General features: G+C 40.0%; 1 protein-coding gene and 1 long non-coding RNA gene across 3 annotated transcripts; one reads left to right on the forward strand and one right to left on the reverse strand.

Moving 5' to 3' along the window:
- The first annotated feature begins 5,168 nt into the window (after window positions 1-5,168).
- Window positions 5,169-76,200, forward strand: ANO6 (anoctamin 6). Of its 2 annotated transcripts, XM_064701819.1 has the most exons (20): window positions 5,169-5,305; window positions 31,566-31,642; window positions 40,850-40,978; window positions 48,901-48,966; window positions 50,389-50,667; window positions 51,024-51,137; window positions 52,992-53,107; window positions 53,526-53,660; window positions 54,944-55,049; window positions 56,266-56,326; window positions 59,625-59,770; window positions 61,190-61,267; window positions 62,725-62,950; window positions 63,823-63,992; window positions 64,534-64,631; window positions 65,262-65,392; window positions 66,189-66,394; window positions 70,448-70,647; window positions 71,078-71,183; window positions 72,105-76,200. In XM_064701819.1, exons 1-20 carry the CDS (start codon window positions 5,218-5,220, stop codon window positions 72,309-72,311), a joined length of 2,739 nt encoding a protein of 912 aa, XP_064557889.1. In that variant the 5' UTR covers window positions 5,169-5,217; the 3' UTR covers window positions 72,312-76,200. The 2 variants fall into 2 exon arrangements, with proteins under 2 accessions (XP_064557889.1, XP_064557890.1); XM_064701820.1 differs by lacking the exon at window positions 31,566-31,642 and having other exon boundaries at window positions 5,241-5,305; window positions 72,105-76,199.
- A 45-nt stretch (window positions 76,201-76,245) lies between these two features.
- On the reverse strand, window positions 76,246-78,847 carry LOC135442237 (uncharacterized). Its single transcript, XR_010438643.1, has 3 exons — window positions 78,270-78,847; window positions 77,428-77,557; window positions 76,246-76,773 (listed from the first exon to the last, which is right to left on the reverse strand). It is a non-coding gene; the product is annotated as an uncharacterized LOC135442237 (long non-coding RNA).
- Window positions 78,848-144,179: the final 65,332 nt, after the last annotated feature.

Here is a 144,179-nt window from a genome sequence, read left to right on the forward strand (position 1 = left end):
CAGGCTGCATGCAAGAGTGAGAATTAAGAAATCTGTGAGGATTACATGCAATTGGAAACATAACCGAGGTAAAAGAAAAATACTAGAGCTGTACAGAAATTGGGTAATTTAATTTCCCTTAATGATTCACTGCTCTCCCTATCTGTGAATCAGACTGAAATAAACATAAGAGCTTGATGAAACAAAAATATCTCAAAACTCTTCACAGTCATTTCTCTCTAGGCTTGAACAGATTGCAAGCACCAACTTAACAATACAGGAAAAATATATGGTGCAGTGAACTGGAAGAAGTTTCCTCTACATTTTCTTTTACTGACTGTTAATGCAGCAAATTTGTGAATTTGGTGCACTTAAGGGAATTTCTTGTGGGGAAATACCATTTTATTAAGTGTATATTATATTTATATATGTATTATTTCTTTAGTTAGTTTTAATCTTCTCTCTGATTTTGTTCTTTCATTACAGCAGGGGCTTTGCATTTCAAATGATCTCTTTTCTCTTACTGAGTTTCAAAGTTTCAGTAATGGTGCTAAAGTCCTCTGCTTTCAGACACAAAGGCACAATATCCCAGCAGTTATTAAAAAGTCTAATGTTTTATGAAATGTGAAATAATAGACTTTGTTTGGTCCCTAGGATAATTATTTCTTTCATTCCAACTGAGAATGCAGAATAGAAAGACAGCTGTGTTCTCTGCTCTGCAATGAATCCCACAGTGATGAACCACTCCAACTCCTGTATCCTTAAAGAAATCCTCACACAGTGATACTTGTCTCCTGCTGTCTTTCCCAAATTTCATGTGCACTAATACAATATTCCAGCGTGGCCCTAATATCTTTCAATAATTGATAGCTTTCCCACAAAACTTCCTGCAAGGTTTTTTTTTGGAGCACACCTGACCTACCAGTCCTCAAATCTTCTGACTGTTTGCTTTCTACATGCACATGGACTTTATTCTGCTAGGCTTATGGTTTAGGCCATATGAATTTTGTCCCCCAGCATTTTGCTGATACCAAGAAAAACACTCATATTCAAAATTATCTTGAAAAATGAGAAAGAAATTATCAAATGAGGAAATATAAAAACAAGGGTAAAAATGTTCACTTAGGAACAGAAAATCAACTACAGAAATACAAAATGGGAAACTGCCAGACAAATGGATCTAAGACTTATTGCACAATGCAATAGAAATATGAGTTGACAAGTGTGGAAAGACAAAAATTAAAATTGTTGCTGTGGGCATGTTAGAACGAAAATCATGTCCAAAATGGTACAGCAATAGTGCTCACTGTGGTGAGTTCTTACTTGGAATACAGTACTTGTTGTTGAGCACAGTACATTAAAATAAAGGGTGAGGCAATGAAACAAAGTGTACAGAGGTATTGACAGGTAGTGGAAATATTAAGAGGGCAGAAATGAAGGATAAGTGGATATAACTGCATAAGCATGATAAAAATGAACTATATTCTATTAAAAAATGAACTATATTTCTATTAAAGGAAGGGCATAGTCCCCAACAGAAAGGGGGACTGTTTCCTGCATTTACCATTCCAGTCAAATGAGACCACAGATTGCCTGTCAGCAGACGACTCTACCTCTAACAAAAGAAAGTAATATCACATCAGATCAAATACACCATTGCTTTTATTTCCAGCCCATCTATAACACCGACTCTGGCCTTAAGGAACTCAGGCCAGACTTGCCTAAAATTTATGGAGGTGGAAATAAGCAGAAATACAATGCAAAAGAATGATGTCATAGTGATTTTTGGTTCTTGGGTACAAAACATCTGTCCAAAAATTAGTTTATCATTGCTCAGGGGAGATGATGAGGACCTGATACCTGGCATCCCTTCACAGAACCACAGAATGGCTGAGGTTGGAAGTGACCTCTGCAGGTCATCTTGTCCATGCCCCTTGCTACAGGAAGACCACCTGTGCTGTGTGCAGGTGACTTTTGAGTATGCCCAAGGATGGAGCTCCATGGCCCCCTGGTCCTCTGTGTTGTACACAAGTGACCCTGCCCAGACCACCTGAACATTTGCTTCTTGGTTCTTGTAATTGTGTGGATGTGAGAGTGTAAAGGAATGCAATCATTGAGAAAAGGACTGTGAGTGGGTAAAGGCAATGTACTTAAAAGCTTTTGTAAAATGATATCACCTACTCCTACCATAGATTCTCACACTGCATTTTTTACACTAACTTGCAACAGAGAGAAAAGCACAAAGAGGATTTGTGCTGGAAGGATGCAAAACCTGGATTTGTGTAATCTGGGTGAGAAAAGTTCAGAGGCAATAAGGTGATAGTTTTCCACATGTAATATGTCATTATCAAGAGAACAACAACCAGCTGCACTCACAGATGCTGGGAGAAGGACAAGAAGAAAATTTCAAAAGCTGCAAAGTTCTTTTGGCTGTGTACCAACAGGAGTGAAACTGGGAGCCTCGTGGACTCCCCACCAGACAATGTGAAGCCTGTGATGGCAAATGTTTGTCACCAGTGTCTGGATATGTTCAAACCTGCCTTTCTGCTGGGGGCTGGACCAGAGCAGTGACTGACAGCAAGCTTCTGATGCTTAGTGCCAGATCCTTTGTCAAAGGCCCTGTGACTCAGAGCTCCTGGTGCCAGCCCAGATCCACGCCAGCTAAAGACTTGGTGCCTGCGCCAGAATTTTGTCACTACTGGGCTAAACAATCTCTTTTACTCTCTTCCTGACCTATATTGTTACAGTTGCTATGAAACCCTTACCCATGGAAGCAATTTTTCCACTGGCTCCACGAACTGTCTCTGTTTCTCACCACCACCAGGAAGTTTTATTTCTTCAATAAAATTGAATACAGTCATGTTTGAGCCGGGGTGGGGATTACTTAGCCCAACTTTTTCATTTCAGATGACTTTTGAAAAACTTGGCTAGAGTTAACCCAACTGCAATTCTTTGAGTTGATCTTTTGCTATTATCCATCTGACAAAGAGATGGCAGCAGGGTGGTGCTGTTGCATTTTTGTCTTAATTTACTTTTTTTTTTTAATCTGTTTTTTAGGAGTAACAAAACTGAGCTTCTGAAGCTTAGGTGTTTTACCAAAACTAAACATAGAAATATTTTCATCTGGTACAAAGTAAAAAACCAAATAGCTATGTATTTCCCAACATACATGTTTTTAATGTGAATTTTGCACACAATATTTCCCTTGTTTGTTAAGATATATGCAAAACTCAGCTCTGTAATCTATGAAATTGAACATTCAGGTGTTGAAGGCTGAATGAAGCCTACAAAATCTTTATTTGTATTATTACAATCTATATTGTAAAATACTGGGAGAAATCTTTATGCTGGGAGCAGGAGGTAGATCCTCTACCTGTATTTTTAGTAGCATCAAGTTAAAAAAAACCCACATTTTGTTAAAGCCTGGTTTTGAAGTGTTTTTTCTTTTTTTAACTTAGCTATTATTGGATTATATTTTCATTCATTAAATGTGAAAATGGGAAGTATGTAACCAAGGTAACGATGATGTCCCTGGAGAGTATCCAAGTGCACAAATCTCACGTTCACCATCCTAAACCAAGCTGTACCTTGACTGTAACCTGCCCTCTTCCCATCATTTGTGAAACAAGATCTCACCAGCCAGGACCACATTTTGGGGAGGACCTGCAAGAAAAGGGGGCATCTGAATGTTACCCAATACAGGTATGTAAAGATGTTACTGCAGCTGTGTGCCAGGCACATCAAAACCATGACGTGTCTGCAAATGAATCATCTTGGAGTGAACACTCCTGGCTGGAAGCAACATAACTCACTCCCTCCCCATAAGCTCACAGAGTGTGAAACCTGACAAGCAGTCACAGCAGTGAGTGAGGCATGTTCTTAGATGGTCAGAGGCAGATTGGATGTGTCACAGGGCAGCACACTATGTTTCTAACTTAGGACACAAAAGAACAAATCTTGCTGCGCACCATTATCCCCCCATCATATTGCCCCCTTCTCTGGTTCAGTTCTGTGAGTCTTTCCTAATCAGAGTGAGAAAAATGCAGTATCAGATGGTGCAGATAACCATAATACCAGTGAGGCATTATCAAGAGGGCAAAACAAGTAGCTTCTGTTCTGATGCATTTGCAGACCACTTCTGTCTTTAAGCAGACTATGAGAGAAGGCCTTTGCCAAGCAGAGCGGATTCAAAACTCTGCAATTAAATTTCTGAACTATTTTTTTGCTGAAAGTGCTTGCACTTAGACTTGCTGTAATACCAGGCCCTGCTGTGACTCTAACCACAGCTGCCTGACAACAGATAACCATATTAACAAGCAACAAGCTTATCTGACAAATGGCTTTTCATCCAGTTTTTTGTTTGTACTTTAAACATCCTGAGTCCTGTGAGTCATTTTGGTATCAACAACAGACTGGAGAGTGAAAATAGATCTCTTATAGGGTTTTTACTGCTTTCTGCAGGAAAAAATGCCTCGAATGGTATCTTGTGCTTCTTATCTTCTCCTTTCCCCAAATATTGCTCCTCCATTTCTGCAATCCATTTTTACAGTCTTATTTCCATTTCTTCCCACTATACCACCTCAGTCCAGTTCCTGTCTGGGCACTCCTCCAGATGTCTTGCAGTTTTAGGATCCCTTTACTTGCTCCTGGAACCAACACATGTGAGTAGATGAGTATATTGATGAGCACTTAAATCCCTTTTTATAAGTACTTCTGCTCCCACAGTATTCCTGTTTATGATGACGATTCATCATTCTCTGTGTTGCAAAATTCTCCTAGGTTGTGTCTGGAGGCTAAGATGGAGATGAGAACAACCTCTTCCCTCTAAAATAATCAACAACGAGTTGAATACATTACTAGAGGTCTAGAGATGGGCATATTATTCAGTCCTTGAGCATTCCCCCTTCAATTTCCATTACCTTTTCCAAATAACTCTACGTGTTGCTTTGGAGCTTTTTCCATCCGTAGGCTTCACGTTTCCAGCAGTATTTAGCAGTGGTGCCTGGGTGCGTATTTTGGCACATTTTTAAAGCCCCAGGGCTTCCGAGGGCTCCGCTCGGAGCGGGGCAGGGCCGTGCCCGGCGGGGCGGGGCGGGGGCGGCCGTTCCTGCCGGGAAGGTGCCGGTGGCCGCCTCCCGCCCGCCCGCCCCCCGCGCTCCGCCCCCGGCGCTGCCCGGGCTCGGGGCGGGCTCGCTCCGGCGGCGGGGAGCGGGCACGGGGCACCGCAACTTCGGCAGGATGAGCGTGGATAACCAGGACGTGCTGCTGGATCTGGAGGGGGAGGAGGAGGAGGAGGAAGATGATGATAACGATGATGGGGAGATCGGTGAGTGGGGGCTGGCGCGGGGAGGGTTTCCCTGGACAGCGGGCTCATCGCGGGCGGTGTGGCTCGGCGGGGCTCGGCCAGTCCGTGCCGGGACCGCGGGCGCGGAGCGCACCTGGCCGTGCGGGCTGGGGCCGGCCGGGGCCGGGAGCCACCGGCAGACAGCGAGCCGCCCCGCCGCTCGCCTCCTTCCGCCAAAACTACTGAGCGTTTTTCCGCGGAAAATTCGGGATGTCTTTGTCCCTGCGGGCGGGTGTGCGCCAGGTGTGGTTGCCTTACGGAGCGCCGTGGCGATAGTCCCGCTTCAGTAGCATCGGCACGGCTCAGTGGGCGAGAAGCACCGAAAACTTTGTCTGTTCCTTTCCCTGTGAGCTGAGGGAAACGCGTGAGAGGGGGCAGAAGCAGCGCTTTGCAGGGAGCGCGGTGCTGGAGACCTTTGGGGCGGCAGTGACCTCCCAGCGCGGGCACAGCCCGTGTCCCGGTGCCTCGGTCCTTGGGAAGGCACAAAGGTGCCCTCCCAGTGCCTCGGTGCTTAGGAAAGCACGAACGTGCCATCCCCGTGCCTCGGTCCTTAGGAAGACACAAAGGTGCCATCCCCGTGCCTCGGTCCTTGGGAAAACACGAACGTGCCATCCCGGTGCCTCGGTCCTTGGGAAAACACAAAGGTGCTATCCCGGTGCCTCGGTCCTTGGGAAAACACGAACGTGCCATCGCTCCGGCCGCCCGGCGCTCGGAGCATCCCTTTGCTGCCCGACTGGCGTGCCTTGGCTGGACACCGAGCTAAGCAGAAGGGTAATCACAGAACGGCTTGGGATGGAGAGAGCTTGAAGATCATCCAGCTCCAGCACAGCTGCCATAGGCAGGGACACCTTCCAGCGGGCCGGGTTGCTCACAGCTCCATCCCAGCTGGCCTCAAACACAGTCAGGGAAGAGGCATCCACAACTTCTCTGGGCAGCCTCTTCCAGCGCCTCACCATCCTCGCAGTAAAGAACTTTTCCCTAATATCTAATCTAAACCTACCCTCCTTCAGTGACACCACTCCCTCTCCGCAGAACAAAACACGCAACAAAGCAAAGTAAAATGTAAGGAGGAAATTGGCAAAGCAAAGAAAGATAGTGATTTTGCTGGGGGGAAAAAAGGCATATTGTGTCTGCCAGAAAAGCAGACATTAAAATGGACAGAGAGTTTTATATTCAAAGTGTATGTTAGTCTTGTTCCAATGCCAGTAGCCCAGGACAATGACATTGTATTTACTGTGGGAATGAATTCTATTAAAGTATTTCCAGAAAACAGCCCAAAAAGGGTTGTTTCTCAGCTGGTTCAGACTGAAAGGGTCTGTTCATTTCACTGAAGAGACACAGATTTACTGCAGTTCAGAAGCTGTTTTTCAGATGCAGTAGCCAAGATATTCTAAAGCCTTTTATTTCTAGTTCACTTGTTAAAATAAATCTAACAAATAAAGAATGCAGGCAAAAGTCAGTTAGACAAGCAAGTAGAAGCTGGATCTGTATATGTAAATTTTAACAAATAAAAAGGGTTTCTGCTCATTATTTTTCAAAAGGCTGTGAATGTTTTTGCTGAAAAGCACATATTTTTGATGATTTTTTAATATTTGGTCTGAATTTCTGCATTTTTCAAAAATTTTAGTGACATTAACTCTCTCTTTTTCATTGCCTCCAAATATTAATGCTTAATAATGGTAAATACAGTCTGCCGCATTTGTTCAGTTAGCTCACTCCAGAAGTGCATAAAGTTTGAGCCTCACCCAGTGTCTGAGGAAATCAGGGAATGTCTTTCCTCCAACATTATTAGCCTTTGTTTCAGATGGGAGTATCCCTTGACTTACAGTAATAGTCCAAAGACAAATCCAGTTTTCCATATGAAGTGCAGCAAAGGTATTGTTTGACTCCACTCTCTGAATTTAAAGGGTGGATCAGCACTGCAGTGTATTAATCAACAGCTGTCTTTTCCATTCTTCACCCCAGAGAACCACTGATTTTTTTCCTACTCATAACTCTTTATCCAACTTGGGGATAGTTCAGCTCTCACAGCCAGCAAATCATGAGTTTCATATACTGTATACAACAGTTGGGAACAACTCATGCTATGTGGCAAAATTGCCTAAAAATTGTGCAGTGATGATTTCATGAGTTGTTGTGTTATACAGAGCCTGTTACACAGCACCTGGCTTTGTCACATTTGCTACTCTGCCTTGCAAAATGCATGTGTAACTGTCTTAAGGTTTTTATATTAGGTATAATTACAGGAGAACTATTTTATTAGTATGACAAATATATTAATCATCCATTTACCTCCAGTTTTATTTTGCCACTTGCATCTGCAGTTTTCCCAAGGACATCATCCCTGGTTCAGTAAGTAAGCAGGTTTTCTGAATTCTTTCCAGTTCTATTCAAGGTTAATCCAAAGTGTTTATATCTCATCAGAAAAGCATTATTATGGAATGTCAAGGTTTGCAGTCATGGCACATAAAGGGAGCGATCTGTCTCGTTTTGGCATACAGTTTTGGTTTTGGTTGTCCATGCTGATGGCCAGCAAGCCACTAATGTCAGAGGCAGTGTTGGGCAGGCATCCAGAGAGAGAGCTGTTCTCGAGTCCCAGTCCACAGGGAGGTACCAGAGCTGCTCTGCCTGTTGTTCAGAGCTTTGACACTAATTGTTTGGATCAGAGTTGTGCTTAGGGAAGAAAGTCTTGTCCTAAGGTTAGACTTTTTGGCAAGTTGCAACTTTTTCTTTCCAATGCTTAAACAAGATGGACAACTTTTTCATTTGGACTCAGGCTGTTTTCAAGAGGATTTTTACATCAGTGGCATTTTTTTCCCCTTTATAATTTATTCTTTCCCTAGTGCAAACCTCACACCATATCCAAATTGATTTGCTTGTGTTTGAGGATTTACAGGATATTTGAGTATGCTTTCCAGAAAAATTAACTTGTGCATACAATATCCAGAGGCATTCCTCCTGATTACCCATCCAACAAGAAATGCTTTTGCTTTTGTCTTCATAGGGATATGTTAGCAACTTGCTTACGCCTTGTGGTCTTGGTTTTACTCAAATATATATCCTATTTGCTTCTTGAGCCTAGAGTCTACATCTTGTCATCTTTTGACACTGCTGCAATAATGACCAGACCATGCTTTATAGATGACCAAGAAAAGGATGTTCGTATGTCAGCCTTTTTCTTCTCACACAATGTGCTGATGAGGATTCAGGGGGAATTCCAGCTCTTCTTTCTAAGAAGGCTTTCATGCTGTCGTTCTGGACACATTTTCAACAACTACAATAAAAGTGTACAAAAGTAGTGGTTTATTCAAGCAACATAATAATTGTGGAGCCTAAGACAACCAGTTTTGTTCAGCCCACTGTACAGCTGGAGCCCTGCCCTGACGGGTGATGTAACCCAAATGGTGTAGAATAGCAATTCTTCACCTCCTTACTTTTGCTCACTGTTATGTTCTTTTGTTTCCTCATGGCATATACTGCATTTAATCATGCTGCCTGCCCAGAGCTTTTATTTTTTTCCATTTCAATAGTTCCAATAACATGATGTTCCTTGTATGACCCTACAAATATTGTTGATATCATATACTGTACTCCAATATGAAAATACAACATACCCACAATGTCCTCCAAATTACTCCATTTTACCTTCATGATTCTCTGAAATGGGCAGTTCTCTACAGAAGTCTTCTAAAGGCAATAGAAAGCCTGAACATTTAAATTCGTTTTCTCAGAAGTGTGGCCTTGTCCTGCAATTTATTAAGTATAATCTCCACCTTTGGAAAATTTCAAAGGGGCCAGATCTTATATTTTCTTAACACGCAAGACTTTATAAATAGATTCTTTTAAAAAAGTAGTTTTGTTTCTGAATGGACACTTTCTTCCTTTTCAGTCTGCCTACAGTAGTAGGGAGTAAAACTGCCCCAGTGGTGTCTTTTCACACCTGGTTTTCTTCTCTTTTGCTTCTCATACTTGCAAACAACTTAAAAAATGATTGAGGCACATTGCAATTCTCCATTCTCCTGAAGATGGCATAAACTGTCTGATGAGCTGAGAATCAATAATTTCTGCTCCCTGCACTCTGTTTGGGACCCTGCTCTTGTGTGTGGACACCTCATGTGTGTATGTTCCTGCAGAAACAAGCAGGAATGTAGACACATGGTCTCAGTTATTCTATTAAATTACTATTGGAGTTACTCTTGGGGCAGTGAGAAACTCCTCCTGGTGAGCTGGGACTTGCACAAGTTCAGGAAACACTGGAGTGTTACACTGGCCAACATCTAAACCACTTTTCATGCCTTCATGTCCTTTCTCTTATATCTTTTACACTGATGGTTTACCCACTTTTTTTTTTTGTCTCTTCATACTTCTGCACTTTTCTCTCCCAAAATTCTGCCACTTCGCCTTTGCAGAATCCAGGCCACAAATGAGGATACAATCCAAGCCACACAATTACATCAACCTTGTCACCAAGTGTGGTTCCATTTGAAAGTACACTGCTCTTTACACTCACTTTTTAAGGCTGATTTAATTATTTTTCTGCAAAACTCCTAAAAACCAAATGCTGAGAATATAAATCTTTAATTGCAATATAATTACCAGTTTGCAGCTATTTATAATTCATAAATTCTGGAGGAGATCAGAGAATCAGGCGGGAATTTAGGAAATTTATACAACCTTCATACATATACCGAATTTAAATCTATTTTTAAAGGGTTTTTACCATACCTGAATTCAAAGTTGTCTATTAAAAACTTCCTGTACTGTGAAAATATTCTTTCTTCCTGTATTGTGAATTTAGCTGTACTGAACATATGAGCGCATTTTACAGGTAAGTCTACAAACTGTAGGAGGACTAATTTGCCACTGTAATAGGTTGTGCAAATTGCACAACTTTAATGGTAATAGTTTTGTTTCTTTTCCTAATTATTAAGTAATCAATTTTATGGTGGATATTTATCACACGTCATTCCCTGAATTTTTTCCTCTGTTTACACAAGCCACAATTTCCTTTAAGAGGAGGAATACTCTACACTGTTATGCTCAACAACTTAAGATTTTTTAAAACTACCTTTCAAGCATTACCATTTGTGAAGAAGAAAACTCATTAAATTCAATATGTAGGGGAAAGCCAGAATTTTGTTATGTGGTACAGAACTCCAGCAGTTCCGTAATGTTACAGTTACTAAAAGTAATGCAATCAAAAGCTCACAAAAAACTGTCCTAATATCAGTTGATTTGTGCTTTAGGCAGAATATGAAAATGCAGATAGAGAACTTGAATTTGAAGACATCAGAGACTTGGAAGGGAAGATGTACACATGCCATAACAGATGTTGTGTTTCCACGCAAAAGGGCCTTTCAAGAGTAATTAGAGAAGAATTACTAATAAGATCTGTTACTATATGCCTGGGAAATACTTAGAATCACAGAATGGGTAAGATTGGAAAGGACCACATTGGGTCACTGATCCAACCTCCCTGCTCAGGCAGGGTCATCCTAGAACACATTGCACAGGATTGTGTCCAGATTGTTCTTGAGTATCTCCAGTGAGGGAGACTCCACAATCTCTCTGAACAATCTTTTCCAGAGCTTGGTCACCTGCTCAGTAAAATTATTCCTCATATTCAGGTGGAACTCCCTGTGCATCAGTTTCTCCCTGTTGCCTCTTGTCCTATTGCTTGGCACCACCAAGAAGAGCCTGGAAACCTCCTCTGGACACCTTCCCTTCAGATACTGATAGACATTGACAGAGTCCCCTCTCAGTCATTTCTTCTTGAGGCTGAACAGGCACAGCTCCCTCAGCCTTTCCTCATAAGAGAGATGCTCCATTCCCCTGATCATCTTTGTCACCCTCTGTGGGACCCACTCCAGGAGCTCCATGTCTCTCTTGCCCTGAGGAGCCCAGAACTGGGCACAGCACTCCAGATGTGCCTCAGCAGGGCTGAGTGGAGGGGCAGGATCAGCTCCCTGGACCTGCTGGCAGCGCTCTTCCTAATGCAGCCCAGGATTCCATTGGCCTTCTCCTTCCAGAAGGGCACTGCTGGCTCATGGACAGCTTGTTGTCCTCCGGGATCCACGGGTCCTTCTCCACAGAGCTGCTTCCCTGTAGGAGGGCCCCAAGGTTGTCCTGATGCAGAGTTATTTTTCCCCAGGTGCAGGATCCTGCATTTGCCTTTGCTGTATTTCAGACACTTCCTCTCTGCCCATCTCTCCAACCTGTTGAGGTCCTTCTATAGCACTGCACAGATCTCTAGGATGTGAGCCATTCCTTCCAGCTTTCTGTTGTCCATAAAGTTGTTATAATTTATGCCATTCAATAAAGTTATCGCTGAAATCACCTCATCATACTATTTCCTCATACCTGCCAATTCCTTGGAAATGATGGGTGGTATGCTGTGCACTTAAGATATAGTTTGCCACTAGACGTGGCAAACCTCAAGGGGAATCTGATACTAAAGTGGGTGTTTTCTGCTGTGATTACTAAAAAAAAAAAAAGAACCAAACACAAGGGTGCTTTTGTTTTACATGGCATAAATTAAATAGTCTTGTACCCTTTAAAAAAGTAAAATAAAGTAGCATTAGCCTAAGTTTGGGATTAACTGGTGTAGCCAGGAAAGGGAGTTACTGACTGCTTTGCTTTTTATATAATGCACAAATAATAAAACTAAATATTGTCTGCTTGACATGAGAAAACCTTTAGAAAAGGTGCTTCAGGCCTTAAGCATATGGAACTGCTGCAGTTGCGTGTTTAACACGATAATTTATTTAACAGAGGGTGAATGTCAAGGAGGACAGCTCTGGAGAAGGTGCCATGGGTTGGTTTATGTGCTGTTCTCATATTGAGGAAACAAAGGTGAAGGGAGAAATATTATGCAAGTGCTGAGGTCTGTATCCTGATGAATAGAAAAAATCAGATTATTTTATTATTTTATTGGACTGTCACTAGTGCTACAGTGCATGTCTTTGACATGGTCCTTTCTAACAGTCTGAAATATTGCTGTACAAAATACATATTATTAAACTGATATTTGGTATTTATATTTTAATATGAAATTTCTAAAAATATTCACTAGGGGCCAAATATTCAATAGGCCTAATACCACTTGCAGGTTTTAGGGTTTTCTGTTTCAAACTCAGTCTTAGTGTGAGTGTAGGTGGAACAGTCTTACCTCTGAAGAGAGTGAGTTCATCTGCTGCATTGGCTGTGAAGAGAGACTGCTCGGACATTGCTGCTGTCTGGTGTTCTGGTTCCAGTCTGATGGATCTGGAAGCTGAAGTGAAAACTGGAGGCTGTAATGTCACAAACGAGTGAAGCAGCACAAACTGGTTTGGCTACAGAAAGTATTCCCACCCCCGGCCAGCCCACAGCAGCAGCCTAGGTCTCCTTGGCACTCTCGCCCTGTGTTTCACTGGGGAATCTCAGTGCCAGTGTGGTAGGAATGCAAAGCTTCAGGGAAGGACACTGTGCACTTTATCTTATTGCTGCTGTCTGTGGCAAATGAGAACTGGCAGTCATGTGCACTGCCACCAAACAATGGATTGGTTTTGGTAGTCAGTCTAAGAATGCAAGTATCTAAGCATAGATCTATTGTCTTTTCCACCCCTCACAATTTACTCAGGCATCCCACATCTCTCTGAAGGCTTTGTGACAGAAGACAGACAATCAATTCCCTTGATTGTATCCCAAGGGAATACACAGCCATCTGAAATATATTTTTGCTTAATTTGATGGAATTACTCTCTTCTTACCTGCCCCATTCTCAAGTATTTGATAACAGCAGTAGACATATAGACAGGGTTCCCTGCAGGGACTTGAGAAGTGAGCTTCTGAGGCATCCTTAATGAGTGCCAGATTCAAATTGTAAAATTAATAAAATATACTAAACTGCAAACTGAACTTTAAGAAGTTTAGTTACAAGTCTGCTGGACCATAAACATTCCTTTCAGTGTTTTTGTGACTCATGTGGTAGAAACAGCAGCTTAGTTTCAGATTGTAAAGGCACTTCAATTAGTGTAAAGGCACTTCAATTTAGTTTTTACATTAAATACAATTAAAATAATTTCCAACTAAACCACTATTCATCAACATCATTTTGACACAACTGAAAATTAAAGTTTTGTAAGAACTGCCACCAACAGCAGATTTTTCTTTGCTTTTACTGTTTCCCTTCCTTTCATTTTTTTTTTGTAGATGGAATTCATCTGGCCCCATTAATCTGGTTAGTCAGGTTCTCCAGCATTTTTTAGATATGATTTATTATCGGACATTAAATATTTGCATAAGAGACTGCTTACATTACAGTCATCAGAATGAGCTGAGTGAGCAGCAGTTCTCTGCTGTAGGAAACAGCTACTACCTCTTGTGTGTTCAGTGCTGCTTGAGACCAGCTGGTGCAGCAGGATGAATGCCTGGAAAACTTGAGTTCCCCTTGTGTGTGTCTGTCCTGCAGGCTTCCAGCATGGGTGGAGATAGATCACAGAACCACAGAGTGGTTTGGGTTGGAAGGACCTGTAAAACTCATCTAATCCAGCCCCACTGCTGTGAGCCCCATCTTCAACCAGATCTGCTTGCTCAGGGCCCCATCCAGTCTGGCCTTTAATGTTTCTAGGGATGGGACTTCAACCACCTCTGGGCAACCTGTTCCAGTGTGTCAGCAACCTCATTATTAAAAACTTGTTCCTTATAAGTAGACTGAGTCTACCCTCTGTTAGCCTAAAACCATCACCCCTTGTCCTGTCTCTAAAGGCCCTGATAAAAAAATCTGTCCCCATCTTGCTTATATGCCCCCAGTTTGTCCTAAAATGACACAATAAGGTTTCCCCAGAGCCTTCTCTTGAGCCCGAAAGCTTTTGGCTCTTTTTCCATGGCTGCAGCAGAGACTCTTGAGCTGTCCCTCTACTAGTTTGGGAAATTGCAGTCAGTTAAGGAATCTTCACTGTCTAGGAAGTGTGGGAGCAAGAAAAGCTTTTGTTGAGATACCCTGCACCTCCTATGGTGTGCTGATACTAATGGACTTGTGTCAGGAGAAGGGGATGAGATTTGTGACTTTTCAGTGGGTGAAATATCGTGGATTCTTTCCTTCCTTTGTGGGAGGAATAGTAACTAAAAAATGTCATCTGGGCTGCAGATCAGGTTGGAAAGAATGAGAAGTGATTGTTAAATTTTGGTGGTGTAGCAATCCTGCTAAAGATGCTGGCGACTGGTATTAGTAATCCAAGGGTGTGCTAACACAGTGGAGGAGTTAAGAGCCATGACCAAACAGCCTGTGGAGAAGCTGTGGTCTGTTACTGTGATTCAAGAAAGCCTGAGAAAAGCACCAGACTTGAGCTTAGATCACTGAAGAGACTCATGTAGCACAAAGCAGGGTCTTACCTGAGGGCTCTCATAAAATAAAACATGTTGAAGTCATGAAAAGAGTGAGGAAATGGAAGTGAAGACAAAACATGTGAGTTCTGGGTACAGTCTGAGAAAGAAAGCAAGCAATTGAAAGTGAAAGAGGAAGAACTGCTGGCAGTATTCACTGGGGAGGGCTGGCCAGTGCAGCTGTTAAGAAGCAATTGTTTGCTGTGGGTGCTGAGGCACTGGAGGAGCTCCCAGAGGAGCTGTGAGTGCCACATGCCTGGGAGTGAGCAGGGCCAGGCTGGATGGAACTCTGAGCACCCTGTCCAGTGGAATGTGTCCCTGTCCATGGCAGGGAGGTTGGGAACTAGATGGCCTTTAAGGCTCCTGCCAACCCAAGCCATTCTGTGATTCTATGATTCTGTAATTATAGTCACCTATTTGTCTGGTCAGGAACTCATTAAGCAGTGGCATAAAGATTCTTCCAATTGAGTTCATCAGGAAAATAAACTGCAGAAGGGACTAAGATAATATGGCTGTGGACGCAGTGAATTGAAATAATTCATCTGTGCCATTTTCATGTATTTTTTAATATATAACAAAAATTGAAATGTGTTCATTGGTAATTTATCCAACAGGGAAAAAAATTGCTATCTTCATACTCTTAGTTATTTGCAAAAAAATTTTCACTGCTGCAGGTTTGGCACTGTAGTTAGAGAGAATAAGAAGGCTGAGATGATAATTCAGAGGGCTCTAGCAGTGCCAGAGAGTTTTATTAGTTTGTGTGCATTATTAGTAAGATTATTGGTGTTCTTTTTCTGTGTTTTTTCTGTAAGTAGTCTAATGGAGTTTTTACAGGCATTAATGAATAAGGATGAGGTCAAGCAAGGCACACTTTACCCTTGTGAGCAGTCCCTTTGACTAGAGTGGGAATAGCATCATTTTTGTAAACAATGTTGCAAAAGCAGAATTATTCCCTAATCGAGGTAATATCTCTATTAAATATTTCATCATCTCCATATATGCTGATTTATTCTAGGAAAAATAATTAAATTCATTTAATCATTCTGCTGTCTATAAAATACAAGAAGGATCTTTGCACTAAAGCACAATTTAATCTATAAAATGATGGTAGTACTTAAGACACAACCCAGCAATTGCTCCTGCAATATTTGGTAAGGCTTAAACATGCAATAAATTTTTTTTTAATGACCTGAAGAATAGACGAGTCAATGCTGGAATATATTTTTTAACTTGTTCCTTGCTGATAACCAAGTAAGGAGAGAGAAAGCTTCAAGGGCAATGCAGTCCAGCCAAGGAGAGCTCCAGATGTTTTTGTAAGTTTATTGGAGTTTACGAGAAAAGCGAAGTTTATCTTTCACAGAACCACAGAATAAGCTGATTTGGAAGGGATCCACAAGGATTATTATTAGCTCCAGGCAGGACAGCCCCAAGAATCGCACCATGTGCCTGAGAGCATGGTTGAAATGGACCCTGCCTTGGTGCTTGACCGCTTCCCTGCAGAGACTGTTCCAGTGCCCAGCCACCCTCTGGGTGAAGAACCTTTTTCTAATATCCAGCCTAAACCTCCCCTGACAATGACTTCAGGCCATTCCCTTGGGTCCTGTCACTGGTCACCACAGTAAAATCTGGGGAGTCCTTTAATTGCTAAAACTACAATTTCCTCATTAGGAAACAAAAGTACAGTTTGTTTCTAAACTCTGGGTCCAACACCAAGAATGCTTGCAGGCAGAGTCTTTGCACCTACACACAAGTTAAAAAGTACATCTAGGTTTTGACTTATTTTCACTGTTTTAAAAGTAATTAAAAGTATCTTTTTGGTACCCTCCTATAAACACACTGTCTAACATCAGAGTGTGAGAAATACTTTAAAGCAAACATGCTGAGCATCTTGTTACAGAAATTCAAATATATCTCCTTTGAGACATGTAAATTTAATAGCAGTGGGTATAATTTTATAAATCTATCTCAAGATTTCTAATTAGATAGTTCATTGATCCACAGGCATTGAAGGCTGACCAAACAGCCATCTGCAATTACAATTGTATCAATTATGTCAGCTCCCAGTGAAAAGGCTCCATAGCTGCTGCCTGGAGATTTGGCATTGGTGAGGAACACCAAAGGCTCAGCTTGGCTGCTGTGTTTGGAGCTTGGGGCAACTGCTGTGGGAGGGCTGCCCTCCTGGAAAACACAAGGAAGGCAGGGTATGCTAGTTCCCTCTGTAAAGGGGTGGTATTTTTGACAGTATGGTTGAGGTTGATCTTGGCAAATCTGTCTCATGACAAAAGCAGAAGTAGCTTGTCTTCTTTATATTTCCTGCTTCAGGACAGATTGTTTTAGTTGATCTGGGATAAAAACAAGCAAACAAAAATAAACCACATTGTTTTAAGCAATGAAGAAAACACCTTCTAATTCAAGAAGGCCCTTGGGGACCCTCAGCTCTGGAGGAGGTATAAAAGCAGCTTATCAGCCTTTTGACCAGAGGCCAAACTCGACAGTCCTCTCCAAAGCTGGGACAGTCCTACAGCGAGTCAGCCTCCAGACTATATGCATGTGTACCATGGTTCTGGGCATGCATGAGACCTAGGGGAGGGAGAGTGTTCACACAGAAATAGTTAACAGCTTGTGCTGCTTCTTGGTTTCATCCTTTCTACTTCTTAAAGTATCAGCAGTACTGTGTTTTAGCAGCTGCTTTAGATAAGATCTCACTAACTCTTCTGGAATTACTCAGGGAAAGAAAACATAAAACCAATGATATTTTATGGAGTTTGGGCTCAAGTTTGGACTCAACCTTTTGATAGCTGTTACACTGCCACCATTCCATGTACTTGTCTCAGGCTGTGGTAGGAATACTGATTTTTACAGGATTACTTGCAGCCTGCTCGTGTAGTTCTCACACAACAGCCTAAACTTCTGAGGTAGCAGGCTGCTGCTCCTTTCTATGTTCCAGTCCATGTAGGGAAGGATTACAAGTCAAACATGAAAATGATTATTTTGAGATGAGTGGATCCAGCAGCGTCTGTGTAGTTATCTAAGTGTGTAAATGTTGCAGTCTTAGTCCCCAGAGCCTGGGGGTAGCTGTTCAGTAGGTGTTTTTCAGTGTGGGGTTTTTTCAGTTGTTTATTTTCCAAAATTTTTCATTAGGAAAGCATAAATAATAATAATAATACTCCATTTGTCATTTGTGATGTGGTTGCTTTATTTTCATTTGTTTATTCAGAATGGAAGAGAGTTTAATTAAATGCATTTGGGATAGATGTTTATCCTGTGCTCTAAGATCAAATGTGTCCATCAGAAGAGCTTCTGCATCTCTCACTGTGTACAGTTCACCAACCAAACCCATTAACCATTTGTCTCATCAGAATGTTCCTTAGGAACACCTTCCATGCAAAAATAAACATTAGAGAAATCCCGTTTGCTTTCATGATGAGTCTTTCAGTTCTTTTCCATATCCATCACTATCTTCTTTGCTGTTTTCTTGTGCCAGCTTTAGGGCCAGTCATTCTCTTGGCATTCAGAATGCCAGGTTTGAGTTCATATGACCAGATCTGGCTCATGCAGAAGAGAAATGTCACTTACGAGTGGCATAGGATATTCTTCAGGTCCAAACTGCACAGCTGAATTGCCAGCCTAGAGCAAGCAGGGATAGAGGAGTCATTCCATGATTTCACGTTTCTGTTTTTCTCCAGTTTGCTGAAAATAAAGTAAACTAAAATCTGGAGGTAAAATCCTCTGGTTTGTGTTCAGGGACCAGATTGGATGACCTTGCAGGGATCACTGGATGAATAGAACCTTCCAGTCTTGCAGTCTAGGAGCTGGATCCACACATTTTAAAAGGTCATTTTTCTTACCTTTGACACAAAAAATGGAATCTGCAGTAAAGCCTTTCCAAAAACAGAACAAATCTCAGCACATATATTATCCCCATATAAGGGATAATGACTAACCTCCTAACAGCCCGTCACACTTGCATTTTCCCTACTGTAGTAACGAGATGCGTAAGCATTCTAAACTCAGCTTAAACGAAAAACAGCTCTCTAGAGGCTGCTGGTTAGGTTTTGGTTTTATTTCATTGCAAAACTGATTTTTTACATTTTCTCCCTTCAACAGTTTTGAAGAAATGGATTAGAATCTCAGTGGAAATGAGTTTGTGGCGAGGGCCATCGCTGGGTCTCTCAGCACTGGTCTCTCTGATGGAGATCTGTAATGTTGTACAAAATGAGCAAACCCTGTGGCTGTTCCTCTGTTACTGCCATCTGGTATGTTCATCACATTGTAAAACAGTTTAGCAGGATTCTTTACAATTCTTTACAATTCTCTTCTAGACACCAAAGTAAAATGTCTTTCCCTGCTTGCATGCATTTCCTCTTCTGTGGGCTTTTTAAAAAATTTCATGGAATTACACTATGTTGTAGGTGAGACAGGAGTAAAGGAAGGGTTTGGCTTTTTCCTCATTATTCTTGCTGCTTGGTTTTGTTATAGTTGAACAGTATCTAAGATTTGATGCTAGTAATTTTTCATCAGGATCATTACAGTATAGTCCTGAGCTCTGTCAGCTCCCTCCTCAGATACACTATCAAAATACACATATTTTTATTCTCTGTGCTAAGCAAAAGGAGATTTGTATTTTTAAATTAATGAGTATTCTTTACTGATAAGCTCTTAGAGAGAATTTACTCAATCTAGGATGGCTAATCTTCTGTGAAGGAGCAGCAATTGCTAGAGAAATCTAGAAATGGCACTTTATGCCAGACTATCATGTGCTTATTCTGCTGGGTCTAAAGCTGTCCTGCTGTTCCTGCTCTGAGAGGCTTGTTCACAATGGTGGTGGGTGACCATGCTGAAGTCTGAAGTACGACTCCAGCCAGGGAATAATCCTTCTATTTGGGTTGCTCCTAAGCACTTAAGCTAGATACCATATACTTTATTAACATTGTTGCACGTCAAGCAATCGAAAAGCTCTCTTGTCCCATGGTCAGCACTGTTCTTACATTTTCTCAGGTATCTTTGGATCTCAGAGCTTGTAATACTGTGTAATATATCTGACAATATTTCTAATGTGCACCTCATGGATAGGTGATTAGAAACCTGCTGCTCCTCTCTCACCCAGAGCCAAGACGTGCAAGAAGCAGCTGCAGGGATGCTCAAAAGCATTTAAGGTGATCTAAAAAAATGTACTACTTCTGTCTGATTCTGTATGTGGGAGGTTCCCTGCCTCTGTGCCCTCATTTTACACTTTGGGACCCTGAATGGTGGTTCGGACCCAGAGCACCGCTGGATTCTCTTGGGGCCTGGAGGCTGGGCTGGGTGCACCACTGACCTTGTGTAAAACATGGGAACAGCCTGAGTGTCCACTGGCTGGTGAAAAGGGGCAGTAAGAACTGCACAGGAGGCAAGATGCAGGCCAATGACTGTGCTGTGACAAAAGCTGGGGTCTGGGAGCAGCATTCTGCCCAAGGACAAGGGCCAGGAGCCAGAGCTAAGCCCTGCAGCTGAATGACCACGAGACACTAGTGTGAAACATCATCTGACAGAAGGGACAAGCCATCCGTTGGGCTTACAAACCAGGTGACAGACCACCCATCCCAACAAGAGGCTGATTGCAGCCAAATGCATGGCTTGATGGTGGCATCACCTTAGAAAGCTAATTGTCAACCTGCCTAAGCTCAGGGCTTGGTCTGTGAATGTGCAGTGGCTGATCTGTCCATTCAGTCACCTAAACCTGGGGGCTCTTCACCAGTGACTAAAATGACCAGGGTCTTCAGCATGCCATTCTCTCTCCAGAGAAATATACTTCATTTTTTCCATCCGTGTCTTGTTAGAGGACTGTAATGGCTGTTGGGATCTTACATCCTTCTATTTCTGTGTTTTCAAAGTCCAGGGAAAAATTTTTGTGTTGTCTCTAGAACTTGCTTTTTTTGCCTTCGTGTTTTCTGAATGTATTTGTGTATAAATTTGTTGAGTTGGTATTTTCATATGCATTTATTTTTTGTTTTTAGTTGAAGAGTGGACTTTTTAATGCCAGGCAGAAGGAGCATATTCTTATTTTCCATCAGACTGCCCTCACTACTTTTATTAGAAAGCTGTGTGCCCACATGCATCCTTCTTGTTAATGCCTCTTTTCCCAGAAAGGAACTTAGAAACCTCTGTGTCTTCAAAGCCACAGGGTCTGTGGTATGTGATCTTCTGTCAGGCACGAAGCTGTCAGACCTTACCAGCTGTAGTTACTGGGGATCACAAATAGAATTTTCAGCAGAAACCAGAATTTTTATTCATGGTGGTTGTAATAAGCTAAAACAACCATACTGGTTGGTTGTGGGTTTTTCCATCATGGTATTGAATTTACACTAATTACGTTATTCTGAACTGACTTTTGAAACTTAATAAATTTGATCTGTGAGAAAAAGTGTCCATAGTTACTGTGATTACTTTTCTTGCAGTGCATTTTGAGATTACTGTGCAGCAGCACAGAGTACTGCTGCATATGGACCACCAATCAAATTGCCTGATTAGGTGAAATTCTAGACTTTCAGCAAAGTTTCCTCATGCCAATTGCAGCAATAATTATTACATCATTTCTGCTCAAGGGAATCACTCAAATGCTTCAGATATAATTTCATTTCTAAACTGACTGTATAATTAAATAATACAGTATAGCCAGTAGTAATCTTTCTCTGTATTTAAATGCAAATTTTACCAGTTACCAGCAGGAGCCGTAGCATCCCTAATTGGTTGCAGCTAATAATATATTATGACCAAAAAATGTTAACATTAAGGCTATGAAGTCAAGCACTTAGAAGTTAGGCAGTGTCAGCATTAGTATTGCCCAGACAACTTGCATTTCCCTGCCATTTGTTTAAATGCAAGTTACAGTGTTTATGTACACAATCATTGTTCTTTTTTTCCTCTTAAGTCCATTGCCTCATTTAGTAGACTGGTAGCAATTGCAGATTTCTTTTTATCTTCCTCATAAACAGCATGGCTCCAGATCTTGTTTAACTCAAATTATCCAAGCATTGCACAGAACATTTTCATTTCTTTCATCCTCTGTGTTTCTATGGTTCTTTTGCCACACCTGAACACTATATCCGACAGGGATGTCAGTGTCAGGTTGCCTACAACTCCTGTTTTTAGGGAGTCATGGAGTTTCAGGCTCTTTTCACAGGAATGTAGGATGCTGAAGCGATTACTAAGATGTGGGGAAGGTAAAACGCATCTGAATGGATTGTGCAAGCACAAGATGCTGAACAGAGAGATCCAGATTGCACTGGCAGGAATCCAGTGCAATTGCAATGGCAGGAATGCATCTTCTGCAGGGCCACAAGAAAATAATTTTTAACCACTTTTGTACAGTCAGATCTTAATTCCACTCTGTGTTTATAGTTTATAAACTCCCTGCTCTTCTTAAAAAGTTGTCTAACAAATGGTCACCAATGACAAAAGGTTTGGGACACATTTTTCAGAAACAAGAGCTTTTCCAATGTTGCTATTACAAATGCCATACCACACTTCATCATAGAACCATCATAGAACAGTTTGGGTTGGAAGGAACCTTAAAGAACATCTTATTCCAACCCCTCTGCCATGAGCAGGGATATCCTCCACTGGACCAGGTCGCTCAGAGCTCCATCCACCTTGGCCTCAGACACAACCAGGGATGGGACATCCGCAGCTTCTCTGGGGAACCTGTTCCAGTGCCTCACCACCTTCATAGCAGAGGATTTTTTCTAGAATGTGATCTAAGCACGCTCTCTTTCAGTTGGTAGCCATTCCCCCTGGTCACCATATGCTGTTGTAAGTGGTCTCTCTCAGTGACAAGCACCCAGCTGTGCTGTAGAAGTGCTGAGCTCCCTGGCAGCAGCACCCTGGGCAGCTGGCTTGAAAATTCTGCTGAGAAAAGCTGGGCCAAACCTTGTTTGAGCAGCTTGCTCAGCACCACGTGTATCACATCCTGAAGCAGGGACACAGGCCCCTTCTCTGAGGCTGTATGCAAATTCTTTGACAAAGAGATAATCTTTCTTCTTTCAGTCTTCCAACAGCCCTATATACTATCTGTCTTTTACAAAAATTACTCGAAGTTCTAGACAGACAAGTTTTACTTAGCCAAACCTGGAGTCATCGTCATTGCAGCCCCATCTTGTATACAAAAGAAGGTAGGGCCCTGGAGAAAAAAGTTTGGAGTTTATACTGAAAAATTCTTTCCTTTGCCTTAAAATCTGCTTACATCTCCTGGGCTAGACCAAGTGGTATTACACTGTACCTTTTACCTTTTTTGTAGTCACAAAAAATTCTGAAACAGAAAAAACAGGATCCAGTCCTTTCCTTTGTGTCTTTAGAATGAGGATCTGCAATGACAAAGAGTCTTGAACCAGAACTATTTCAGTGTTCATGAGTTTGAGTTTGGAGTCTTATTGATCTGCTTGCCTGCCACATCTCTATAATTTTCTTTTTCAGAGGAACCCTGAAAGCCATTAGAGCCACATTAACCAAAGAGGAATGATTGTAGTTACTGATTTAATTCATGGGTTGTAATATGGAGCAACCTGAATTTTTATTTTAAAGGCTCTCTCTCTTTTCTTGTTTATTGGTAAAGAAGCTAAGGCAGTAAACCCCTTGTATTCTAAAGTGTAATGACATTTCTGAGGGCACCACATGGGCTGTACCCAATCTGGGTACAGCAATTTCCTGGCAACCCCCAGGAAATTACCCACAGTGCCTGACAGTAAGGCAGGAAATTCCTCTTAGCCAGCAGTTGCAAAATCATTATTTCAGTTTGTACTTTTGGAATTGAATGTTTTGATTACTCCCAAGTCCTGCTTTAGGGGCCTACATCTCTTCTTTAATTCCATAGACACATTAATTTCAGCAAGTATATAGCTCAATGCACACTTTCTTTGATTTTCCATTTGTTGTTGAGTAATTTCTTTCTAATTTACTAGATAATTCCTATTTACTCTAAACTTGTATATAGATGCATCTTGTTGGTAAGTAAATATACCACAGAGAAAAACATTTTTATTAGTTGACTTAAAGATACTGTATACTTTTTTAAAAGTGCATTTATGAAAAATTTTACATTTAAAATAATTTATTAAGCAAGAGAAACATTAGTAATTTCATTTCATTATAATAATGAAATTGATGTATCGATTAATGAAATTAATTCTTTCTGGTCATTAAGGGCCATATGCTATGGTTGATACAATTTGGCTTAAAAACTCTCGATCTGGTTGGGCATTTTGGAATACATCAGCAAGAATTTATCTGTAACTTTAAATGCCTACTATGCTCTGCAAATCTGTCCTAATGCCCTTTGGGTTCTTAAAATTTGTCTATCTCACCCTTTGCAACCTGGATTTTATTTACTGCAACAGGAAAAAAAAATGCAGCCAGTTCTTCTTGATCCCTTTTTCAGGCTAAAACAGCTTATTCCAAGTAAAGAAATTTTTCTCTCAGAACTTTCTATCAGAGCTAAAAGTCAAAGTTGTCTGTAAGCTGGTGGTGAATTCAGTGACCCAGCTGATCCCTTGTGCCTTATGTTCTTAATGTGACTGAGGTCATTCTTTTTCTCTGCTCTAGAAACTATGAACTTACATTTTTGACAGTAGGAATTATAATGTTTTCATTATTGTTAAAAATGAAAGAAATGAAATACATATGCATTAAGTATGCCTCAGTTTGTAGGAGTGTGACAGAATCAATCATGAAACAGGCTCATTTGGCAGTCAACATTACAGTAGTTTTCTACCTGATTCCATATATAATTAAACCACATCAGCCCTTAATTGAAAAATTTAGGAAGGCTTGTTTGTTTCATCATTTTAATATATTTAAGTTACTTACTCAATTATAAAAAATATATGTGGAGAAGAGAAGATGATTCAAGCCCACAGTCCAACTTGATATTAATGCCTGAAAAGTATATCAGCCTGGTGCCTACTGACTTAATCACTGTATTCCATTAATTTGACAAAGCAAGCCATGTGTTTGCCATGCATACAATCAGTTTACAACTGAAAAGCATATCAAATATTGTTTAAAATTATAGCAGGTAGACATGCTAATGCATTCTAAAACCAAAGGCTGTTTATCTTTAAATTGCCTATTGACAGATGAGAGCCAAAATAATTCTTTCTGACAGCCATTCCAACTGAACGTGAGTAAACTGTTTAGCTTGAGAAAAACCATGTGGAATATTGTAATTAGCAGCTGAATTTCTGCAGTGATTTACAGTCAGCTGGAGTTGGATGTGGATGGAGCCAGGTTGGTTCTGGCATGCACTGCAGCAGTGAGAAACAGGAGCCAACACTGGCTTTTCAGCAGATTACTCTGAAATCACAGAATTGTAACTAAAACATCATTAGCCCAGTGTTTTGTTTCTGAAACTGAGGCTGGGGCTAGTCCCGGTCTCACTGAAATGTTTTAGGATTTTTGCCACAGGTTTTGGGCAATTGGCCCTCTTTGAGTTCTGAACACATAAGAACTGTTTTACAATTACTGAGCCCCCTAAACTTTGCAATTCAGTGTCTCTGAAATATTTAGGTACTGCTATCAGCAGAATAATTTCCACAAAGTCAGATTTCTTGGTTTTATAACTGCCTGCCATTTACTTTATTATTTTTGGTGAACTACAGTGACCCAGACTTGCAATGGCCTCTATTATATAGCCAACTGAATGTTTTCCTGTTTAGGGTTAGCCATGAAAGAGCATTTATTTTTTAAAGTCATTCCACATGTCCCCATCCTTTGTTTGCACAGCTGTAAAAGAAGATAACTTAATGGAAGGAATAGTGTTTCAAACAAGAAAGAATCATCTTCCACGACAGCCATTTCACTTCCTTTGTGCTCCAGCACCATCTATAGCTTCGTTATTAGGTTTCTTTGGGCTTCTGAAATGAAAATCAATGTTTTCCTTATTATGAGGCATAGATTAGGTTTTTGGGTTGATGATACCTGCAGATCTGCTCTATGTAAGTGTGCAAAGTATGTAATTTATTGACAGCTGGAAAGCCATTTTGGCATTACTACATTTTAACATTACTAATTGTCACCATGTTTCTCACATGCTGTAAGGCTGCAGGTGACCCAAAGTGAGCAAGACTTTCACATGGAAGGCAGCTTGTAAATCTCTTATTAACTGTAAATGATAAGTTATAAAGCATAGTTTGATATAAAAATAATTCAATGTCTCTCCAAATACATAGTTTTTCTGAAAGTGAAGAATGTGGGGTTTAGTAGCATGATTTTCAATTCATTGTTGAATAATATCTTTCTAAGAGATTATCAAATCATTCTTCAATGAGGTATTAAATGAAATTAATTTAAATACATTCTGATCACAGAACTTAGCAGAATGAATGCTACTGAATGGAAGCCAGTAGTATTTCGTGGGATGGGGTGAAACCATTGATACTTTTATAATGTCTGCTCTCATATGTGCATGGAGGAAATATCATAGCCCAGAGAACCACTAGTCAGGAAAAATTGGCATCTGGGCAAAGACCACAGTCTTTGGATCTTCTTATTTATCCCAGCAGATGGGAACAATCTGACTCCATCCAGTTATTTGAGCCTCACTGTGGCAAACATGATATGATCTTTTCATTTGATTTTCATTAGAACACGTAGACTTTACTAATCACTTTTTTTTTCCCTTTTCTAATGTGGTGACAGTGCTGTCAAATGTATCAGGAAATGTCAATTCAGATAAAAATTGCATGTAAATATTTCCTGATATTTTCCAGTCAGTGACGTATTTTGTTATTATACTGATTTTCTTTGCAATCTATTTGAGGCCTGAGCGACCTGAGCGTGTCCAATTGTGTACATAATGTTCACACATTTCTGTGTGCAGTGAATGTTGTTGCCTCAGGCATGGCTGTGTGAGGACAGGACTGTGAGGAAGCTTGAGAGGGGGTTTGAAATATCATCTACTCAGTTCTTCTTCCGCAAACGCCTGCTGCCCATTCATGCCCTGCTGCATTCCCACCTGCTGCTCTGTGCATGCAGAAATATTTCTGACCAGGTACTGCAGAGCAGTTGCTGTGCCCCAGCACTGTGGCCTGGCTTTGCAACATCTCATTTTCTGTAACCACACTGTAAACTTCCCTCTCCAGGGAACAGGAACTCCATGCTGCAGGCAAGTCCCACTGAGGGGCTGAGCAGATGTTCTTGAGCACATTGGGTTTGTACTTTGGAGAGCACAGTGTTCTGTTAACTTATTTTTCTCCCTGTAAGAGGAGAATTTAGACTGTTTAAAAATTCTGTGAGACACTGCCATCACTCTCCCAAAACTCTGTGGGGAGTGAGAGGTGATGTGATCTCCATAGCAAAGCAGCAAAGCCTGGGGATTCCAGAAGTCACTTCCTGGCTTTGCATTCTTGGTTGCTCATGAGGTACCATGTTCAGTGCCAGGGCTGAAATCTTGTCCTTAACAATGTCTCAGATGCTTATTAGATACCAGGCACTATGAGTTTAGTGTTGTGAAATCTTCTTGACCTCTCAGAATAATTTGGTGCCTACTAATTTGGGTTCATGCAGGTTATTTACAAGCCAAAAGAGTGCTGCACCTCTTTTTTTGCCTCTGACTGTTTTCATTTGAGAGGAAATCAGTGATAACAAATACATAGAATTTCTTTGTTACAAAAAAATTGGCATCTTCAGGCACATTTGACAATGTCCTTGTCACAAAGCCGAGCCCAGTGGTCTTTTCAAACATCAATTTATCCAACATTTTTGTGCTTTTCTTGGCATTAATTTTTTTTTGGACATCATCATTTTTCACTTCTGGATACTGTTTTTTTTCATTCTCAGTCCTCTTTAATTTACAGATGCAAAAAAACCTTTCATCTATATTTAATTCTTCTTTATAGTTTTACAAAGGAAGATCATCTTCCATGATTATCAGTAGGCCATAGCCTCTCACCTATAGCAATAGGTAGAGATTGCTAGTAGAAATGATCATTAAAGCCTTTAAATTTGAATTATGTGGTGTGAAATCACTGAACTTACTAAACCATCCACTGTCAATTACAATTAACTAATGAAAAGACTGGAAATTTTGCGTTGGCTATCAAGGAATTTTTTGTCTTTATTCAATCCAGTCAGAAATTCTGGCTTACCTGTGAAAAAGCAAAGCTGTAGAGAAAATTCATTTTAAAAATCACTGGTAGAATAAACAGCAGGATTCATCTCCCATGGCCTGGCCAAAAGAAGGGATACACATAGGTTATAAAAAAGTAGTGTGGGATTAACATGGACTACTTAGTACTTCTGCATAGGCATATTTGAGGGAAGGTGTGAGGTGATGACAGCTCCCTTCAGTGTCCTGCATTGAAGAACAATCTCCAGGCAGCTGGAAATACCACTGACATATTGGCAGCTCAAATACCACCAAGATGTTCTTGTAAAGTAGTTTGCACATTCTCAGTACTTAGAATTTTTACAACAGCATCTTTTCAGAGGACTAGATCAAAGACCAACTGGTATCATTGAGCAGACACTCAGAACTATGACTACAATAGAAAGAAATTAGGTTAAGTGTTCTGACAAAAGCATATGTTGCTGGATTGCTTGAAGACAGAATTTGATGTATCTGTCAATTAAAATCAGAGTATGCTGGCACAAAGCCAGTAGATTTCTTTGCTCCTTTGAACCTCCTTTGCTTTAATTGGCTGGGTGATAGAACACAAACATCTAGCCTTGATGTACTGTAATTCAAATATTAACAGGAGTGGTAACATTTCTGAAGAAGATATCAGTAAGAAGAACTATTATTTTAGAATAAAATGTGAGCACAGCAGCCCTTAGACATAACTATAAGAGCACTAGGACCAGACTTAGAGAAAGCTGGGTCTGGGGAGAGACCTTGAAAGCTCCTTTAGGCCACCTCATAGAGGTGACACCAGATTCAACATGGCCTAAATTGTTCCAGGATATTTAGTTAATCTCTACTAAATAATCTCTGATGTTAAAGACCTCACATGACCTCACCTGCCTTCCCAGGCACTCTCTTCTACTGTTCTTGCTGTTAGGAACGTTTTCTTAGTGTCTAGCACCAGACTTTTATGCTGCAGGTTTTTTTTTTCCTTCCATACTTAAAACTGACTTTACTGTAATGCTGGAGGGGAGGGAGGAGAAATAAATTAAGTGATTTTGGGGATATAAAATGACTTTGTGTGAGTGCACCTTTTTCTGGCAAAGCTGAGTTTTGCAGTACTGTTTTTCAGTTTCTGAGAGACTGGAATGGTCTCTTCCAGATAAAAACTGCACAATTGGCACAGCTGCCCTTGCAAACCACTGTCAAAACAAATCTTATCTAAGTACCCATTCAAGTAGTGTCAAGTCTTTGTAATTTTGGATTCACATGAATGCTAAGCTGTAATTAACTTGAGAGAAGTTCTTGGCTATTGTCTCATGAGAGGTGAGAGTGGCAGGCCCCTTTTACATAAGTTCTTCCTTAGGGACAATAACCCAGGGACTCTCTTGAGCATTATTTCAAGTACAAATGTGTTAAGGTGTTAAATATAGACCCAATTCTAAAGTTTCCATGACATTCAGCGTATCAGGAGGAAGGTATTCTGGACAGAGACCCTGATGCAGAGGCGAACTCTACTCACAAATTTCACAAAGATATTTCTGACCAGCCCCAGATCCATCAGGATTTGGGAGAGTTGGAATTCTTGTGAATGCCATGTTCCCAGCTTCAGTTTTGTCTGAAGAATTTTCTAGATAGAACTGGTGATGGGGGTGTGGTTACTTAGCAAAAAGGCGACTTTAACTCCTGATTCTGCAGTTCAGTGACTGGAAGTCTTCATGTCTGTGTCCACACCTGCGTGTTTTGTGTAATGGCACACAGAGTTTCAGAGCAACTGTTTATATTTCAAAACAAGATGCTTATATTTCTGCTTCCCTGTGCCCATTCATTACATGTGGGCAGAAACATTCCTTCTCTTGTGGGTTTTCAGAAATACTTTGTATCTGGATATCTTTGTGTCCACACAGAATAAAGAATGAAGGAAATGCAGGGAGATGTCCATTACACTGACATTGAGAATATGTATTTCCCTTCTCACCCTAGTCTAAGCTGAATCCATTAAACCACAATGATGCACGTGTTCAGCAATTTTCCAGTAGCTGCTGAGAGATGCTTGTGTTTTCTGAGTCTGAATGTATTGTCTCACCATGTGACGTTTGAATGCTGCACTAGTCCACATTTTCCATCTCTCTCTTTTTTTTTTTTTTTATTTTTTTTTATTCTGGGAATGTTTTTTGAACATTTTAATATTGTTGAGAGCTCAAAGACCTTGATTATTCAACTGGGCAGACCTTTGGGTTATGGCTCTAATATTTCAGAAAAGATTCATTGACTTGCATTTGTCTTCTCCCTGGAGCATCTACTATCACCAGAGCAGAGATCTGGAAACTGACAACACCGCCTGGAACTGAGTCCCTACCAAACTCTATGAAGGGATACTTAAACAAGAATATTTTGCTTGCAGGCCATGAGAGAGTTCTGTTGATTTGTAATCTTGTTGTGCTATTTTTCTAAGTTTTGACATATCTTCAGCTGGTATAAATGAGCATCATCAGTGAAAAAGAAAAGCTTCTTAAATTGCCTTGAAAATGTAGCCATTTAGCAATGAAGGTTTTAAGCCAAAAAAACCCAAAACCAAAAAAAAAAAAAAAAGCCCTAAACTAAACCAAAACATAACCAGGTATATCAGTTGTGTTTTTCCTGGCTTTGTATCTAATGAGTGTTGAGATATTCTAAAAGTACTATAGGCTAATTATTTTTGACTTTGGAGATGTTCTTTTAGTATTATAGTATTTTTTGGTAGGTTGAGGCTATCCTTTCCAGACAACGCTGGCATTGAAGTACCTGTATTATCCATGGCCCTTCCTCAGCACAGGACAGACTTAACTAAGATATGTCTCAGATTTAAGGATCTAAAAATAACAGATGGGATCCCCATCTGCCTGTCATGCATAGGCAGGAAGCAGCCTGCTCCCTTCAGCTACTTGATGTTATCTTCAGCCTCAGGATGTTATCTGACTTCTCCTTAAGAAACAAAAATAGTTGTGAAGAAACAAAACCTTGCAAATACCTTGCAGCAATTGTAGAGCTTCTGCACGTTATTTCCAGTAGCTTTATTAGGATGAATTTGTGTGTTATCTGGGGCTTGATTTGGTAGCCAGCATTCCCAGTGTGCTTGATAATGGCTTCATGCAGTAGCATATTTGACAAAGTCATTTTCAGTTCATGTTGTATATCAGTTCAGTTTCCAGGTTGTTCGTTTTTAACAGGTATTGATGGAATGGGTGAGGAGTAGCTGAGGCATCAATACCCACTGAAGTTGTAGGTGTGTTTTTAGGTTATGTGTCACTGACTGAATGTTACAGCATTGCACCCCTATAGCACCCATTCCAAGCCTTGTGAAGAATTCTTTGCTACTGTTATTTGTTCTTGCCTGAGAGGTACAGGCAGTATGAGCTGGGGTTATTGGCACAGCTGGAGCCAGTGCTGGTACCCTTACTCATTGAAAAATAAACTTCTGCTACAATGTCCCTGGAATTTCTGAAACACTAAATAACTAGTAAAATACTAGCAAAGGGATGCTGTTTGCATCACTGTAGGGATGCATCACTGCCAAAATGTTCTCCTAGCATTACCTTGTCATCCTGGTGTTTCATTTTCTTTCCACCTGCTGATTGTAACTGAAGTGTGACACACAATTGTTCCATTTTTGAAACACTAAATAAGTACAATAAACTGGCTTCTCCACAAAGCATTAATAAAAAAATAATTTTAAAACTATAAACCCATAAAAAGCCATAACACAAAAAATGCTAACACATTTTAATTTTTTATGTTTAATTTTAGTCTTGGAACTGAACCAGGTGATTATTCCCACTTATGGAACTGTGCCGGACCAGCAAAACCTTCACACACCTGAATGGGTGGGTACCTGTTTACTTTAACTGTGAATACCTGTAAAATTCTCTCTTGTAGGTGTGCAGCAGTCCAGTAGCTGTTCCAGAAGGCTAGCATTCCTTTGCATTTGCATCACAGGCAGGTCATCTTTGTGATTAAATCTGTGATACTGTAATCCCCATTTCCCTAAAGGCACCTGAAGTAAGTGGCTCAGATCTGAAAGCACAGCTTGTCACAGGCACTGGACTCAGTTATTAGTGACCCATATAAACTCACTGTAAACTGATATATACACATACACCTCCTCTCTCTATGTAATTTTGTTCACAAATGCATAGGATTTCTGCGTGCGTGTACAAGAATAAGTGGTTCTGAACACACCCTACGTATAAACAAACATACCCAAGAAAGCTCTAAGAAAGCCTGAAGACAATAAGAAATTCCTTACTCCAGAGACTGAACTGACAAGAAAAAAAAAAAGACCTGGAGGTGTCCATTCCCTTTGTCCAAAGTTCCAGGTTCCCAGCTCACCTAAGATTTTCTGCAGCTTACAGGCTGCTGGCTCTAGCTCAAGAACCCCTGCTTCAGATCTCATAGGAAACTGATATCCAAAGTAACTGGAAATGAGTTTCCTTCTGGGAGGTGGACATCATCACCTTCCCTGACCCTGTGTTTTGCAGCAAGGTGTTCATTTGAAACTGTTTAAACATTGTTGAAGCATGAGGTGCAATCAAGAGCTTCCATTTCCCAAATGAGTGCCTAGACTTTGATGTTATAAAAATCCTTCTTGGAGTCTCCTTGTGGTTCATTGATTTTTTAATGTATTTTTATTAAGTGAAATAGCATCAAAACAGCTGGAATGTCGTGTACCTTGTGGTTAGAACAGTCTCCTCTGAACAGTCTTGGTAGAATTTATTTTTATTTCTACTGAAAATTGATGGTCAACAATGATTTTTATTTTTGGTAACTCATGTTTACCAGCAATTGTAGTTTCTTCTCAGTTTTAGCAGCATTTCTGCACTGCTCCTTCTGGGTCAAGTCCTCCTTGCTGATCTAGATAGTTTCAGTGTGTTGGAGGAGACAGAAAGATATAATTGACAGCTGCTGAACCTCTGCTAAATGCATTATTGCATATTGTTTCTAGCTAATTGTAGCTAGAAACAGAGGCTGAAGAGGAAGCCTGATCTGAAACAGTTGAATAGAAGGGAAGTACTGTGCCTTTTGTCTAAACTTAGATCATGTGTTGCAGCCAGAAGTATTCTGGAAATTTGATTTTATTCTGCAAGTTCTTCTGAGGAGCCAAAACTAAGTAAATTATTGGCTAATAGAAACAGTCCTGTTCTTCTTATAGTGCTTTCTCTAATTACAGGATCATAAGCTAAGTTTGCCACAGGATCCCTGCCTCATTTGGCACATGAATAGGACAATTATCTCCAAAAAGCCAAAAATCTGTGAGGATATTGTTTGTGGTACTTCATAAAGCTTCAAATGTGGCAGGAAATTGCAGCAAAGGAATGAAAGGCTCTTACCACTAGAAAAAATGAGTCCAGTCCTAGATAATTGAGCAACCCCTGCTAAAGGATTTTTGTGCAAGACTTGTAGAGTTGCAGCCAGATTTTCATTTTCCTGATTCCTGAAAGGAGAACATCATGGCCCTGTTTGCATTTGCAGGAGAGTGACACGTGGACCTCGAATTGAGTGTATTGCTCTTTGAAGAGAGAGAATTGCTGAGCTCTCTGGAAAGACTTCACTGTCCTGCTGTATAAAGCTGTAGCTCCAAACTTAGGAGACAGTGAACAGGTTTTGGTGTAGATGTTTAGATGCCTTATGGCCATTAAAATGAGAGTTATACTGTTGCTTTCTGTCCTGGAGGATCTTGTAAAATTTTCACAACATTTGCAAAACACTGAGATTCTATGAGGAGAACACCAAAAGCATTGTCAGAAGGAAATCCTTATTTTAAGCATTTGAGCTATTTAAATGAGGTGTAGCCAAAAAACAAACAAACAGAAAAAACCCCAAACAAACAAAAACCAACAAACAAAAAGAAACAACCAAAAAAATCCCATCAGACATAAAATGAAGACGATAATAAGGAGTATTCCATAGCTACTACAAGGAGCACAGACAATTTCATGTTATGCAACAATTTAATAATGTATCATAAACAACATGTACAAGGCAGACAAAACGGCACAGAAAGCATTAATTCAAGGCTTTTCCTTGAAGTGTTTCATTTTGCAGTTTATCTGCTTTGTAGGTAGATAATTTGAATTGGCATGTAACAACAACTTGAGAGTGAATATCTGCAGGGAGAAGGTTAACTTCTTCAAACTTTCTATTACTGCGCCCCCCACATACAATTTCCTTTGCAAGAAGGTTTCTGGGAAGTTCAAAAGAGTGAATTTCCCAGCTCTTGTATCCCATGGATGATGTGAGTTACTGAAAAGCAGGTTCTCAGTGAGCACTTTCTTCATTTTCTTTAAAAGCAAGGCCTTTTGGTCTCTCTCTAATCAGGAGTGACTGGAATTCCTCCTGCAGCACCAGAAACCTGACGCTCAGACAGGAAGTCAAGTGGGTGTCTGGTCCAAACTTAGCTCAGGGGACGAGGCATCCCAATGCCTGGCCTGTTACCAGCTGCTTTCTGCTGACAGAAATGCATGACTGTAGTGACACCCCATATTTTTGCTACTTCTCTTTAGTTTCAGTTTATTTCAATTTGTTACATAGCTGAAATTCCTTTGAGTGTTGAGGAAAAGAAAAAAAAACCTTCTTCTGATGAAGTGCTTGCTAATATTCGCATTATTGCTAGAAAGAGAATGAAAACAGTCCTCTGTTGTTATTAAAAAATATGAATAATAAAGGAAAATGTTAAAGGCACAGCAGTTTTATGGTCCTCCAGAGACAGACCAACATTATTATGCAATATGCAAATAAACTTACATCTTCCAGTACAATCTCATATATTATATATATCAATATCATCCAAAAATAAATGCTTGTGTTGGTCTTAATGTAGAAAGTTGTCTCTATAGGTTGCTCAGAACCTAAAGCAATAAAAATCTTTTTATATGGCTGTGATAGTAAGAAGAACTTTGTATTTCTGTAACATTTTCTTCAGATGATCTCAAAGTAATTTATAAATAATTATGTTTCCTGATACCCCGGTAATATAGATTGTTTTCTTTTTATTTACTTGTTTTCAAGTTTCCTGAAGCAGACAGATAGAAATAACTGTGCTCCTAATTAGTCACTCTGAAATTTTCCCCTTCATAAAACCCACAGCTGAAGTGCAGCCTGCAGATCCCCCATGTGCCTGTCTCTGTGCCCGTGGGAGGATTTTTGCAGGTGCCTATCAGCAGAGGCAATGTTACACAGGCTATGCTCTGCTCTCCTCTTTCCCAGTACTGATTTATTCACTGGCATGCTGCAGGATGCTATTTTGAAGCATATCTGAATATTATGTGAGGTTGCAGACAAGTAGTTTATCCCTCCAGTAATGATTACATTTGGCGCTATTGACAGTCACACCAAAGGCTCTTGCAGGCAAAATAAAGCACTTCTATCATCTTTCCAGTTAGCTAAATCATTCCTGCAGAATCTCTTGTTATTTAAAAAATCCAGCTTACAATGCTGTGCTTGTTCAGGGTATAGTAAACAATAAATAGCTGCAATTCCTGTGCAGATATTTGTCTTCATGCTTGTCTCTGTGCTGCCCATCCCACCATTATCCCCACTGAATATTTAACTATATCATGTCTAGAGAAGCCTAGAAAAGTGAGGCAGGTTTCTTGGAAGTGCAACCATTTTTCCTCCCTGGAACACAGGTGCTGCTGAAAGGAGCTCCCTGCCTGCACATTCTCCTTTAAAGTACTGCAGGCATCATGTGTAGCCATGGCTACAGGAGTGGCTCTGAGTGACACAGCAGCTCCCTTAGGCACCAGCCAGCCTGGTTACAGTGAGGAGGGCACACAGAAGTCTCCCTCCTGATGAACTCTGAGTCAAAGGGCTGAGGGGACCTGCCATGGGGTGGGCATTTGAAGCCAAAACTGCTCCCTCAGCTTTCTGTGCTGGGGCAAGCTTGTCTGCCTGTCCCACTTGCCCTTTTCCAAGTGCTGCTGTGTCCCGGGTCTGGGAGATCCAGTGCTGCTGGCTGGTGATGGCTTGTGCTGGATTATCAGAGGGCAGGGAGTTCCTTATTCCTCTGCCAAGGTGGCCACAGGGGAGCACACTCAGGGAGCAGGAGGATAAGGTGTGTAAGGGAAGGGGAGTGCATGGCAGGGCACTCTTGGCACTGATGGCATGGCACTGCTTATGACCAGCGCCTTCAGTGTGGCTGCAGCAGTGCAGCACATCCCAGCTGCAGCAGGATCCCACACCCACCGCCAGGTGTGCATTGCTGGCAGCGAGGCCCCAGCAGTGGGGCTGTGGAGAAGCATTTGGTGCTGAGGAGGTGGTGTGTGCTTTACACACATTTCTGCGCTTTTGGTTGCCACAGGCTCCTCCAGCCTCGTTCCCTGGAGTGAGGAGCCTGTGATGCTCTGATCTGACCTGCTCCAAACTGAAACACAGAGGTACAGCCACATGGATGTGGCCATGCTGCCTCTAGGCTAACCCACAGAAGTGTAAATTCAGTGTTACAAAAACTTATTCATGACCAGGTCCTTCTCTCCTTCAGATTCCCTCTGATAAAAAAGCAGCTGATAGTTCCCTGGCAGGCAGCAGTTGGCTGTGCAGCTCTTGGACAGTTATTAAAGGCTGCAGATTGTGTGCTAAGTATAATTAGTATTTCACAGCTAAATAGATATATATTTTTTTATTAGTGGTGTTAATCAGTATTAACCTGCTGTCCATTAGAGTATTATTAAAACATTAGAGTGCACAACTGATTGCCTCCACCAGTACTTAAAAACGCGTTTATGCCAAGGCTAAAAAATTAAATAGTGCAGTAAATAGTCCTGTGTTTTAGAAGTGCCAATGGGCCTGTTGGTTATTTGGGGCTGTTATTTGCTACTGATACTTTAAAAAACTATGTATTGAAATTTCAGCCCCATTAATTTGTCTATGCATGCAAGCTTGTGTGCATTGGTATGATAGTAACATTTGTAAAACTGTCAAATAATATTACATTTTAAAAAAAAACCAAAACAAACATTGTCTCAAAGGAAATGCTAACTTCAAAGTACACTACATCTTTTTGGTTTCCAGTCCTGTTTTCTCCTGGGTAGTTATGTTGAATAATATATGATTTTTCATTACCAGCTATCCAGTAGGGATTACAAATACACCACACATGTAAGTTAATGTGGCTGTTGGAAACTTGGCTATTACTTTCTCTTTTACATTTTACTTCTTAATTTTAATTGAGCAATATTTTATTTATTATGAGCTACTTAACAATCTGTTTGTATAGGTCTAAATCTTGATCTCTTAAGTATTCAGGCTTCATGAGTCAATTCTTTATTATTTTATTGATATATAAAGTGTCCATGGAAAGGCCAGCTGAACAATGTCCTTGTGATTAAAAGCAATGGAGATTACATATAAGAAGTTAGCTTCATAAGTATAAAGTTCTGTGTATCTGGATTCTTGCAGTCCAATATTTATTAATAATTCAGCTATATTCAATTTATATGTGCATAGTGTGTGAAAGAGAGAGATAAAGGTGCATGCATACAATAACAGTTATACACACGTGTGAATGCCAACATTTATGCAAGTAAATTTATCAGTCGGAATGCTGGTTAACAGGCAGATTTTATTTTAGAAATTGTTTTTTTAATTATTATATATAGTTTTTAATATGATAAATTATTATTGATAATCCAGTTATCGCTGCTTTTTTAAGCTTAAAAAAGACTACATTTAAAGGAAAACTACTCAGTGAAATTATGCAAACACAAATTGCCATCAAATCCTCTTCTATCAAAACTTGATTTGATGTTTGCTCTTTTCCTCGTCTTTCTTTATCCTGAGGACAGGTCATATCAGAAAATTTGCTAAAAGCTACAGTGAAAAAAAAAGTTACAACTATTACTACTTTTATGTTTTTGAGTGCTTGACTTTCACAACTAAACTGTGTGTCTTTAAGCAGAAGTTATTATAATGATGTTTCTAAGATTCCAAAGAGGAAAAAGCCCAGTTAAAAGACCTCGTGCTTTATGCAGTGGCAACCCTTCCCCCTGTTACTCATTTTCACACGATCTGGGCCCTGTGTTTCCACATTGCAACATGGAGCCATCATAGCTCGTGATGTGCCACAGCCTGCTGGGGTGCCAGGGGAGAGCAGCAGCTCCCAGGCTGTGTGCCCACTGCTCAGGCACCTCCCAGGCTGTGTCCCAGGGCAGAGCAGCAGCTCCCAGGCTGGGCTCTGTGCCTGCTGCTCAGGCACCTCCCAGGCTGTGTCCCAACTGGGGCTGTTGGCTGTTTTTGGTGCTTTCCTCCTAACAGCCAATCTTGTCAATGTGAAATCATCCTGGCTATGTTTTAAATGAGACTGGAAATTGAGCATCCCTCTGGCTGTCCAGAATGGCCAAGACCCCTGCCAGGGGGCTCAAAAGCCCTGGCACAGAGCCCAAAACACCTGTGGTTTTGATTATGACCCATGGAGCAAATTGCCATCCTTATATGAAGGTCAGCAAGCCACAACAGTTTAGGTAGAATAATAGTGAAGTTATCACGGGGTGGAAAAGTAGATTTTGGGGTTTCTGGAATGGGAGTTCAGGAGGTAAGATGGGCATGTCCAGCCTTTCTCCTTCTTCTTCTTGTCCTCCATCTTCTACTGTGATGTTGGCACTTACAGATTGGTTTAGAGTAGAAGCTCACTGTCTAACATAGGTGATAGGTATTGGAAAGTAATTGTAAACATTGTATACGTAGTTTTTAGTATAAAGACATAACTCTGCCCCGGGGGCAGGCAGTGTGCCTGGAACTGTCTTGCTGGAGGGATCTTGGCAGGGCAGGAGAAAATTTTTTATAGATAAGATGCAATAAACAACCTTGCGTCCGAGAACTGAAGGGCTCCGACTCATTCTTCAAGCGCTCGGGCTGGGAAAAGAGACTTTTAACAATCTCAAGGTCCAAAAGATCCTGAGAGGAAATTATAGCAGCAAGGCTGTGTTTTACACCTGTGACTAGTCCTCAGCAGGAGGAAAGCTTGTCACGGCCAGTTCCGATTTCTTGATAGGACTATGCCAACTTCCTTTCTCAAGAATTTAGAAATTCACACCTGTGACTTGCTTTGGCTGATAGAGATACTCGGTGTCATTGTGGTCTAGTGATGTCATCTGGAAATCGATTGCCATTTTTTTCCCTAGAACTTTTTCCACAGTATGCAATTGTATGTTGATTTGGCGACTGCCTAGGTAGTCTCTAAATCCTATCCCAGGCTGTGAAACTAACATGCAGAATGTGTGTACACTGGCCATATGTGTATGTGTGTCAGCAGCTGCTTGCTGTCAGGTTTGTCACAAATCCCAGCACACAGGTGGCATTCAAAGAAAACTGTTCTATTCAAAAATCTGCTCAGACTTTTGCAGCAACTAAGTCAACAGGACCTGTTTGCAGCAGGTCCTAGCCTTTGCACATGCAACATAAAAAAACTGTGAGTTTAAACTACTCCAAGTTTATTTAAAATATGGAAATTTTGTCATAATTACAGGAGGACATATCTTGGTTGCCTGTTTTGGTTCAGCCAATAAACAGTTACAATATAATCTACACAGAGAGGTTTTGCAGAAAAAAACATGAGAAAATTTGTTTTGGAAAAATTGACACGTGGTTCCTAAAACACTATATGCTCCCTGGAACTTGGGTGTTCCTGACTGAAGACTGACATTCTTCTTGGTTCTTCACAGTTCAAGAACAGCCATTTCAGGCTGCACTGCTGTGGTTTCTGACACCATAACCACATTTCTGTGGTCTTTCTGTGGACCAGACATCCTAGACCTCCAAAACCTGACTTTGTATGTCTCACGAAATTTGGTCTGAACTGACAGGGGAATTCCAGGGATGGGACATCTGGGAATCATTGCCACATCCACAGCAAATGCAAGAGATTATTCTGTGTCATTTTTCCTGACCTGATCCCGGCTTGGCCAACCCTCCATGCACAGTCAGCTGGAGGCCAAGGCTCGTCTGCAGTTCTGAGTGGAAGCCTTGCCAGCTTGGGAGATGTTCGGGTCTCTGATGCCATGCTGAGTCCCACTTCAGCCTTTTGGGATCAACTCCAGTGGCACCACCTCGTTAACAGCACAGACAGATCTGGCCAAGTACCTGAGAGGCTGGTGCACATTACATAGCATGACTTGGGTAACATTACAGCTGTACATTACCTGAAAGGAGGGGGGTGGTAATGTGTGATATTGCCCCAGAGTACTCGAAGAAACTACAGAATCATTATTCAAGCGTTCAGGTTTCCCTGTCACCAAAGTGTCTGTATCGTTTCACGCATGAAATAACACATTAAGATGTTATTAGTGGATATGACAATCTATCCTGCTTTCCTCCAGGGACTAGATAATGGCTTATGGATATATTAAAACTTTTGATTTTGGCATCTGTTATAACATGATGGATGTGTGGCACACAACAATGTGTTTTTGCTTGCTTATTTGTTGCAGATAAAATGAGAAATAAATCCACGTAATATGTGTCTGTTTGGAGATCTCATCTCTGCTCTGACCATGTTCTTTGTTCTCTTGGCAGTGGTGGGTTTAAGTAAGCATGCATGAAACAACTGCTTTTTTTTTTTTTTGCTTTTTTTTGCCTTTTTTTTTTTTTAGTAATTGCAGAGATGCTTACATTTGTTCAGGTAAGGGAACAGATGGGAATGCACTAGTTCTGAGACTCCCATCAGGCAACAACAATTTTCTAGACAAACTATCTAATGATATGTCCACGATGGTGTACAAATTACTAGACAGATGCATTATTTGGTACTGGTGCTGCTTCCCAGTGCTTCTCTCATTATGAAAATGTATTGTACCATTTTTAAAGAAGAAAGTTAGGCCAAGGTTCTGTTGATTTGATGTCATGCAGAGACCTGACAAATTCGTCTGGATAATTTATTTTTCTTCATTTTACTCTGTGCAACTTGGTCATTTTGGGCTTTCTGTTACGCAAGGCTGATTTATGTTGAATTTCTATGTTCAGTGAAATACTGTGTAGAGGGAAGCAAGTAAGGAACTAGTGAGTAAAGATCTTCATATTAACGTATGGCACCTGCCTTTCAGGTGGATTTTGATGATAAGCCTGACTCCTTGTTCTTCAAAGATGGGCAGCGAAGAATTGACTTTGTTTTGGTGTATGAAGATGAAAGTAAGAAAATGACTCATAGGAGGAGTGATCGTAAAAAGCAAAAGGTGGGTTATTTTTCATATACTGGGTGTTAGAGCTGTGGGCAGAAAGGACAGTGCCCTGACCCAGAACAGCAATTGCTTTGCCTTACCTCAGAGTACCCTTGGGAGCTGGGAGACTGAAGCCCATCAAATGAGCAGGGAGAGAACAGGGCTCGAGCTGCTAGATTGCTGTGAGGGTGGGCAGAGCGCTGCACATGCTGCCTGCCAGAGTGTGCCTGGGGACCTCAGAGCACCCTCCTGGATGGGAGGCCACCCTTCAGAAGATGTGAGCAGGAAAATGCCCGTGTCAGGTTAGAGTTGGACACCAAGATCTTCGCACTGGGAAAATTTTCTGTACCTACAGTGATTCAGTTAGGCCCCTAATGGACTTTGGTAATAAAATCAGAGTATTCAGAGGAACCCAAAGGAGGGAGATGACCAATTGCTCCAGATCACAGTTATAAACACAGCTGCTGACATTCTGCTGACTTCTGATAACATAGCTAAGTTGTTCAAGGGAAATAACTGCACATCTGCCCCCAGAATTTTTCTTAGATAATTCTTTCCCTTGGCCCCTCAGCAGCTTCGCCCTTGCTAGAGACCTGCAAAGTTTCTGACTCCAGCCAGTGACTTCTTGATGCTCCTTAGCATCCACAGCTCCATAGCTCCTTAGCAATGAAGCGCAATAATAGATTAAGAATTATTCTTTAATAATTTCATCAGCTCCATCAGAGCACTGCATTCTTTATGGCACACAGGGTCCCAAAAATGAGCTCAGCCATGTCACTGAACTGCCTGAGAAGTAAGCATCCATGAGATTGTTCCCTTGCCATCTGCACTCCCCCACCCACCCACATCCTCCTCTGATTTAGTAATAGTCCATGTCCCAGCAGCAGCCTCTGGTAGAGACAGGCAGGGACAAAGATATCACTGAAAGCAGCTCGTATACAAATAATAATTTGCAGTTAGGAAACAGAAGAGTAGGAGTAAGAAGACCTGTAGCTAAGTTGGTTGATACTCATTACACAGTGTTGTTGTTGGCATTAGGAGGACAGCCATAAGGAATGTCATTAGTAGGGTGTGAGGGAGTCCTGCCGTGGGAGGGTGTTGCATTACACATGATCACAGGATCAGCAATATAAATTAATTGAAAGGGGTAATTAGACGAAAAAGCTGCCCCTTTGGAAAGAATTGTTTTTATCAATTAGCGTTTTACATTTATGTTTGTAATGCTTGGCCATTGCCCAAATATATTAAAAATATAATGAGCATCTTTTCTAAGTAGTGATGGAAATTAAATGTGAGCAGTGGAGTAGTATTTTCAGTGCAGCATTACTGTTAGTTAAGACATTAGCCAGAATGAAACCATTAATAGTTAGACCAGGAGATTGTGGGTAGGTGCTTGCATAAAAATTTTACTTCCCAAGGTCTTAGCTCCACAAAGATCTGCAGCCAGGGTGGCTCTGTGGTGCTGAGGAAGAGGAAGCAATCTACCTACACACAACACATGTGAGGACAAGACCATATCAGACAAGTGACCAGATAAGGGGAGCACTGTGAGGCTGGGGAGCAGTTCTGTGGAAGAGGCACCAGTGGTTTTCGTGGAGAGCAAGCTGAACAACAGCCAGCTGTGCAGCCTGACAGCAAAGTGGCCAACAAAACCTGTATGGACAGAAGTACAGCCAGGAGGGTGACACACGAGCCTGGGGTGACTGGGATGTGCCAGAAGGAAGCCAAAACCAGCATTGCCATGCATAAATAGAAGCTGAAGCAACAGGGGAGCTGTGCACGTATACCTTATATCTGAGATTGAAATTAAGATTATATTTATGGTGCAGCTTTACATTCTTAGAATTCCAGGAAGGAAATTAACATTTTGGTCTGTCACAGTTCCCAGAATAGTGTGGGGTTGGTGCTGCCCAAGATACGCTCAGATTTCATCAATGTTGGCATAAAACCTAATTTATAGCTTGTCTTTACTGACATTGTTGTTGATTTGGTTGTAATTTTTTTTCTGAGAAAAATTTCTTCCACCCTTGTGATGAAATGGAACCAAAAGAAGGAGCATTGCCATGTACAATCAGTTTTAAATCCTGCATACATCATTGTCTGATCAATGATGAACTGAAAACGCTAAATTTTATAAGTAGTATCTTGTGTAATTCAGGGTGCTTTAAGCATTAATAGGTTCCTTGCCCATGCTACTCTTTCTTTGGCTTCCCTGACAGTTTTATAGAGCTTTATTGTGCACAGAATTTGGAAACTCCAGCTTACAGAAATCTGGAAGATTCAGTGAAATCTGTTCTTGTAGGGTGACATCCTCAAGTCACTGGAATCAGGAGCAAGTTTTGCACTGGTTGTGTGCAATGTTGCAGGTCTCTGAAATCTAGAGATTTGTCACTGGGAAAAAATCTGACAAACAGAGCACCTCACCCAATTACATGATGTGGAAGTCACTTCAGAATTCGAATTATTAGTGGACACCTGTAGATTTCTGAATGGAAATGTTTTGTGTGCTGCAGTGGGTGTTTTTTATGATACATTATGAATGTGGAGAAGTCCCCAAATTCTTACTGAATTTAGACAGAAGGATTTGAAAATCAGGCCAGAACCTAGGTATCCAATTGACCAGATTCAGAGAAACAGGGCACAGATCCACATGTTCTTCTGCAGCAAGAGAAGACTCAGATCCTGGGAGTATCATTGTATTGGGTTTGAATGGCTTCTGCTCTTTTTCTGAATAATTGGATAAATGTAATGGAAAGGTCCAGCATTAGTTTATAGTAGTAAGCAATATTCTTGGGAAATAGCTCAGAGGACAGCAGGAAATAAAACATGGGTGTGATTTGATAGAAGGAAAAAAAATATATGGGATTCTGAAGCTCTTGGAGATCCACAGGGCTTCTCTTATTTTCATCTGTTTCTGAAATCTGGTTTTGGGTAGGCAAAGTCAAACTAATGAAATGACAGCCTCAGGGAAGTGTCTAACATAATTTATAAATCCAAAAGATAGTCAGTAAGTTTCAAATATGCAACTCAATTCAAACTCCAAACTTTTTAAAGTTGGTATACAATTAATTTTGCAAGCACTAGCAAAAATGAGACTGCCAGGAGAAGATTCCAGAAACTTTACCTTGAAAGCAATTGAAATTTTTGCCCAAAGCACATCTTTTAAATCTACAATTTATGTAGCCTATTTGTCAGGATAGTTTACCATCAGAATAGAATTTAAATATCGCCAGTCTCTTCAGGAATGCTCCCAAATACCAGTTTCATCTGTTGAGGTCCTCAAGGAGCTCACTGTTAAAAGTCAAAGGATCAGGGCCAGAAAGGTAAATTCAAGATAAATCAATGCAGAATGTCATTTTAATCCATCTATTCCCCCCAACAGAAATAAACAGAAAGACTGTCAGTAATTTAAATTTCAATGTGGGCAAAGCCTTCATTTCCAGCCATGGAGGAATCTGTGCTTCTCAGAAATAGATGGATTGTTTTTTTTTTTTCAAATTGAATAAAACTATCACTCATGGAGAATATTGCACACATCTTGTTTGGGGTTTTAAGTACAGTGTTTCTGACAAATTCATCAGAGCTGGAGAATTTTGTTCTCATAAGCAAACAGTTCCTGCCTCTATACTTGTCTAGTTCAGATAACCAACAACAATAAAACCACAAAAAGAAAAAACATGACCAAAAATAAGCTTGGGTAACTTTTCAAACAAGAATTATACTTATCCCGCTGCTTAGCATGTGTCATACCTGCAGTGAGAGAACAGTACTCAAGTTTACAGTAGAAGGGTATCTCTGTGCCATTTTATGCAGTGATGTGAGGCAGTAGAGAATGACAGGCTCTGCATGCCTGTGGTGTGCTCAGCCAACCTACTCAGGAAGTCTGATAAGTATGGAAGGGACCTTTGGCACTGGGAGGAGGGCAGTCACACCTGCCTTCATCTCAGCTGGCTGACTTGGTTTGAAGCAGAAACTCGTTGAAATAAAACCTCTGCTCCTGAGGCAACCACAAACCCAAATTTTACCACTTTGGAAGGAAGGATGGCAAAAAAAATATGAAGACAGATAGAAGGAGGGAGTTACTCTGCAGTTACTACATACATTTGTAAAACAGAAATGGCTCTTTCCAAACAGGGTGCCTGGAAGCTGTTGTTGAGGGCAGGGCTGGACTGCAGTATCACCAGTTCTGTGTGGTCACGGATCAGGTTGCAGAAAACCATGAGCTGGATTAAAATCAAAGGGTATATCAGAAAATATGTATTTGGAGTTCTTTGGGTTTGCATTTTTGGGGGCTTATTCTCTATAGCATGTCCTGCTTCTCATTTTTATGATTGTCTTCAAACATAAGGGAAAGAAGCTTACAGAGCAGAGCTGCTCAGTCAATTAGTTTTCTGATGCTGACAGCTGGGACTTTGAGGAAAGCTTCCAAACACCATCAAAGAAACTGTGAGGCAGCTAATATTGTTACAATGATCCTCTTCACTTCCTTCAGCTGTTTTTCATAGAAGAAGCTTTGGGCCCCATGTACTTTCTCTTATTGACTGTGATTTATCTCTTGTCTGTCAGATGAGGCAGAGGAGGCTATTCAAGCTCTCTTTTTTATTTAGGATATTTTCCCTGAGCCCACATGGATATTGTGATAGGGAACTTTCCTTCTTGCACAAAAGAAACTTAGCAAAGATATGAGTTGGTGTTCTGTCACTGCAATCAAAGCAAGTCTTCCCTACCATTTACAACACACAGGGGGAAAGATGCTACCGGTCTGCTACCAATTTCCAGACCCACAATCTTGTTAATCTCCTCAGCTTGGCAAGACAATCACCAGAAATTGAAAACACCATTGTGAAAAAGCAGCTCACAAAAGCTGATCCTTCCACATGCCTGTAATACTTGGCATTTACTTACATTCTGCTTTCATTTTTTTTTAAGACTGTGTGTGATTATGCATCCTAGGTGTCTTAGTCTATTGACTAGCCATTCAATCATCAAAACCTATGTCAGATTTGGATCAGCAGCATTACCATGATTACTTTATTATTGCAACTTAGCCTTGCAGGTAGCTGAGCAAAATGCCAGATACTAAAGTAAACTTTGGATGGTCTCCACCTTCCAGCCTAATAAACTGTTATATCTATATACTGTATTCCCCAGTCAGTGCAAAACCACTATAGACTCCTCTGGGTAAAAGTCTAGCTCCTCCATAGATCATTATACACATAATTCAATCATTTATATAAAATAGCAAAGCCCCTAATTAGCAAAGCCTCCCAGAGGCTTTTTTTCTCACTATTTGAATTTATGCATTATTAGAAACCTTAATATTGTCAACATTCATCTAATATTTTGAGGGCGAATTTAATTTTGGGAACTTATTGCCATAATCAATTATTAAAGGAATCTGATTAAAAGTTTTTTAAAAATAGTATTAGACTTCTACAAATGAGAATTGCTCTGCATCTCTTTTTATGCTATTTAGGAAGAAAATCAAACAGGTATTTAGCCCTGTGCCTATTTGATTTGCTGGAACAAAGCAGAACTTGGGTTGAAATATTTTCATGACTGGGTAGTGTTCACTTTAAAAACAACCATGTGAATATGGAAGAAGCAAATTGGTGGGATGAAGTAGCAGAAGAGTTACTACTAGAGTGACAAACTCCTGTGTTGTGTGCTACATATATTACTGAACTGGGAAGAGGGTTGAGTTTTGATAAAATAAAAAATTGCAGAGGAAATCACTATATAGTTTACTTAGAAGCCAAGGTGGCTGAAAACCTTTAGCTTTAAAGGAGACTGGAGAACACTATTATCTATGAAATAGTGAATATCTTGAAAATGCAAGAAAATGTATTACTGCAAGAAAAACGCTCATTCACATTTGTGACTTTAATTTAGAGTTGTCAGTACAAAAAAGATAATTAGATGTACACATCATAAATGTCTATATTACACACACACACACACACACACACACACACACACACACATATATGCAAGGAAAAATATAAACAGCATTATATTGTCTCCAATAGCCAAGTGAATTTCTGAGACATGGAGAGATCCCTCCATGAAGAGTGCTATCAAAGTCTGGGTTTGTGGTTTTGTCCTGAAAAAAGCAAGAAATAAGGAGAAAGGTGATAAGTGTTGATGAGAGAAAAACACAACTGATTGAAATATTTGGCTCTTCTTGTGCCTAGCTCGAGTAGAAGGTGATATTCACTGGAATAAAAAGGCAGAAAACCCAAAAAAGATAAGAAAAATACTTTTTCACAAAATATGAAATTAGTCCATTGAGATCATTTTCTCATGCAGCTGCTGCAGCCTGGAAGTGACAAGCTATAAATGGGGTAGACTGTACATGTTGTTATTCAGTTCCATAATTATTAATTTCAAGACTTGCTAGAGTTTTGGAAAAATAGCATTTTCTTGTTTGTGGACTTATAACCATCTTAAAATATTCAAGAACTGGATGAAACTTACTTGGGTATACAACTGACCTGTTCCTGTGGAACTTCTGAAGAAGTTTTCTGAAATGGTTTTTACCCATTTGCTGAAGCATCTTTTTGCCCCTAGACTGTGTGAGCTCTGAGTCTAGCCCTGAGGACCTATCAAAGTTCTCAAGACTTTATCTAGAGGGTCGTTCATCGACTCTGGTCATCCTTGGTAGCAGCAGGTCTGGATCCTGAGCACAGATGTCAAGGCAGCTAGAATTGCTATAGAGCACCACATGACAAAAAGCACTGGGACCTTCTTCTTTAAGTTCCTGTAGTGGGAGACGCCAATTCCCATATGTCCCAAATGCACATATCAATCAACAAAGAAATTGGCATGAAAGGAATCTGGGAGAAAGAAAGTAGTGTGCCCAGGTCACTCTGAGAACCTCACTGCAGCCCTAGTCTAACCTGGTACAGGAATATAGCTCTCAGCCCCCAGTGCATTAAATTCTTCTTCTTCCAGCAAACTGCTCACTTAAGAGCTCCAGCTGCCTACAGGTGCCCCCCATTACCCAGGCTGGTATTTTGACATGCAGTCTGTAGTTCAGGGAGAGATGGCTACCCTTGACTCACATAAACAAATAAATCATTGAGAAACTACCCACTTGGTGCAGATAGCTTTTAAATTTGATTGCTTCACGTGGAGTTTCAAAATTTCTTGTAAATCCCATATGGAGTTGTACATTTTTTATTTGAGGGGAAAGGGGATGTTTCTGTGTTTCTTGGGAGGAGGTCATCTGTATGGAGAAGCAGATTCAAGATTGGAAAGACATTTCTGGGTTTTTTTTAACTCACTATCTGCCAAGTGCTGGTGACTATGAAATGAAATTAAAATGATCCACAAATTTGATTTTTACTGATAAAAACTTATGTCCTTCTAGGGACATTAAATGTTCCTGGAATAGCACCATTGACTCTACAAATGCTGCAGCTCTCAGCTTCTTCCTTTGAGGATGTAGTCCATGGACTAAAATATATTTTGGGATACTACAGTTTGAACCACTTTGTGAACACATATGATTACTGTGAAAGAAGCATAAAGTTACAGGTTTCTGGAAGGAAAATGGGGTGGAAAGCATTTGAGATGAAGACTTTCTAAAGGAAGATTAATGTAGTTCACTTAGTGACTAAAGGAGAAAGAGATCAAAATTTCAGGAGTAGATTTACAAATTTTCAAAATCTGAGTCGTACTTATACCTCTGAAATGTATCAGAAACTGAGAGGATAAGTTCTCCACAATTGCATTTGAGGACAATATTGCATATCAGACAAAAAAACTGATCCACGTTAATTAGTAGGTAGGACTAAGCGTATTACCACAGTAGCTATCAAGTGTTATAGAGATAACATAATGATGGTTTTGGGAAGCAATTCCATTTTTCTGTGCATACATTTTTTTGTGAAATTTGGAACAGATGTTTTACAGTGTTCAATATCTTTTAACAGAGGAAGAGACAAGTATATGAATCAAACCTGATAAACAATGGCTTGCAACTAGAAGCGACGAGGTCGGTGAGTGCTGTTCTCTGTGTGAATGGCTGTTCTGAGAGCAGAGCTGCCCTGTGGGATTAAGGAAACAAGATATAGTAATTCACTGTAAGATTTCTCTCCTCTCAAGGAAAAAAGGCCCACCTTTCTTCCATTAGCAGTTTCTTTGAGATCTGATGCAAAATCTTTTTAAACTTATGTCTGCTCCTTCCTCTGCAAAATAAAAGAAGGGAAGCTGGAAGATTACATCATGAAGCTTGGAGATTACATAGGTCATGTTTGCTCAGAGCTTGCAAGATAAAAATGACTGTGTATACCTGGCAGAGAGGTACTTCCCATACTCTGGTTGTGTAGTACAGGTGGGAGGCTAGTGTGTGTCTGGGGCAGAATGCCCCTGCCAGAGGAGCAGTGCATGACCCTGCTTCTCAAAAGGCTGCCATGTCGCCTGCAGGCAGCTCCAGAGCACTGAGGTAATGCACACCAGCTGCAGGCTGCTGCCTCTGGCAGAGAGGATTATAGCCCCTCCAAATGCCTTCTCTTTTTTCATACCCTGCAGGGCTGCAGTGCTCCAGCTGTGTCTCCCTCTCCAGGACAATCACTTCCAGTCTAAATTTGTTGTCTGGTAGTCTATAGTGAGCTCCAGAAATGGTTGCTTTGCCCCTTCCTCCCAAATTAGACTCAGAATCATGGCATCACAGTATTTATCTGTTTGCTGTGAGGGCTCCTGCTGCATGTCCAAGAATGCAGTCTGGTTCTTCACATTCATAAAAAAGTAAATGTTTGCTGTCTGGAAGGCTGCTGCAGTCCTGGTGAGATACTTATATGTTGCAGTCTTCAACAGTTCTGCTGTGATTATAACTGAAAAACATTTGAAACTGGACATTTCCCCAGGCTGGATCAGATATCTGACCAGTGCCCCTGAGCCAATGGGCTACATAAGGAAATTTCATGTGGCTGGCACTCACTAATGCAGGGCAGCAGTAGGACTACAGGCCACGTGCGGGCAGGAGGCAGGAGTGGCTGTCAGGGTTCCCACTGCATACTGCTGCTGGTTTGGGCATTCCACTGGGAGCAAATGTGCCCCATGCTGTCTTTTTCAGCAGTTCCATCTAATTTCCCTTTCCCTCTCCCCATTCTCTGTAGGAGGTTTGGAATTCTTGTTGCACAGGTGCACCCATGAGTGCCTAGCCTGCTCCCATCACACTGGGCTGTAACTGAGCTGTTGGGGAGTTGCCTGCCTGCCATGCCTGCCCTGTCAATCTACAATCTACAAAAGCACTTTTACAGAAGCCAGTGATATATTTGCTGGGATGGAAAATGAATGCAACTTTGAGTAGGTCGTCTATGAGCTGCAAAGAGAAAGAAAATTCTAGATAGTTCAAGAATTGTTAAAACGATAAGTTCTTTGCTTACATATTTATTTTCAATATATTTTTTTTATCTCAGGTTTTGGATGAGAAACTTATTTTTGTGAAGGTGCATGCACCTTGGGAAGTGCTGTGCACGTATGCCGAGGTTATGCACATCAAATTGCCCCTGCAACACAATGACCTGAAAACACGAAAGTCAGCTTTCAACTGGTTCAGTAGACTCTTCAGGGTGGACGAAAATATCATCAAACCTGAGCAAGAGTTTTTCACTGCCCCTTTTCAAAAGGAACATTTGTCCAACTTCTACATCCAAGACAAAGACACATTTTTCAATCCTGCAACCAGAAGCCGAATTGTAAGTCCATAGAGTATTTCTAGCATTTACCCACAAAAAGAAACTATTCCTTTTATCAAATCAGTGTAATTACCTTCAGTAGAACATCCTAAAAAATTAAAAATGTTTGGGATGCAGCAGTCCTGTGTGATTTATTAAATAACCCGGTTAATCCAGAAGGAAAACTTTAGTTACATTTATCCTATTTCTCTTCCACCTGAATTTAAATGGGGGATTTGAATGGTTTGTACACCCTGTGCAATTAATTTTGTCTACACTGCTTACTCTTTCTTAACTTGATTGTATGCTGATACAGGTATAGCTGTATATGATTTCTTTCAGGTTGCAAGGACACAAAATTTTTTTTTTAATTTCAGGTTCATTTTATCCTGTCCCGTGTGGAATATGCAACAAAAAATAATGTGAAAAAGTTTGGCATTAACAAATTACTGGACACTGGAATCTACAAAGCAGCATTTCCCCTTCATGATGTAAGTCTGGTGCTTGTAATTAAAATACACTTTGAAATAGAGGTCTAAACTATATCTATAGGTCTGAACTATATCTAGATATATATATCCTCTAGGTATATCAAAGAATAGAAGGACTATTCATTGCCTTATTCCTGGACTGGTATTATATCTACATAGAAGAACAGGATGTGGTTTTGCTAAAGACATTTTCTTCCAAAGCACTTTTGGTTAAAAATGTGTTTCTATAAATGAAAAACAATATATTTCACTTGAGAGTTCTTAGACTTGTATTTTCTGGGAGATGTATTTCAGTAAAGTACCTGGACTGAGAGATAGCTCCCATGACACACTGCATTATCAGTCCTAAATCAATGTTTCATTAGTATACAATTTTCCAATATTAGAATTCCTGTCAACATTGTTAATAAAGATGTAGACTACAAATCTCATTTTAGGATGTGTGAAAGTCTTGCACAGTGAGAAGCAGTCCCTTGGTTCCCAAACATTGCAGCAGACATGCATGAGACTCAGGTTTCTATAGGAGGACACTGCCCAGCCAGTTCAGTGCCTCACAGGTGTTGTCAGAATCTTGCAGATAAAAGCTTCAATGCTTTCAATTTCACCTTGCAATAATAAAAAAATCCAGCTTTTGCAGCTACACTTCTGAAGCTTTTTAAATTATATAATTTGAATAAGAAAGTTATTCTGAAAATTGTTTTGCATACTGAGGCTAGCAATAGCACTAAAAAAAATCAAGAAGAAAAAAATCAGATTTCAGAATATTTGACAAAGAAACAACTCCATGTGAGGCTGTGAATGCAAAGTGAGCAAAGACTGAGGGCTGATTTTCTGTATTCTATCCATTGCATAACTGCAACATCCCAGCTTGTCCCCCTCAGAGCCACCATTCTGTGTCCAAGGTGTGTTCTGTCGAGGAGACATTGAGAACATGGGAGGTCAGGAAAGATAACTGCTTCAGCCGCATGGACTTGGCTTAAAATATTTAGGAGTCCTCCAAGGTTTTCACAGAAATTTTTTAAGGCAGAATCAAGACAAACCATGTTCCTTGTAAGTAATCAAAGATTTACAGAATAGATTTGTGACTAGCCATTTTTAAGGTTTCCTTTTAAAGATTTAAAACCTGCCTTGCAGGATATTTCTGTCATAGCACGGGAAATTTAAACTCAGTATGACTAGTAATTAATGGCTGTCTTTTTATACAGTTGAAATTATACATAACAGCTATGCTGAAAATGAAAAGTAGCAGATAAATTTCTACAAACATTACTCACGTTGTTGCATCACAGATATAGAATTGAAAATATCTCAAACAAAACAGGTTTTATTGGAATAGCTTTTTTAATAGCCTACTAAGAAATACAAAGATAATCTCCATATGAACTCTCTTTTAAATTTAAAACAGATACTAGAGGCCCTGGATTTTTCCTTCAGTCTTTCCAGCCTGTACTCTAGTACAGTATTGAAGGAAAGCATGTGTAGCATGTTAAAGCTACTTAAAATCCATTTTAGTTCAGTCCTGTCCTCTAATTAGAATGGATCCTTTTTTATTTTCTATTCCTAAGTGCCAAGATGCTGACATGTGCTTAGATTAAGTTCATGATGAGTCCCTGTTATTTTCAGCTCACATATGTACAGCATTTACTTTAGCATTCAGTGCCTTTCTGACAATCTTCTATCCTGAATCCTGGTGTGGTCTCAGAGCTGCTGCTCCTTTTCCTAGCTTGCAGAAAGACTGTCTAAAAACTACTCCAGACTCTAGCTTTGTGGCATAGAAGTCGTCTGTAGAAATGACAGAGGAGCAGCTCTGGTTAGATTTTAGTGCTGTCTTCTCATGCTCGTTGTGTTTTGCAGTCAAGTTTTAGGCACCTGTCAACTGATCTCAGCTGCCCAAGTGAACGATATCTCCTCTACAGAGAATGGGCTCATCCTAAAAACATTTTCAAACTGCAGCCCCTGGATTTCATCAGGTTGGTGTAACTGGCACTGGACTAATGCAGGGAGAAAGAGAAATCTACATCATAGGTCTGGTTTTGGGGAGGTTAGAGACACAGGTCAGTTCTGAGGGAAGATACGTACACCCAGATCAGCTCATGCACAGGAGCATAATTTGAGATTGGTTTCATGATGAGCTGATTTATGAAAAGGCAACCACTTAAAATTTTTCTTTGCAAGCCATGATCTTTTCTCTTTTTCCTCCCCCCCCCACCATTTCTATCCTTTTACAAAAGCATGCAATACTATTCCACCCCAAACTTGAAACCAGAGGACTATGACAATATGGGTTGGCATAAAATGTGTGAATTGAAGAGCCATTTGAAACAGAAATGCAAATTTACTTGCATTTCAGGAAAAAAAAAAAAAACACAACACTTTTCTCCTCCACAGGAAATACTATGGAGAGAAAATTGGCATCTACTTTGCTTGGCTGGGCTTTTACACAAATATGCTGACTGTGGCTGCAGTTGTAGGAGTTGGCTGTTTTCTCTATGGATACCTGACAAGGGACAACTGCACATGGAGGTACCTGGTTTAATACCACATACAATTTTGGTCAGTCCTGTACACAGGGGGACAGTACAGGGCTTGCAAGACATTGCTTAATAAAGGAAGCAAAGAACAACTGCCATGGTGGATTTGAAGCAAAGACATAAAATATTAGATAAATAATGGATATCCATGGACCATTACAGTGATAGACATCTGGGAGTTTGCTATTTCATAATTTTATTTCTGTTTTGCATGAGGTTCACCATACCTGGTGTAGCAACACAAAGAAAAGAGTGACAATCAGAAGTCAATACGAATTGGCATAATAATTTTCACTGTGGTAATCCTTACACTGGATACCCAAAGATGTTAAAAGTTTCTTTCCTCTAATTTGGAAAAATATAGGAAGAGCAACAGCACAGGGGCTTTCAGCTGCTTAGGATACCTTGGAAGGCAGGGCATAGCCATGACACAGATGCTCTCATCAGAACACAAAAAAATTCAATCATGGCCAAATGACCTGGGGAAAAAAAAAATGATGGCATTGTGTCAAAGGACCTACAGACCGTCCAGTTGTATATCCCTCCTGGAAGGGTGCTCACATTCCATGCTGAAGGGCTATTCCACAGCTCCACTCCTGTGCCCAATTTATACCCATTTAGGTTTTTGCCAGAATTATAATTCATTTAAGCAGCTCAGCTGCCTCCCAGGTGTTCACCCCCCTGATGTAAGGTAGGAAGTAATTACATTACCTTTGGCCTCCACCACGCTGGGTTAGCATGTGTGAGATGGCAGCTCTTTTGCCATCTCTCAGGAGATACATCTGTAAACCCATCCTTGCAGCAGCTCCCCTCTGCACAATTGCCAGTCTGATCCTGTTTAGGAGACCACAGGGACTAGGAAGCCTCTGGGGCTCTGCAGCTATTCCTTGTTCTGCTGGGCAGTGCTGCCCTTCCTTCTCCCTATAGAGTTGCTGCAATAGCAAGCATGAGCATGCAGCTGTGGGCCTCCTACTGAAGAGAGCTGGATCTTTAAAGAGCTTTATTTAAGAGTTTTATTTTTAGTGTGGGCAGTTTTGAGAATTATCACCACGTACAAGGGATGGAAATTATTTTCCTCATGTGTCATCCATTTTTGAGACGAGGACTATGAATGAAAATGGGCATATGTTTCCAGGGCAAGGGGTGGAATTCTTCAGTGGAGATCACTGGTAAATTATTCCCTAATTCCCTGAGATTATTGCACTGTCTTCATGTGTGAAAAAGGACTAAAGAATTATTTAGTGTTGGTGAGTGACTGACTAGTTTTGTTTTTAGCCAAGAAGTATGTGACCCCAACATAGGAGGTAATATCATAATGTGCCCTCAGTGTGATAGAGCATGTACCTACTGGAACCTCACCATCACTTGTGAATCATCCAAGGTAACTCCATTTACAGCTTCTAGACATGCTTTTGATCTTTAGTTGCACTTTCCCTAAAACTACATATAAAACAACATTGGTCCTCCATCAGCATCCTGCAGAACTGCTAAAGATGTGCAAATAGTTGTTCCTTTTGATACAGTGACTCAATTTCAAAAAGTAACAACAACATTAATTGCTCCAACTTGATCTAAGATGAAAAATTTAGTCTTTTTTATTTCACATTGCTACCAATATTTGATAGGAGAATAAAATTATTTCAATTGAAAATTGGTTTCATTTGAGGGTACTTTTTTTAGAGGGAAGGAAAGATTCAGTTGAAGCCTTGATCCAGTAACTCTGAATCAATTTTTCTAAGGAAACATTTAAAGCTTGTTTTGACATTTCTAATTTCTGCCTCCTCCCTGCATGAAGAAGTTATCTGGATCCCTGCCTTGAATTTGATCCGTGTTGCCAAGGAGAAGATGGGTACAAGGGGAGGCTGGTGTTGGCTATGACAGAAGCTGTCACACAGCCATGTCCTGTTGCCTGCTCTTTATTCCTGTCAAAAGGAACCTCACTTTCTTTCCCCATTACCTTGTCTCACTAAGCTAATGTTAGCCTTTCATCATTCCTCTCTGTAGATTCAGTCCCAAAACTGCAATTTTTCAGCTATTCATCAAAAATATTTTGCCCAACTTTAATGTGCTGCATCAGCACACTTACATTGTAAAAGAAATAAGATTGCAGGGAAGACTATAATGGGAAAAAAAGGGAGATAGTGACCACAAAGGTATTTCATCAGTGTGGTTTTACTAACTAACTTATTTGTTATCCTGCTTATGAGAACCAGATGTGCCCATGGCCTTAGTGGCTGTACTAAAAATCCATAATTCTATCTTGAGTTCCCAGACCAGAAGCACTGTTTTTCCTCTTAGTAAGCACCAGATGGAAGGAAGTTTGATAGCACTCCATTTTACTATCACTCATAATGCATATATGGCTTTTATTTTTAATTCTGAACTTTGCATTTAATTTCCTTTACTTACTGGAGAGTGGTGTGCATGGACAGAAATTGAGGAAACACTATCCACAAGGGTTGTTTATGAAACTACACAAAAACTGAAAATTAACATTTTCAGTAAGCAGCTTCTGAGGTCTGTTCTGGGTTGCTGTAGAAGAATAAAAGATGGTCAGTTATATTTTAAGACTTTTTTTTTCTTTTCCACTTTTCCAGAAACTCTGTATATTTGATAGCTATGGAACACTGGTGTTTGCAGTATTTATGGGAATATGGGGTAAGTCAGTTTCAACAACTGTGGTTTGTTATCTAATTTTGGCCAAGCCTCCAGCATCAGCCAAGGATAAATTTGCACTGACTTCATTTGCTAGCACCTAGGAATTCACTGGAAAGTAGTTCCATAGAAAACAAGCACATTCACAGGAACTCATCACAAACAAACAAAAAATTGTAGTCTTAATTAGTCGTCAGTATCTGTTCTGTTTTGATGACTTGAAGAAAAATCTGAGAAAGGTGGTTAATACTGCTACATGTTCATCCAGCAGGAGCCAGCCACATGCTTAAGTATATCTGTCAGGGGAGCTGGGTTTTTTCCCAAAGACTTATGGAGATGCTTGTGCTATTAACAGCTCTGTAACTGCACAATGCAATTGAAAAATAGTCATTTGTTATATTTCCCAGGAATTTTTTCCTTCTGTCTTTAGTTTAGAAGCTGATTGTAAAAAGTGTAGTAGGTCATAAGCACTAAATTTATCTTTTAGCAGAGAAAATATATACGAAATCAAGATGTTTCCCACAGGTGAAAACACTTGGTGCTATATTCAAGGGATTAGGCAAGGTTTATTTCCCTAGAAAAAAATTATTTTATTCATATTAGCAGCTTTGTTAATTGGCTTTTATTGCAATGTCTTATCCAGTAATTGTGGAAGTTAAGTTCCATGTTAGGTCTGCATACCAGGTGCTATAGAGAATGTATCTCATGTAATATTTTGAATTACTATATAGGCTGACAAGAATGAAAAATTTTCTTTCTTTGTAAAACATATTGTATTTTTATTTCCCTATGATGACCTAAAGTGCTTCAAAATAACTCTTCCTTTAAAGAAATGTAAGATGAAATGTATAACTTCAGAAGAAAGTTTTTTCCTAAACATATGCTGAAGTCAAAATACCAGCAGGGCATTCACTACATTAAAAGTTATTAGAAGTTTGATACTAATGTAATCTTCTCCCATCACGTCAAGAGTTAATTTATTGGCAATTTGGTTTTTAATTAAAATTGTGCTTCCTGTTTTGAAGAATGGTTCCAGGAGCAATAATTACAAAGTTAAGCTTCATGGTTATAGAGATGGCTGCAAGGTCTATTAGTATTCTTGTTGTTAAGTCCACTATATAAAGAGGTGAATTATATTACAGAAATTCAGCCAAAATTGTACTGCATCCAAATGACCCATGGTCCTGGTGTAATTCCAGCTGTAATTTTCATCTTGCTCTATTACTTTTTTAGACCTCCTTGTCCAAAACAATTAAAATTAATACTAGAATCTTAGATATATTATTGCATCATTAGCATCAATGTATTTCTAATAAGAGCATATTTTCTTGTGTGTATTCCCTTCAAAAATCCTAAAGCACTATAAAACACCAGGGAATTTGGCCTCAGGAGTTAGCCCTTTTTATACATTGATGCTCTGCCAATTCTCCCTTTGCTGGTGAGACTAGATTGGCAGAGGTCATGAGCAAGAAGCAGCTTCTGCTTCACTTGCTGCCATTACTGGGTCCCCTCCCTGAGGAAGGTCAGTTAAGCCCAGAAATGTTCTCTAATGGAGGCACTTCTTGTCAGACCTTGGTGGCACAGCTTCAGAGGCAAAATACCTGGGCCAGCCTGAAGGGCAGTGTTGGGGAACACACAAAAGGGGACACCATTCAAAATGACATGAAATGACTGCTCTGATCTCCTGATTCTGAAATATCATGTGTTTCCACTGTTGAAACAGTCTTGCTTCAAAATAAAAGGAAAATGGCAAATCCAGCAGGAGCTCCTTTCCTGCTCTGAAAGACACAACACAGCTAATAGGGGAGAGCTGTCCCTGTGTTATGTGCCCTTCTGTCACAGTTAGCATGTGAGGCTATCATCACAGAAGGAGTCCCTGCACTTCTGGGCTCTCCAGCAGCAGCTGAATTTGCAGCTGGAACAAATCAGTGTAGCCTGTAGATTCCTGTGATTTGGGCTGGGCAGCAATTAAAGTTTTATGGAAGACTAATGTCCTTGCTCTGCAAGAGAAAGCAGATGAGAATCTGGTCCTCTGCTTGCAGTGTCCTTGCTGCTTCCAAGCATGAAGGGGTGGGGAAGTCCTTGTGAAAGCGGCCCCTGAGGAATCAGGGGAGCAGGGTTTTCTGGAGTTTTGCATTTGCAGATGCCAAGATCATCTCACAGCCCAGCCCATGGAGTTTCCTGGCTTTTAAATGTTTCAGTTTGGGATTTTTCAACCGCACCTGATTTTAGACATAACCTTTAATGTTCGGACTTGTAACTGCATGCTGCTGAGGTTTCATCATTCAGAATGAAGAGCCAAACTAGGAAAAAAAACCCAAATTGTAGGGTTAATTACTCCCAGACAATGAGAGCAATGAAAGTGCAGTGATTGGGTTCGTCCTGGAAACAGTGCTGCAGAGCCACACCACTCATTTAATCTGAGACTGCACCCTCTTCAAGAATGAAGCATCCAGGTGTGTGCCAGGGAGCACCAGCATCCTGAGCTCCTCCCAGCCTTCCCACCTGGCTTTGTCATTGCCTCTGCTGCCAGATCTGCCTGTGTAATGTCTTGGGACAAGGTCATAAGTTTGGCTGGATTCATGTTTAACCATTGCCACTTAGGCATCTGTGTACCTGATCCTCAGCACTTCCAGCTGCAGGAGCACAGTGCAGGGAAACAGCTGGCCCAGCCCAGGGAGTTTCTAAGCTCCATGCCATATGAAAGAGCTGCAGTCTCTTCAGGTTTGTGCTAGCAGAGCAGGAAAGACAGCTGTATTTAAGCAGTTTTACCTGAACAAACATTGGTTTTGTAGCCTGCAAATTGATAACTTCTCTACACAAAAATTGCAGTTTGAATGAGCATGAGCTCTTCCCTGTAACAATTTTTCAGATACAGAGTTTAATTTTTCTAGAAGTGTGCACTTTCCAGCATTTTGTCTTCACATATCCAAACAATTTAGTTTCTTAAGTATCCCATGTTAAACTTTTTCAAAGCAGTCTGTAATATAAAATCCAACGTGCTCATATTTTAGCATCAGGCAGAAAGAAAATACATAGATAAAGTATAGACATTCTTTAGCATGTGCTTACACCACCATTTACCTCAGGTTTCTCATATTAAAGTACATATACATCCATCTTCATAATTGCCTATAGGAGTAGATCCAGTTGTTTCCACCCATTGCATTAGCCAATAAAGGTTTTATTCCATGTCTGTGAAAATCTGTGTGGAATACTGAGCCATGTGTTATAGCCCAGAGGGGGCAAACAGTATCCAGTACTCACATGGTATTGCTCACTTTGTCTATCCTTTGCGTAGTTACGTTTTTTTTGGAGTTCTGGAAGCGACGGCAGGCTGAGCTGGAGTATGAATGGGACACAGTTGAGTACTTAGAGCAAGAGGAGCAAGTCCGCCCAGAATACGAAGCTCGCTGCACTCACGTAGTGATGAATGAAATCACCCAGGTAAGGAATATTTTGACAACTGGTGTAGGCATGCTGTGAGCAGATACCATGAAAATGGTGACTCAGGACTGGAGCTTTATGAATCAGCAGTGCCTCAAATTGGTAAGCTGGTCTGAAAAGAGTGACTTGATAAAGTACAGCTGCAGGGAGAGGGAATTGAAATCTAAGTGAAAGCACTTTAAAGTAGTTGCCTGTTTGAGGACATTGCCCTGCTGAGGTTCCTCTGTCTTAAGTAAACAGAAGTAGGCATTATCCCCAGCTTAGAAGACGAAGTCTACTTTATTAAATCCTCCAAGAAATTATTAATTGTTGCTGCCAGAGGCCAAGATCACAAAGTATTTGCTATCTTTACCTAGAAATGCATCAGGAAAAAAAAGGTGAATAAAGGGAAATAATGCATTATTGTATATTATGCCAGGAATGTTTTTTAACCGAAGATGTTTCTGTTTGAAACATGTATAAATAGCTATTGTTGCTAAGTGCATATGGATGAAATTATGATTAATAACAACAAATTTGCAGAGACAAGGATAAGCCTCATTTCAATGACAGAGGATTCATATTTATGAGGATCTTAGTTTAGATTTTTATTTATTATACATTTCAGTAGCTTTAGCTTTGGCAGCTTACTCAAGTTCAGTTTCACTTTTTATTATTCTCTGTCAATAGATTACTCTGTCTTTTGTCTAATCATTTGCACTGCTTTCACATTCTATCCACATTATAGTGATGTTTATTAGAGGCACTTGAAAAGTTTCAAAATTAACTGCCATAGTTGAAACTATCCTATACAGATCTTCTTTTTATATCTTGTGCTATCAAAAAGCTTGTAAACCTATGCCACCTTGAATATATAAAGTCATAGCTAGAAAGTTCCTTCCAGACAGTTCAAAGAGTGAAGAATATGCTAAAATATTTTATTTTGATCCTCAGAGATTCTTTAAAGACTCAGTGAATTTTCACAGTACCACATTGAGGCAGTCATTTTCCATGGGGCAGCCATCCCATTGTTCATATGGAATGCATTGAGACATACAGAGATCAAGGACCAAAATTTTTAGTGCCTGCTAAATTTAGCCATTGAAGTTTGAAAGATAATGACTTTGGATGCCATGATCAGCCAAGAAGGATGGGTCCATTCAAAAGGAGTATGTACTCTGTAATGGCTGAAGTCAATAAGATCTGAGGACCCTCTACCTCTATGGAAGTCATTTTTGTCTTAGAAGGGGCAGCAAAAGACACCTGTAATCAGGCAAGACTTCTGAAATTGTGAATATATGTTGAGTTTCCAGGAAACCAAAAGAAGGTACTTTTTTCCTTTTTTTCTTCCCTCAGTATAATAAAGAGTTCAATTGGAACACACGAAAAAAATGAAAGAGGATTGTGTGCTTCCTTGATCTGTTTCCTGATCTTTTACAGCAAGAAGAACATGTGCCATACACTGCATGTGGGAAGTGTGTGCGGATGACTTTCTGTACAAGTGCCATCTTCTTCTGGGTAAAGTTCTTCTCTTATTCTTTCCCCTCATAAATTCACTTTTCTAGTAACTGTCCTCCTGAACTGAACAAAAAATGAGAATGGAGCAGGTTCAGCTGGATTTCCATCTCATGCATAAATCAAGCCCATAAGGTACGTGCCGACATGGAGAAGGTAGCTGTGGTCACCCAGTAGTCATTAGCATACAGTATCAAAATATCCTGCAGCTGTAGCTTGTGAGTTATGCTTGTGAAGGTGGTCCATTGATTTTTCCTTCATTATTTTAAGACAAATGCCTTTGCTTTTAGGGGGGCAGTAAGGGGAAGACTTTGGTTTATATGCTCTCCTCCTTGCTGGTTTCTGTCTGATTTGTTCCAGCTGTGTTCTTCCATATTGTGTCTCACAGTCCATGACCTCTTTCAGGTTTTGTGTTTCACTTAACAGAGCAAAGCTGGGAGCTCTTTAATCTTCCAGAGCTGCTACTTTAATTAAAACTAAACCTTGAAAGCAGTCCAGTCAACCATGACACAATATATAACACAATGAGCGGGCCTAGAGAGATTGCCTTGAAAAGCTCTGTGTTTTAGCATGCTCCTCATCTGTAGCACATATAGCAGCTGGAAAAGACCTCATTCTCAGTGAAAGGATGCAGAGAGGAGATAGAGTGGTGTCTGGCAGCCCAGGAGAGCCTCAGCATTGACACATTTAAAACAAAAAGGAAGAAATAACCATTTGCAGTTGGATTTAAATAGGGCAGACTCTGTGTTGCAGGGAAGAGATTTGTTCTGGGTTTGTCACTTGTGTTACTGCGCAGTTACTGTGTGCTGGGTCAGGGAAGGTAGTTCATGGCAATTTGCTGAGATAGTGAAAAAAAGATATACAGCCTGTGGACCTTAAACTGAACAACAGCTAGAGAACTAGCAAAAAATAAAAGCAGGAAGAGACACAGAAAGAGGAGATGGCAAGCAAGATGCGGTGCCTGGATCATTACTGCAATTCCTGCAGACTACATGACTTGGCTTAAATTTTTTCTTTTCCTTTGAGGGGGTCTGTAGTCAGTAATAGTATCATGTGGAAGAGAAGGTGCAGCCCCCTCCATAATCAATGTAGACTCACTAGTACATTTGCCATCCTGCCAATTGTCCAATATGAAGAGTTTTCTCCCATCACATGCCTCGAGGTGCAGGATTTGATTACACTTCTTGTTATATTGGCTTACATCAGTAAAAACCCTTGTTCATAGTCATAAAACAGACCATCTCTTTTCTTTCCTGCAGATTTACTGTGTTACATGAAAAAAATGCTTCTTTCATGGATTCTCTATTTATTGCTTTGTATCTTATTTGATCATCCTCTTGCAATGGAATGACAGGCACAAAATTACTTTCCTTTTGCCTATCATAAAAAGCGTTTTGAACTCACTTTTTCCTAACACCAGTGGTTGAACATGAACATATTTTCTTGCATTCCCTTGGCAGATCCTTTTGATTATTGCTTCAGTTGTTGGAATCATTGTCTACAGGCTCTCAGTTTTCCTGGCGTTCTCCTCAAAGCTGTCGCAGCACGTCAATGGGACGGAGGCGCTCCGCAAGTACCTGACCCCGCAGACGGCCACGTCAGTGACCGCCTCCCTCATCAGCTTCGTTGTCATCATGATTCTCAACACCGTCTACGAGAAAGTGGCAATCCTGATCACCGACTTTGGTATGCTGCTGCTCTACCTCAGGTGGAAACGTGGGGTAAAACAGCTAGGAAAAATAGCATTTATATGTATAGTAGGTATTGCAGTAGGTGAACACCGTTCAACATCTTCCAGAATTTTCCCACAAAATCACACGATACCACCTAGAAATTTTCTAATATAGATTTTCTCAATATCAGAGAAATATGATATTCAGCTCTTTGCCTGAAAAGGCCTTACATAGGCAGCATGAAAGATGGATTGTTTACAGTTTTGTGCTTGTGAAACATACAAAACAAAGAAAATTACTACAACAACCAAGCTTTATGAAATCAAATCAGTAAGGCATAACACATTCAATTATGTTAGCCTTTGTTTATGGGGAAAATTTCTTGTAAATAAGTGAACTAAGATCACCATTCCAAAGCTACATACCACTCTGATGTTCTTAAACAGATAAACAGTAACAAATAATATTATTCTCTATATCCAGGCCATCAACATCAAAGTAGCTATTTTACTTTAGATGCATGTAGTAGTTTGGTGTTTTCACTTAATACTGTTTCATCAGTTCAAAGTGTTACATTTGCATCTTTGTCGAGTCTGTTGGATTTGGGTGCTTTTTCTTCCCCTGAGTTATTAGAATCTTTGCTTCTTCTCTTTCTTTATTGTCAGGGAACAAGTTCTTTTCTTTTTACAGCCCATACAGTTTTAGAATTGTATAATGGTTACAGTATACATGGGGATTAGGTACAATCTAAATGATAATGCTCTCAGTCATATAAAGGAACATGAGGCTTACAGATACTTTGCAGCTGAGGCTCTGGAACAGCTTGTAGGTTACTTGTAGATTGGGTTGGTGTTTTTAAAATTTATTTACATTTTTTCATTGCAGAACTTCCCAGGACACAGACTGATTATGAAAACAGTCTGACCACAAAGATGTTCTTGTTCCAGTTTGTCAACTACTATTCTTCATGCTTCTACATAGCCTTCTTTAAGGGTAAATTTGTGGGTCATCCTGGAAGCCCAGTTTATTGGCTGGGAAAGTATCGCAATGAAGAGGTGAGAATGTAGAATGTATAATTAGTCCAGATATTGTGCTGCAGTTTGGAGTGTATAAAGTAAAACATAGTTGTACATATTTAACCTTGGGGTTTAAAAGTGACTGCCTCTCAAGGTAATTACCTCCTTACAAACCCCTAGCATGAAAGAGTATGGCACAAGACCAGTTGGGCTTAGAAGTGTATTGCACATACCCAGAAAACTGTATTTTACCATGGTCCTACAATCTGTGACTGGGCACACAGAAAACAGAGAATATCAATGGAAGCATTCCTGTTTGGCAGGGTGACCCTGACCTGGTGATGGCACGGAGCTGCATGACTTCACCTGGTATTATACTCTTCCACTGGTCAACCTACCATATGTGTCCTGGATTTGGCTTTTGCATATCTTACTGGAAAAGTTTGCCTAGACAGTCTTCTTTGAATGCTTTCAGTAATGTTATTTTAATAAATCAGGGATGCATAATTTTAAATGTTTCATGCATGCTTGAAAAGTTATCCAACCTCAAAAAAATTTTCCTGTCTCTCGCAACCTTCAGTGTGATCCAGGTGGATGTCTCCTGGAGCTCACAACGCAGCTTGCCATCATAGTGGGAGGGAAAGCTATCTGGAACAACATTCAGGAAGTGCTTGTTCCGTAAGTTCAAAATATTAAGTAATCTGATCTTTCATAGTTGAAAAACACTGTTTTGCTTGATGCCTTCAGGCATTTGGTCACTGAGTTTGGTAAGTGCATATTGTGTTCTGAAAGAATAAGGCTTGTCTTCAGAGTCTTTTTTGGTCGAGTAATCTGGGCTGCTGTCTCTGTTGTTTTAAGTGATTTTAATTCTAATCACAAATTCTTCCTTCCTCTGCACGTCAAACTTGATGTGTTTCAGGTTGCATATTCAAAACTGAGGTAGTAGAAGCTATGACAATATTAAACTGAAGACTTGCTTAATATTTATTGGAATGATTTGTTGTTATACATCAAGATTTTAAAAGTCATGTATAAGTTACTATTTAAACTCATTTAGTAGATATAAATGACTGTGATTCTGGTATATTTACACTCTTATTTATGGCTTGTAAAAACCCACTTGAAGGGTAAGGCAACAAAAGTTGCCTTTCTTAGAAAGAAAGTTTTGAATAATTCATAAATAAATAAATCCATTGTTTAAATCTGCAGCAGAAATGTAAAACCAGAAATGCCAAATTTTTTTTGCATTTACTGGACTTCTTAGGTTCTTTTACCAATGTTAGTGTTCCTTTTCTCCCTGTCTGATAGTTTGGTGAAGAATCTAATTGGAAGATATTCTGCAGCTGCTGGATCAGAAAAAGTTGTTCCCCGTTGGGAGCATGACTACCACCTCCAACCCATTGGAAAACTTGGACTATTTTATGAGTATCTTGAAATGGGTAAGGAACAGTTTAGTCTGGCTTCACTACCACTGCTGGATACAAACATGTTCTAAAGAAAATCTTCACACAAGCAATGTGGAATATGGTGGGCAGAGGAGACATTAATGTTTTCTGAGACAAGTTTTGATTGAGCCATTACAGGCGGTATTACAAGCTTTTATTAAGCAGCTAAGCCTTAATCCATTTTATAACTAGGAAGCAGCATGTGATTGTTCAAGGAGGAGTGCTGCTGCTTCCTTGCCTCATCCTTTGAGAAATGCATTCAGAGGGCAGAGCCCTGTCATGTTCTGGTGCTGCACAGCAGAGCCCTGTGTCACACTGCTCTGCTGGAGCTCTGCGGCCACCAGGGCTCGTTGCTGGTAACCTGGGAGCTGGCAGGCCGTGGCTGGTTTGTTGCCACTCTGTGACAACATTGCCAGTGTGCTTAAGGCAGTACCCAGACACCAGTATGATGATTGTTGGTTTGGGCCTTCCAGTTCAGTACAGAGACAGATAGTCATGAGATTTCCAGGTCTTCATGATAAAGATGTCAGAAAGAAATGGATATTTGAATACCCAGAATAGTTCCTCATGCTGTGTTGTGATTTGTAATATTTTCCTGTTGCCTTCACCTAGCAAGTTTCTCCAGTACTGTTGTGCTACTATTTTCTCATCCAAAAGAGTCACGAGGAACCCAGCTACGCTTTCCTGTTTCTTCCATCTGAATTTGGAGTATAAAACCATTCATGCCTGCACTTGCTTATCTCCAGGAAATGAAAGCCTCACCAATGCATGTAACCTCTCCCTTTCACAGTTATTCAGTTTGGCTTTGTGACCCTGTTTGTGGCGTCGTTCCCCCTGGCTCCCCTGCTGGCTCTCATGAACAACATGCTGGAAATCCGGCTGGATGCGTGGAAGCTGACCACGCAGTTCAGGCGCATGGTGCCGCAGAAGGCACAGGACATCGGAGCCTGGCAGCCCATCCTGCAGGGCATCGCCATCCTGGCCGTGGTCACCAATGTAAGTACGGCACAGCAGCTGCTAAAGAGAAAGTGCCTTCTCTGCAGGTGCTGCATCAAAGGTGGGAATGCTGTGTGTGGCAGTGCAACTGAAATGATCCTTAAGGCGCACATTCTTAAAACAGAAATTCAGCTTCTTTCTTGCGTGCTTAAAAATACCATGTGTGTTCAAAATTTCGTATCAGAATGAATTTTCTGACAATTTGGACTCTAATCTGTTCTTCAGTTGTTCTTAATTTTTTTAAGTACACAACAAACTGAATTTTAAGAGAGTTTCTTGAAAATATTTAAGAAAAAAATTCTGATTAATATACTTCTAACAATGAAATTCAGACATTTCACTTTTTTGTATCACTTCACCATTATTTAATTTGTAGGCTGCATTGTGGGAAGAAAAGTAAGCCATTGTTATTTATCACTGTGGATTATTTGTGGATTATTAAACAGGAGCTAGTATGTATTAACTTACAGAAAATTCTCGCTGCTGGCCTTCTTTAAAGGAATAATGACCACTGGTTTCTTCTGCAGGCACAATAACACCTCAGACTATCCATGGGGAATAATAGCTTTTTTCAACAAGGTTACTGTTTTCTTCTGTTTTCAGAGAGATCCAAATATGTTTATGCTGTTGGATAACTGTATTTCCTAGTCAATTCAGCTGGATCTTGTAATACCAATATGAAACTAGAAATTGAATATGTATCTTAAGATTACTTTAAAATATTGTGCATTATCACAGTTCTCATGGTATTCAGGGCAGAGTTACAGTGGCTTTGGTGACCTCACGTTGACTTGGCCATGTGTAGGCTCCTGTCAGGAATGTGTTGGTGCCCTGCTTTTGGCAGGTGATGTCAGTGTGCCAGCAGGGCATCGGCCGCTCACTCTGGGGGCTGTGGCGTGCGAAGGGCTCAGCTCCAGAGACTGCCACGTTCCAACAGCCCACGTGTTGTGAGGACCTCAAAGAGATTGGTATTTATTGCTAACGAAGTGTGGGCCATGAAGCCATGTGCTTGAGCAAATGCTAGAAGCTGTTTTCCTCCTTTAAGTGTATTTCTTTCCTTGTTTGACATCCAGGAACCGATCCAAGTCACCAGTCTTTAACAACCCTGCCTTGATTTTACCTTAGTACCCAGAAAATGTTTCTTCTCTTCTCCGTGACTTGTTACAGCTAATTATACTTGGGTAGTGTATCATCTTCCCCTTGGTGCATCTTCTCCTTCATGCATGTTACCTTTGTAGCAGCTGCTAGTGCTTGCAATCAACTTTTGCACAAAGCTACCAGTTTTGAGAGTTGCCGTGAGGCACTGGACTTGCTATTGCATCTGTTGTTGATTTGAAGACTGATTTTAATTAGTTATGGTATAAATGGAAAACTGTGTGCAGTAAGGCTTGGGAAGCAAAGAATGTGCTGTTTGTTTGTAGTTCTCCAGTGCAAGAGTCTGAAATGCAGCCCATAATTCAAGAGGAAAAAAGTTTTTCCTTTGAGAGGATGCCGTAGGATTAGTTCTCGTATTTCTGTCCTTGAAGCTCTCTGGAGCACATCTGGAGATCATTCTGAGAGAGGGAGGAGAGTGAGACAAGGCTCAGATTTAGGATGATGAGAGACCTGGGGCCTTGCAAAAAAGATTCAGTAAGATCAAATATTAAGCTCTGTAAATACCATATTCCAGCATCTTTCTGATACAAAGAAGCAGCATCAAACTCATTTGGTCCAAAGGGAGAAAAAATTTTTTTGCCTTACTGTTAAGTTGATATTAATTAATTTATGGTCTGACTAGATGAGCTAATGAACAGAAGCAAAGTTTATTTAACAAAAATTTTCTATGCTTGTAATTCAGACTACAAATACTCTACTTTTAACTCTACTTCAGAGTTAAAAACCGAGTAATTTAGCTGTGAGGTCGTCTCCCTGCAGCTGCAAGACACAGTAGTATATACTTCTTGTCAGTCAAAAACTCCTACTCGGCATGTAAATATAAACAACACATAATTTTCACTTCATTTCACACTGGCATGTAATGCTTAAAAACAGTTTTTAAAAGTGCATGCCAACTACATTTGATTTAAGCCAAATGTAGTACAAGAAAAACACCTTATCCTTGAAAATTTTCAATGAGTTTTAAACCTAGGATGCCTTCTTTTTATTTCTTATCAGCCAAACTTTCTTTCAGCTGAACTCACTTGTAACAATATTCTGGAGAACTAAATACAGATCTTAGGCCACAGTCTCAGAAAGAATGTTTCTGCAACTTTTATCTTAACTACAGTTTAGCTCTTCCGGTTCTTCAAAGTAAGCCAACTCAAAAGGTCAGACACTAGGATATTATTCATCATTTGGCTGATGCTACCTGAGGTAGGGTTGGTCTTGCTCCCTTTTCAGCTCCCGCTCTTTCCCTTTGCTGTCCTTCCCCCTTGGTCCTGCCTCTTGCATTGTGCTGGCACCAGTGCTGTATAAACACATGATGAATCAGACCAGGGAAAGGATCCAGTGGTGATTCCCAGTCAGATCAGCATCTTCATCTGGTCTGCTGAATGGGGCCAGGACTGCCCAAGCCAGCACAGAGCACAAGTCAACTGCTAGAGGCAGATGCAGGATGTTGATTTAGCTAGCACTGCCACCAAAGCATTGTTCAAGGAACTGTAAAAGAGTTATCCACTTTTTTTTTTCACCCTTTCTCCTCTCTCCCCTTCCCTTTTTCTGCAACTGCTACAAATACCTGTTCAGGCTGGGATTGTCTGGCTAGAAATGCTGCACAAAAATGGATTTTTTTTTGTCCTATGTCACCAAAATAAGGAAATACAGATCTCATTGATTACAGACTGGCATGATGGGGAATAGATATGAACCACTTTTTGTGCTCCTCTGTTACCCGTTATTGCTTGACTTTGCCCCTAACTCTGTCCTATGATTTTCCTGTAGTTTTTTCTGCCTCTTTTATACATCTGTGCCTAAAACTCCTTCCACCTGATCTCATCAGATCCCTACTTCACACCTTTCTCTTCCATGTCTCTGCCCTGGTTCTTTCCATCCATGTTGTCAAGTGGGTGTTTTTATCCTGGTATGGGACAAAACACTTCTCTGGGGCTGCTGGAGTGAGCTGGTCACTCCTTCCCGGGTGCCGGGCACCAGAGACGCCTGTTGTCATGAGCTGGCTGGGCAGCCTCTTGCTAAATACTCAGCTGCAGATCTTGCCAGTGGAAAGTCTTCCTCACAGGGAAACCTTTTGAACTTGCAGTAGCAGGGGAGGAAATTGGATTAAACATAGTTAACCTGTCCTCCAGAATAGGATGTTTTGGGAAGCTCATGAGTTTAGAAAAGACTTCCCACAACAAACCCACAGATCATATTTCCTACCCAGTTTGTGACTAGCAGACTGAGTAGGACAGGGACTCTCTTGGGAGCAAGATAAAAACAAATGGTCACGTCATGTAAAACAGCACTGTGCAGCTGCTGCTAAAAAAAATTATCTTGGCATCAAGAGTAGTTTCCACATGTACTACGCTGTAGTAGGAGGCAACAAGTACCAAGATGAATTTGGGCTGGCTAGCACCTCAGAAAGGGTGGGAGGTTTCTAGGATCAGAGATGGATCAGTTATATATGTAATTTATTTAATTCCTTTACTCAGACATCGGAGAACCTGGTGACATTTAATTCTCCATTACTGAAAAACTCCTCTGTTGTTTCCATTAGTTTCATCAGGCAGAATTTCATCAAGCATCTCATTAGTACTCATAAGAAGCACATTTGCTGATCTTCTCTGCATGCATGTGAAAGAAGTGTTTTATAGTATAGCTGTTTTAAGACATTCAGCTGAGCTAGCAGAATTTAGGAACTGTACAGAGTACACATGCCAGAAAGGGATTGTTTTGTGCCCATGAGAGACTACATGCTCATTTACAGAATGAGCAACCACTGATGGGAAAAGAACATATTTTCTGTTTTCAGCTCCTATGCTAACTTTTGAGATGATAAGTATATGGCAAAGGAATGCATATTAAAGCTTATTTCTTTAATGCTGCTCTGCTTTTTTGTCTTCTGTGTCTGAAATGCAGGCTTTGATCATTGCTTTTACATCTGACATGATTCCTCGTCTGGTTTATTACTGGTCCTTTTCTGTCCCTCCTTACGGGAGCCACAGCACTCACACTATGGAGGGGTACATAAACAGCACACTTTCTGTCTTCAATATATCAGACTTCAAGAATGAAAGCAAGCCTTCTTCCCCTTGGCTCGGGAAACAAACAACATGCAGGCAAGTGTCAAATAAGTATTTGTCATTTTCCAATTACAAAAATAGTGGTTTTTGTATCCAAGCCATCTAATTCAGTAAACAATATCCCTTAAGAAACATTAAAACACAGGAAAACCCAGCTTATTTTGAATGGCAGAATGGAATGGAAGTATTCACCCATAAGTGCTACTCAGAAAATTCTTTTTTTTTTTAAATTTGGCTTTCTCCTAGCTGATAGTTTTCAAAAAAAGCACCTTACAATTTTAATCAGTAATTCTTAATAAAATGGCAAAAAACCCACGACGTTTCAGCCAAATATAGCTTATTTGAGCTATAGAGCTGACTGTTCTGGACACATGAAGCAGGGCCATGTCGTGCTCCATCCTCTGGCCGCAGTGCCGTACTGCAGAGATGCCAGAGACCAGCTCCTGACTTTCCTGTTTGCTTCCAGATACCGGGATCTCCGTTACCCTCCTGGTCACCAGCACCAGTACGAGCACAACATATACTACTGGCATGTCATTGCAGCCAAGCTGGCTTTCATCATCGTCATGGAGGTCAGTGTATGGGGCTTTGAGCAATGCCTATTTAGTCTCTTCCCTCCCTGTGGAAAATCCTTCGGAGGCTTTCGGTCCAGGCACAGCTGTGATCTGTGCTAGCATGAGCAAGAACTTGGGAGATTAAATTAAGAGTAGCAACACTGGAAAAATAATTCCCTGAAATCATGACATCAGCTGAAGATTGCCCCACAGAGCTGCAGCTTCTTTTCTCAAGAACTGTAGAATAATTTTTAGTGGCAGAAATAGAATATATGTATTTAGAGGAAGTTTGCACACAGCGTCCTAAATACATGTGCACGATACCTGTTTGTAATGCATGTACATAATGCAGGTACAATACATGGCAAAGTGAAGTCTATAAAGACAGTCCCTGCAAGAAGTGATCATCTCTAGATGACCCTCAAAAAACAATTGCTCTTTCCTCTGCAGCTACAGCCTAGGCTTACGAAAGATGGAAATCAGTCCAAGATGAAGAGAGAGAAATATTGAGTATTATTTAATTATAAAATGTGTTTAGGTCCTGATACAGGGACTACTGAAGTCATCAGAAACTGGTTAGAGCAGATTTCCTGTATTAGAGAAAAGTAATTACCCCAGAGTCATTTGAACAAACATAAAAAATCTTGTAGGAAACTGAAAAAAGTGCTTCCATGCAGGAGGGAAGCACTGTGTACCAGGGTTTCCCCAAAGCAGGCAGAGAAATCCTTGCTCAAATCAGGATTGGAAAATCAGAAATTCGTGTTTATCAGATAATTATTCTATCTTATTAGTCATGTCTTCTTAAAATCTTTTTCTACAGTTTTAGATACTGGCACTGAATCAGCTAGTGTCTTAAGACAAAAAGTGGCATTTCATTTATAATGGTAATAATGTCCTGTTCAGCCTGACTGACATTTTTTTCATTTTCACCTTTCCCAGCATGTCATATACTTTGTGAAGTTTATTATTTCATATGTAATTCCGGATGTGTCAGAGAAGACCAAGAGCAAGGTCAAACGAGAGAAGTACCTCACACAGAAACTATTACACGAGAATGATCTCAAAGGTGTGAAAAAAACCATGGGCAAAATAGCTGACAAAATCCTCAAAGGAGCAGACAGCACTTTCCGACCTAAAGATGAATAAGTACTTTTTCATATGGAATAACAGTATTTGGACAGCTAATATCTGTCCAGATATTACCAATAGCTGTCAAGCACTTTGGATTTACTAAACATTGTTTCTTGCAACTCTTACATGCTCATTTACCAGTTTCCCTTGGACAAATGCAACCACTGCAATGCAGACAAGAGTTATCATTTTTTAAAACAGCTTTTTAGAACATATTAAAAAAAGAAAAAAAAAGAAAAAGGCGAAAATTATTTATCCTCTTAAGAAGATGCAGATTAATTCCCAAACACCTAGGCTGCTTTCTACTTTTCTTAGGCTTCAGCTATTAGATAACTAGTCTAACTTGAATAAACCTTAAGAACAAGAATGATTTGCTATAAGAATATCATCACATCCAATGAAGGAGTTTTGATTGCTTGCTAATACAGACCTCGGCTATAAAATGAAGAGGAAAAGCCAAAACATGAAGGAAAAAGAAAGAAAATACAAGTCAAAATCGCACTGTTAAGCCATTGGAGTTGACATACTAAGCATGGTTGTTTGCTACTCTGAATTAGCTATGCATACTGAGACTTAAATGGATAACAAGATATTTCAATTAATCATGGACTTGGATCACAAGAAGCAACAGGACTGTAAGCCCATCCTGTTCATCAATCTCTGTGTAAACAGGAGAATTGCCTTTGAAATCAATGAATACAAACTGACCTTACAGCACGCCAAGTGAGTAGAAAACTCAGGCATTTTATCTTTCCACAGTCAATGTACTTTCATTAGTTCACTTGCCCATTCTGAGCTAAATGCTCATAGCCCTGAAGGTCTCCTACCTGTAAAAGCAATAAGTGTTAAAAGTCTTTTCACATACTAAATCAATATTTGTGGAGGGCTGTCTTTTGCATTTCTCTCACGCCAGAAAGTGCTCTTCCCTGAGGTTTTGACATAGGACGAATGTGCAGCTGAACATTTTGATACAACATTGCGTGATAAAGTAAATTCTGACAAGACTATGAATCTGTTGGAATTGGAGATTGGAATAAACCATTTTATAGGCCTTAACCATGCTGTGAAGCTTTGAATAATATGGAAGGATGTCAGGGGTGTGGAGGCATGTGCTACAGCCATCAGTCATCTTCAAATCAGGCTGCCGATCTCCCCGCTTATTTTGGCTCCAGCTGCAAACTGGGAATTAGGGAATTACAGATTAAGCATGTATGTGGAAGGCTATTTTGTGCCTGAAGAAGTGATATTGCAGATTATTAACTTGCTTTCTCTTTTAACAGTTTTAATGAACAAATTTATATAAATCATGAAAACCAAAACCTTTTAAAAAAAGAAAAATATGCCTGTGCTCTATAAACCAGGTGATTATGTTTGTAATTTTGTACTCTTCTTAAATGCAATAGATATGCAGAATTTTTGGGCAGGTTATTCATATAACTTTTTAAGTATGAAGTCCATTTACAGAAATTAAATAGCATTTGGAAGATGCATTTTATCCAGTCAATAATCAGAAAGAATTAAACCTATGAACTTTGCAGCAAAATCTCCAAATATTCACTGCCATGTAACTCAAGCCTGTCTTTTGAAGCAAACCCTATAGAATCATAAGATCATTCAGACGGAAAAGACCTTTAATATTATCAAGCCTCACCATTAACCTGACACTGCCACGTCCATAACTAAGCCATGTCCCTGAGTGCCACATCTACATGTCTTTTAAATACCACTCTCTGAGCCCGGCCACCCAGCCCATTTTTTATCTAGCCAGCAGTAGGCCTGCCCAAGCTGTGAGCAGATCAGCACCCATTTAGCCCCAGGGACTTGTATCTGCCTAAGTGGTGTAGCAGGCCACTGAATGTTTCCCCTTGGATCATGAGGGCTTCAGTCTGCTCCCTGCCCCTGTCTCCCCTCCTCCCAGGGGGCTGGGATCTCAGAGGACAACTGGTCTTACTACTAAAGACTGAGGCAAAAAAGGCATTGAGTACCTCAGCCTTTTCCTCATTTTTGTCTGTGTGTTTTCTACCACATCCAATAAAGGATTGAGAGTCTCCTTAGCCCTCCTTTTGTTGCTGATATGTTTATAGAAACATTATTATTGTCTTTTGCAGCAGTAGCCAGATTAAGTTCTAGTGGGGCTTTGGCCCTTCCAATTTTCTTCCTGCAAAACCTCCTAGCATTAGTCTTCCTGTGCTGCCTGGCCATTCTTCCAAAGGTCATCAACTCTCCTTTTTTACCAGTTCCAGCCAAAGCTCCCTGTTCAGCCAGGATGGTCAAATATTCTTTTGAATATTTCCAGGGATGGAGACTCCACAACCTCTCTGGGCCACCTGCACCACTGCTCAGGCATCCTCACAGTGAAAAAGTGTTTCAGTTTCTGCCTCTTGTCCTGTCACTGCATAATATACCAAACTTTCAGTTAAAACAAAGTTTTGTCCAAAAACTTTATTCAAGGAACAATTTTAGTGAAGTAGTCAGGATTTGCCTGTGGAAAATGAGTTGGTTTAGAAAGGACAGTTGGCACCTTTCATGCTTGGAGCTTTTGATTTTAGCTTTCAACTGGACCTTTCTCATTTGCAGTTGTGTTCAATGAGAGATGCCATTTTTATTCCCTCATCAGTGATCACAGTACCAGTGTGCCTTAAATACCTTTCCAGGTGTGGTGTTAGAGGGCAGGTAAGGAGGCATCCTGTGATAAAACGGGGGAAATGCAGCACAATATGGACCATTTCAGGTTATTATTTGGCCTTAAGGAAGCTCTTTGAGAGTTAAAAAGACTAGGAAACAAATTAATTGTCATACTGTGAGCAGTGGCAGAGCTGAAGGCTGATTTTCAGAAGTGCCTAGACTTATGCTCCCTGTTTGATACCTGGGGACTCTCCAAGTTGTTTCTTCCTACATCAGTTGTCATCATTTCCTAAAGGGAGAGTTAGCCCTCAGTGTCATAAAGAGTTTATATTCCTGCCTTTAAAATAACAATTTAAAAACCTGCTACATCAGCAAACATATGTGCCTGTGGCTTGGGCTCCTCCCATAATAAAATCCTAATCAGCCCTGAGTGTGTTTCTATGTAACCTTTTTTGTTCAGATGACAAATGTGCTTTGGAAACCGGTCTTCCACTTGTCTCCATTTTCTGGGAGGCATCACAGGTTAGTCTGGGCACACATGGGCTGAGTTCCTTTTGGTTCAAACTGACCCAGAAGGCAGCTTTTAGATATGCGCTCAATGGTCACTGACAGGCCCTTGGTCTGCTGAAACCTGAGCTGGGCTGAAGGGTGAGTGGTGAGCTCTGCATGGGCATCACCCAGCCAACATGAACTTTTTGCTCGAGTGATTTGCTTCTGAAATGCCATGCTCCTTGCTAACGTAGCTGTAACACTTCATTTCAGAAGACATTACATCAGGAACTCAGTTCAGTTTGCCATGTGCTCAGTGTTATTCACAGCAGAGTTCTGAATCAGAGAAAGAAGAGGGAAACCAACACAGTGCCTAATAATTGCATTTTAATAGTTTGAGTTAAGCTGTGCAGTTTCTGAAGCCTCTACCTCCAGCTGCTGAAATGTGCTCTGCTTGCGTGCCGGAAGCTCTGCGGAGGCTTAAGAACAAAATGCTGGGGGCCAGTTGCCAACATATGAGTATTTGTAATTTTTTTTTTTTTCTTTTTTAGCCTTTGTTTAGCCTTTGTCACTTTAATTAACGATCTGCTTGAAGGAAAAATCAGCATTTGTTTTAAACTCTGAGTCCATTTTACTTTTTTCTACACTTGATACGTAGACCAGACTCCTACTTTGTACAGATCTATTGAAGTCAGGGTGAATTTGGACCAGTGACCATTTCATTGCCTTACCAAGCACCATAAATTACAGACTATCACCACTGTTTTAGACTCTATGTGTGTCAATAAAATTTAGAATGTAAGAGTGTATTTTTTATTTTTTCTAAGAATGTTTGCAATTGGTTTCTGAATATTAAGATTTCTTTATATTTATTGTCATTAAATAAAGTCTATTTTAAAATATCAATACATCTGATGTTGATTAGTGTTGTTTGTTTTTTCCTTGAGTGGTACTGCTGCTCCCAGATGCTACACATAAATTATTACAGTGTCATCCCTGTCTTAATTTCCATATTCATCCTCCTTTTCAATCTTATTCCATTAAAGTGTTACTAGTGCTGAAATTTATCTTCTGGATTTTTCTGCATCCCCTAGATGGAAGTCATTCCTACCAACACCACGTTGATGACAAGAACCATTATGTTCTCATGCAAATAAACAGTTTAGGTCTTTATAACCTTTCACTCCTGTCATGGTAAATCCTGTGTTATGTTTCAGTCATCATTTATTTCTTCATCTGGATCGAGTCTGGGATGCTCCCACCTCCAGGCAACCCACTCTGTCCCTCTCTCCCTGCCTTCCAGCCATCAGTTCTCTTCTGCTTCTGCTCTGGGTCCTGCTCTCTGCTTCTGGGAAATGCTTTCCTAACATGTAGAGAACAGAAAGGTTAGAGGGTAATTTTAAATAGATATCTTCTTTGCACTGTGGTGTGTTTGTTTTATTTCACACAGAGATTCTCAGGACCTCCTTCCAGCAGCTCTATGACAGTTGTAGAAGCAGAAGTACCACAACTTCCAACCTGGCTTCTGCTGACTAAGGGCTATGTGTCTTACCCATGCCACTACCCACATTGCCCTGCCATTCTTGCTTCAATGTGGCTTTGTCAGAGCAAGAACAGCAGAAACTTTAGAATGAAGCATAAAAGGATTATTGTCCTAGAAACAGAAAGATAAAGTATCATCATTGCCCAAATCCATATGAGGATTGTGCAGTTTTGAGTTGACTTACACATTTTAAATTGTTCAAACAACAGCCTTCAGTTATTTTTCTGCTTAATATAAATAGTCAAAACATAGCATTTTATTTCTGGTAATGTTAGAATGGAATTCTTTCTGTCATAGAACAGATGAAGTGCACTGATTTTGGATAGTCAGTCTATACCAGATGAAAGCACACTGTGTTCTGCCCCACCTGGAACACCCAACCCTGTTATTGTGCTCTGCCTGCACATCACCAGAGATGTCAGCAAAGGTATGAGCAATTCACACCAAGTCTAGATTTTTCTCTGGTATGCCTACCTGTCATTTCCAGTCTGTTACATAAGGCTGCTTTTCCAATACAGGGGAGCAAGTGATGGTGGCTGCAAGTTTTATTTTATTTGCATTTTTGTGTACCTGAAGCATGGGTAAGCAGCAGGTATGCAAAACACTGAAAAGATATGGATGTAGTTAGTAATAAATAACCTCAACACAGCTTGAAGCAGTATTTTCCTCTAAAGAAAATAATGTGTTTTATTAGCCTGATAATAGTAAAAAATTATTTTTAGGAAAGTTGAAGAAAGTGGTTTTTATTTACAAACTGGAAGTGCCTCAAAACAAGAGTCTTTTAAAATTGCTTTCTACAATTTCTGCTGCATTCTCTGATACATCCTGTAAAAACAATGCTAATTGCTGACATTAACCTTACAGTTAATGAATCAGGAATTGTATCAATTGTATCAAGATATACTCTTCTCTAAAAATATGTAGGCTATTGTAGGCTATGGTAATATCCTAAATGCTGAAGAGAAAGAAAAGGAAGAAAAAGTGCACAACACAGACCAAGGAGAAAATCCCACTGCATTCCACAATGCAGCATGCACAGGTCAGGACAGCAAAAAGCCACCTCTAGCATATGAAGAGAGAGTTGAGGGGAGAACAAGGGTGGGGGAGAAAATCATATCTTAAATTGTGCTACACAGGAGAAATTACAACCAACTCTGTTAGCATTAACATAATATCAGGGCAGGGGATGTTAGGTATTTGTATAGTATCGTGTAAGCCTCTCACATAATTTCTCAGCTTTTTGAGAAATTATGGTGCCCACAAGTGCCTAAGTAAGCTGTGCTGGGATCCCCAGCCCCCTGCAGCTATTGCCTTACCTCCCATTCTCTGGGATCCCACTCGGTGTCCTGTTACAGCCATCCTGTGCTCATTCATGCAGTCATGCTCCAAACCGGTCTGGCTGCTCCGAGTGAGCAGTAACTTGTGAGCCTCTCTGGATGGGCACTGCAGGATCTTCGCTTGCTGGAGCCAGGAAAGCCAATGGAAATTGTGACTGGCACCCCCAGCCTGGCATTCAGCCCTCAATACCCGTCCCCTCCACTGAGGACTGAGGGTGCTTGGGGTTTGTCCTGTTCTTGAGTTTTATGGAGCTCAGAGTACCCAGGCTGCCAGGGGTTAAGATTACTTGTCCTGTGAAAATATTTTGCTGCCATGCCAGCATAAGGAGGCAGGGGCTCTGCCTTCTCCCTGCTGCCCTGGGGCTGCCTGCTGCCAAGCCCCTGTTTGTGCAGCTGTGCACTGGGCAGAGGAGTGTGGCTGCATGGATGGCCGTGCTGGCACGGTGGCTGTGGCCACAGGGGGTCACACAGGGTGGGAAGTAGAGATGAGATGGTGGGAGAGGTAGCCCGGTTTCAGGGCAGCCTCTGGCCCAAAAACTCTACCAAAGCACAGCCAAATGGGCTCCTCATCCCACAGTTATTTTAATGAGTTTAAAAAGAGGGACCTGCCTGCCTGCCTGAGCTGGTTACACAGATGAATGGGCAGGCTTGTGCCTTTAAGAATCCCCTGCGCAGCTGCAAACAAGCAGGTCTGGTCTTGGCACCTGCTCTGTGTCCTCTGAATATCCCTATTCAGGTGGAGCTATTGTGCTTTGAGCTCAAGCTTCACCTGAAGCCAAATGAATTTTCCAAGTTCAGACATGCTGTCTGTGTGCTCATATCTTTAACTATACAGAAGATTATACAGATGGCTAAAAACTCACAGGATCGGGCCCTTTATCATTGTGGTTTTGCAAAATGTGGTTTTGCAAAAAATATGTCATTGTTCTATCAGAGACTGCCAGAATGTCACCTGGACTCCCAAAGGCCCAGGACAATGTGGGAGTTTCATGCAGTAAAGTGAAGGAGCCAGCCTTGCAGCCTGGGACAGAGGGGACACCACACAAGGGCACTTGCAGGAGGTCTTGGCCAGAGGCAGAGGTCTCAGGGCAAGGGGAGCCGCAGCCCCCTGCCCAGCCATGCAGCCCTTTGCCCAGCCATGCAGGCCCTGCCCAGCCATGCAGCCCTTTGCCCAGCCATGCAGCCCCATGCCCAGCCATGCAGCTCTTTGCCCAGCCATGCAGCCCTTTGCCCAGCCATGCAGCCCCATGCCCAGCCATGCAGGCCCTGCCCAGCCATGCAGGCCCATGCCCAGCCATGCAGCCCCCTGCCCAGCCATGCAGCCCCCACATTACAGCACTGACAGCTATGCCAAAGCAAGGACTGAACACTTCTTGCCATATCTGCTGTTAATTAATAACTACTTACTTGGACCTGGGAAAGGCAAAAACTGATCTGCCTCTCCTGGAGTATTGTACCTCCAGATTAATGATAGGTTATAGAACTGTTACTTCTCACAGCAGCTTTCTTTTTAAAATATGCTAAAGTATTTTTTTAATCTCTTGAAAAGTATAGGCACATGAACATTTAACATTATATCACTGGTTTTGCACATGATCACAAATAAAAGAAAAAGGGTGATTTTGTGTTTTTAATAGCTTACAGCTTTTATTGAGAAGCATAGATATTTTTTGTTTAAATGGAAAAACAAAAGAAAATAAAAAAGTGCTAAACTGATTTTCTTTCCTTGTCAGCCTGCTCCTGTATTTTTTCCCCAGTGATCTATGAGGGGAAAAAACAATGTCGCCATCCCCCAAGAGGAGCCATTAACAAATCCTTTCTTATCTTGCAGTTGAAGTAATGACATCTTATTGACAGTGCAGCAGAACAAACAATGTCTTATTGAAAGCTCCAGTACTGCAGGATTTGGGCTGTCTTCAGTACCTGAGACCTAGTAATGAAAACAGGTTTTACTGCTAAATCACAGACAATGTCTGCTCTAGTTCTGCAATGGCCTTTAGCAGTCCCAGGCCCACAGAAGGTGTGCATAGTTCACACCCACACCACAAACTCAGTCAAGTACAGGGACCTGACTACAAGAGGTGTGCCCAAAGTAACAAGCAGTGAAAGTATGATCTATGGTACGTATGGGAACAGAGCTGGAACTTTTCCATAACACTGTACTTGACACATGGATCAGCCTGGAAATACAGGTCCATCTATTTCTTGCAATCTGATTTAGTCTTGTCAGAGTCTATGACAAATTATTTGCTGATTTCTGTACCTCATCAAATTCTTTAGACCAGCTGCAGATATTTTTGATGAGCAAACATGAGTTGGTGATTTGGGTTTTAGTTGTCATGTCTGTGTACAATCTTATTAAAATTATTAATGTACCTTTGTTCTTGAGAGAGATTCACCTTCTTGTAGCCTGCTCTCAGTATCTTGTGAGCACAAAGAGAGTTTTGCAACCCAGACATCAGAGTTACGTCCATTGTATACAAATGGCTTTGTGCAGATGAAAAATCAGTCCATTTCAGAAAATGTAACTGTGCCTCTCAAATCCACCCAAGCAAAGGGGAAACAAAAATGCAGAAAACAGGTTGTTGTAGCAGTGAGGCTTACAGCTTCAAGTAATCTAAACCACCCCTGTCAGAGCTCAATCACATCCTGTGTCCCCATGCTTTCCTGCACATTTTTCAACTATCACTTGTGTTTACTTGACATCCTGAAGAATCAGCTCAAGATGCAAAACTGGGAGAGATCTAACTAAAATCATACAAATACTGAATATTCTTCTGCCAGCTCATCACAGGGCCAGTGGACACAACTGCTGGTGGACATAAAGAGCAGGGCACCATGTCACTGCAGAGCAGGGTAGGACAGCAAGACCCACTTGGAGCGCTTTAAAGTCTTGTAGATCCTGGTGTCCTGGCTGGGGAGGTGGAAGAGGCAGCTAAAGGGGTCTAACAGATCTCTGCCACCTAAGAGTCATCATTCTCCCTCTCCATCAGCCTTCACTATGCACCGCATTCCTCAGGCCCTTTGTGAAGGTTATTGAACTCATTAACCCAAGTCAAAATCCCCCCATTTTCATCTCTTCAATTTTATTCTGGGTAAGTGAGTCAACCTGGTTCATTACAGATCCAAACATCACCAGAACCAGAGCAAGAGCTGAAGGAACACAGAGTCAAAAGCTGGGGGATCAAGACCGGTCAGGGTTTATGATATAGTAGATCAGCTGAGCCCATGGAATAAACCGCAGCTCTCAGAGTTCCATTATTTCACAGAATACTTACTTGGCTTGAAAATGCTTTTTTTATTCTTGTCTTTTTGTTGTTGTTGTTTACAAAGCCAATGCATCACATCTATACTGCATATATATAATAGATTATAAATGTGACTGTGAATGTATGAATGTTCAATGAATGTGAACATACATTAAGAAAGTGCTCAATTTATCAGTATTAGATTTAACAGGTCTTAGATTAAACACAACTTACACTGTTAAGTAAAAAAATATTAATATTAAATCCTGTTTGTGCTAGAGCAGGAGAAAGCAATGTGTGACGTCTTAACTTGTGAATATACATCTTCAAAATGCATCAGTGAGGCCAGAAGGAAAGTGGAAGGAGACCAAATTCAAGCCCTCTGAGGAAGATGAACATCTACCAAGGCTTGGCCAGGAGAATACTGAAGGACCTGTGGCAGAGCAAGCCCTGTTGTCATGACTGGCTTCTCAAAAAGCCACTAATAATGCTGGCAAACATCTGGCTCAGGAATACCACTTCATTTTTCAGATATCCCTCTTCAATTAAAGTTGAATTCTCATGAAAATAAAATCTTATGAAATTTTAAAATAGATATTTTAATAGAAAAAATAAATTTTTAGAATAATGAGTCAGGACATCCCCAGTGGTTCTTCTCTCATATTTTGTACCGTAGGTCCTACATGGGTGCTTGGGGCTTTGTGCAACACCTTCCAAGATTATTCCTGATTAAATGTGCAAGAGATGATCTGCAGGTTCAGACAGCCAAGCCCATGTGTATTCAGCATGGTGGCCAAAAGGTCTCCCAATTCCCTCTTCTTCACCCAGGAATAAGATGTAAGTGTGCCCAAACCTCAGTTCTGACCAGAAAGGTTTTCCTTCCCTCCAGCTGCAGAAGTGCCAGATTTGTACATATGACCTAATAAACATCCTCTTATTTGTCTGGCTTTTGAAAAAATTAGAAACACCCAATTTGACCACTTACATATCCCATAACGAGTCACATTTGTGCAAAATTTCCCAAATCTTTGATTTCTCTTGTTGCTTCTGGCTTTTACTTGGTCTTCAAAAGAAGGAGGACTGACTATACTTGTGCTTTGCAGCTTATGGTCACAACAGCATCAGGGAACTTCTTCTCTGCTCCCACTCTGGGGCACCCTCAGCAGCAGAAAGCTCATAAGAATTCAGCAACCACCACATCTAAATCCAACATATGGCTCCAGTCAGCCTCAGACATAAGCCTAAACAACACTCTATCTTATCATCCTTTTTTTTTTCTTTATCTTTCCAGTGTGACAGGAGTTTCATCTCTTTAAATATACACATGCCTTGTCTTTAAATACCAACAGTCTCATCTGGCCTACCTATAATTAAACCATTATTAGAGTAACTTAATTTCATTTCACAAATAGCTTATAGAGTACAAACAATCCCACAAAATAATGTATGGCTCTTTATATTGATTTAATTTATTCCTGTTGTCTGGCCTTAAAAAGGATTGTGATTTCAAAAGTCAGGGTATCCTGTAGATAAAAATTTTTGATTGCCCAAGACTGGAAGAGCTAGCAAACTGTAAGCACATAGTCTGAAAAAGATATTTACTACTTTACTTCAAGAATTTCCATTATTCACTTCATAGGCCCCTTAAGTCCATGTTAACCTAATGAATTATCCTCAATCATACTGGCAATACATTAATGGAAATGTTACATTTAGTCAAAATTTGTAAAATTCTCACAGATAAGTCTAACCTGATCTTTTTGACAATTTTCAGAGCAGGAATACAAGCTGTAACACAGCTATTCTTGATGCAGACAGTTTTCCAAAGAAGACGTTCCATGCTCGGTATAGCCAAGTATGATGAATCCCTCCTGCTCCCTTTTCTCCAACAAAACTACTGGAGGAGTTGGTTGCACTCTATATTTTCAAAGTATCTTCTCAGTCAAGGGCATTTCAATGAAGGATAAGTTTCTTCAAAAGCCTCTGGAAACGTTCTTTGCAGAAAGATCAGAAGAGCCATCTTTTTCCTCTTGTAATTTGACTGACACAAACAAACCTGGGCTCTATTGCCTTCCAGGTTGAGAAAATGCATCTCCATTCAGTCACAGTGAAACATGTGACAGAAAAATTGGGGAGGATTTTTATACTTAAGTAAAAACTGCAGAGAGGGTAATCCCAAATATTAACGAGCTTCAGATAAACTGAAGAAACAAACTAAATATCTCAAATACTGATTTCTAAATTATCATAAGTAAAAAAATATCAGAAAGAACACCAGTAATCTGGTGAACAGTTCCACACCTTGTTCTTCTCTGGAAGATCCCACCTCTAAAATGACACTCAAATTCGTAATCCTTTTTTTTTCTTTTTTTTTCTTTTTACTGCAAAACTTCTATAACCAAATGTCTTTAGGTAATGACTGGGAAGACAAACTTACCTTGTAGGTTGGCACAGATCTCCCGAAGAGGCAAGGGGCAGGGCTGGGGACCGGGCATTCCTCCAGCCTGGCAATGGCACCGCCATTTAAGAGCACAATAAGGAAAATGGGCAGGGAGGGCAGAGGGAGAGGCTGCTGGAGGGCCAAGTTTCACCTAAATCAGCATAATAATCACATTTCTTCACAAACATTGCCCTTAAGAGAGGTTGTTCTGAGCCTGGTCCTTAATAAAGGGGATAATAGCTCATGAGAGCAACAATCACAGGAGTGATTTTTCTAGTCAGCTTTTGTTCCTGTACTTGGCCAGTTTATGTGCAGCCTAAGGGTATAAATAGAGAGGCTATAGAGGGGATTAACAGGCTTCCTTTCTAGCAGGGCTCATGTGCCAAAGCGATGACTCTATTAGCATTGTTTCCCCTCAAAGGTTGGCTTCACTCAGAAACCAGCACAAAGGCACCAAACTCCTTCTGGGGCCCTGTTTCTTCCCCTGAAGAGGAGGGAAGCCTCACTTGTGGATCTAAATACTTTGGTGTTTTTCCTTCTATCTCGGATAACCCAACCAGGTTTTACACCTCCCCTTTGCAGGCCATAGTCAGAGACAAGGTGTCTGTGGAGATTTTACACCCCTACAAGCTCCACATCAGCAGCCACTTCTCCACTACAGCATTTTAGAACATTTATTTGATCAACAGGTTGTTAGTTATGCTGTGGCCTTTTACTCTTCTGTGTACTGGCAGCCTAACAGAACACTGCAGATAACAGGGAATACAGGCATTTAAAAGGTAAACCTCACCTCCTCGAGTTTTAGGGCTCTGGAGGGTGGACATCTATACTTGAGCAAGCCACCTCAGGATCCATTTGTAATTAACAGAGAAAAATCGGCACTTCTCACATGTCATCTTTTTGATCCATTTTGATTGACATTGGGATGTGGTGGATGTAAGTGAGAAGTGGCTGAGTTGTCTGCAGGTGACCAGACAGGGTTGGATTTCTGCTCCTCTTCTATCTCCCATGGACAGCCTCTCTTACTCAGCTCCCAGCTACTCAGTTAACGCCCAGCTTCTCATTTTTGGGTTTTTGTGTTTGTTGATTTTAAATACAGTCTCATTTCTGCAAGGCTTTTTAAAAATTGTAATTCCCTTTTTAGGGATAGATCTCACACAAATGTAACACCATAGAGAGCTCAGGGAGGCACAGCAGAGAGTACAATGACTTTCCATGGAGTGAACAGCTGGAGAATGATAATATGAACATATCCACCACCAGAGGAGCAACAGGACTTTGCTCAGTACTAGGCACTCCACAGGATTCACCAGACTATCTGCATATGTGATTAAATTAAATATGATCAAGTTTAGATGTTTGTTTGGTCCAGCTCTAAGTTCCAGCATGTCAAAGCATGAAGCTCTCAGTCTGTGGCTGTCAGCATTCCCACAGATGCATCTTTGAGCAATTTAAAATGTTAATAACTCTGACTATGACCATCCATGTGGTGGGCCATAATCAGCTGCATGATGCTGTCCAAAATGTGCAGAGCTCAATTTAAGCAACTGGAAACAACAGTCTGCATGACAGGATAATCATTCATCCCAGGTGCCTCGTGCACTGCCAGGATGAAGGCCGGGAACCATCTAAACATCTTAGTGTGAATTACTACACCATCATTCAAAGTCACTGCTAGCTTTTATTAATCTTTTATAGGGCTGTGTATTATTCATATATGAAGAAGCAGCTGTCTCTCTCTCTCTCATGGAATTTGCTTTTGTGAGTGATTTGGGGGAGACCAAGGAGATGAAGAACCAGAAGTCCAGCAGAGCTTTCCCAGAAGAGCAGGAGAGCTGCAGAAGTAGGTCACCAAACCTCTCAGTAGACAGACCAGTCCTTCCCTCATTAGATTATTTTTAAGCACACAGGACCAGCTCCTTAGGTAGCATTAAGGAGTTTGGTACCATTGATTCCATTTCAGCCAGACATATTGTCACTCTCTGAAAATTAGGGCCATGATTACTTAAATAGAAAGAAATACCCTGCAACATACCACCATTACAAGCCCAAAAGATACCCTGAGCATACCATAACATTAAGCAGGGGAGGCAATGCACTGCAGTAACAGTAACACTTTAATGTTCCTCAAGACATGGGGCCAAAGTGCTTTTAATGCTTCATGATGAATACATTATAGAGGTGAAGCTGTCTCTATGTATTTATAAAGCAGATACTGCCTTCTTATTCACTGGTCCATGTTTTTTGCTTGCCGACACATTAGAGCTGTCCTCTAGGACTTCTTCACTCAAGGACTGAATCTCTGAACCACTATGAAAGATTAAAAGGCGCTCTTGGTTTTACAGAAATCCTCTTGGTTTTACAGAAATCAGCTCCTCCTATTTAAATATCTAATTAATTTCATAGAAAGCATTTCCCACCATTTTTTCTTTTCAATCTATTTATTGGCCTGTTCTCTGCAATACCTTACAATACAGCAAGATGTAGCAGCTTGCTTTGTCTGCTAACATTTGTACTGTTCCATGAAAAAGCAATTTTAAGGAATGAAGTATCTATCTCTTAGCAACCTTTATAATTAAGCAAAAAAGAAAAAGTTCTTTTTTTCTTTTTTGTTTTGTTTTGTTGCAAGAGCTGAATAGGAAATATTTTTCCTCCCCAGATAGTTTCTAAAAGTCCAAACTTACATATTTTGCAACGAAAGGAAAACCCAAGACCTTGGGATGCTTTCCACAAACATATTTAAAAGTCTGGAAAAGGCTGGAGTAAAGCTTTTCCACCAGGGCTTTGGGGAAAGCAGACTGAGGTTCTATGCCAATGTCTAATTATCTAAAATTATGGTACAAAATTATTTCATTAGAAGTAACTCAGTGAGTCCTTCCCAGTTAATTCTATCCCAGCTACCATCCAGCATCTGGGCACACTCCTGCCAAGTTTGAAACCAGGGAAGCTTGACTTCAGTCACAGATTTCAGAATCCCAGGGAGGGGCCTGGGATACTCCCCCACAGTGAAAGAAAGGAGAGAAATGTTCCCTCCTGCTCTCCTCTTTCCCCTCCTCCTCACTCTTCCTCCTAGCTTGGCCCAGAAGCACCTCACTTTAGTCAGGAGCCTTTCTGTAAGCATTTGTATGTGTTCATAAGAAAAAGAATATTTTTTCTTAACAGCTTCAATTTAGAATGATAGGTTTAAGAGACAAATAAAGGTGAAAGTGATTGGCTCCTTAGAAAGTGTGTCAATGTGGAAAAAGCCGTACTATCCTATAGATCTCACAGTGTGAAGATTAACATCATTTTACAAATATTGCTGCTAAGACACATCTAAGTCCACAACATAGAGCAGATTAGAGCTGAGACCTAACTTTTCCTAGTTTTGTCATGCAATTTGATGGAAATTTTTGAAAAATCAAGTTTTATGTGACCCTGTCCACTTAGTGACACTGATATATGTTTTGAGACCATTTGCAGTCCAAAAGCTGATCCTGGCTAGGACTAAAAATTTTAGTTGTCTAAAAAGTCGATTTTATTACTGTTTCCATTTCACTTTAAGGCTGATTTTGAGTGCTCTGTAGCTGTCAAGAAGTGTGTTTTATCCTTGCTGGAAGGCTTGATGAAAACCTGAGCAGTGCCATGTATGTGTAGTGTAACTTGTAGAAGGGTGGTAAAGTTCCATCACTTTTGAATTGATTAGTAAAAAAAGCTACATAGATGCTAGCTGGATGTTAAGATTCATCATTGTCAACTTAAGTGTTAGAGGAATTTTCAGCTAAGACATCTGAGCGTTTTTGGATCTGGATTTTAGGAAAGTACCAAATTTAGCTGAACAAATTTCCAGGATTTTAAATTAGGGAAAAGGACAATTCACAGGGAATCTTGTCATTTGAAAAAAAATCACTTGGTTATTTACACCATTTACAAATATATGCAATATTTTCTGATCTTTAGCTTCCTCTTGTGAATGATAGTTTAGCTTACAAATAAAAGGACATGTACAGATACTGCATGAAATGAAGCACTGGTTTGCATTGCTTTGCAAAGGTTGTGGAAAAGTCCTCTACAGCACCTGATTTACAGCTTGCATGTAACACACAGCAGGTGTAGCACACGTGTCTCTCTCTAATGGATAAGAAGATTTTAAAAGTCCTTGCTCTAAGCTGCATGACTCACCCAGACACAGGAACCACTGCTGTCTGTTTTCCAATCCCAAAAAACTAGGAGCTGAGGAGACACTTGGTTGCTCTTTCACACCTTTGTGAAATGTTTCTTCAGGAATATCTCTCTAGGCCTAGGTAATGGTAATTTAATGGGCTATTTCCTCCAATATCCACCTTTTACTGGCTAAATGCAATGCAGTTCACCTGGCTGATGGATTAGGAGAGCAATCCCTCCTTGTGTAAAGTAAAGCCTGTAAGTCACAGACAGCTCTGCTCTTCACCTGAAAGTGGTGTGGAGTTTCACTACAATTTCAAAAGACAGGGTGAACAAGAGCAAGGCAGCAACTGAATTGGTTTTTTTTTTCTGTATTCATTTATCTATGGCACTTCTGATTTTAGGTGCTTCCTTTTAAGTGAATTTAGTTGTCCCTTGGCTGAAGCAAAAGGCAGCTTTAGTAAGGCTCAGAAATGTCTCTAGATCAGAGGAAAACGTGCTGTCATCCATCAGTGTGTTCCCCAGTGAAGCAGAGCTCAGGACAGTGGGGCACTGTTGCTGGTGGCTGCAGGGCTGTGTGAGAAATCCCTCCCCATCTCCATGGATGCTGCTCCGAGGGAGCAGACACAGCCACCTGCCCACCACAGCATCCACACCCACCTGCTGATGCCTCAGAGTGGCCTGTACAAGCACCCACTGAGGCAAAAATTAGGTCATTTAAGCATCTCATTTTTGCCCTCTGGAATAGAGACCCATATGATGTGATCTAATAAAGGGTCTATTCCTAAAATGCATCCTAGTTTGAAAATGGGCTGCAAAATAATGCTGTTAGTGAAGGTTTTAAAAATCAACAGTCACTAACAAGAGTCTTTCAGCTGAGTACTAAACTGTATATGGAATGGAATAAAGATGAGGGCTCTTCACAACTGAGGCAGCACAAGTTACAATAAAAATTTCAATATGCTGCCATGCTACATGACTTATATTAAATTATTTTTCCTATGTTTGAACTTAACAGCTGTTTCCTCTTTCATTAAACATTCTCCCATGCAAAATCATTAAAAGCCTATTACCATGAAAACCCAACCAACTTTGAATGTTAATGAAATACAGATTGTTACACTTGTCTTCCTTCTTCTATCAGAATAAGGAAGATGAAATGACCCGACCCATTTCTAGAGATTGGCTGTTATGGCAGAAATGGTAAATACCTATCCCTCCTCACTTGAGCAATGCAGGGCAGTTTTCTAAATCCATTGTAAAAATCATTTGCCAGATACCTTTATAACTTAACCTTTGCATCCATATTCTGAAGAGTAGCTTAGGAACCTCTCAAATTGGGAAAATGTCACAAGAAAAAATGATGAACATGCCATATTTCACACCATTTTCCTACTTAAGGTCCTTGAGAAACTTTTGCTCAACCTAAAAGCAAGTCATTTTATCCTAGAAAAGAGCAAATACACAAGACATCAGCTCAACAGATGTGAGAGTCTGGGATGGAAGAACTTGTGTGTTCTTAACTATATACACAAACACTAGATTTCAAAGCTCACCTGAAAAAATACTGCAGTTGTTGCACAACTCTATTATTTTTAGAGCTGACTTCTCAAATTATTTTCACATGCATTAAAAGAAAAAAAAAAAAAAAAAGAAAAAGCAAAAGGCAACGTGATATTTGGGGCATAAGTAAACATTCCTACACCTAGTCACCAGAAAGCTCATCCTATGTTCTTTAGGACACACAAACCTGTTACTTTTGTCTGGGCATCTGAAAGGCTATTACTTTACATATTCTGTTATTCTACTGTTATTTTTACCCACATATATACACTCAATTTCACATAAGCATCCCAAATCCACCCAACCATCCCCACAAACTAAGATCTGTATGACAACCTCAATTCCTTATATAAACTCCCCTAAGTAAGTTTACCATGTCCAAAGGCCTCTGAGAGCACAAACAGGGGCAACTCACAGAGGGCTACAGGATAAAACCTCCCAGCTTTTACAGCATTACTCTGCCACCTCTCCTCAAATCCTAACAACTGTACAAACCATTTCAAGTGCAAAGACATTAATTGGGTCAGGAAAATGAGAAGTAAAAGAGAAATAATATAATAGAGCAAAGGGAATTTTTAAAAATGGAGAAGTGCCTGTGGAATGCATCCCATCCAGCTCCAGCTGCTTCGCTTTGAACTTGGGGTTGCCCCAGTTTTTGCAGGGAGCTCACCTGCAGCCTCAGCCATCTCTGGAGTCAGGCTGAAGCAGCTGGGGGACTTGCTGCAGCCAAGCTTTTTGATATCAAAAGTGAAGACACTCTGCAGGAGGAAAAAAGGGAGTCCCTTACACACCTACAATCTGTTCCTTTTGGGAGGAGGTTGTTGATAGTGCATTTGAAGTGATAAGCACCATCAAGCTTTGTGTCTAGGGCTCTATGCTACATATTTAAGCTAAAAATAGATTTTTTAAAAGCTAATCAGACAAGGCTATATAACATCAGCTAGGAAGTGCAGAGGGTGGTCTGATAACTTTTTCTTCCCATGAACACTCACAAATTTAAATTTGCTCTGAAAACAAAATTATATTTCCAAACACAGGAGATTCAAGAATAAAATTCCCATTAACAGCTATTAACAAGAGTGATCACTGTAAATCCCTTCATATTAAGTGAAGAATAAACTGGAATTGAAAGACTCTCTAAGGAAGAAGGAGAAGTTAGAAAGAAGAGCCCCAGAGACTCAGATCTCTCACCAGGCTCAGGAGCAGGGATCCGCTGCCATCTCTGGGGCTTGGTCCCACAATATCCCAGGAACTGCCTTGATCCCTCCCATTTCCCAAAGGACAGCCAAGTCTGTAGGTCTTTGTTGGGCAGTGAGGAACATGCCAGAGTACCCAGCCCAGGCACAAAAGATGGATTTATACCATTTCTGGGGCTTGCTGGGATACAAACCCAGATGTGCTGTGAGTGAACCTCATGGTAGGAAGCGAGGGCATGGCAGTCTCCATCCACACTGCTGCTGAAGCCCTGCAGCAAAAAAAGAAATACTCATCAAATAAAGAACACTGCCATCAAATTGAATTTGCTGAGAAAGTACAGCACTATCAGCAGTTGCTTAGGGAACTTGTTTGGTGACTCCTCAGAGATGGTTACAATGGTTGCTGCCTGTGAAATACAAAGGCACGAGGTGGTATGTTTATAGGACTTGGTCTTGTGATATTTCACCATCACCCCTGAGTTAGCAAACACCAGCTGAACCATGGTAACTGATTGCTTGTTTCTGCTGCCTGTCTACTGCAAATGCATGAGAAACTGTGTTCACTCTGACCAAGTTTCACCCCTCTGTGAATGCTGCTGTCCGCACTGACCACAGGCTACGTTCACAAGCTGGGCTGACTCTCTTGGCTCAGATGATGCAGGATGATGACTGGACTCAGACAGCTGCCTCCCCAGGGTGGCTGAAGCCTCAGACAACTCAGCCTTGCCTTTTCCTGGGAAGCGTGCTTGCTGCCAGTCTTTGTGTGTCCCCTTTCCACCCATGGAGATGCAGCATCCCCTAGGCTGCACAGCGGCACTCAGCTTCACCAGCAGCTCTTATAAACCAGAAAAGTCTTGTTACAAACCAAAATAAGTTCAAACACTATTAATTGCCTGGTTCCATGGATATTTGTGTACCACATTGAAAGGTATCTTCCTTTCCTTTGACTTGGAATACTCCCAGATTTTCTGTGACTTCCCCTATTTTCTGTTGTGTGGAAAAGAGGGACAACAGCTGCTACTTCCCTATATGGGTGATTTTTAGCTTTTATAGCCCAAAAGACACGAGGCAGAGAGCCCAACTTTACATCCAGCTGGCAGGGAGCAGCAGGTAGCAGCAGTTTAGTTCAATTCCATGGTTGTAGACCTCTAAAGGGCTTTTAGTACGTCACAAGGGGTACATGGATGAGTCCTTCTAGATTTCTTTTTGTGGGCCTCCTTTTGATTTGTCTTATCTCTAAGAGAAACCACTCCAACCCTATTAACCTCCCTTCATGTGAGAATTTTCCTGTGCTCCAAGTATGTTTGTCACCATTCCCTGAACCTTTTTTACTTCTTTTGTTATCACCTTGAACAAAGATGGATAGAAGAGAAGTAGAAGCAGTTCTCCAGGCACACAACTTGTGAACTACAGGAAAACAGGTCAAGGCTAAACTGAATTTTGGATCAGCTCTAGCAAGGTCAGTGGAGTTACCTTAGGAATGAGTGTACTCCTCTTCAGCTGTTTCTTGTCAAATTCACATTCCTTAATGCTGCTTAGGCTGTGAAAAGCAATTGTGGCTGACACCAGGCTGTCCATGGCACATTCAATTGAAGTCATGTTAAATGTATTTTAGCTGGAAATGTGGATACACAAAAGCCTTTCTGAGCAGTTTAGCAAAATTGTGCCTAAGCTTGACTGTACAGCATGGCAACACGTGACCAGAGAAATGATCTGGCCATCTAAAACTCCTGTTCACATTGCTGCCAAAATGAAGGGACAAGAAATCTACTGCCAATTAATTAAGGCCCTGCCTTTTGTTCTTGTGGCTTGTGTCATCCAGTGCTGTCCAACAGGTTTTAGATCTTCTCATTATCCATACAGAGATTTCTCCTTGCTTTTATTTTTACTAAATCCTTCATTTTGATGAGCCATTCAATACCATAAATTAATAATATACCACTCAGGATATGCTGCTTTTCACTTCCATTTCAAATTATCTTGTTTTGGCATTATGTTCAAGAATAAATAGGAGACCTTGATTTTCTAAACATTTATTTTTTTGTGCATCTTCCATTCTATATTGACTCTATTCATACATTTACTTTTTAAATTCGCTCTCTGAATCAAGCAGCTGTGGTCCCTCCATCTCTATATGCAGAAATATTTCCTGGCTTTTAGATAATGCCTGTTGGTATGGCAAGACTCTGCTTTGTCCAATTACTCTGTAAAATAAAGGAAACCTGGTGCAATACAACCAACAGCCCATTAAGTACAATAATGAGTTATCTTTGTGTATGTCCTTAGGCTTTAGTGACTTTCAATCAGGCAAAAAATTTAGACCAGTATCTTGATTGGTGCCATCTTTCCTACCACACTATCTATAGCTCTTGCACAGCACTTAATCTAATCTGTGGCAGTTGCCAGTATTTCTTCCAGATCCTCTCAGCTCCTAAGGCCTTTTTCATCCCACAGTTTATGGGAATGCAGAAAAAGAGTGAGATGGAAGCACCATCAGAAGAAGTGAACTGAGCCACATAACAGAATAGTGCTGGAATAACCATACATGGTCATTGCTGGAATAACCTCACAGCAACAGCTTCATGGCCTGGACCAGCAAGATCTTCCCTCAGGCAGATGTTTTGGACTTGGCAATGATTATAATTGTTTTCTGTATTAAGGGTGCACAGCACAATATGGTAATTTCTATTCTGTAGAGTCAGTGTTCAAAGAGAAGAAACCAGCAAATGCCAAAACAGATTTCTAGTGATGTGTGTGTTAGTACTGAGCTCAGGAAGGTTTCCCCAATCCGCAGTTTCTTCATCAAGAACCAAATAAAAGGCTGACAGTGATCCAGGTTTCATGAGCCCCTGCAGAGATTCCACTCTCCAGCTATAACCACAGCCCCTCCCCAAACTGCACCAGAGCTCCCACGTCCTCCCCCTCCACAGGGCTTGGGACTGACCTCCTTCTCTACGGATGCAGAGAGCAAAGGGCTACACAGACACAACATGCCAGTTCCCAGCTGGACTCTGCTGAATGAGAGTGTCACAGATCTCTCTAAGAATTGCAGTCATAGCCAGCCAAAGGCATATTCATGAATTCTCACTTTGAATCCCATTCCATTTAAAAATGCTGTCCCCTTGAGGTTTTTTTTTTCAGTACTTGCAAACCTGCCAGCTTTTTTAACATATAAATAGGAACATTTAGTAAGAAAACAGGGACATGATTCTAACTCTATCAAAATACATCTGATAGAAAGAGCTTTCAGGAGAGAAAGAATTGAAACGATTCACTGCTTTTAAAGAATGGTTAAAACCCCATCTTTCATTACAGCAAGACCTAGGAGGAATGGCTTTGATCCCTCAATATTATTGGACCAAAGGCAGTTAATACCAGCTTCTAGAGTAGTGGTATTAGCTATTTTACAGAATTCTTTAAATTACTTCCAGGGCTATAAAAGTCAATCGTAAAATATCACTGCATTTACCTAACCAAAAATTTCTTCACCAGGTCGTTCCACAAAAGCCTTTAGAAGTTGCAATATCAAGTGTCACAATTCTGAACTTCTGACACTTTCAGCCGGCTTCATCCCACTAACTTTGGGAACCTTAGCCAGAAACAAAGGCCTTGCAGAGCTCCTCTGAAGTTAATGGAGAATTCCAAGCAATAATTCAGGCTGACTCTTACATGGGATGAATCCAATATCTTTTCCCACATAGAAACATCCAGCCCTGAGTTATACCTAGGCTCCCTGTTGTATATGTGGGGACATCCGCATGTCTCTGAACAGGATCTGGGAAAGCCACCAGAAGGAATACAGAACTCCCTCATCTAGCTGGCACTGAGCTGAGGGGGAAAACCTTTTCTCCCTCAGCCCCAGGAAGCTGCTGATGCAACCGTCTTGGTTTCCTTGCTTTCTAGGAGCAATGAGAACAACCATCCAGGTCTGTGGGAGCCCTGCCCACTCACCTCTGCCAGGGCTGTTTTAACTTAAATCTTGTCGTGGCCAGAAACATATATCTGTATGTCATTCTCCAGTTTCTTCAGGGTAATTTCCCAGTTTTACTTAAATGATTGCATGTCTGTTGAGCTAGCAAGCCAGAGAATGACTCTAATCTAGTCCTTGGAGAAAGCATGGAAGACTATGTCATTACAGTTTCTGCTCCCAAAATTATTCAGTTTTTTGATATAAAACATTGATTGGAGAAGAAATCAAAGCATTGATCTAACAGAAAAAATTACTATGTTTAGTGGATATATGAGAACACCTAGTTACTCTCAGCAATGAGATGATGTCAGTCAAGTTCCCAACATATCATTCAGAAAATTAAGGATTTTTCCAGCAGAAATGTAGAGGCCTAGAGACTTATGATTCTGCCAGGGTCAGCTAGCAAGAGAAACAAGATTTTAAGTGTTTAATTGTGGTTTAACATCCCTATAAGTGTGTAGGATGTGCTAGGAAATCCTGCTGCTTCCATATTTCTCAATGTGAATCTTAAGGGAAAGTCCAGTGACTGCAAAAAAAGAGGATTCAGTCTCTTTCCCTCTCCCACATATAGATGGAGGCATACATGTAGCACACTGCCATACATAATTCAAAATTGTATAAATAAGTAAGTCATTTTTGAATGACAGAAGGAATGAGTTGGCCTGCAATCTCCATACCACTCCTCATGGCATATTGGCATAGCATGTTTGCCAAATAAGATAAATAAATAGGGGTTTACCCATTAGTTTGAGAAATAAAACTCACCATGTTTAGAACTGTCTCAAAAATGTGAACATACTACTTGGAGGCAACATTGTGCCACCTATAAGGTTACTAGGGCTACGTGCAAGTCTGGGAAAAGGCTAGACAAGGTAATATAGAGATCACCACTGAGGGGAGTGGAAAGTCGTGTATTTAAGCAAGTAGGCAGCCCAATGAAAATGAAACATCAATATAAAACAATGAAAAAAGTATTGGCAGAATGAAAAAAAAAAAAAAGACAATATAGAAACACAGAAATAGAAAAAAAACCGAAAAGAGCTATCAAGGTCATTTTTATGCACTTATACACTGGAAAAGAACAGTCTTCTATTCATTTAAGTGTACTGTGGGTTTTTTCTGATTGAATAGCACTACAAAATGCTTTTGCAAAATATATTCCTTATTCTAAAAACTCTCATATAAACTGCACGCATGCTCAATAAATGGATATATTTTATAACAGAATAACTCATTCCTTAACATCACTGTGAAAATGTAAATTGTCTTTCAATAATAAAGAAGAGAATCAGATTCAGGTTAATGAGAAGATTTGTCTGATTAACCTTCGCCACAGTGAATGACTTGTAATGGTCCATCATTCATCTATGCCTAAGTAAGGTTTCCAAAAGAATTAAAGCCATGGTCAAAAATATATTTATAGAAACAATCACTGGCCACTAAATAATCTGGAGCCTTATGTTAATCAATGAGCTTCAGGAAAGCATATTTAGAGTATTTAAACACCTAAAGATGCACTCAGGATGACTGAATTACTAGAGTTTACAGTCTTTCTGGAATTATATACCCAGGTGAGAATTGGATCATACAAAGAAAAATGGTTACAAACAATAAAAAATACACATAGATTTCCCCATGTTAATAAAAACAAACCTGCTGAAAGATAATAGTGCTTAGCAATTGGAAAATTACTTTCCTGTATGTAAAATTAGTCTTAATCCAGTTAGCAGCAGTGAGAAGCTAGCTGCATCTTGTGCTCTGATGGAAAAAAGTCTGGAGTTTGAAAAACAGAAATGAGGAGGTAAGACAGATTTCATTCCCTCTGTTAATGCTGTGGTTACTTTGCCCCCATAAAGCTGTGTGGGGAAACTCCTGCCTTTCCAGGACCTGTCAAAGAGATAAATAAAGATGCACTTTTTTCTGAAGATGCCAAGTAAATACATTAAATCCCATTAACTCTTCTTTGAAAACTAAGAACAGAACCAAACCCACCGTGTGCAGGTAGAACCAGGTCTTGGCATTTCAGGTATTCACAGGAGTCATTTTAAGAAAAGATGAGTTGAAACACTTGGGACTTTCCCTGCCATGTTTCAGGCTCTAAATCAGGCAGTAGCTTCCAGAGATTTAAAACTGTTCCTTTGTGTGGGTTACTACATAATATGCCTTTGAAACATAAGGAATTGATCACTGATAACAGACTCATCGCAGTAGACGTCTGCTAAACTACAGCAATTCTTCTGTTCCCTTGGTTATCAACAGAGCAAGAACAATAACTCATTGCCAGTAATTTACTGCATAATTCTTGATTATGCAGTAAATTCATGGTTCTTCACAAACTGTCACAAACAAAAGTTCAAACTTTCAAATATGGCTATTATTTAAAATTAGTTTTTATTTCTATAAAATGTCCCAGAGATCAGAGTATTCACTAAGATAAAGTAATTGAGAGTTTGGATACATTGGTAGGCATACTACCAATGGCCATACTACATACTAATGGCCTTGTTTCAGGCTTCATTCAGGCTCATATCTGCAAATATACATGAAAGGGCAAATGGAAAGCATGGAATATTACAAATTAGTATGTGATGTAAAAATAACTTTTGAAATGAAGAATATAAACTATGCCTTTTTTCTTGCTCATGATGCAAAGCTCCAAAAAACTGAGTGCTTAGAAAACCAAATTGTAGTACGTGCTGACTTTCAAGTGCTAGATATTCAGACCCAAGAGGTTTTTTTTCTTGTTAAATTCTGGTTTTTTCACAAGCCTAGACAAAGGACAGAACCAACCAACCAGCGGTACTAAGGGAAGCATCTGGCCAGTGACTTGCTTCTTGTTCTTCAGCACCCCCGTCTTAATTATATTTTGCTAATTATGTTATTGACCTTCCTCTGAGGAATCTCCTCTCTCGTGAAAACAGAATTAACTCAATTAATTTTAAAATGGAAGGTGTTTCTTCCTTTTTTAATGAAGCATGAACATTCTAAAAATGCCATGAAAAGGATGGGTACCAAAGAACAAATACCTCTGCTGCCCACCTTGGGCCATCCCAGACTAATGGAAATTACTCTCTTTCTTGCTACCATAACTACCAACCATGAGAACTACACCTTCACCATAATAATCAGATATGTGCCTAATATAGGTCATAGCTTCACTTAATCTAATCCACTATTGTTGGAATACTGGTTTTTTCTACAAAACAGAACAAAAAATATTTTATCGATATTAACAACATCAAAGACAAATCTCCAGGAAGTAAGTGTAGATTGTGTTCTGGTAAGCAAAGAGTAAGATCATAAGAAGTCAGGTCTGAAAAAATTTTTGAAGACAATTTGCTAAAAGAACCAAAAGATGAAGTGAAATATCTCTCAGATTTGCTGTGGATCAGGGAATCAATAGGGGCAATGGGGTTTTCAGAAAGAGGAAAGCTAGGTGGGCTTGGTGACCACAAAGAAAAATTCAGGGACATTCCCACTGCTTGGCTTTCCTAATGACAGCAAATAGGAGTAGCTCAAATGTTGTAGGGGACTACTTAGGACAGAACAGTAAAATAGGGAGTAATGAATCAGCAGAACCCTAAGGTATTTCCCCAGAGTTGTAAAAGAACTGCTTAAACTGCTCAGCCCTCCCCTTACAAGGTAGATGTGAACTCAGTTTCGAAAAGAAAATTAGAAAAGGTTCAAACACCTATAGATGTGTAATGCTGATGTAGGAACACCGACATAGGAAAAGTATAATAAAACCTAGAACTTCTGTAGGGAGTAAATCTTACATCATAAATCCACTGAGCTCCTTGGAAATAGTCAGTGAGAGCAACATTATGGTGGTGCTGTTAAAGAAGGATGCTTGTGTTTCCAAAGTGGTTTTGAGAATATCCTTCCTAAAAGATTGTTAAATAGATAAAGCTCTTACAGTTGGAAAGAAAGGGTGGGAACAAATTGTCATGGGGGTTTTCTTGGGTTTTTTTAAAGGAACATTTCCAGGGCAGTCCCACCAGCATCTGTGGACTTGTGTGCCTGTCCCATTCACACAAAAACCACCTGAGAAAAGCAAATAGCAGCATAGAAGTGTTTGTAGATGATACAAAATAGTTTAGGGCAATATGAAAAAGGGCTGTCTGCAATGTGAAAGAGACAGCTCACAACAGGTGGGATTTATTTTACCTAACAACAGCTTAGCTGTTAGAGAAACAAAGAACCAGCTGAGGCTCATTTTGTGCTCAGTGGAGAGAAACAGGCTGGATTCCCCTGGTCTGTTTGGGATATATCCATTAGACTTGGAGGAATCATGGCCCTGGAGATGCCTCTTTCTCTCTGCTGCCTATAATGGAATCACATGGTACCTGGCTCAGATGATGTTTTCCTACGTTTAGTCTGATGAACAGGCTCTGGATATGCAGGCTGTAAAATAACAGACAAAAATTCAATGGCAATAAACATAAACTAATGAATATGGAGGCAAACACTTTTAACTAGGCATATATAAATTAATGGATTTAAAATTGGCTATTACCATACAGAACAGAGACCTAGGAGTCACTGCTGGTAGGTCTGTGGGAAGCACTCAGTTCACTGTTAATAGCAATCAGAAGAACACATAGTTTTGTCAAGTGTTATATCTGGGGATACCAAGTGCTTCATAACATAAGTATAACGTAGGAGAGGTCAGAGGGGAGCTTTATTAACCATGGCCACAGGGAACAAACATTTGGACAGCATCGGTCTCTCTGCTCCCCTCTGCTCTGCCAAGTGATTGCAGCCAGCCAGCCTATGTCAATATGTAAGAAAGGAATAACAGTAAAACCAGAAATTATGGTGTTTGAGATGAGGTAAAATTACCCTTACTGGTGACCGTTCAGGTCCAGCTATTTAAAAAATCATCATAGAGATAGTACAGGTGTAGGAGAAACACAGTGGGGATGGTCCAGAAGTGGGAATATCTTCCAAATGGGGAAATATTAAACCAGCAGAACCCATTATGTGCAAAAAAAGATATTTAAGGGGAATGAAATGAGGAGTGGTGTGGTCAAGATGCTGGTTATTCATTCTTGCAATTCTATCAATGTCAGAACTGGCTTGTTGTCACAGGCATCATGTGGACAACAGCATCATGAGGTACCTGGGGTAGTGTTAACCACGGAACACTGAGGCACTGCAGCCAGATCCCAGGAGCAGGGTGTGGGTGGGAGCATCATAAATGTGTTCCAACCTTTAGGGGAAGCTAGAGATTGAGAGAACAAACAGAAAGCTAAAAAGAGCTAAAACCATACAACATATGACTGGAGAGGCAGGGAACTGCTGGGAAGGGTGTGCACAGTGAAGGATCCAAACAGAGAGCTGAGAGATATGTGGATCTTGGAGAATCCCTGCGTGTAATGGAAGATAAGTCAAATAAACAGTTTCTTAGCCCTCTAACAGCATGGTGTCAAAGTAGAAAGAGAGCATTCTTGCTGGACTGTTGAGTGTGAATCTCAAGGAAGCACATTCCGTTGCTGAGGTTAAGCATCCAGAGTTAGCTTTAGCACAAGGACAGGGAGCCTAGGGCATTACTTAAGGGAAGAGGCTTAAAAGGGTCCTAATAACTCACTGTGAAACTGAAAACTATGACAAAGGGTAGAAAACACCAAAAGACTTGTAGATCTAACAGATTGATCAGAACTGTGAACTTTCCACAGCAGATGACCTCAGAAAAACCCAGCAGAACTGAATTATGTTTGATATATAGCATATGTGATATAAATATATATTTATATATAAATATAGAATATTTTAACAGTCTGAATATAGGCATTGGGGAAAATGTCTAAGCTGTTGATTGAAGATTGATTCTTCAGAACTGCCAAAAACTAAAAATTTAACAACACGCAACAAAAAATTGTGAATTAGCAGTTTCCATATTGGAGACTTTCCAGAAACAGTAAGACTATGAAAAATGTCAGAAAAAGAATTAAAAAGAAGCAGAAATCTTCTTCCATGTACTTCAGAATGGGTATAAAACAGCTCCATGCAGGAAAGAAAGATGTATTTCCAGATACTGCAATCACTTAGAAATGCATCCGATTCTATTCTATCCTTCTTGAAAGAAAATAGAGCCAGCTAAATATTCAACTGTCCTGTACTCATGCAGGCTTAAACACAATGTTTAAACTACAACCTTTGCAGAGACTGGAGAAAGGCAGAGGTAATCCTTGCTGGAGAGAGGCACAGCCCAGTTTTCTTTACGGACCCTCTATCACTTGTTCGCAGAGCAGGAGAGGGAGCGGAAGCGGGGCAGGGGCAGGAGGATGGGGCAGAGGGACAGTGGCAGTGGCACAGCAGTGTCATTGGCACTGGCTCTGGGGGCTCTGCTTCCTCAGTTCCCACCAAGCCACAGGGGACCCTGAAATGCTCACCATGGAGGCAAGAATTTGCCCAGGTCCTCCATGGGGATGTAAAACAGGGGAATTTTTGCTTTTTTTTTACCTTTCCCTTGCTCAGAAACTCATGCCGGATGATGTAAACCTTTGTGGTTAACAGCTTATTTAATAAAATATTGATTTTTTTCTTTTCTCATACTTCAGGAAATAGGATCTTCAAGAACTTTGATTAAGTACTGTAGTTTCCTCAAACTCTTTTCAATGTCTAACAAAGTCTAAGTCCTAAACTGACTCTTTCCTTAAATTATATCCACATTTTCCACAAGTCCTTTAAAAATAAAGTATGCCCACCAAGAACACTGATGAAGGAGAATACCTCAACTTTTCTGATTTATCCAGCAATAAAAGTACATCTACAGCTACACATGAAAAAATGTCTAAATGTAGTTTTGAGAGGAAAATACCCTCACTGGAAAACAGAGGTGTGAATAAATAAAATCTGTCATAGTTACTTGCTAAATAAAATTAACCAAAGTGGAAAATAAATGTTATGTATATCTCAGAGAAAAAAAAATAGCATAAGTAATTTAGATTGTATAAAGTAAGTGTAATTAGACAGTATGCAAAATAAATGTGTACATTATTTACTTCTAGTTAATGAATTATAACCCTAGTACTAGAGATGAATACGTATATGAACTAAGATTTATAAATTTATGTCTTGAAAAATTTTGAAAACAGAAATAATCAATAATTTTTAATCATAAATGAAAATAAGATCACCCTTAGAGTTATGAGATAGGATTTAACAGAATTTAACCTGATGTAACAATACACACAATGGAATACAGACAGCTATAGAGAACATTTTTCAAAATACCCATGGTAATCCTATTAGTGTTCATCATAATGTAGCAAAATAGAATTACTACAAAGAGTAAGAGTGCATAGGAATTGTAACTTCAAACTGACAAATTTTGAAACAAAGTATCATAATCTGAAACACTGCCTACAGAAAGAACATTTTAAGTATTTGTCTGTTTCTTTCACTGGTGGGTTTGTAATTTTATGGGTCACATGAAAATTTATTTTAAATCAAATTCTACTTTTTCTTTTTCCCCCATATGAATTCTGTGGAATTAATATGTTGGTTTTTTTCCTTAAAACTTGTGGAACTTTTCTGTACTGTATTAATTCTTTTTACTGAATAGCAAAGAGACTGAATATATACTGGAAGATTTTCTGAATCAGGTTTTTAAGTTCACCCAATGAAAACCATTTGGCTGCATAACAGTTTTAACCAGCTTTAAAATTTCTATCACTCAAGTAGGAATAAATGGGTTCTTGGTTAATGGAACTTGTGATGTTTGGCCATCTTTAAACTTTGTTTAAATTTGAGATAAACATGATCACTGCACATAAATGAAATAATTTTAAAGTCAGCATACGCATGCTGATTTAAATTAGCTGAGGATCTAGTCAGAAATGTTATCCAGAGCACACACAGAAACCTTATGCAGATTGCCTGTCTGCATATTTTCAGCACAGTCTGTAAGAGATTGCACTGGAGTAAGCCATAGGTAAATGCTCTTATCTTCTGTATGCTATCTGCACTGGCTAAACAAATGTGTTATGGCCTTCTCTTCTCTTTACACAATTAAGGCTTGTGGCCATTAGAAGAGAAGTCTGGATAAGAAAAGAAGAAACATTCTAGCACATAATGGTTTTAAAGAAAACTTATACAATGTACTAAATGGCTGAATAAAAAGAAATAAAAGTGAAAGATCTTCAAAGTATTGACGCTACTGCCAAACAAAATGCACATCCGCTTCATTAAGTACCTTCAGCTTGCTCCCTTTACTGTTACAGGAAAACAGAAAAGTATCAATTTTCTAGATCCAGACACTGTCTGTCGGTGTGGCTTCTCACAGCAATGGAGCTGCTAGATAACAAAAGGCTTTATTTGTGGAAGAGAAAACATAAATGCTGGAATGTTGATGTAGAATCATAGAATCTTGGAATGGTTTGAGTTGGAAGGGACCTCAATGATTATCTTGTTCAAACCCCACCACCATGGGCACAGGCACTTCCTACTAGACCAGATTCTCAAAGCCCATCCAACATGTCCAAGAACACTTCCAGGGATGGGGCATCCACAGCTTCTCTGGACAACCTGTTTCGGTGTCTCACCACCCTCACAGTAAAGATTTTCTTTCTAACATCTGATCTAAACCTAAAGTCTTTCAATTTGTCCCCTTTACTCCCTTGTCCTGTCACTGCAGTTCCTGATGAGGTGCTCCTCTCCAGCTCCCCTGCAGGCCCCCTTCAGATACTGGGAGGCTGAGATGAGGTCTCCCCACAACCTTCTCTTCTCCAGGCTGAGCAGCCCCACCCTTACTGCACCAAACTACATAATAAGGAAATGTTAAAGAGTGTATGACTCCTGAAACAGAAAATTCAGAGGCTTCATCTGAGGAAGTTCCCCATTGGTTCTGTCCACCCACAAACTACAAACACGGCTTGAAGGCCCACACTTTTGCTCAAACTCAAACCTGAGAAATAAGTTAGATACACATAAAATACAATAAACTTGAGGAAAATGCTCTAGGTTTTCCAAAGCCTAGAATAAAACCAAATGTCACACAGGACAGAATCAGTAGCTTTGCCTTGTTATTCTTTAATATACTTGATATTCATTATTGGTCACTGTAAGGAAAAAAACAATACATTGGCCTTTCCCAGCTCTATTTAGAATAATGTCTCTAGTTGGTTGGTTTTGTGTTTACCAGACAGGATGAGACACAGAGAAAGGAGTTTGCTTTGTAGGGACAACATGTGCAGCTCTGAACTGAATGACTACCCCTAAAGTAAGTTCTCCCCCCAGAATTAAAATTATTGGTGGACCTGGCTTGCTAATAAAAGGAAAAATGCAACTTAGCAGTTCCATATGATAAAAACAATGGAAAGTAGATTCTCTGCCACATGATGGATACTAAAACCTCAAAGAAAAGTGCATGGAGTTGTGGGTACAGTCAGTCCAGGACATGCTACTTCATCACCTCAGTGTGCTGAAACTCTCCCTTCACAGCAAGAAATAATTTTCCAGCACTGTTTTATATCACTATTGATTCTAAGGTCACTAAAACCAAAATACTGACTGCACCAAGAGTAATATTTTAGGATGTCTTGGGCTCTGCAGGAGCACTGATAGAGAGGAAGTGTTGCACCCAGTGCTGGAACAGCAAAGGTGCTGCGCCCTGCCCCAGGCGAAGGTAAAGGTGGTGGTGTACAAACATGATTCCAGCTCCTGAGGGAATGAGGCAGCCAGGACTGTGAGCAGGCACTCACACCCCAACATCCTTGTCCTGCCTCTCCCTTCCAGTCTCCAAGTCCTCCTCCAAAGCCTCCCACCTCAATTCCTGAGTGGTAGCAATGGCCTCCATGGGGCAGTCACCTTGACATGGGATGTGGGGAGCACTGTGAATACAAAAAACTTGAAAGACCTTGGTGAAGGCCATTCCTGACATGTTTCACTCCCATTTCCAAATACAGCACAAAAGTCTCTCCTCTCTTTCCAGCTGACGAAATATAGCTGTTGTAAAATGCCAGCTAACCACATTTAGCAAATGGAGATAATAAAATAAAAATGAAACTATACTTACTTAAGAAAAACAGTTTCCAAAACACAGACTTTGGCTAGAAGCTGTGTTTTGCTTAAGAGTCTGCCAGGAGATCTGTGGACTGTTTTGTAAACAGTTCTCAAACTGGTGTTTGTGGGAGAGACACATGGGAAGGGGATGAGAGACAGATGGACATATGAAATGTATCCCAAAGGAAGTTCATCAGAAAATAAAATGCTCAAGAGCAGCTTTGATGGGATCCAAGAGAACTGCACACCATGGAAAGAAGGTGAATGGGGAATTGTTCATTTCCCATTGTTTCCTGGTACACAAGAGCTAGGGGACAGCCTCAACTCTGTCTTTAAGTCAAACACAAGGAAGCAGTTTTTCCAACATAACAGAGAATGTAATGATGTAATTTATTGCTACCAAAGTTATAATGAGCTATAAAGGAATTTAGTGAGTTTGTAAACAATGGGATTACCAGGACTGTTTAGCAGAGTGGTTTAGGTGGAATTGAGAGCCCCACCAGTCCAAACTCCCTGACTGCTGAAGATGAGATGGTGTCCTGGGGTACCAGATGGTGTTCTACACAGGAGAACCCTTCATTTATGCTCTTTCTAATACTCAAACCCTAGGCATCCTACAATGATCACTGTAAGATTTAGCATTATGTAGCAGTCATAATCTGACCTAATTTGTCCTTCTCACATTCCAGAAGACAATTAATAGATCTTTCAGGATTCTGATTCTGATTCTGATTCTTTCTGACCTAGCTGAAAATCTGTAAGCTAAAAAGCTATGAGCCGGAGCTTAAAATGGTCCAATTTCTATTTTATTCCCTCTACTCTTGACATGAAGTGTTTCATTCCTCTTCAAAAGGGCACAAAAACCTACCCAGGGAACTGCAGACTGCTCAGCCTACTGTTGTTTCCTTGGGAAATCATTCAGTGAGTACTCTTGGAGTGGCACATGAAGGAGAAGGTGACTGGGAACTCTCCTGGGCTGCATTAGTCAGTAGTTTGAGGGAGGGGATTTTCTAGATACTGAGTAAAGGAGGACATGGGCAAACTGGATTGAGTTCAGCAGAGGCCCCTAGGCTGGATGGGGGCTGAACCATTTTCCCTTTGGGAACAGAGTGAAGGAACCAGCTTGGTCAGCCTGGAAGAGACAAAGCTGTGGGAGAACCCAGGAGCAGCCCCCCAGCACCTCTGTGGGAGTTCTTAGCAAGAGGAGAGGTCTGGGCTCATCAGAGGGGTACATGGCAGGAGAGCAAGAGACAAGGGACAGAATTTGAAATAGAGACACTCAGGTTAGTTGAAAGGGATCAGGTATTCCCCAGCACACTGTGGAAGAGGCTGCCTAGAGGGGCTGCAGAGTCTCCATCTCTGGAGGTCTTCAGGACCCAAATGGGCATATTCCTGAGCAACCAGGTCAGGGCTCAAGGGGACTCTGCTTTGAGCAGGAGGTTGGCCTAGTGACTTTCTGAGATCCTTTTCACCCTGAATTATGCTATGAGCCTATGATACTATGACAGTAGTGACAATACTCCCTTTCACCCAGTTCTATAGATTTAATTATTTTTTTCTATCCTGGTAATTTTAGATTAATTGCTTTAGTTTTTCCAAGAAATGCATTTGATGTGTGCTTTTTTTGTGAGTGATGTTTACTGTCCTAACTTTTGAGCTATTAAGCTTGATGTCCTGCTATGTAGCATTGCCATCATTGAGTTTAATTGCTACTTTCAGTTAAAGCAGTGTTTCTTGCTACTGGAGTCTCCTGCTAAGGCAGGAGATGCTGTCCTCTGCTCTGGTGAGACAAAGCAGAGGTGCAGCAAATCGGGCTGATGGACCAGGGCTGAGGGAAGCTGTGGCACCATGAACTTTTGGCTTCTCAGTCACCCCAAACACCCCTGCTGTGGGGGAGACAGTACAGCACATATTCTGGCACAAAGCCCCTCTCCAGGATGATTTTGGGGACAGCAGTAGTTCTTCCTTGTATAAAAAGGGGTGCTGACTCTTAAGCTGTGGTGGGGGGTCTGAGGCCTGTGCAAGGGAAGGATGCATCTCCAGATTAACCTGTCCCTGCTCAGGCTTCAGAGCTACCTACCCTCTTTGAATGGCAAACCTCACCCTGGAGAGAAGTGCATACACGAGCTTCCTGTTTCAGCTTTCCTACACAAGCATTTTTAGAATAGGGAAACAAGTACGCCTTAGGTTATTCACAGGCTAGGAATAAATCACTTCAGTAATTTTGCTCAGGCAATTTTATATTTTTGAATTATATGGAAATAAGAGCAATTAGCTTTTAGACTATTGTTCCTTTCTCATATTTTACCCACCCATTTCCCATTCTTCTTTATAGGGCAGCTAATAGTAGACGTTTTGCTCAGATGGCTTTTAAGAACTGGAATGCACAGAATATAAAATTGTACTTTCTTTTCACATTTTTCCCACTCGTCAGAAGACTGCCCAGCACACATTCCATACCATACTTGTTTTGTTTTTTTCCTTTCATACTCTTATGGTTGAATGCATTGGATTAGCTTATATAAAACATATTATTATTTAGCAAAAAAAGAGTGGACTGTTACAGCACAGATGCAGATCGATGGGGTTGCCTTTTGCATTCTTGAGATTTGTGACTGGAGACATTTTCAAAGTTTTCCCATTGCACCAAGCAACTTGTTGACATCAGATACAAGTAGATACATAAAAGTTTCTATCATCTTGCATACAAAACGGGTTGAAAAAATCCACAAATTTTCTGGTAATTCAGCTCACCAAAACCTAATGCTTAATATTTAAAGATATAAAATTTTAAAAGTGTTTTTGGATTTTTTTTTTAATGCAGCGGTTTTGGACCCTGTAGCAAAAAAAGAGTAAACCACAAAAAGCACAAAAAGCAGAGGTTCTTCCTCTTCCCCTGAGCTGGGACTGCAGGGTGGTGCCAGACAGCACCCAATTGTCTGGCAGCGTGCTGACCCTGGGCTCAGCTGTAGCAGGAAAAGCAATCTACATCTTCCAGATCCTGGGGAGTAACTCTGCTCAGCCACCTTTTGCATTTACCTCTTGTCAGAAATATTAAGAAAAAAATTGTCTTCCAAGTGCAGAAGTGAAGATATGAGGGAAAATCATTAATAGATGTCATGTCAAAGAAAATACATTTAACCATAAACTTTGGTTGCATGGGTTTTCTTACTGAGCCCCCTCCTCCAGGAGAAGGATAGGAAACAAAAATGATTGCAACATGTCCTAGTAAATTAATGTGTTGAAATTAGAAAAATGGAATTTGGAACAGAATGTGGAATTACATACCATTGTCTTGGAATCCACAAAATCTTGTACATAAGGAAAAGCGACTTCATGTTTTTCCATAGTAAATCTGAATTTATGTAGACCACCATGTAAAGACTGTTTCAACTCTGTTCAGTTAGAAACACCTATAATTTTAGAAGAGAGGGACTGAGAATAATTATTAGTATTTATATTCTAGAGTATCTTCTTCACACTGAACACATTCCTGGGCAGAGCCTGCACAAAGCTTGTGAGGCAATTGTGGACATCCTGAACTGTTTTGTGACACAAGACCCAGGCTTGGAAGATGTTCGTTTCGCAAATATTAATTTACCTGTTGCGCTCCCTTCGTTTTTTCCCTACCTGTCCCCTGAGGACTTGTCTTACAGCAAAATGTATGTTACAGCCACACTGGTGTTTTCCAGTGTATTTGCCTATTGGCATTCCTTGGCAGATGATTAATCACAACTCATTGTACTATGCCTACTGCACGTTGTGGGATTCTCAAGTTGTCTCTCCCGCAAGGACTAGGAAAGATCCATCCATGCTGCTTACCTCTTACGGAGAAGCCTGCAAAATACATATCATCATTTGTGGTAAACACAACGTAATTTTAATGAAGTTCTTTGGTTTAGACTTTGCAATAACAGCGGGAGAAAGTAACTTTCTTTCCACTGAAGCCATTAAGCATTGTTCATAGCAAGAAGTTTTTGGGAAATCTTGTGGCACAGGGTAGATCCTTTGTGTACTACCAAGCAAAGACCAGAGTTATTATTTGGGCTCTGAGATTTCTGAATGCATAAAGCAAATCATTTTTATATTTTCTCCTTTGTTTTTAATGCAACAGAATGTGGTCATGGTATTCAGTAGCAGTGAAATTATATTTGGTATTTAATAAATCTCAGCATCACTTAGCTTTTTTAAATGATAGAGATGTATTGAAAGCTCATTTTGAGGCCCTGGTATTAAAGCATCCGTGGCCTCTCATTTCAAACAATTCTTCATAGTAAAACGAAAACAGTTTTAGATGTGGTCTAGATATCAGCCCAGATGTACCCTAGGGGTGCAATTATCACTTATGATATTAAAGCAAAAAAAGGAGGTACTGAGATAAACAAGTATTCTAGAAAAAGCATTGTCCTAAGTTTACTTTTACTTTTTCCAGGAATACTCTCTAAACAATGAGACACACAGAAAAAAAAGTTAAGTATTTTTTGGCACAGGTTTTATTCTTTAACTTTTGGAGTTATTACTAGTGGATGCAAGATACCTTGGATACAAAAGGGATTTAAAATGATTAATGATTAATGATTCGAGATATTTATCTGTAACAAATAATTTCCAATAAAACCAGATTGCACAGAACTGAATGGCAGTCATTACCATGAGCCTCTTTGCACCTGCTGTTGTAGCCCTCCATGAGCTCCAGGTACCTGAAGCATTCAATCCGCATGGCACTGATTAAACCATCAGGGTCAAAAATAAATAGCAGACGAGATAATGGAGGAAAACCAGCTGAGGCATCAGTGCTTGCAGACAGTACCTTTGTGCATCAGAGACCATCGCACATTTTCTGCTCACTGTACTTCCATAGCTTCTTCAATTAACTCATTCTGTACATTATTACACAGTCCCTTGCTGAGAAGGATCCAGGACAGGAAGGAGCCCTATGACTTCTGGTTCTTATCTTCTCCCATGTATCCTCACTGCCACGAATCACAACTCTCTATCAACTTTGCACCTGTAAGAAAAGATTTAGGAAAGACAAAAAGATTCATCAGTCAATGCAAGCCACAAATAGCTTTATTAGTATCAATGTGTTCAGCCAGTGCAGTTCAGCCAAGGCACAGCCAAAAGGTCTCTGAACAGTTATTGTCTCAGTAATGCCTTGCATGGTGAATCACAGACTTACAGATTTTAGACTGGGCAGAGATTTTAAACTGACAAATTGCTGGTAGGTTAATGGATACCTCTTTTCCTTGGTACTTTCCTTCACAAGAAGAGCTGTAGTAAAAGTTCCAGAGGGGTGAGTGATTGTACACTGTTCTTTTGTAAAAATAATACAGGATATGGCATGCTTTATGTAGGTAAGTGCACTGGGACCTTCTTTGGGGTATATTCTGCTCCCCACTGCTTGGAAGCGCCATAAAAGTACAGAAAACACATACAGAGAAAATATCATTCCAAGGTATCTAGTGACTTAGGTTAGACAGACAAAACTCAGTTTCTGCAGTCTGCCAAAGAGAAGGCTCAGGGGAGACAGGATCACAGAATACAAATACCTTCAAAGGAAGAGGATTATTTGCATTACCAGAATATGACAAAACAAAGAACAGGGGCTTCAAACTAGAGAACATGAAGTGCAGTGGAATAATTAAGCACTGAATGAAGCATGGTGCCAGTGAAGAAGGGGCCAAGAGGGAGGAACAAGGTCAGAAGAGAAGACTGAAACTGACAGAGGAGGAGAGGATTACAGGCATAATTAATTAATTCAGTGTTCAGGAAGCTGGGGGATTAGGAGTAGGCAAAAGCTGTATCCTTCCTCCCTCCACAGAAGAGCTCCATGGCCTGCTGCACATTGGCCACCAAGGCCAGACATCCTTGTTTTCAGTGATCTTGTCCGTGCAGATACCGCTTGCCCAGGAAGAGCCCAGCTACCAAAGGAGGGCTGGCTCAAGCCTGCACTCTGCACCAGCTGTCATCAGGTCTGTACCTCACCTTCTCAACTGCCCCAAGGGTGGAGAAAGTTCCTGGCCTGATCTGATCATCCCAGAGCTCAGGTTTTGCTGTACACTTCTCTGCCATCACCACAAACATATTATACAGCAAAGTGCAATCGAGCTTCTTCCTTTAAGTTTCCAACCCTTTATGAGAGCTAAAGGCTTTTTATTAAAATATGCTACATTAATAGTATATTCTTAGCTAACATTTTAATATCTTACAACATTTTAAGATTCATGTAATTTCTTTCCCCTTTATGGAGAACTCCAAATAGGCAAAAATTAATCTCCATTTTAAAGGAAGAAGGAAGTAGGTTTTGAAACAATCAATAAAGACAGAAAAGTCATTGATTTTGAAAGAAAAAGAAGAATGTCTAAATCATTGACAATACAGGGTCAGAAACAGTTATATGCCTGCAACAGACACATATCCTTTTCCTGACTGAAGCAATGTCAAAGGTGAAGAAGAGTTCATTATAAAATAATCTTCAAAATAAAAGAATTGATAATGCTTATTGGAAAAGAACTGTGCTCACATAACAAAACATCTTTGGAGTATCAGAACAGGGGTTCACACAAAAAAATATTCCTTCAGATACATATTAAAATGGCTCTCTTGTTTAGGTTTTTTTAGTTAAGTCATTGGTTCCAAGACAGACATAAGTTTAAAGTATTGACATGAAGTAAAATATGCACTTGTGTTTTGGCTAAATAAAGAAAATTTCAGAAGACAGCCAATTATCATAGTCAAGAACTATTTCTGGAAAAGCAGTGCCTGATTAGTCCATATTTTAATCAAGTAAACAGAGGACAACCAATTCTATAAATAATATTGGGGTTTATGTGAGAAAAAATTAGCAGGATGCAATCTTTACAGACTCAGTTGTTTTCAGATTAAATGGAATACATAATGAAAGTAATTACACTCTGATATTTTGGTGCATGTCTCAGTGTACATTGGAAGGAGTCCAGTAAGTTGTCTGTCTATATCTGATTTATAGAATAATGATGTATCATTTTAAATTGCTCCTTATGAGCAATAAGCATGGAGTATTTGTACAAATAGCAAATGTTTCTTGATTTTTACCTTTCTGTGCCCCCCAAAAAGATGTCACTAAGAATAAAATATCAAAAATAACCCTGAGCGATTTACTAAAAAGAAAGTCCCTTTTGAAGCTAAAAGGTGAAAATTGGCTTGTTATTCAACAGGCCTGTGTATCATGCAGACCTCCCAGGCCCTTCCCCACGACAGGCTGTGCTCCCTGTGCCCAGGGGGATGCAACTGGCAGTGTCCTGGCTTGCTGGCTGCACAGCTGGGCTCCAACCCTGCTTGGGCAGCACTCTACAGCAGCTCCAGCTATGGGCACCGCCAGAGCAGACCACAAAGGTTCATTTTCATTGGTTGGCATGTTCATTTTCAATTTTTGTTATAGTTATGTTATGTTATGCTATGTTGAACTTAGTATTTTTAACCTGTTTACATATTTTTGATCTGTCCCATGTACATTTATTTAGATGATTAGTTGTGCACATATATAGATGTATGTGCATATGTCTATGTCTATGTGTATGTCTATGCCTATGTGTATGTCTATGTATAAGTATCTATTTATGTCAGGTAATAGTGATGGACACACCTCCTGCTGATTATTTTGTCTTAAGATTTTTATAAGCAGTATTCAGATGAAAGATAGAACTAAAACTTTAAGAATACATGAAAAGAGCCTGTTAAAATTGCTTCTACAGGTAAAATAAATGACCCCTTACTGCTGTTTCATAAAAATGAAGCTTTTAGACTATGTTTTGTATTTAAAATAACATTATTATGCAAAAGAAATATTAATTGCAGTTAGTGAAATAACATATTGCTTCTGGTCAAAATGGGCCTCACTTCTAAAGGTGTTCCCTGCCTAATAAAGCAGTTCATTACTTTGTGGGATTTCAGTATTGCTGCAGTAGGCCAGCTGCTTTTCCCCATCAAAATCAGTGCCATTAAGATGCTGAGGCCCTTCTGAAAAGCAGCCATACATGCAAGAATATTGTCATAAATATGTCCATATATTCTTTAATTTTCAGATTCAACTGATTATTTTTTGTCCATTTGGGAGTTTGTTTGTAAACTGTAAGACAGAAACGCCTTTTTCTGCCTTTTTAACTCAGTCTATCAGCTTTAGCTGAAATAACACAAATGAAGAAAATATTGTGTTTGCAACTCACAACTAAAAATTCCACTGGAAGTAATTCAGGAAAGCTTCAACCAATGCAGCAGAAACTGAAAAAGCTCCAAAGTTTAAAAAAAACCAACAAACCACAACACACCAAACAAACCCTCTTTTCTGAGAGACTTATACAATGTGAAGATTTATTAGGCCAAATGCACTTTTGAACTCATTAACATCTGAGAATAGTAAGAGTAGAATTATGCCTTAAAACAGTCTGTCATTGCCATGAATATAAATAGCATTTTTAAAGAAAAGTGTTCTTATTTTAAACTAAGACCTTTCGATTTAAAGAACAAAGGATGGATTTTTTATGTTGGAAAGCATGAACATAAACTCTTATGTTTATGGGTTGTACCTTGAGACTACAAATATTTTAATCATAAGTGATAATATCTACAAATCTAAATGTAGCCTGTTCCATATTGTCTGAGTAGATGATGTTGTGCAGTTTTAGGTACATGTATAGTGACAACAGCACTACTCCAGGAGAAGCAGCAATTAATATCTTAAGCAACACCAACAGGACAACAGAAACAGTGGGGTAGACTTTGGTATTCAGACACACAAGCAACTCAACAACATTTATATAATGTGTTGGGGCTGATTGCAAGCGATAATAAACTAATTCATTATGATGACTCAGAGAAACAATATTACATTATAAATTCCAAGTAATATGTTTCTGTTCAGAACAGATGTGGTCTTGCTAAGAAAAATAGTACCTTTAAAAGTTGTTGCTTTGGGCTAAAAAAGCTGCTTGAATTCTTGAAGATAAAGATTGCTGGAATGCCATGCAAAGACCTCTAAAAGACTTAAAACTGAAGAAGAGAAGGGGAAAACAAAGCAGATTTTTCTTTTTAATATACAAGTGATTTTGTTATTTTTCTATCATAAAAAATTGTTACAATCAAAGTTTGGGGCTACAGGTTGGAGTGGCAGATCTGGACAATCCAAGTGTGTAATAACACTAGTACAGTTTGGAACAGGTCAGACAGTTTATTAACTGTGATCACAGTGAGATAACATGTGGACAGTATCATCCTCACTGTTCCCATAGGCTCTGCTCAGTGACTGCAGCCTGTAATCATTCTAATAGAGGTTGTGTCAGGGAATAAATAAAAAAATATATAAAATAGGTGAGAAAAAAGTCATTGTGGTGTTAACAAATTCAGGTATCCATCTCCAACAGGAGGACAGACTTCTTCAGTAGCTTGCTGGCTGCTATGGCTCCAAGAAGGACTCACACAGTAAATAAGGTAAGGACATGGAGCTGATACCATCAGGTATACCCTGTATCGCCTTCATTTAGCACTGAGGAGGGGAAACAAACAGGCTGCAATCTCCTTGTTGAAAGGACTGTTCTTTTACTTAGGATGAACTTCTTTGCCAGAACTCTCAACTATCAATACTCTTAAATATCAATCATTTTACCACCACACTGGTAAAACATGACTCAGGATGTTGACTCTTACGATATGTCCAATCCATTTTGCATAATCAATCACAAAAGTATGGCTTTTCTATTGTCCCCTGACGCCTGCAGTTGGGGGATGACTGTGCTCATAGTGAAAATCTGTTCTCGGCAATGTGCTGGTATAAGCTTTCCAGTCACAAGAAGTTCACTGGCTCATGTCCTGCAAGTGTAAGGAAAACACTTCCTTGATGATGCTCTTCCTCACCCCCTTCCAAATAGACACACCAAATATTCTAATAAATACCTCAATAATGTCTTCCATGCTGCATTTTCCAGCTTTTATGGACCTGTTGTAACTGGAATGTGACTGTGAAATAAACAGGTAGAAAATGACTGACAATTCTCAAAGATGGAAAAAATAAGCCCATTTTAACCCCAGGCTGTTAAAATAGTTCCTGCATGGATTCTACAAAGTATTGCCCTTAACTGAAGCTAAAGAAATACCTCAAAGGTGAGGCCCTTTGGTTTTCTTTTTAAGCCCAGACTACCAGAATGATAACCTTATTAAAAAAGTAATGGCATTGTTGCACCTGGTATTTCTATGAGCAAAGTAAAAAAAACCCCGAAACCATTTGTATCACAATGATACATACTCCTTTGTATACAGTCTTTATAACTTATTTGCCCTGACAAGTACACACTGGGTTTTTTCATTTGTGACAGGACTCAGGTTAACATAAGTCTGTGTCTTTCTCACATTAAATTCATATGACTAAAACCAAATCAAACCAAAACTGTAAACACACTGATTCTACAGCTGGAAGTTATCAGCTATGCAAATAACAGATAACACTGTTCCTACTCATTCCAGAAAGATTAATAAACTAAAAAATTTCATTACAGGCATTGTGTACCTTATACACACAAATAATTTCTGCTTCTTAATTTGTCCTCAAATACTTGCATAAATGCTTTTTGCAGTGGGGTCTTCATACAAACACTATATACTAGAGCTACTCAACTTCTTCATACAAACACTATATACTAGAGCTACTCAATCTCTCTACCCCCATGATCCAATTTAAAAAATTAAAACTTCTGCATTCCCTGCTTACCAGGGACTGTAACTCTGGCAAGAATTAGGGGTGGAGATGATTTGCAACTCACAATTTGGGAGAAGCAATCACAGACTGAATGGTGAAGGCTCTTTGGAGTTAATGCTGTCAAACTCTTCCCAGTAGAAACCCTTCATTTCAGTTGTTAAAAACTCTTCCAGAATTTAACTGTTGGGGCTGAAATGTTCCAAGTCTGAATTCCAAAAGAGTGTTAGCATCAATTGTCCAGTTGTTTTCAATAATAAAATCAGCAGAAAATATATTATTTGCCAATCATGCTATTTACCAGTGATTACTTCAACAGTTTTGTAAATAATTTCTGGCAGTATGATGTCTTGAGGCAAGGAAATGAATTTAGCATTGAATAGTCTTTGTGTGATGTGTAAGTCTTTTGTTGTGCATCTATGTGTATGGTACACATCTATGCATAATGTGCAAATATAGACAAGTTATAAATAAATGAGAAAATGTCTGATTGCATATGCTTAGTAGCAGTTGATAACCAGCATTTCCAAGGATTCTGTCCATGCTAAGCCTATTTTCTTTCTGACCCCAGGATAAAGGAGGCTAAGCCCAGACTGTCTCCACAATTGCCTTTCCCAGCTGTGCTGTGCTGTGCTGGAAGACACAACCAAACCAAGGTGGATGTTACACCAGGTGGTTGCATCAGTGGGATCACTCCCTGTGGCAGGTAAAGGAAAGGCATGGATCTCCTTTCTAGACCTCATAGCCAGCTAACCTCACAAAGGTTCCCCGAAGCATCCTTCCTCAGCCAGGCATCAGCTTGAGAAGACTGTGGTGGTCTTGCAGAAGTGTGGGGTTCTCACACCCACACCTGACATCAGGGAGGGCTGTACTGTCAACTAATAAAATCTGAAGAATACTTGTCTATTGTTTTTTAACTCAGTCTCCAAAATTTGTAGTTAAAGTTATTATTCATATTTGTCTGCTTCAGCTTATTATCCGAAAAACGGGACTAATAATACTCTTCATTGCAGCAAACAAATATGGCAGGAAGTTCTTTACTGCTTGTGAAACAGCTGAGTACACTAATGATGAACATGAAAGAAATGGTCGTAAGGAAACAAATAATTCTGCATTACATCAGTCTTGCACAATGTGAAATGAATCAGCATTGGATGTTCCTTGAAGACAAGGGTAAAATCAAATACTGAGTTCATTAATGGACCATCTATATGAAACATGCTTCCATGCCAGGGGTCTGACTTGAAAGAGTTCCAATAGAAGAGGTTTATTGACAAGAACAAAAAAAGTGTGTGTTCTTTTAATTAAAGACTGATCACAGTGCATAAATCCAAAGGAAGCTAGTTAAAATTGCACAGATTACTGCCAGAAAGAAACAGAATTATGTTTTACTGCTTGATTTTCTAAACTTTGTGTCCTTTAAACATTTTTAAAATACATAATGTTAACACATGCTAATAGCAACAACATGCAGAATGGCTACAGTGAAAATTATAATCTTATTTTTTGAAGTGCTGATATGCTTCCCTGGGAACACCATTTAGACTAGATGATTTTACAATACGTAAACATAGTACATGCAAAACCAAGATATGATTTAGTACCTAACAATATGTTCCTGAAACCTAGATCAGACAAGAACAAGATCAATTTCAAAATTCTTGCAGAATCAGAGCTTTAATGTAAAGAAATGCAAACAAAATTTGGGATGATGGCAGCAACTTTTTCCATTTTTCCTGAGATCTTTCTGGAGTTGATGTGATTTAGTACTGAAATACAATCCAATGACAAACAGTAAAAATCTGTCCTTGATGTGATTTCACAAAGCAATCCTCTCAAGCAGCAGGTTTTCCATGAACACAAGGTGACAGCTGAAAAAAAAGTCAGGCTAAACCTAAGACTTTGGTTAAGAGTCTCTTACCTGGTAAATAGGCTCCAGGTCGGAGGTCACCCATACATTTTAATGTTTTCAGCATCCCCCAGCACTACCTCCACTGGACATGGCCTCCACTCCTGTCCCAGAAGACCCCACTGTTGGACAGACAGCCTCCCTGTACCATGCCATGGCCCTTGGGAAGCCAAAGTTCATCTTCACATCAAGGCAAGAGCGCAGTGTCACTTCAGACAGCAGCTGTGAGCTGGGATCACAGGAAAGCCACGGGGCAGCTGGAAGAGATGTAGAGCCAAGTGTAGGGTGGACATGGGCAGCCTATGCCCAGTGGTCAAAAGGCCGAGCATCTTCTGTGGTCTCACTGTGTTTAGCAGTGCAGGGGCAGTCCAAGGACCCTGTGCCATCTGAGGGACCAGACTGCTAATGGGGGCTAAGGGTTTCCTAGCTCCTGTCTCCCAGTTCATGCCTCTCACTGGGGAAGCTGGCACCCTTGGAGCTCCCATTCCTCAGCTCAAACCATCAGTAGCTGATTATGGACACAAGCCCCAAAGGTTTTCATCCTTGTTACCATCACAGCCTTTCACAAAATGGAGGTTTCTGGCAGTTTCACCTCTGTCCTGTGTCCTTTGTAATCAAGAGATTCCCAGGCACTTGTCACCCATGCGTGCCTTCCCTTGTAGGGCCTGAACTTGGAACAGGGATTTGGAGCCCACGCTTAATAAATTAATCCAGTGATTTACAATAAGAAGATTTCAAACACTCCTGCTATAATTCCTAGAAAAGTTTCCTTACCATATATTAGCATAAAATGATAAATATGTTCTGTGAGATGCAAATGATACATGCTGCACTGTGCTCAGGACAGTGACTTATGCATGTCACTTGCCCTTCTGCCACATGTGTCTTAAGCTGCATGTGCAAGATAACCTCGTTATCTCAAAAGCTGTGATGTAGCTGGACTTTCCAGTGAATTCAAGAAGCATTTATAATCATGAGTAAAATTAAACTACCAAATATTTCTGCCTTCAGTATGGCAAATGAGTACTAATCATTGCACTACATTCTGTCATCACTTAGATTTTTTCCCAGAGTAACTGAAGAACTTCTTGAATATTGCATTCTCTAGCATGATTGATTTTAATGCATCAGTCATGTATTTTTCCTCTTCCAAATTACACTTGCTGAAGAAACAGAAACATGTTGAGCAAGAAAAAAAAATTATGTACTCAAAAAGAAAAGTACTCTTAGTTTTGAAAATGCAATGAATTCCTGTTTTTAATTTACTAACAAAATAAAATATTTCTGATTATTCTGAGGTTAAACATATACAATAAGTTTCCTGTGGGACAGCTATATCTATACTAAGTAGATGACATTACTTCATTGCCTGAGGTCCCAGGAATGTGGAATCACCCCTGATTATTCTTAGCTCAGTCCTATGAGGTACTAAACAACTTTGACTTTCATTTCAGTAGTAGCCAAAAGTGCTTTGCCATTCTTGGGAATAAGCACATGACAGATCCTTCTCTAAATTAGCTGAAAAACAGTTCCATGCAAAATTTTACATTTGTTTTTAATAAGTAAAGTTAATTCCAACAGAATAGGATGACTATGCAAAGAGAACATTTGACCCGCCAAGTTCAGAATTTCCTTCAGTTTCTCAGCAATCTCCCACAACAACACAAACTGACTTCTTGTATGCACACTGTTCAATTTTATATCAGAAGATTTGTTCCAAGTGCTCACAAAGACACTGTAAAATGTTTTATTCCAAGTATAATATCCACAAATAACTAGCATAACTTTATTATATAAAAATTTGTTGACATTTTCATCAACAAAACAAAGAGAATTGCCATTCATAATCTGCAAGTGATCCACTAAATGAGATTTGTTAGTATGAAATTCTCAGAACATGAGTAATTATAAAGAAAAATCCATTACACTACACATTAATATTGCACAGGCATTCCCGTTTTCTCCCTTTTTCCCCCCATCTTTACTTCTTTGCAGCTGGAAAGTGTTTTTCTTTTAGGAGTTTGCTCACATTGTTGGTCAGTGGGAGTTACCTGAACTTCAGACCCTCTGTGAGTGTCTCTGCTTTCCCTCTTCGACCCCAGACACATTTTCGACAATGGACTTTGCTGAAATACCGATAATTAATGCAGGCTCCCTCTCGTCTTCTGGGTCTACACAGTGGCCAGTGCTGGACAGACTAATCTGACGGCACTTGTCAAAAGAGTTGTTGCTGTTGCTAGAAGAGAAAATTTTTCCATGAGCATAAATAAGCCAAATACTTATGTTATGAAGAAGTTCACCAGGTCCAGTGGAGGTGGATTTTACTAGAATAAAAGATGACAAAGGTTGCAGCAGAGAGGAAAGACATTTCATTTAGCCCTTCCACAAATAAGACTTCTGAAATTCTTTTAGCACTTCAATTGTTTGAAGCACATTTTTCATTTGAAAACTGGTTTTTGTGCTTTGTAGATACTTTTAAGACCTAAATCTCCATACATTTTGGCATTTTGAGCAGTCAGCATTTCGACAATCATGTTCTGAGCCTCTAGAAGCAGCCTTTAGTATAGGTCTTACAGGTATAAGTACAACACCTTGGTTCAGTCTGTGTTACAACTAAGCAAATTTTGTAAGAGATACAGTGGCATTTTCTACCTCAAAAATGTATTTTAAAAACCCCAAAACCAAAAGAAAACCCAACTTAACTTTGCAATTCCAATGTCCCAATGTATTCTTTAAAACTTGTTTGATGCAAATATTCAGACTACACATTTTGTTTCTTCTACTTCTCTCTTAACACTTGTCTTTAGATTCAGCCAATCAAGAGTATCTGTTCACCTAAAGAACAAAAATTATGAGGTTGCTGATGCTCTTTTTGCTTGTTGTTGGTTGCTGTTATTTCAACTCAGCAGAGAGCTGTTGAACGTGAGGATGAACTGAATGTCAAGTCTGACTTGAACAAAGTAGACACGCTGTCTGTTTTACTGCCCTGCTAGTTCACACAAGGTGAAGAATATAACCTAGCTGTGGCAGGGTGGGGGAAAGAGGATTAGTCCTGCAGCACCCATTCATACACTCAGCACATCTACCATCTGCCATGAATAAAAGGTGGGATGAGCTGCAGCATTTCACAAGCACAGTAGGAAAAACTGCATTGTAATCTGATCACTGTAATCGCTGCAATTACCCAGCTCCGTAGCAGCACCAGGCAAGTGGTCAATAAGTTCCTGTAGCTGTTGAAGAGCACAGTGTGCTCACAAACAGGAGGGAAGGACAGAACAGGTTGTACTCCTGCTTTAGGCTGTACCTGCCTGACACTGCTACCAGGAACGGGTGGCTCAGAGACCAAATGTTTCCTATCAAAAGGCGTGCAGCTCCCACGGACACAGGCTGCTGTGCCCCAGTAGCCACGACACGAATAACAATGAGTTTGTTATCAATCTAGAGGTAATTGCCAACACCCAGCTGCCATCCCCTGAATTTCTGTTACAATATAATGTGTAATTTCCCTTCGCAGTGACATCGTGGTTCAGATAATTTCAGAAGCATTTTGTTTGCTGGAGTATTTACGTGTAGTATCCATCTTTACTCAATCAGAAGACAGCTAATTTCTTTGCTGTGCTAATTGTGCCAGAGCAAAACACAACATGTTTACGCTTGTTCTTGTCAGTTTGAGAAAGTGATTCCCTTTCAGTGATTCTATCACATAGTTTCTGATGTTTTGTTTGTGGACTACCTAATGATCTGTTCCTAAATTTCTCTGGAGCTGTGCATGCAGTGACATGCAGGCAGTGCAAGTATAGTCCACAGAGGGCTGGGATTGTTCACAGCAGCTTGTACATACCCAAAGTGCAGAGTAAGCTATAATAGTATCAGTGCCTGGTATCTATTCATACTGCACATGCCTGTGGTTACATGTGTCGACTTGCAGCCTGAGTCACATAATGATGGGTTACATCTCACATACGCTATCATATAAGCACAGAACAGGATTGGGAAGCATATATAAATATATATACAGCAACACACCCAAAATGGTTTTATGGAAGCAATTATATGGCATAGCTGCTCACCATAGATGAGGAGTGGGCTTCCCACCCCAGAAGGTCCTCTGAGTTGTATAACATTAAAACTGAAAATGAAGTTGTCTTTGGAAAAATGGAATTCCTTTTACAATTTGAGTAGTGAATTTAAAATTTGGGTAGCAACCAGAATGGACATATACAAAAACAGAAATTACAGAAGTTGTGAGTAAATATAGGGATCTTCATTGGTACTAACACAGTCTCACCATATTTCTTCCAGTTTTTACTTTTGGCCTTGCTTTGGCATCCTCTCACATTTTTATCACTTAACAGGATAGAAATAATTGGGGAGAAATACAATCCCATTGCTACCTGCAAGGCTGAATATTCTGTCTCAGAAACCAAGTTTCCTGAGCTAGCCAAGAAACTGATAGTGGGTTTGTCAACCCCACAAGCTGTGGTGAACAGAAGCACTCTGGCAGGGTCCTGTGCTGCTCAGCAGAAGATTTCTACTATGAAAAGCACATCTGTGCATCAGAAGGGGGAGCCTGGAAGTGTCTGCAAGGGCAGCAACAACTTCAGGGAGCAAAGAGCAAGCAATGCAGAATTCTCTGCCATGCACACGTCTGGTAGGGGTGGGAGGGGGTTTGGGTATGTTTTTTATGAGAGAGGTGAAGGTAGAAAGATCAGATAGGAAGGAAAAACAGATAACTCAGGAATTTCAAGAGTTAAACTGTCCTTAAAACTCTCCCTTAAAATTCTCCCACTGAGATGAAAGGAGCAGCTTGCACGTGGCCTCAGCTGTGCAGCTGCATACCCAGGTTTCCCCTCCACCAGGGACTTTATCATCTACAGCTTTTCAGGCTCAGTGCAACTTGAAATGAATGTGAGTAGTATCTACTTGAGGTATACAATTCTATTCCTTCCACAAGGCACAGCTGTACCAGACATTCTGCTTCTACCCAAATTTTTTCTCAAACATTTTGTGTGCAAGAACCAAAGAGTAATGTGGAAAGAAACTGCCAGAGGTGCATGTGACTTAAAGCACCAAAAGGCTTTCTTAGATCAGTGTCCAAAACTGAGGGGATACAGCTGCTCCCCTGAAGATGCAGAGCTCTGTCCCTGTTTTTCATAGGCTTTAAAACCAGTATCCTGTGCCAGCAACCAATCTGAGATATTGGCAAATAGACTCTGTAACCAAGGTATCACAGTCCGATATGGGGGCGAAAACACAAAACAAAAGAAAAAAATGTACCACTAAAAGTGATTAAAATGTGCATGTTTACAAGTAGGGTTTAATTCTGCTTGTATCCTATTATCAACACGCAGCCACTTTTTGTGCTGTCTGCTGACAGCATTTGATGCATTTTTCCTCCTGTGCTTATTTTTAGTTGCCATAGGAACTTTCTTATTTCCTGTCAGCTGATGTCCTTATTTAGTACTATTAATTGGATAAAAGGGTGCTGATTCTGGTACTCCAGATGCTGAAAAAAGTGCACTTTACAAAGACAGAACACACATTTCAGTTTACTCAGACTTTTATTCACTTATTTCTATCAATATTTAATTCAAAAAGCTGGGTACAGTAATAGCAGTTGTTATCACATCAGTGGAATCTGGAGTAGATCCTCTCCAGTCTTTTCTTCTTGATCTAAGTTTGATCTAAGTTTCCCTCCCACTACCATAAATATACTTACATGAAATAGTATCTTTTGTCTGTATAGCTTGTAGGTTCATTCTTTCTCACTTCCCACATACCTAATTATCTCTTTTTCCAACAAAAAAAAAATCCTCAAAACTGCTGTTAAAATGCATAGGAGTGAAAAGAAAATTTTCCAACATATGAAGAAACATAGTCTGGAAAAATATTGGGACCTGAAGGGGGGTTCTTTTTGGAAAATACCAGTTCTTCTTCTCTTACATATAATAAGATTAGTTTTCAATTAAATTTATTGTGTGGCCATAGAGCAATAAAGAATGACTGGAATTGACTGAGAACTACAGCAGCTTAAACTGGCATTTTCTTTATCCACATCAACTATGAAATTTCCACAGTTCTTCCCATGAACTGGTCACATATTTGGAGAAAAAAAACTTGTTTAACATATATATTTGCATTTGAGTTGCAATTCCATTGCAAGCTTATTCTAGTGGTTTTTTGGAAAAAACTTAGGAAAATACAGAAACGTACAAATACACAAATGTATTCCCTTTTCCAGTTCATATCACTGCTCCTCATAAGATGGAAGAAAACAAGTAGCTTGGAATAAAGAAACTGGCAAATTAGCAAGCATTTAAAACTTTGGAAAATAATTCCTGTGGTGTGACTTAAATCATGCAAATGCAGCCTAAGGTTTTATTCAAGCATCCTAAAGATAACTTGAATCTCCTCACTGACTTCAGGGGCTGCAGGATTAGTCCCACTGAATGGGTAACTGGGGTATTAATGAGCTTGCTGTGGCACTAGTTGGATAATAATTCTGTTTGGGAATAGTCCCAGAGCATATGGCGTATACTCTTGCTGACACAAGCACTGTCAAGTGTTTTAGTTGCTATAACTCAATGGACATCTGAGGCAAAAGATTTCCAGCCTCATCCTGGAAGCCTCAGCATTAAGGGCTCCTTTTGCAGAAGTCCTTCCCGGCCTCCTCAGCCCAGCCCCACCACCAGCAAAACTGTCATCAATTGACCCTAGGACAAGTTGTCGTGCAAATGGTAATGCTGATTTTGTTTAGGCCTTGCAAAATTAAGGAAAAACATCTATTCGACAGCAGAAGCTTTTATTATTTAGCAAAAGAAAAATGTACCAAGCAACTCTTTTCTTCTAAAGAAGAAGAACTGAAGGTTTTAGGGATTGAAAATTTATTCTTCTAACCAGCTTTTTCTTTTAAAAATGGTTTTTAAAAGCACCTTCTTTTGTAAAAGAAAGTGTACATGTAGATGGAAGTTGGTTTAATTTATTAGTGAGAATCAGAGAAAATAATTAGGTTCATTACTTCACTCTAAGACTGTTTGGGAGATTTAAAGACCTGGAAAATTAATTTATATGTCCAGATATTGAAATTTAAAACTGAACTTAGAAAAAAAAAGTCTTAAGTAGAATTTGCCCATAATGCCTTTTCCCAAAACAAATCTCCTAGTTGAACCAGGGGTCAAATAGTTACCATTATATAACAACACTAAATTAAATAAATATTAACAGTAAATAACTATACTTAATTTAAGTTACCATTATATAATAATGGTAAATTAAATAAATGGTAAATTAAACAAAATAAATTGCTGCCCCTAACAACTGGCAATTTTTTATTTATTTTCATTAATAAGCTACCAGCCTGATATATTTCAACATATGGGAGAAATGTGGACCAATCTATAAGGGCAGTCATGCCAAGCTAAACAGACAATCCCAGTTGTTGTTACTAATATGCAGTAACATTTATAACATACAATTATAACATTGATAACATTATGCATTTATAACATTACATTAAATTTGAAGGAAACTGCAAATGTATCAGGCTTACTTGCAAAACCATGGCTCAAGATCTGATTAGAAGTAGCTTAGATGGGGAAAATCCACCTGCAACTGAAGTGGATGTTGACTTTCCTTTTCCTTTCCATAGAACCAACTGGGTCAGCCAGCACAGAGCTAAGTGCTGGGAGGCTGTGAAACACAGGGGCTGCTTGATCTGGGCAGTGCTCGTGAGGAAGATGGGGGTCCCTGGGTGGGTGGAGTGCCAGGAGGTTCCAGGGCCAAATGAGAGGTGACTGTGACATTCAATCAGTTATGTTGGGAGTGCCCACCCAAGCCACATCCCACTGGGAAGGGAGGGAAGGAGGGAGGGAGGGAGGCAAGCAGGAAGGAAGGAAGGACAGACAAAGCCAGGTTCACTGTGTGACAGCAGCCAGAGAAAGGTGAGCATGAGAACAACAACCCCAAAGCACTCCATGAAGTCAAAGGCCTCAAAGACCAAAATCACCTCTAGAAACAAAACTGAAGTATTGCTCTTCGTCCTTTTTGCCCCAATGCAGTGGGGACAAGAAAGGATCGTGTTCTCACCACCTTGCTGTGGGGCTGGCACTGAGCATGAGAGCATGTTTGCTTTTTCCACTGAGCAAACACTGGCCCAGCAGTGACTCTGTAAGATTTGCCAAAGGGTGAAGCAAGTTATGAGAACCATGCCACTAAGACTGAGACACTAATAACATTACAGGGACATCTGAGGATACGGTTGTACTTACCAAAGTATGAGAAGCAACGTCACCCTAAGTTATACAAATGAAAGAAGGTTATTTAGTGTCCATCTGGTTTTGCTCAAGAGATAGTAAATTACTATTCCTCAAATGTCTGCTGAAGGCTTTTTGAGCTGCCCGACAATTGGATTTTTCCTAGCCTACAGATGTCACCTCCCATGTTATCAGAGATCAACATGACGCATTCCCACTTTTTATACCTCTTTCTTTAAGGCAGTGTGATTGCTTGTTTACAGAACATGGAGACTAGTACAGCTCAGGGAACGAAAAATTAACAGGTACTATCCAGCAGAGGGAGCACAGTAACGCAAAAAATCCTCAGCCCTAAGGTGAGGAAATTTTCTATTAAAACCCACAATAACTGGCAATCTGAATTTACTGCTCTAGCACATGGCATGGAAGAGACAGAATTTAAATAAAAATAGAGAGATGTGAGAGAGGAATGTCAAACAAATACAAGTCGTAAAAGAATTTATTTCCTGATATTTTCATTTGTAATAAGGCAAATGCAACTTCACTGCTGAAAAAATTGAGGTTTAAAAGAAGAGATCAAGGATGATCTTGGAAAGAGTAATAACATTTATTTTAAAATCCGGAATTCAATTTAATAGAACAGGCTGCTTCGGCTGAAAGACTCAAGTACTGCTTTCAGTTTGATGGTGCACTTCCTCTTGCTCTTAATGAAGTCACATATCTCAGAAATAACTGATGCACCCATTCATTTGGAGTATGTGCAATTTTTAAAGTTCAATATGACAAAAATCATACTCGATATGTTCTGTCTTCTGTGCCTGTTACACTTTCTAGTCTAATCAAGCTCAAATATTTGTGAATTAAAAGAGGAAACAAGAGCTAATACTTATTTTTATAAGAAATTATCATCAACCAGAGAAAGAACCCATCACAGTTTGATGTGACTTACATGAACTACAGTAATTAAAGAAACAATGTAATATCTTAAAATTGTTGCCATCTTAAATGCAAACATTTCTCAGGGTGCATTTCATTAATATATTTATACCACAGAATTTTTTAATTAGTGCATCTAAATTCTAAGCTGTGCCACTGACTGTTATTTGACCTTTGGCAATTCACAGTCTTTCTAAGAGAGTTTCTGTTATCTTTGTAATGAAAATCATATTGATTTCACAGCTGGGTACAGTGTAACAGCAGCTTTGCCTGCTGGTAGAAAGTGGTTGAAATAAAAACATAATTTTAAAAGTAAAGAGAGAAGAAAGAACTGGATGTTCTGATCAGAAATGCTAACTACAGATAACTCGAGATAGAATATTGTTGGTTTAACTCTTATTTGTTTTCCAAAGAAAAAGCCAAGCATGATGAAGACTGATTAGCTCTATTTCCTGTTAAGCAAACTTAACTTCTCTCCACAAACTAGCAGTAAGATTAACAGCTGAAACAAAACATCTATACCGCTAAATATTGAAAATGTCCCCATCCAGCAGATTTTTCATTTTGTTGTATAATGTCCTAAGGAAATGAGGCTTATGCAGGCACATTATCCATTCACTCAACTATTACCCCAATTTCCCTGGTAATTTTTCAACCTCTTGGACAATTTGAAACAAATCTAGAACAACACTGGAAGGCATAGAGACTTCAGATCACCAGATCCAACTGAGATTGTATGAAGTTTAATGGACACTTGATACATTTGCGAGTCGCAGCTGTCCCTGCTCACTAAAACTAACTCCAGAAGTAGACTGGAAGTGGGGCATTGCAAGAGGTTTGTCACCCCCATTTGTCCTGGTTCTGGCAAGGGACAGGTTTAGTTGTTGCAGTAACCAAGAGGGACATGGGCAGGACCCAGAGGTTATTCTGTACCACCTCACATGATTTCCCAGGGGAAAGGGGTCCCTTCTGGATCACCTGGTGTGCTGGAGGGAGTGCTTGGGTGTTGTTGGGGCTCTGCAGGGTGACCATTTATGTGTGATATTGCTATTGTTACAGTTCATTGTAGGGGTGTTTTTTTAATTTCATTGCCAGTAAATTTTAATTTCATTTCCAGTAAATTGTTCTTGTCTCAGTCTGTGATGTTTACCTTTTGTTTTTCCAATTCTCCTCTCCATCCCACCACAGGGGAGGGAGAGGAGAACAGGGGAATGAGTGAGTGGCACATGGTTTAGAGTGTTTCAATGAGAACACTAAACTGGGAAATGCCATTCCTAGACCACAACACCAATAATGGTTTAAAGACATAGCATCTTTACACTGACAGGACAAACTGATCCACAGAAAGCAAAGGTGTCATCTTGGGAAAAAGTCTGAAGAATTATTTCTTGAACATACTGAAACTGTTTTGCTTATATACTTGTGTATTCTACTGCTCTTCTAAAATATCTTATTTCATCAGTCCAACATAAATTCATTTATTTTTACATAATTCTATTTTAGTAATGTGCTAAGGTCACAGTAAACTTTTAAAATTATTTTAAAAACATGATGACTTCACTAAGGATATTAAAATTGTAGTCCAAACTAACTTCAAAAACGTCTCATTAAAAGTTCCTTACTGTTTATGACCAAGGTGTTCTCATAATCCTCTATAGTCACATAAATCCAACACATTAACTTTTAGAAAGTTTTACTGTCTTTTTTCCATCTAACAAATACAAATGCCTTTTGTGAGGCCAAGACAATCCCTCACTATCCCACAGCAGCCAACAAAGTGTCTAGAACAGGCAGGCTCCTTAAAAGCCCCGCTCATTTTCAGCTACATGGCAGCCACTATTAAAACCTGGTGTGTGGTATGAATAGGTGTGGATGGTGACCAAGTAGAAACAAGAAAAAATAGATTAACCTCAGCCACACATGGACACACACACATACACAAACACACATACACATGTGCATCCCCAAACACGCAGATAAACCCATGTGAAAGAAGATACTTGATGTCAAATCAAGAAAGACAAGGATAAGAGAAAGACAAGCAACTACCAGAAGGGGTCCAGCAGAGGGCTACAAAGGTGACAAGAGAAATGGAGCATTATTCAGGAGTGATACTAATCTCTTATGAAGATTGTCTGAGTGAGTTGGGCCTGGTTAGCTTGAAGAAGAGACAACAGAGAAGGGATCTCATTAAGATTCACACAAATATGCATCACTATAGAATCAATGTGAAATATTATGTAGGGTGCCACAGTATATTAAAGCACTATTTTTAAAACACGGGTTTCTGTTACAATATAGTAAACCCTAGCTGAATGTCAGGGATGGAAATAAGCCCACATGTGTGCTGCAAGTCTTCCTATATAGCTACATCACCGAAGGCAAACGTGTGAGGTAAGTAAATCATAAGCCCTAGATTACACTCATACATACTAGATTACCATGCTCTCTAAGAGCAGGGGGCAGTTGCTTATGCCACTTTGAGAGGTGGTGTCCTTCCCTCCAAGATGTGCTGTCTTCCTCCAACAGCCAGCACCGTGCTGCCATCAGCAGCCTCTGCTGACACAGCTGGTCTGGTGTCAAGATATTTGTGGCTCTGGGGAACACAGCAAACCAGCTCTGATCCTTATATCGCAGTTCTGCACTTCCCAGAATGCTTGGGTTCTGCTCTTCCCAACTTTGTGTTAGCTCCATCATTAGGTATTGCAGTGGGGTCCTCCTCTACCATGCCATTAATAGTATTTTTTGTCTCACAGAAGAGCTATGACATGTCCCAGCAGCATAGAGGGATTTAATAATAAAATCAGCAAATGAAACCGCCTTTCTAAATTCCAATGGGTGTAGCAACAATCATTTTAAAATCTCTGCTATCTAGGAATGTCTGTTTAGCTGCTGTCAAGGTATATATTCAACTTTTAAAATTTCTGATTGCCTGATAGGATATACTATGGCTACTACATTTCAGAGAAACAAAAATTTTTTGTGGTAAATGTTCTTACCACAAAGCTCTTGGGTACAATTTTTTTTCCTGAATGCAAGAATTCACATGAACACGCTTTGTAAAAACAAAGGGGGAAAAAGAGTGGAGCCAAAACCAAAACTGAAAAAGTATCTCTCAGGAAGGTACTCAGATGAAGAGAAATATTTTTTTACCCACAGACCACTATGGACCATTAAGGCTGTGCCAAATTGATACTCACTTATCTAGGTTAATGGTCATAATGAACCATCTGTTGCTATGAAACTGTTTAAAATCTATTGTGTCTATTGAATGTAAGGAAATCTACCTGTAAAACCACTCTGAACATGTGCCTGAGCTTCATTAGAGAACATGAATGGCAAGAATAGAGGTCCTGATTTTAAAAATATAACAAAAATCTGTGAAGATTTTTGCTTCTTGCAACTATTTCCTTTCAAGCTTCTCAGTTAAAAAAAATGATTGACTGTTTATCAAACTTATTTTCATTTTACTGTGTTTTTTATATAAACACATTCTAAAGAGCTACAGCCTTGGAAAATTTAGGTACATCAACAGGTTGCTGGATGGTGCAGTTTTCAGTGGGCTAGGCCACTGTTTATCTTTTTTTACAGATAACAATGAGTTTTTGCCTTACAACTCAGTGCTGTAATATGTTCCAGGACTTTGCTGTGAGTCTGAAAAATATCAGTCCTATTGATCTTGCTTTAAGCAACTGACTCCAAAAAGTAGAAGCTACACGATTTTGAGAAGGCAGAGCATCTTGCTAGTACCTTCCATGGACAGAGTGGCCTCTTACTGAGGCCAGATCCCTTCCAATAACTGACCAATATTATTTAAAGCTAACTTCAGATAACCTCTACCCTGTGCTGAAATCTATAGGGCATGTATATATGCAGGAGCATAGGTATCCAAGTCTAGAATTTACACTCCAGTGAAGCCTCCAAAATTTTGTCTCTTTTCCCCATTCATTGAGTAAGTGCCTATACCTTTACAGAGCATCAATCTCTACTGTTGCAGCTTGCAAAGTCACCTAAATTCACAAATCACTGGACCCAAACATAGCTATTTCAATGACAAATAAAAATATCAATTGTATGCATCTGTTCCCCTTGTCTCCAATGAGAAAGATGAAGGGAGGAATGAGGTTTGACATAAGCCTGGGTGAGGTGAAGAGTCCAGCCAGCCACATTCCATTCCATGAATCTGGAACCTGTAGGGACAGTGATCTCCCAGGGTGTACACCTGAAGAACCCAAGGAAGGACAGGCAGTGTTTCCCATGAGTCAGCACCCAGGATTCAGATGAGCATGGTTCCAATGGCACCAAGTGCAGTTTGTTGCTCTGATGATCGATGGTGCCCTTCTTCAGGATCAAGATCTGCTGAGGTCTAAGCAGCTGAAGGAGAAAGAAACAGAATAGTCAAGTCAAATTTCTGTGACATTCTGCAGTAGAAGTGCTACGTCCCAGTCATATTACAGGCAATGTAAAGAAACTGCATTCAAGTTATAATCTGAAAAACAAAGAATGCCCAGAATAAAACAAATAAATAAATTCTAAACTTTGTGTCCAAAATATGTGTGTGAGAGTTGTGATTTACAAGTGGTTAGTCAGCTGCCCTGGCCCAACCACTTTATTCTGGAACACTCAACTGCAAATACAACTAATACAGTAAAAAGAACTTTTAAAGTTATCTCTGAAGAGTCTACACTTTATCCTTTTAGATTTTTAATGGATTTCACATGATATGTACAATTTTTGAGAACTGAAGTGCTACTTCTAATATTTCCAGTTAAATGAAATCTTTAAAATAGAAGGAGTGACAAAATAAAAATCTAAAATTATACTTAGCATTCTGAATGCAATTAGGACATTCAATTGATTTCTGAAGTTCCCACATGAGTGATCTACAGTGATATCATTCAGTACAACAGTAACAGGTGCCAAAAAGTAATTTTAAACAAATGAATTTTATCACATTATCTGTTTTTTCCCTATTACAGCCACTTTTCCAAGTACTCCTGTGCAATTATCTAAAAGAAGGTATATCAAAAAGTACTTTGTTCCAAGATATATTTCCATTTTTCATTACAAGATCACTGGAGTAACAGCATTGTTTACTCTCCTTTCTACAGAAGGATTTTATCACTGGTTGAAGACATGAAGAAGATAGTGTAAGAAGTGTACATGAATCCTATCCTTTAAACTACAGTTTTACTACAAGAATAAAATATACAGAATAACTAGAAGGGACCTCCAGATGACACCTAATACATCCTCCTGCCTGCAGGAAGCAGTTTTTCAAGGACTCTGATCTTACAGATCTCCAATTGAGATGGAAACTCCGAAGGCTTGCCAAGTAATCTATTCCCTATCTTCACCATTAAAGTTTTCTGTAATTTTAAAAATAAATCTTCCCTGCTGTAATTTAGCCTATTACTTCTTGTTCTATCCAACAGGCAAAGGAAATAGATTGTTCTTTTCCTCCTTGGAGCAACCTCTTGTATTATAGTGTCTTCATTCTATCTTGTCTGTCAGACTAAATGAACATAATTTTTTTTTTCATTTTAAGTTATAATTTTTACACTTCTGTGTTTTTTGTCACTTTCCTTTGGACTGTTTCCAGTTGATTGTTTTCTTTCCTCAAGTATGGTGTCTAAAACTGGACATGGTGTTAAAATTCAGTACGAAATTAAGATTTGTTAGTACCAGATTTCATCTATTTAAATAATGAAGCTAATCATCTGCCAGAAGAAGGATACCCAAGCTCTCATTCTAGTAATTGTCCTGCTGGAAACCAAAGTCAAAAGTTAGATTAATTAAAGCACAATTCATTGAAAATCAATCTAAGGAAGCTTGTTTTCCTTTTGGATTTGTGTCTTAAGCCTGACTGACCAAACATCTAAGAAAACACAAACTCTGATTCAAGTTTGTTAGCATCACACTGTTTCTATGAGCTTTCTGGTGTCCACTAAGTGAAACTCCTATGAAGTCTTTCCCTCAGTGCTGTCTATCTGCTTGTAAGAGCATATTTCCAGATTCATTAAAAAAAACAAACAGGGAAGCTTCCCAGATATGAGCCTCAGGGATGACAGCTGGAGTAGATGGGGGAAGAAGGAGCAGTAGGTGACAGCAACTGGACTATAAACAGCTGGTGCAGGTTTTAATGGCTGATTCAGGATTAGGTTGTGATTTTACTAGTTCTGTTGACTGACAAAACAGCCCTACCATAAGCCCACCTCACCAGCTATTCTGAACAGCAGCATGATGGTTTCCTTGCAACAGTTATGAGCTATATAAACAATGCCTTATTACACCCTATCTTGGCATAGAGATTTTAGATCTCCTGTTGTATTAAAGCATTTTAAAGTTTTAAATGAGACATGAATGTGAGAACATCTATTTCCTTTCTTTCTTTCCTCTCCCAAGAGAAAGATATATGCGGATCCTGCATTCAACATGCTGTCCTTTATTTTGTTTTTATAGTAGTTTAAGTAATAAATCCTGTTGTGTATAGGTGGATCCAGTCAAGGATTACATAAGATATTCATTATGTGAGACAAAAGGTCAGCCTATTTATTCATTCCTGCAGGACTAAGGAATGAACACTTGTGTCACCCATGATGATATCAATTCCATGGTCAGGACTTATGATTGTGACTCTAGGATTTTGGTCATAAATAAGTAAGAGGGTAGTGGAATTTCTATTTGGTTTAATTTGAAAAACTTCTGTAGCACACAACATTTTATAAAATCACTATTTTTAAATGCATTTGATATTTCAGGTTACATTGAATACTGGGGATTTCAGGAACAATGCCATGAAACTTGAACAGTACATCAGCCTTAAGAAACTGCTTCAACCTACTGAGGAATTGTCACATTTGCTTATAGTTACTCTGGTAACTTTGATACTAAGGACTACACACACTGTTACTTTCAAGAAGCTGTCTTGCTATTATGAACCACCTCTTCAAAAGCATCTACCTTCTTTCCTAGTGATTATAGAGGAACTTTGGAGGTTATTTCTGCCACCAACTATCCAACATTAGGTACTCAACATGGCCTCCCTTTTTTTCTTTGAGTTTAGATACTTAAAATACAGTACATAATGTGATCAGTGAAGGATGGGAACCAGGAGACCAAATGGGAGACGTGTAAAATCTCATGAAAAGATTTTCTACAGAGCAAGCAGTGGCTGACTTGACAAATAAATCAGAGCAAGACCAGAGACAAAGCTGCTAAAACAAGTTGAAGAACAGAGCAGGCAGAAAGAGATAAATATGATAGTGAGAGAGAAAATCAGCTTGCCTTGGCTATGTAAGAACAGAGATAAGGACTGGAGGAACTCTAAGTGATTGGCAAAATGACTGGAGCCTCGAGCTCATAGATCAAGGTCTTACTAAATAAAAAGGTGTTAAACAGAAGCCCAGATGAAGAACCTTATCAACTAAATTAGGAGAATTGGAGTAAGACACAAGGACAGGTACTAGAGCAGAGTGACAGAAGTTGAAGAGGCAGTGGCACACAAATACATAGCAGTGGAAAAAGACAGAAAAGTGTCTCAGCCTCAAGATTTATTCATTGTTGGAAAATGCAAGCTTCATCACCACCAAAGCTGGCCACATGAGAGGAGTAGACTACTACTTATGAGCTATTCCATCATATCCAGCTACCAGATGTGTGGTGTCTCCACATACAGCATAGCAAAACAGAACTTGTTCACTATGAAAATATTCTCCTTTTAATAGGTCTCAACTGGACATATAGTCAAAGTTTCTAGAGGTAGATAAAGCTGCTAAGTTACTTTGGTCTCACATCTACACAGACTACACTACAGACTCTCTTTCAGTAATGACTTCAATATTTATGTTTGAGTTCTTATTTGAAGATGGATACAGGATTGGTAGTTACACTATTTTAAAAATCCACACCATTCCTATCCGAATTTCACTTTACTTTTGAAACACTGTCACTTTGTATGCCTTTTTTCCCTATGCATGTAACAGTTCTGTTCTACCCATAAAATTATCTGGTGTAAGTAAGCTTCTGTCTTTATAATATTAATTCCATAAAGATATTTACACACCAACAATAAAGAAGCAAGATCACATTTTCTACCATTTTTTCCTTCTTTCACATCTCTTCCTAAGACTGAATGGGGCAAATTTCTAGACAAGTTTGTGGACAAAGAACCCATAAAGTTTTGCTTAAACCACTGTAACAAATTGTTTCAATATTGTTTAATCTTTAAATACATTGAATGCATATAATGTAACTAAATAAAATGTGGGATGAATTTGCAGAAATTTCAATATTTGAGTTTTATCTGGATGTGACCATGTAAACAGGATGTAATGTTTACTTACTATAAAGCCCATGTTAAGGACACCATAAAACAATGTTTTTCAAATTGCAATTAGTTAAAGACCAGGGAAAAGGCAAGTAGCACACCAGCTTCTTACAGGTGCAAAACCAGCCTACTGAATTCATGCAGTGAAAAAATATTCCTGCAAGTGTACAACCTGCTTTTACCTGTGGGTTTGGAGCAAGGCAGAGATACAAGAGATTTTTGTTACTTGGCACCAGTTCTTGGAAGATTCAAAGGTACTGCAGAGCTTCACCATCTCCAACAAGTGAGACACTTGTTGGTAGCTACTTGCATTTCTATGAACCTACACTTTTGCCACAAGGCAAGGAATCTTAGCCTTATTATTTTGACAGCCCTTCCAATCTGCTAGCTCACCTCTTAAGCCTAAATGAGATTCCCATTACAGGAAGCTCCCACCCTGCCTCACCTGCAGGCTGCACAACCCCTCCATCAAGAGCCTGGAAAAAGGCAGCTGAAGACAAGAGCACTTGGCACAGGCCAGCATATGCTCCTCAGCATGCCCCAGTGGCACAGCAAGTAGGAAACTCCCCTGGAATGCAGCCATTCCCCACTAGCTTGCTTGGGCAGCTTCCTGATCAGAGGTTTCTGTGGAATCCACTCCCACTTCTCCTCCCACACTGCTAAGGAAGCCTCTGAACCTTGAGCTGGGCTGTGACTTCCTCCAGGCAAAGGGCATCCAGAATTACGCAGTGCGATGCAGGGCAGAGGAACAAATAACCCAGCATGTCACCAGCATTTCAGCCATAAAGAGGGGGCGGAAGCATTCCTATCATGACCTGCCTGTTGACACAGCTCCAAAGGAGAGAATAGCTCCCATCCCAATTCATGCCACTTGAGATTATTAAAAACAAACCAGACAACCAAACAGGATATCAATTAATTACATTTAATGCTTCTGCTAATTTATTCTCTAATCTTCATCTGCAAGATAAAGCCTTCAAGGGCCACTCCATCTGTGCCAAAACATGGTGCTAGTGGTTGCTGTACGGACCTACAACTGCTCACCATTGCTTTGGGCCATCCACTCTTTTGTCATTTTCACCTACCTGCCAACAACATGCTAAAGGAAACGTAGAATTGGACATTATACAAACAACCCAACTGATATGAGGGACAGAGAAAATGGCACAATGTTTGGAGAAAACAACATGGCTTAGAAGTTCAGGAGCATTCTCCCCTTTCCTGGACCCGTTGATTCATCAGAACTATCTTTCTTCTCTCTCCTTTATCTAATGTATGTTTGCAGCTTCAACCCAATCTTTTCAAGTTCCTCTCTGCTCCTGAGAAGGAGCATAGTGCTAGGAGGTCCAGAATAAGAAGATGAGGTTGTTCCTCTGTTCACATGCCAGTAAACAAATTCACAGACGGAACTTAGCATGCAGTATACAATAACATGCAGTCAGAATATGTACCCGATATGGATTTGGTACAACACTTGGAAAATTGTTTAGAATCTGTCAGCCAACTCAATCTAAAAGTTCTGGAGCTATTTGAAAGCAAGCTTGCTAAAGTGTAAATATGGCTCTCATTAGAGCCATTTTTCAGTAAGAACACCAAAGGCACTTATTGCATTTAAATGCTGAATGCACCACTGACTCACATATCGACCATGACCAGTTCATACGTAGTAGAGTCCCCATACACAGCTGGCATTGCCAAGCTGGTAACTTACAGTTAACTCAGCAAGGCTGAGAGTTGTTGTCCCAATTGCAAATGCAATGCAAACTGCACTGAAAAATTCTTTTTAAGTGCTGCAATTCACTCTCAAACAAGTGAGGAGAAATATCAAGGGAATGTGAGGGTGGGATCCATCTCATCCACCTTGACATATCTACATCAATGAAGTTTAGAGAGTGATTCATCTGACTAAAAGTAGATGCCTGTTTTAAAATTAGTTGACTCACTTTATGGATAATATTGACTGTTTGACTAGATCCCCATTGACCATGACTTCAAGCCTATCAGCTGCCTCTACACACTCTAAAACAGGAGAGAAATTCAATGAGTTTGCCTGAAGGCTAGGGATATTCCAGGACATGATCAAGTAAACTAGCAGCTAATATAGACTGTTTTCCAGTTCTCATTTTAGAGGAAATATCAATGATTCTACAGAGACATCACCAGAGCAGAAATTATACTGAGATAATATGGATAGTCATTAAGTAGGCATTAATTAAAAACGAGGGGGGAAAATGAGGTAGAAAGGAATGATTTATTTTTAATTTTTTCCATAAGTATAAAGATGTGTTTTTTACAATGTTGTTTTATACTGTGCATATGCATACCAACCATATATACGCCATTCATGAATATTCACTAAGAATCAACAAAGTATTTTTATGTAATCAAAGTGCTGGCACATTAGGAAGATCGTATGTTTGATAGTTTTCAGATTATATCACAGGCTTTAAACTATTGCTTATAAAAATATTCTGATCTTGAAATTTCAAAGCTATTCAAATAGAAATTATTTTCTGAACTACAGGGAAAAATACTTATAAGTGACAACTTTTTTAATAGAACCATGTTCTTGTGACCAGCATGTGAGTGATGCTTTTAGTATATGCAATGAATATAGCATGTTTTTGGATCACAGAACCTCGGCTAAAACAAAACTGAAGAGCCACATAATTTTTCTTACAGACCATGATCTAATTTAATCCAAGGGTTGAAATCTGATAAATATTTTTTCCTTCCCCATTTGGCAAATCTCATTTCCTCTTCCCCACAATTCTAATAAAATATAAGCCAGCATGTTGTTTTGTTAACAAACCACTGAGGAAAAGAAGGCCCATATTCTAACTGTTTTATCATAGAGAAAGAGGCATCAAACTAATGATGAAATGCTGTATTTAAGACAAAATACAAGAAACATCTTCAAGTTACCAAACGTTAAAAATAAGGAGGATTTTTTTCTTAAATATAAGGATTACAATTATCCCCTCACTTATCCTGTTACCTACACCTGTGGAAGCTGCTACAAAACTGTGAATAATGACACTAGAAGAAGGAAAAATAATATATTCCATTAAATATGTATCATGTTTATTAATTTTTAGTGACAAAACGTTTTCTCATAAAATGTATAGAATTTGATCAGTCATGAATAGATAATGACTTTTTTTTCCCAAGCACTATGTGTACTTGGGAAAAAAAGGAATGTGCATACTTTTTAACAAAGTACTAATGTATATTAGCTTTTCAACCTATACAATTATTCTTGCAATGCATACCTATATTTACTGCCCTGCACAGCACAGAGTACAGCAACATCACCTTCTCATATAGTTTTGCTAATGCTGAAGTTAAGCAGAGTGTCTGAAAATGGAAATTAGCACCAGTTAGAAAACAACTATCATCTAACTCCAAAAAGGGGCCAAATGTAACGACGTACACTAGCTACAAGTATGCATTCACTATTAGCAGATAGCAAACTCACAAAGGAAAACAACAATTTAAAGTCCTGAAAACAATAGGGCCTCTCCAAAACATCTGCCGCTTCCTACAACCTCCAATCTCATCTTAGGACAACAGGAAAGAAAACGTCCCTCAAAGCAATCCTGTTCAATCATCCTCTTATGTCTTTCATGTCTTCAGGAGAGAAGCCTGCACTCTTTGAAAACACATCCATTCTTTTTTAAGTTGACTCTTAAGAACCAGATTAAAAAAGATATTCAGACCTTAGGGCTCTTCATTGAAACTTGCCATTCTCAAAGGAAAACTCAGCTGCCATCTTTAAGTGTTGAAATGTTTGGTGCCTCATCTATGGCACTAGAGCTCTCTGACAATAAGGGTTCGAGCAGGTCTGCAGTGGTAAATTACTGCCATTTGCTGGTTTTTGCTCCTCTTCTCTGATGGACAAGTTGAAAGTGATCCCTGGAGGTCTGCTAGTTCAACCTCCCATTCAAAGCATCTCCTATTAAAGCAACTTGCTCAGTCAGGTTTTGAATTTCTTCAAAGTCTGAGATTCCACAATATTGACTTAAAATCCATTCCGCATTTGATTATATTAACAGTGAAAATGTTTTTCCTTACAGGGAGAATTTCCTGTATTGCGACTTATGTCCATTAGCTCTTCCCCTGTCACCATACATCTCCAAGATGAATTTGGATCTCTTTCCTCTACTCACCCTACCACACTAGGCTCATACACAGCCTGTGGGATCTGAGTGACTCTGTTGCACTCAAAACCATGTGTCAGTCTCTTGTGCTGGGCAGCAAAAACAGTACTCCAGAAGCGGTCTGACAAGCACCAGAGAGAGGGAACAATTACTTCCCTAGACCTGCTGGTTACAGCTTGCTAATACAATGTGGGATGAGGCTGACCTTGTTTGCCCCAGCTGCCAACTTGTGCTCATCGTGTCCACCAGTACCACAGGTCCCTTTCTACAAAGCTGCTCTTCAGTCAGTTCATCTCCAGCATGTGCAAGACATCTCACCTGTCTTTGCTGAGCTTGGTGAGACTCCTGGAAATGCATTCTGCCAGCTTGTCTTGGTCCCTCTAAGCAACAGCCCTGCCCTCTGGCATATCAACTCCTTCCCTGAAGGCTGGCATGATCCATGAATCTGCTGATGGTGCAAGCTCCCCCACTGGATCAGATCAGTAGCAGTGAAGACACCAAACTGCACTTACCACAGAATCTGTCCCTGAGGAGGACTGCCACTAGCAACCAGCTGTGGGATGGACTTTATACTGCCACTCACAACCTGTCTGGCCTGAAATTTCAACCAGTTCTCCATCCACTTTATAATCTGCTTATCCCGTCCATATTTTGACTGGTAGGTTACTATCAAAGACTTTGGGAAAAGCTCTGCTAAAGGCAAGGTAAACAACATTCACAATTCTTCCCTCATCCATGGAATCAGTCCACTTCACAATGATCAATCAATCAGATTCATCAGTGGCAATTTGCCCATGGTAAATTCATGCTGCCTATTTTTAATCACCTTCTTGCAGTTCATGAGCTCAGAAATGGTTTCCAGGAGGAAATATCTTCCAGGTGACTGAGGTTAGAGTTCTAAGCCTGTAGTTCCCTGGATCCTCTTTCTCAGCCTTCTTGGGTATGATGGGTATGACATTTGCCTCTTCTGACCATCATGGACCTCTCCTCTCACCACAGCAAAGTAGATGGGTAGCACACTCATGCTGCCACTGGCTAGATTTTGTATTTGCAGTCAGTCTAGAGTGCTCTGTTCATCCATACCAGCCTTGCACCACCTTTGCCTGCCTTTCTTGACTTGGAAAGGACCAGTTCTGTGTTTTGAGAAGGTTGTTCTTTAAGTTCAACTAGCTGCGCCAGGGCACCTGATTGCTTCTCATGTGATCCTGTCCAACAGATTCCCAAACAAGCTGAAATTTGCCCTTTGGAAGTCAAGACTGGCAATTTTATTAGTTTTCTTGTTTATCTCAGGATTTTAAACTATAAAAACTCAGAGCTGCAGCCAAAGCTGCCTTCAACCTCTACACTCTCAGACAGATTGTTCATGAGTAATAAGTAATTCCAGCCAGGGCATCTCCTCTAGTTACCTCACAAATCACCTATGTCAGGAAATTGTCACTGAATTTTCTGCACTTAAACCATGTTTCAAGCGCTGACATCTTTGTAACCTGGTGTTCCATAGAATAAGGAGTTGCACTTTCACTGTTTTGACAGCAGAGATCTCACTTCACCTCCAAAAACTGAATACCCTTATCACCTGCCACAGGGAATCTTGTGGTAAAGGAAAGCTCCTTTACCACAGCTGTAGTGCTGAGGAGTAGTGTGGCTGTGATGCAAAGGGCTAGTAACATATCCCAAGGTTAAATGTGATAAGGAGGTTAGAAACATGGTGCCAAGGCCTGTTGTGACAGGTGCTACCTTCATCACCTCTACTCAGTGTGGAGGCTAGGAGTGGACAAGGAGACTAAGGGGACATTCTCAGGTTGTTGGTGCTAGCTCTGGAGATGAGCAGAGCAGCCTTACTCATACTGAGTCCTATCCACTCACCAGTGTGGAACACAGCACACCAAGACTCACCAGTGCCAAGGCTGGCACATTTGCAGTCACTTCACATAGGCTTTTACCAGATGCAGCAGCACTGGATATGACTCCCTGTTGGCATATTTCATTTCCAATGAGCTTCCTTTATAATTTCACGTGCCCAAGAAGTCTTGACATAGTGAGAATTAGAGCTGCTTCCTTCAGGGAAGACACCTTAGGAGAACGGCCCCATATTGATTCCGCAATGAAGAGTTTTGTCAGTTTACAGCTCCTGCTATTTAATGTGGCCATAGAATTCTGAATTTAATGATGTCTACATAACTTTCCAAGTCTGTAATTCTGCTGTTCAAGCTACTGAACTCTTCTTGTTCTAAAATAATGATGAACGAAACATTTATCAGAAATGCATGACCTTCTGAGCAGTTAAGGCTCTTGGTTTGCACAGGAGATGGCAGGACTGAGACGTTTTTAGCCAGGCTGAAAGAAAAGTTGCCTTTGGAGAAAACTTGTAGAGGCACATCCGTATCTTGAAGGTCTAATAAACAAAAAACAACTCTTTTCCTCTCTGATACTCATCTCAGCACTGTCCCCAAGAGAAACTTGTGTGGGGCGCTCCTTAAATCATATCCTACACAAAAAAGGGAAAAGTCTCTGAGCTTGAGTAATGGGAAATTGTTAGTCCTGAAGGTAACAGAGTCTCTGCCAGGAAGCATTTACATTCTTCAGCCAAGCTCTTTCAGTTACCTCCATGCACAACTTTACACATTAAAGATCCCATAATGTTATTGAAGATTTCACAAATAAGCAGTTATGTTTTTAGATTACAGGAAAGTTCTCTTGAAACAGGAAAATACTCTGCGTGAAAACTGAGTTTAGTATCAGTTGAAGAGTCATGTTTAGCATCTCCATTTTTAATAATTAGCTGATCTTGGTTTTTTTTCTACCACTTAAAACAAATAAAACTTCAAATAGCTATTTGAAAAAAAAAGATAAAAAGGATTTGAAGGATCTTAAGTGAAATTAAAAACTTTAGTGGTTAACTAAAGTTAACCACTTTAGTTAACCACTAAAGTGTTAACTTTATGTGTTAACTGTATGTGAAACACCAATGACTACAGTTAAAGAAAAACTGTGATGCTGCCCTCCCAGTTCAGTCTTGGCAGTTCTGAAGCACCTGGCTCCTTTTATTATAGATGAATTGCAGAACTAGGCCCTGGTTTAGAAGGGAACTGCAGTAAAGCAAGAGAGAAATTCTATCATAACAGCAAGTGCTTTATATAGTATTTCTCAGTTTCATGTGAAGCACAACAGCTGGGCTAGAAAAGTACGGACTTTTACCTAAAACATGACATTTTTGCTTTTAAAAGAGGGTAAGATAAGTTATCCTGTTTCTTCATTTCCATTCCTGACCTCCCATATCCTCTGCTTTACTCACATAATAAATGCAGATTCTTTTTCATTATGTCTTATGATTTTTCACTGAATAACATTAATTTACTTAACTTTGACTACTCTGAGCTTGTCTCAAGGTCTAAACTGCACATATCTTTTCATTCCTATGCAGAAGCATTTGACTTGTCCTTCTGGAGCCTTCCAAGGCTTTCAAGAAATTTAGTCACACATGTACTGGGACTCTTACACAGGATTAGCCATTGCACTATTCTGCAAAAACTGAGCCATTAGCTGTTGAAGACAGAGGAGGTATGAGGATGATGATGCTGCACTATTCTGGGCTCCAGACAAACCCTTCTGCATCACTGGAATGGTAAAAATTCTGCTGTGAGCTGTTAGAAGAGCTACCTCTCCCCATTCCCATTTTCCTAAAGCACAGCATGGATTTTATATAATTGCATGGGGAAGTGAAGGAGTTCTAATTGAAAATCAACAGTTAAAAAGTCTATACTTCTTTTTCAGTTTCTTAATTTTACTGTTTGCAGCATAAAATTAAATCTGGAATTAACTGCACTTTCCTTCTCCCCTCCACATTTACGGGGGTGTCATGAACCTCCAGATAGATATTCTGTAGCTCCAGTGGCAAAGTGCTACTGAGAAGAGGCCAAGGAAGTGGAAGATGGAAAGAAGTCTAAAATGGATGAGAATTACAGAGAGCTAAAACTGATAGGTCTATGGGAGGGCAGCAGTAGACAAGGCAGTGTTTTGGTACTTCAGTATTCAGGTTTAATATTGACTGAAACCACTAATCTTACCAAAATAAAGCCTGTGATATCATGTCCTCTGTCCCTCTCATCTATATGAAAACATGTAGGAAGCATACCACTCCTACAACATCCCTTATTTGCAAGACTTTAGATGTCGAATTTATTTCATATATGCAATTATTTCAAAACTTGTCCATATAAAAATAAAGGAGGGAAAAAAGGATATAGGTAAAGAAAATCTAAATATAGATGTGCCATGTTCCAAAAGGTTCTATATTAGATTCTTCATAAGTGGATGAGAGAAACTTCTTTCCAAATCTCAGTCTTGAAAATACTCAGCAGGCTCTCTTTATGCTCAACTTCTCTCCATCTACAAGGCCTGCAGACTCCAAATTTTAGGTCTTTGGATGCAGCACAAAGTTTGGGGGCAAACAGACCCAAAGCTGGCAACAGAAGGAAAATATAACACTGTTGTTATCAGCCAAAAAACCTTTCCTAACTCATTTTTGTGTCATCTGTGTCCATCCCACACGGACATGCTACATATAAAATGAAAGTTAGTTTTCTATTTCTGTTTTCTTAAAAACACCACAAGATGACAGTTGTACCCCAACCCCCCTGAAAAAGAAATAAGAGCACAGTTAACAATTCAGCCAGGTGCACTCCTTTCAAAATGCCTGTGACAACTGGGCTAAGCAAACTAGAGGAAATATTTATCAAAAGAGTCATCACTTTATCATCCTTTTAAAGAGCAACAAGGAAATGCCAGCAGCACCTAACTGCCTTGACTTCAGATTTCTTCCACTCTTTCACCGGTGATAACAAGGGGGACAGCGTTCTGTCCTGTTGTTATCTGATTAGTGTGGATGCTGGAGCCTTTGAAGGAGGTCTAGAGGAAGGAGTCCTGTCTTTCTCTGATTCTTATTTCTACATTCTCTTGCACTGATGCTGCCCTTTACACAGTGGTTGCAAGTCCATTTAAAAGACAATTTT

This window comes from Zonotrichia leucophrys, chromosome 1A, assembly GCF_028769735.1.
Source record: "Zonotrichia leucophrys gambelii isolate GWCS_2022_RI chromosome 1A, RI_Zleu_2.0, whole genome shotgun sequence".
NCBI lineage: Eukaryota > Metazoa > Chordata > Aves > Passeriformes > Passerellidae > Zonotrichia > Zonotrichia leucophrys.

Bases quoted from the DNA above. Each gene is read 5' to 3' on its own strand.
- ANO6 (XM_064701819.1), top strand. From the start codon at position 5,218: ATGAGCGTGGATAACCAGGACGTGCTGCTGGATCTGGAGGGGGAGGAG. The intron at 62,951-63,822 runs GTATGCTGCTGC...TTTTCATTGCAG, and splicing joins AATCCTGATCACCGACTTTG to AACTTCCCAGGACACAGACT. The intron at 64,632-65,261 runs GTAAGTTCAAAA...CCTGTCTGATAG, and splicing joins ATTCAGGAAGTGCTTGTTCC to TTTGGTGAAGAATCTAATTG.